Here is a 144,179-nt window from a genome sequence, read left to right as displayed (position 1 = left end):
AAAAATCTCAATTTATTCCACAACAAAATGTGGAAGAAGTCAAGGGGTGTGAATACTTTCTGAATGTACTGCACATCAAATCGTTTTTACCCATCATCTATTAGATAAAATAATAATATATGTTTTATTATAAATGTCACTAGGACATGAGCGATACATTTTTGACAACCTCTCTGTCCAACCTCTCTGCCCTTTCCAAACAGGACCCAAGGTGTGGGCAATAAATAATCCTTGTCCACCTGGCTGATGGCTCTCCACTAAGGCCATTGCCATGGTTCAGTCCCCCTCCTGCCAAGTGGCTGCCTTGTCAGCGTTCCTCAAGGGCCACCACTGTCACATGCTGACACATTGAGAAGCCCTGATTAAGAGGCTTGCTATATGACATTTAAATGGGAACATTTATCCGACAACCTCTGATTGAGGAAATATCTCACTCTCTCCAGGACAGATTTACCAACTAGCATATACATTACTTATAGTATTGAAGGAATGTATTGGGCATGCATTCTAAGTGGTGTGCTAGTATGGATATTGGAACGTGGCCTTTGAGTCAATTGTTTTCTTCTTGCAGTTGATTGTTTGAGCATCGATGGATCATCCATAGGGGACTTGTCACGGCCATTAAAAGAAGAGGACCCAGGTGCAGCGTGGTAGGCGTACATTTTCTCTTTATTTGGAAAGAAAGACGCTGAACAAACACTACAAAAACAAACCGTGAAGCTAAAGGCTATGTGCCCTAAACAAAAGTCAACTTCCCACCAAGACAGGTGAAAAAAAGGGCTACCTAAGTATGGTTCTCAATCAGAGACAACGATAGACAGCTGCCTCTGATTGAGAACCACACCCGGCCAAACACAAAGAATTAGAAGACATAGAAATAAAGAAACTAGAATGCCCACCCTAGTCACACCCTGGCCTAACCAAAATAGAGAATAAAAGCCTCTCTATGACCAGGGCGTGACAGGACTGTCCAAATATACTTTAAAGTTTTCTTCTGTATACTTTTACTTAGAGAGGTGCAACATTGGCAGCTGTGCAAAAGTTTAACAAATCTATGTCTAGGAATTGACATATTAATTACGATAAAGTATGTGACATGACATGTTGCAAATGAGCAGTCTTGCATACAATCATGTCACATAGACAGATGTATCTGATTTTACATTTTAAATGCAGCTCTTGCAGAAAACTTAAGTCACGTTATTAAATGACCTCATATTGAGTAATCAATATACATTATTGCCGGAATACTTTGACTGATTACAATCTATGCTTTAGGCATTGTTTTCCAGATTGTCAACTCAAATGATTTATGCTACTTAGACGTATATGAAATTGTTAAAGGAATTTCGATTCCTGTTTATTAACCAATTCAATTAAAACACTCTGCCCATAAATAAGAATTTGTAAGATAATTATTTGCATAAAATGGACAGATACCAGTCTTAAAATCAATCAATCAATAGCGTTTATTCTCGAGAGTACTGATCATAATACATTTTACATCAGGTTATATAACAAAGATGATGTCATAGGTTTTAATGTCCAACCTCCTCTCGGATACAATGGGAATACAGTTCGAGTTCTCATTACTGTCTGCCACCTGTTCAACTATCTACAACCAACTCAAGGTCTTTCCCCTCCCTGGGTAGAGACAGAATGTCCTGTAAGGAACACAGCATTCCAGCCTGTCTGAAGATAACTCCATTCTTTCTAATAAGGAACATATTACACTCAGAATTATGATTATAATAAGTTTCATTCATACAGTAACGTCTAAGTCAAATGTATACATATTTTAGTCATTAAACACAAAAATCCCGTAACAGAAATGCAATAAAATCATTAAGGGTTTATACTATCATGTTGGTCTCAATAGCAAAGGAAGAAACAATTATCTTTCCCACTACTCTCTTCAGGAGTGGAAGTTATCCGAAACATCCATTCAGGGAAACATTGAAGTTGGCTTGACAGCATTGGCTCCCTTGTCATGGAAACATTGTAGTGTCTTTCCTTTCTTTCTAATGTACCAGGTGGCAGTCTCAGTCAACTAGGTTGCTTCACAAATTACAAACTATTCTCTATATAGTGCACGCCAGGGCCCATAGGACTCTGGTCAACAGCACAAGTACAGTGAAATACTTAACTTGCAAGCTCTACCCAACAGTGCTGTAATCAATGTCAAAAATAATATTACTAATAATAAAAAAATATATAAAAAAGAAAACAAGATATAAAAGAGGACGCTATAGTGCCAATACCACATTTACAATGAGCAGGGATACTGGAGTATTTTGGGTATATACTGTATGTACGTACAATTAAGTTATATTTTAGCGCCTGGCTATGCAGACACTTATTGACACGTGTGAGCACTGTGGGTGCAATGATTGAATAACATGTACGTGTAAATGTATTTTGCGACGTGAGCGGTGTGGTCAGCATGTAAGCGTGATAGGCAGATATACACGTTAACAGGAGTAATACTGACCAGTAGCAAGATAAATAGATAGATACAAATATATACATGTAGCAAGATAAAATAGATAGGTACTAATGGTAAACTATACACACACATACACCTGGATTGTCTGTGTAGTAGATTAGTGGCCGGAGGGCACACACTTAATGTATTGTGAAATCTGTTGTAAAAAAAAACATATATTATAATGTATATTACTGCCTTAATTTTTGCTGTACCCCAGGAAGAGTAGCTGCTCGGGGATCCATAACAAATACATATGCAAACACAAACAGCAGCGTAGTGGTAGTAATACATCTAATCAATAATCATTTTTAGCAGCAGCGTAGGGGGAGCAGTAGTTGTTAGCCATTTAAATGGCTAGGGGATAGAAGCTGTTTAGGAGTCTGTTGGTCTGAGTGTTGCTGCACCGGTACCGTCTGCCGAACGGGAGCATGGAAAACAGTCCATATCTCGGGTGGCTGGAGTCTTTGACAATTTTTCGAGCCTCTCTCAGACACACGCCTGGCTTGTACGTTCTGGATCGCTGGGAGCTCACTTCCAGTGATGCGCTGCACCATCCGCACCACCCTTTGTAGGGCCTTTCGGTTGAGGGCGGTGCCATAAAATACAGTGACACAACCAGTCAGGATGCTCTCAATGGAGCAGCTGTAAAAGTTCCTAAGGATCGGAGGGGCCCTGACAAATCGTTTCAGACTCCTTAGAGAGAAGAGGCACTGCCGTGCCTTCTTCACAACTGTGCTAACAGTAGTGCACTACGAAGGGAATAGGGTGCCATCTAAAACGCTGCCATGGAATCCTTTCTATTCCCCACCGTGGTGAATACATATCCAATCAGCCATGCCAGCCAGCCAGGTGAGATCTTGCATGGAGCCCCAGACCGAGGGTGATTGACCGTCATCTTGAACTTCTTCCATTTTCGAATAATTGCAGTTGTTGCCTTCTCACCAAGCTGCTTGCCTATTGTCCTGTAGCCCATCCCAGCCTTGTGCAGGTCTACAATTTTATCCCTGATGTCCTTACACAGCTCTCTGGTCTTTGCCATTGTGGAGAGGTTGGAGTCTGTTTGATTGAGTGTGTGGACAGGTGTCTTTTATACAGGTAACGAGTTCAAACAGGTGCAGTTAATACAGGTAATGAGTGGAGAACAGGAGGGCTTCTTAAAGAAAAACTAACAGGTCTGTGAGAGCCGGAATTCTTACTGGTTGGTAGGTGATCAAATACTTATGTCATGCAATAAAATGCAAATGAATTGCTTAAAAATCATACAATGTGATTTTCTGGATTTTTGTTTTAGATTCCGTTTCTCACAGTTGAAGTGTACCTATGATAAAAATTAGACCTCTACATGCTTTGTAAGTAGGAAAACCTGCAAAATCGGCAGTGTATCAAATACTTGTTCTCCCCACTGTATATATATCTCCACCTTTCCTCATTTTAATGCGGTAGTGATTTTGATGTGATTTGAATAAATATACTATTGTTTAAAGTGTAGGAAGCATGAGTTTTTACTCACCAAAGTAGCAACACAGTGTGGTCACAGACTTAGTAATTTAGTTGTAGACACGATCTGGTTACCTGTAACTACAAACATAGTTGTGTTTTAGCATTTTTACAAATTTATTAACTTATTTCCGGATATCTTCGGAACTACCCATAATGCACTATTTATCAACATAATATGGAAAACCAGTGCTACCTAGCTAGCTTCCAGGTGGCTAACGTTAGCTACTAGCCATTCTAGCATGTAATTACATTCCAAACCACGTGTTGGCACTGGTGAGCTACTATGTACATCCACAAAGAAACCATATAAAGTCATGCGAAAAACATAATCTTAACTGACTAGTCTTTAGACTAGTCATTCAACTGAGACTGCTCTTCTCTGTGTCACGGAGGCGCTCCGCACTGCTAAAGCTAACTCTCTCTCCTCTGCTCTCATCCTTCTAGACCTATCGGCTGCCTTTGATACTGTGAACCATCAGATCCTCCTCTCCACCCTCTCCGAGCTGGGCATCTCCGGCGCGGCCCACGCTTGGATTGCGTCCTACCTGACAGGTCGCTCCTACCAGGTGGCGTGGCGAGAATCTGTCTCCGCACCACGTGCTCTCACCACTGGTGTCCCCCAGGGCTCTGTTCTAGGCCCTCTCCTATTCTCACTATACACCAAGTCACTTGGCTCTGTCATATCCTCACATGGTCTCTCCTATCATTGCTATGCAGACGACACACAATTAATCTTCTCCTTTCCCCCCTCTGATAACCAGGTGGTGAATCGCATCTCTGCATGTCTGGCAGACATATCAGTGTGGATGACGGATCACCACCTCAAGCTGAACCTCGGCAAGACGGAGCTGCTCTTCCTCCCGGGGAAGGACTGCCCGTTCCATGATCTCGCCATCACGGTTGACAACTCCATTGTGTCCTCCTCCCAGAGTGCTAAGAACCTTGGCGTGATCCTGGACAACACCCTGTCGTTCTCAACTAACATCAAGGCGGTGACCCGTTCCTGTAGGTTCATGCTCTACAACATTCGCAGAGTACGACCCTGCCTCACGCAGGAAGCGGCGCAGGTCCTAATCCAGGCACTTGTCATCTCCCGTCTGGATTACTGCAACTCGCTGTTGGCTGGGCTCCCTGCCTGTGCCATTAAACCCCTACAACTCATCCAGAACGCCGCAGCCCGTCTGGTGTTCAACTTTCCCAAGTTCTCTCACGTCACCCTGCTCCTCCGCTCTCTCCACTGGCTTCCAGTTGAAGCTCGCATCCGCTACAAGACCATGGTGCTTGCCTACGGAGCTGTGAGGGGAACGGCACCTCCGTACCTTCAGGCTCTGATCAGGCCCTACACCCAAACAAGGGCACTGCGTTCATCCACCTCTGGCCTGCTCGCCTCCCTACCTCTGAGGAAGTACAGTTCCCGCTCAGCCCAGTCAAAACTGTTCGCTGCTCTGGCACCCCAATGGTGGAACAAACTCCCTCACGACGCCAGGTCAGCGGAGTCAATCACCACCTTCCGGAGACACCTGAAACCCCACCTCTTTAAGGAATACCTAGGATAGGATAAAGTAATCCTTCTAACCCCCCCCCCCTTAAAAGAGTTAGATGCACTATTGTAAAGTGGTTGTTCCACTGGATATCATAAGGTGAATGCACCAATTTGTAAGTCGCTCTGGATAAGAGCGTCTGCTAAATGACTTAAATGTAAATGTAAACTGCTGTTGCAGTAGTTTTCCATCATTCGTAGCTTGTGCAGTAATACCCACATAGTGGAGTAATATCCACAAGGAAGGGCATGGACTCATTTATGGCCCAAAAATGAGAAGCTAGCTTTGAAGTGGGACCAGTTTGTCCGGTTGAAGCGAGCGGATTTGGAGTATGGGAACTGTGCGCATGTCACCCTGGAGGATTTGATGGCTTAGTATAACCAGTGGAAGGCAGCATTTGGAATGAGACTCTGACTGAAACCAGGTGCTGTGCCTAGCGTGAATGTGAAGTCTGCAACCTCTATTTCCTACTGACCTACTGGTACATCGTGAGTGTCAGCTGTGATGGAGGTAAACCGTGTAAATTCAATGTGGGTTTACCTAACTATATCGCTATTGGAGCAGTTGACACTCCCTCTGAAAGCCTCTTTGGCACTTCTTTGATTTTGGTAACTATCGGTATGTCTCTGCTCTATGTACGTTATATCTGCTGGCTTTTTTGTTGTTGTTGTTATGCTGGTGAATGAGGACCCAAAAGCGACTTAAAGAAACAGAGTCTTTATTCCAGGCTTAAACAAACAATGATTCTCCTGGAAATTATCATAGGTAAATCCAAAACAGAAAACTGAAATCCTCTCGTCAGTAGAGAGGAACGACTGGAGACGCGACCACAGACTGCAGGTCGCTTCAGGAAGGCACAGGCCGTAGCTGACATAGACACCTGCTCACACGCAGCATCTGAAGAAGGCAAAAACACGACAGGGCGGAACAAGGACACAGAACAGCAAACATCAAACAAGAATCCGACAAGGACAGAAGCGGAAAACAGAGGGAGAAATAGGGACTCTAATCAGAGGGCAAAATAGGGGACAGGTGTGAAAGAGTAAATGAGGTAGTTTAGGAGAATGAGAAACAGCTGGGAGCAGGAACGGAACGATAGAGAGAGAGAGCGAGAGAGGGAGAGAGGGAGGGGGAGAGAGAGGGATAGAAAGAGGGAAAGAACCTAATAAGACCAGCAGAGGGAAGCACAGGGACAAGACATGATGATCAAAGACAAAACATGACAGTACCCCCCCACTCACCGAGCGCCTCCTGGCGCACTCGAGGAGGAACCCTGGCGGCAACGAAGGAAATCATCAATCAACGAACGGTCCAGCACGTCCCGAGATGGAACCCAACTCCTCTCCTCAGGACCGTAACCCTCCCAATCCACTAAGTACTGGTGACCACGTCCCCGAGAACGCATGTCCATGATCTTCCGTACCTTGTAAATAGGTGCGCCCTCGACAAGGACGGGGGGGGGGGAGGGAAGACGAACGGGGGCGCGAAGAAAAGGCTTGACACAGGAGACATGGAAGACAGGGTGGACGCGACGAAGATGTCGCGGAAGAAGCAGTCGCACAGCGACAGGATTGACGACCTGAGAGACACGGAACGGACCAATGAACCGCGGAGTCAACTTGCGAGAAGCTGTCGTAAGGGGAAGGTTACGAGTGGAAAGCCACACTCTCTGACCGCGACAATACCTAGGACTCTTAATCCTACGTTTATTGGCGGCTCTCACAGTCTGCGCCCTGTAACGGCAAAGTGCAGACCTGACCCTCCTCCAGGTGCGCTCACAACGTTGGACAAAAGCCTGAGCGGAGGGAACGCTGGACTCGGCGAGCTGGGACGAGAACAGAGGAGGCTGGTACCCAAGACTACTCTGAAACGGAGATAGCCCGGTAGCAGACGAAGGAAGCGAGTTGTGAGCGTACTCAGCCCAGGGGAGCTGTTCTGCCCAAGACGCAGGGTTTCGAAACGAAAGGCTGCGTAATATGCGACCAATCGACTGATTGGCCCTTTCTGCTTGACCGTTAGACTGGGGATGAAACCCGGAAGAGAGACTGACGGAAGCACCAATCAAACGACAGAACTCCCTCCAAAACTGTGACGTGAATTGCGGGCCTCTGTCTGAAACGGCGTCTAACGGGAGGCCATGAATTCTGAACACATTCTCAATGATGATTTGTGCCGTCTCCTTAGCGGAAGGAAGCTTAGCGAGGGGAATGAAATGTGCCGCCTTAGAGAACCTATCGATAACCGTAAGAATCACAGTCTTCCCCGCAGACGAAGGCAGACCGGTAATAAAGTCTAAGGCGATGTGAGACCATGGTCGAGAAGGAATGGGAAGCGGTCTGAGACGACCGGCAGGAGGAGAGTTACCTGACTTAGTCTGCGCGCAGTCCGAACAAGCAGCCACGAAACGGCGCGTGTCCCGCTCCTGAGTAGGCCACCAAAACCGCTGGCGAATAGAAGCAAGCGTACCCCGAACGCCGGGGTGCCAGCTAACTTGGCAGAGTGAGCCCACTGAAGAACAGCCAGACGAGTAGAGACAGGAACGAACAGAAGGTTACTAGGACAAGCGCGCGGCGACGCAGTGTGAGTGAGTGCTTGCTTTACCTGTCTCTCAATTCCCCAGACAGTCAACCCGACAACACGCCCTTCAGGGAGAATCCCCTCGGGGTCGGTAGAAGCCACAGAAGAACTAAAGAGACGGGATAAGGCATCAGGCTTGGTGTTCTTATTTCCCGGGCGATAGGAAATCACGAACTCGAAACGAGCGAAAAACAACGCCCAACGAGCTTGACGTGCATTAAGTCGTTTGGCAGAACGGATGTACTCAAGGTTCTTATGGTCAGTCCAAACGACAAAAGGGACGGTCGCCCCCTCCAACCACTGTCGCCATTCGCCTATGGCTAAGCGGATGGCGAGCAGTTCGCGGTTACCCACATCATAGTTGCGTTCCGATGGCGACAGGCGATGAGAAAAGTAAGCGCAAGGATGGACCTTATCGTCAGAATGGAAGCGCTGAGACAGAATGGCTCCCACGCCCACCTCTGAAGCGTCAACCTCGACAATGAATTGTTTAGTGACGTCAGGAGTAACAAGGATAGGGGCGGATGTAAAACGCTTCTTGAGGAGATCAAAAGCTCCCTGGGCGGAACCGGACCACTTAAAGCAAGTCTTGACAGAAGTCAGAGCTGTGAGAGGGGCAGCCACTTGACCGAAATTACGAATGAAACGCCGATAGAAATTAGCGAAACCGAGAAAGCGCTGCAACTCGACACGTGACTTAGGAACGGGCCAATCGCTGACAGCCTGGACCTTAGCGGGATCCATCTGAATGCCTTCAGCGGAAATAACAGAACCGAGAAATGTGACAGAGGAGACATGAAAGGCGCACTTCTCAGCCTTCACGTAGAGACAATTCTCTAAAAGGCGCTGGAGTACACGTCGAACGTGCTGAACATGAATCTCGAGTGACGGTGAAAAAATCAGGATATCGTCAAGGTAAACGAAAACAAAGATGTTCAGCATGTCTCTCAGTACATCATTAACTAATGCCTGAAAGACAGCTGGAGCATTAGCGAGACCGAACGGCAGAACCCGGTATTCAAAATGCCCTAACGGAGTGTTAAACGCCGTTTTCCACTCGTCCCCCTCTCTGATGCGTACGAGATGGTAAGCGTTACGAAGGTCCAACTTAGTAAAGAACCTGGCTCCCTGCAAAATCTCGAAGGCTGACGACATAAGGGGAAGCGGATAACGATTCTTAACCGTTATGTCATTCAGCCCTCGATAATCCACGCAGGGGCGCAGAGTACCGTCCTTCTTCTTAACAAAGAAAAACCCCGCTCCGGCGGGAGAGGAAGAAGGCACCACGGTACCGGCGTCGAGAGAAACAGACAGATAATCCTCGAGAGCCTTACGTTCGGGAGCCGACAGAGAGTATAGTCTACCCCGAGGGGGAGTGGTCCCCGGAAGGAGATCAATACAACAATCATACGACCGGTGAGGAGGAAGAGAGCTGGCTCTGGACCGACTGAAGACCGTGCGCAGATCATGATATTCCTCCGGCACTCCTGTCAAATCACCAGGTTCCTCCTGAGTAGAGGGGACAGAAGAAACAGGAGGGATAGCAGACATTAAACACTTCACATGACAAGAAACGTTCCAGGATAGGATAGAATTACTAGACCAATTAATAGAAGGATTATGACATACTAGCCAGGGATGACCCAAAACAACAGGTGTAAAAGGTGAACGAAAAATCAAAAAGGAAATGGTCTCACTGTGGTTACCAGATACTGTGAGGGTTAAAGGTAGTGTCTCACATCTGATACTGGGGAGAAGACTACCATCTAAGGCGAACATGGGCGTGGGCTTCCCTAACTGTCTGAGAGGAATGTCATGTTTCCGAGCCCATGCTTCGTCCATAAAACAACCCTCAGCCCCAGAGTCTATCAAGGCACTGCAGGAAGCAGCCGAACCGGTCCAGCGTAGATGGACCGACAAGGTAGTACAGGATCTTGATGGAGAGACCTGAGTAGTAGCGCTCACCAGTAGCCCTCCGCTTACTGATGAGCTCTGGCTTTTACTGGACATGACATGACAAAATGTCCAGCAGAACCGCAATAGAGGCAAAGGCGGTTGGTGATTCTCCGTTCCCTCTCCTTAGTCGAGATGCGAATACCTCCCAGCTGCATGGGCTCAGTCTCTGAGCCGGTGGGAGGAGATGGTTGAGATGCGGAGAGGGGAAACACCGTTAACGCGAGCTCTCTTCCACGAGCTCGGTGACGAAGATCTACCCGTCGTTCTATGCGGATGGCGAGTGCAATCAAAGAGTCCACGCTGGAAGGAACCTCCCGGGAGAGAATCTCATCCTTAACCTCAGCGTGGAGTCCCTCCAGAAAACGAGCGAGCAACGCCGGCTCGTTCCAGTCACTGGATGCAGCAAGAGTGCGAAACTCTATAGAGTAATCCGTTATGGATCGATCACCTTGACATAGGGAAGCCAGGGCCCTGGAAGCCTCCTTCCCAAAAACTGAACGATCAAAAACCCGTATCATCTCCTCTTTAAAGTTCTGATAAACGTTAGAACACTCAGCCCTTGCCTCCCAGATAGCTGTGCCCCACTCCCGAGCCCGACCAGTAAGGAGTGATATGACGTAAGCGATCCGAGCTCTCTCTCTTGAGTATGTGTTGGGCTGGAGAGAGAACACAATATCACACTGGGTGAGAAAGGAGCGACACTCAGTGGGCTGCCCAGAGTAACATGGTGGGTTATTAACCCTAGGTTCCGGAGACTCGGAAGACCAGGAAGTAGCTGGTGGCACGAGACGAAGACTCTGAAACTGTCCTGAGAGATCGGAGACCTGAGCGGACAGGGTCTCAACGGCATGACGAGCAGCAGACAATTCCTGCTCGTGTCTGCCGAGCATTGCTCCCTGGATCTCGACGGCAGTGTAGCGAGAATCCGTAGTCGCTGGGTCCATTCTTGGTCGGATTCTTCTGTTATGCTGGTGAATGAGGACCCAAAAGCGACTTAAAGAAACAGAGTCTTTATTCCAGGCTTAAACAAACAATGATTCTCCTGGAAATTATCATAGGTAAATCCAAAACAGGAAACTGAAATCCTCTCGTCAGTAGAGAGGAACGACTGGAGACGCGACCACAGACTGCAGGTCGCTTCAGGAAGGCACAGGCCGTAGCTGACATAGACACCTGCTCACACGCAGCATCTGAAGAAGGCAAAAACACGACAGGGCGGAACAAGGACACAGAACAGCAAACATCAAACAAGAATCCGACAAGGACAGAAGCGGAAAACAGAGGGAGAAATAGGGACTCTAATCAGAGGGCAAAATAGGGGACAGGTGTGAAAGAGTAAATGAGGTAGTTTAGGAGAATGAGAAACAGCTGGGAGCAGGAACGGAACGATAGAGAGAGAGAGCGAGAGAGGGAGAGAGGGAGGGAGGGGGAGAGAGAGGGATAGAAAGAGGGAAAGAACCTAATAAGACCAGCAGAGGGAAGCACAGGGACAAGACATGATGATCAAAGACAAAACATGACAGTTGTTGTGTTCTGTGGGTTCCTGCCTGTGCTAGAATAGTTGTTCTCTGGCTTACTACTAAGCTATGTCGACTGTGGTGGCTGGCTAGTTAGCTGGCTAGGTTAGCTAGCAGGCTAAAATAACTTTAGCTGGCTGGCTTTCTGGCTAAGATAACTACATATACCGGTTATTTGATAACTGGTTAGATGGCATTATGTATTTCCAAAACGTTGTTTTACTTTAATGTAGCTGTAAGCTAGGTGTTGATAGCAACTGACTGACTCATGCAGTGCTAACGTAACGTTAAAAGACTAGTAGGGATAACGTTTGCAGGCACGTCGGCTAGCAACCTTGCTGATTTGTAGCAATAAATTCATAAAGTATTTGCTTGTAAGTTGGCAGAAAATGTAATTGAAACCAGTAGTCATGAGTGCCAACAGTTTGGTTAAATTTGAAGTTATATATTTGAAGTTATTTCTGTTGGAGTTTACATTACAGGGAATAGGCTGGCTTGCCGGGTCAACCGTATTACGTCACACCCCGCAAATGTTGGCATGACTTCGGTATTCTGATCAGTTTTATGTAATAATTAGAAAAATAGAAAAGTAAGGTGTAACTTTGCATTGGGACTTTTAATGTGTATTCTAACACAAATCCATATGTTGCATATTGTTACATTTATGCTACCTACCCTTTAACCACCTTCAACAATAACACACTCCTATGTTAGAAGTCGCCTTATTGTTCAAGAGGTCGAAGAACAAGGCTTTTCTCTGTGAGTGGACCATCCTAACATTTTACTGCATATAAAAAGGATGAAAGACCCCATGCAACCCCCAATGCCTGCAAGAACACTAACTGGCTAATTTATGACTCCTGACGCAGAGGCTGCCATGTTTTTAACAATGGAGGACATTGACAGAACCATTGCAGTGTCTGTTCCAACGGACGTTCCAGTATTCTCAACCTGATACCAATTTAACATTAACCATTTGATATACGCTAACCAATTGAGTTAACTTGTGAATCATGAGAAAAATGTTGTTATGATATAGTAATTCTAGTGTTGGCGTAGTGTTGATTTTTATGAGTTTGTTGTCTCGGTTACACTCCAAATGTGGCTTGGCAATGAGAATTAGGTTATTTGAATTCCCTCAAATTCAAAATCATGATTGCGTGAGCACATTACTTGGATAATAGCTCCCGGGTATCTCCCGGGTGGCGCAGTGGTCTAGGGCACTGCATCGCAGTGCTAGCTGCGCCACCAGAGTCTCTGGGTTCGCGCCCAGGCTCTGTCGCAGCCGGCCGCAACCGGGAGATCCGTGGGGCGACGCACAATTGGCATAGCGTCGTCCGGGTTAGGGAGGGTTTGGCCAGTAGGGAGGGTTTGGCCGGTAGGGATATCCTTGTCTCAGTATGTAAAAAAAAAAAAATTTAATAAAATGTATGCACTCTACTGTAAGTCGCTCTGGATAAGAGCGTCTGCTAAATGACTAAAATGTAAATGTAAATAATATGCATTTGTTTGGAATGACATTTAAATACACTATCGTGGATTTATTTGAAAGCAAGCTAATTTTCTCTCTAAATTTGTCCCTTTTCAGTGCAAATCATTTTGTCCTCTCCGAAGAATTCTATTCATCTGACTACAAAAGGAAAATGGGAATCGCTTTTGCTGATGTAGGAAGGCAAACTATGTTGATATGCACATTTTCACATTTTTTCTGAATCGTAGTTGGGGTTGTCCTTCAGCCGCAGTCAAAGTGAACAAATGCCAGGGAGGCAGTAATGATTAATATAGCATGAGAGCTGACTAATGGAGCAAAGCTCAGTTAGCGATTGTTTGCAATTGAGATTAGTTTTACGAGCTTCGTGGGCCCGCTATGACCCAATCTGATCAGGGAGTCGTGGACATGACTAGGGTTTTAAACATTAGAAAAGGATGACAGGCTACAAGGGTGCTTAATGATATAAGGCCTGTTCTGATTATGCCTTTTTATTTCAGCAGCATAACTGCATTGATTGACTAGTGTAGCTCAATACACTGTCACTAACTCAAAGATTATGTTGACAGTCTTCATGTTGGTTTGGCATAGGGATCGAATTGAAAGAGCAAATACAATTCAGAAACTATGTTTTTCAACACAAGAGAAAGAGGAAAAAGCTGATACTGGCTCATGATCCTCAAATTAAGTGCCGCCTCCTCAGAAAAGTGATGAGTAAGGGCCTGGACACGAGATGGAGCACGAACACGAAGCGTGCCCATCCCTGCTCCACCCTCCCGTGCTGACCTAGGGTAACCTGAACCTTCAATAGGTTCTTGGGGTGTAGAGTTCTCTCACTTCTATTTGTCCTTCCTCCCGAATAGCGGTGAATCAGGATTTCTGTCGGAACCTATAGACCAAAGTCAGAGCCTTTCTTTGCAGACAGTGCTTTGTCACGTTTGTCTTCACTGAGCAGGATTGAACGTTTTCAAGCAGAAGCACTACTCCCTGGTCAAATATTTGTACCCAAAGGTTTCAGAAGGTCTTAGTACTATTTGGTCAGCTAATGAACAAGACCCCAGTTTGCTTTTGGCCTGGCAAAAAAGAGTTACGTGTATATAAAAAAAATTATAATAATAAACTGGAGAGGTTGGTAATTTATGCCATCCCACCCACTTTACTTCCTTTAGTGCGATGCACAGTCAACAGAGCTGAACGCATGGACGCACTTGTGATTTTTTTCACCATAAAGTCTGACACAAGAGGGTGTGGCTCTTCACTTGGGTGGATGAGGATTAGCAATGGAAGTCCAGCTCTCGTGTCGACATTACATTCGTACCGTATTTCCGGAGGGTAAAAACAGAAACAAGGGGCTATTAGCTACTTTGCTTTTATTACTTTTGTTTTTACTACTGTAGTTGCACAATTGAATTCAGGACGATTTTCGAGGAGTGGGACATTGGGAGGTACGAGCAGTTGACAACGCTTTGATAAGGTTGAGAATATTGAAAACGGCTGACACGAAATAAACAGCTGATGCAAGATTGCACAAAATGTGATCTCCATTTCAATATGTTCGTGCTCTCAAAAAAGATGAAGACGAAGAGTACAGATCTAGAGCAACAGTGCCATGTGCCTCATAGCCATGTTGGTCCTCCTATTGACCTCTCAATTCTTTTTAAAGAACAACAAAAAAACGAAAGGTTAACCAATCTGAAAAAGGAGGTGAGGTGAGAGCAGCCGTCTGTAAAATGTAATGACACAGTGTTTCGCCAGACCGCTTGAAGTCCTTCACTCCCCAGTGAGTTTCTCAGTTCAGGTGAGCAGCGGCATTAAAAATGTAAGCTCCAAACTTCAGCTGTATCTCATAATTTTGTTTGTCACTTTCGACGGCTGTGTGAAGTGAATTGAGGATTTAACACCGTTGATTCCTTTCCCAAATTCTTTGGGGGAAAAACATGGTGTATTGAGCTGGGTCTATTTTCCAATAAAGAGTTATATCAACAGGAGGAGGTGCAGACCTAACCAATACCTAATTCAATTAAGATTTACACTGAAGTGGTGGAAGAAAACAAGTTAAACTGTAGTGGACACAGTCTTGTATGTGCGACTATCATTTTCACATGCAAATTCAGCCACTTGTTACAAATGTTCTTCAATAAAATGAATTCGTATGATTGTACTATATGTTTACTATTGCAATACAAGGAATAGGTGTACAAATGCCACTTCAGTGTGGGAAAAGGGATCACACCATGCCTAAAGTTTCATTCATAATAAGGTCTTCACGAAATATTTGTCATCCCATGTCATAACAGCATTATGAATATTCCAATGACTTAATGTCATGCTCCTTGACATAAGGGTGACTATGAATATAGTTATGTAATATGTTATGTAAAATCAAGACCTGCCACTTGACAAATGGACACTAAATGTGATAGAATAATTCTATAGAAAAACAGGTCAAGCGAAACAAAATGCAGCTAGTTCGTTGTCTTTCCAGCTTCAGTTTGAAGTGATTGTGTTAGTTGTGCAAGTTGGTTGGCTAGCTCCTCTGAAAAGTGTCCTGATGAGAGAGCACATTTTCTATGCCAGGCGAAATCACGCACCATTGTTATGGATGTATCCAAATAAATGTCACTAGACATTTCTTCAGCCTCCTCTGCTGTTTCCTGAAGTCTATGATCAGCTCCTTTGTTTTGTTAACCTTGAGTGACAGGTTATTACCCTGGCACCACTCTCCCAGGGTCCTCACCTCCTCCCTGTAGGACGTCTCGTCATTGTTGGTAATCAGGCCTACTGCTGTTGTGTCATCTGCAGACTTGATGATTCAGTTGGAGGTGTGCGTGGTCACGCAGTCATGGGTGAACAGGGAGTACAGGAGGGGGCTGAGCACGCACCCTTGTGGGGCCTCTGTGTTGAGGATCAGCGAAGTGGAGGTGTTGTTTCCTACCTTCACCACCTAGGGAACGGCCCATCATGTAGTCCAGGACCCAGTTGCACAGGCCTGGGTTCAGACCCAGGGCCCGAGCTTAATGATAAGCTTGGATGATGAGCTTGGATGGTACTATGGTGTTGAATGCTGATAAACAGCATAGGTATTCCTCTTGTCCAGATGGGATAGGGCAGTGTGCAGTGCAAATTTAAGTGGGTCTAGGGTGTCAGGTAATATGATCCTTAACTAGCCTCTCAAAGCACTTCATGATGACAGAAATGAGGGCTACGGAGCGATAGTCATTTAGTTCAGTTACCTTTGCTTTCTTGGGTACAGGAACAATGGTGGACATCTTGAAGCAAGTGGGGACAGCAGACAGGGATAGGGAGAAATTGAATATGTACGTAAAACACTCCAGCCAGCTGGTCTGCGCATGCTCTGATGACGCGGCTAGGGATGCCGTCTAGGCTGGCAGCCTTGAGGGTTAACACGCTGAAATGTCTTACTCACGTCGGCCACAGAGAAGGAAAGCCCACAGTTCTTGGTAGCGGGCCGCGTCGGTGGCACTGTCTTATCCTCAAAGCGGGCTAAGAATGTGTTTAGCTTGTCCGGAAGCAAGACGTCGGTGTCCGCGACATAGCTGGTTTTCCCTTTGTATTCCATGATTTCTGTAGACCCTGCCACATACGTCTCGTATCTGAGCCGTTGAATTGTGACTCCACTCTGTCTCTGTACTGATGTGTTGACTGTTTGATTGCCTTATGGATGGAATAACTACACTGTTTGTATTATGCCATAATCCCAGTCAGTTTGCCATGGTTAAAATGCAGTGGTTCACGCTTCCAGTTTTGCACGAATGCTGCAATCTATCCACCGTTTCTGGTTGGGTAGGTTTTAATAGTCACAGTGGGTACAACTTCTCTTATACACTTCCTGATGAACTCAGTGACTGTATCCGTGTATTCATCGATATTATTCTCAGAGGCTACCCGGAACAAATCCCAGTCAGCGTGATCAAAACAGTCTTGAAGCATTGATTTCCGATTGGTCAGATCAGCGTTGAATAGACCTTAGCATGGGTACTTGCTTTTAAAGTTTCTGCCTATAAGTAGGGAGGAGCAAAATGGAGTCGTGATCAGATTTGCCGAAGGGAGGGCAGGGGAGGGTCTTGTAGGCATTTCTAAAAGTTGAGTAGCAGTGGTCCAATGTTTTTCAATGTGTTGGTAGAACTTCGGTACCGTTTTCCTCAAAATGTCTTTGTTAAAATCCCCAGCTACAGTGGTTCTTCCTTTAAATGTTACGTCGTACTGCCGCAAAGTTTTTTAAGTGTCAGCCATTGTTGCCATTAATGGTAGTTAGTGCTAGTTTTCCCAACAGATGGTATCTTTGATAAGCTAAGTTATTGAAATGACATGGAGCTGTATGCCTAAGAGTCAAAGGGAGCCTTGAATAGAACAGACTATTTGGGATTGATTTTTAGAAATGTATCTTAATTAATTTGATGAATATTATGGTTTTTCTATTCCAAGAAATCAAAAATGCATGTTACTGTAGCTGTTTTAGCGTAACTTACTTAATGGCATAAAGGCCTACTTAAATAACCAGTACATCAATCAATCGCTCATTAATTTGTGCATGTCATCACACAGCATACACGTCTTTATATACAGTCAAGCATTTTAGTTATAAAACTAAATAACAAAGGGAGCCTTGATTAATTTTACATTCACGGCAAAATCGATTTAATTAAGGGTTTCAGTTAGGAAAATATGGCGCTGTACAACGTGACCGTTCGGGAGTAGGCCTAGGCTACTAAGTGACTGTGAGTGAAGAGCAAAATAATGCTTACATTTCCACATAGAAATCTGATTGAATTATAAAGACCAGTCCCCATGCTCTGTCATTCAGTGATATTTATTCCAATAGTATTTCGTTATGGATCCATCCAGATGTGTTTAGATAACTGTGCATTTGGTGGGCTATGCAAAAGGTATGGGAGAAGTGACATGCCTAGCAAACAACCATTAATACTGTACATTTAAAGTCCCTAAACTTGGCAAGAGTCTATTGTTCTGCAGTCAGCCCATCAAGGGTGGATGGATTCTAGCCCATCAAGGACACAATGTTTTCCGAGTTCATAAACAGGAGGTGGAGTTCCAGAGCTCACGGGTGTGCCTGGCATGGATTGTGACTCCATCTCGTTCCTCACCCTCTTTATCGCGTGACTCTCTGCCAATGCCGTCTGACTCTCCGCCAATAACGCCTGGCTCTCAGTCAATGCATCAGCTGTCGCCCGTATCTCTGCCCTCAGAGAATGTTTATATAAGGAATCAAGGTAAGACCCAGATGCAGACTGTCGAAGTAACAATGTTTATTGTGGCAACAGGGGCAGGCAAAGACAGGTCAAGGCAGGCAGGGGTCAGAAATCCAAGGTAAGGCAAAGGTACAAGATGGCAGGTGGACTCAGGGTCAGGGACAGGCAGAGTTCAGGAATCCAGAGGTGGAGCAAAGGTACAGGATGGCAGGCAGGCTCAGGGTCAGGCAGAGAGGGCAGGCGGGCGGGTACAGGGTCAGGACAGGCAAAAACCAGGAGGACGAGGAAAGAGAGGCTGGGAAATGATAGGAGCCGACAGGAAAAACTCTGGTTAGCTTGAACGAACAAGACGAACTGGCAACAAACAGACAGAGAACACAGGTATAAATACACAGGGGATAATAGGGAAGATGGGTGACACCTGGAGGGGGGTGGAGACAAGCACAAGGACAGGTGAAACAGATCAGGGTGTGACAGTTTCTTTCTGTAGCTTAATCTTTAAACCTTATGTTTTGTTTTGTGAATATTTATAATGAGTATTTCTGTATTTGAATTTGGCGCCCAGCAGTTTCACTGGTTCACGTGGTCCCGTGTGGCTCAGTTGGTAGAGCATGGCGCTTGCAACGCCAGGGATGTGGCTTCATTCCCCACGGGGGGACCAGGATGAATATGTATGAACTTTCCAATTTGTAAGTCGCTCTGGATAAGAGCGTCTGCTAAATGACTTAAATGTAAATGTAAAATGTTGAAGAGGTGGGATGCTAACGTCTCACGTACCCAAGAGAGGTTAATTCATTTGATTAATATTATTGTGTTTCTATTCCATGAAAAACTAAAATGCGTTTCTTACTGTGTCCGATGTAGGCCTAAGTGTTTCCATTAGAAAAATGTGCCGCTGTACAACAGCACCGGTCGGGAGTAGGCCTAAACTACTAAGTGACTGCGATTGAAAAGCAGAATAATCCTAACATTTCCAAATAAAAATCTGATTGATTTATCAAGACCAGTCCCCATGCTCTGTCATTCAGTGATGTGTATTCCCTATTGTCCTGCTGATAGTTGAAATAAACATCTGCATTTTGAAATAGTATTTTTATTATTATTTAATTAACGAAAGCATAAAGATGTTGATGAACAAATACTGTACAGTATATGCTTGAGCCGACATTTTGCCGTTGCATGAGGTTTGGAATTAGAAATGTAAAATTTTAAGAGTACTTAATACATTGCAAACTGGGGGGATTATTTTTCACACCTACAGTAGCCGAGCTATTAGACTATCCTTTTGTAAAGGTTAAAGAGTCTATTGTCCTGCTAATAGCCCATCATAGAAACATTGTTTGCAGAATTCACAGCCTGCTACGCTTGTGAAAAACAAAATGCCTCCAGCTGTCCATCACTACTGGGAATAAAAACACAGCGTCTACAGTGCTACAAATATATTATTGAATTCTATAAAATGTCCCTGTAGATGTTGTTAAATTTAGAGGATTGGAGGATTCTAAATGAATAACTAAGGGGCATTTTTTTGTTATGGAAAAACTGGTCTGTGATTATTGATTTAGAAATGTAAAACCTTACAGAGAATATCCAAGGAGCCTTTATATAATTACAATGCTCCCCCTGCCCTCCTTTCCTACCCTCCTTCTTGACAAGAGTCTATTGTACTACTAATAGCCCATCACGGGTGGATGGATTTTTTTATTTCAATGTATTGAATGAATGTATACAGTCATTTACCATTCTAGGAGTGGAAATTTTGTTTGCAGAGTTCACAATCTCATTTTAAAGTTCTCTGGTGGTTACAATCCTAACCCTGGAACGGGTAGCACCATAGAAAGAAGCTGGCTTGATGTAAACAATGTCAATGTCTTTTTTTTTTTTATAGATAATACAGTTTCCATTCAAAAACGAACTGTTAAGGGTGGAGTTTGAGATGGGGTGAGGAGTACTGGAAAGGTGTGACTCCAGGTTACAATAGGCCATAAGTATACCATGACCAGGATCTCTATTCGTTTACGTGAGCAGATTAGGGTTTAGGAACGGAAAATTGCGTGTCCATTCATAAACCATGTGCCATGGAATGCAATCTATATGGTACAGGTGTATATTTTTTGTGGTCCTTAAATGAAACTGGTATATATTTTTATTCATCACAATTTTCTTTAACCAATTTTGGTCTTTAATGCAGGGCCGACAGACAAGTTCCTTACTTTTCCCCCCTTCCACTTGATAAAGGTTCCAAATGATAACTTTTTTTAATCAAATAGTATATTTGAGTTTAACCACAATATTTGTTGTATTATTTGTTCTATCTTTTCTGGTGGATTAAACTGAAATTACAACCAACTTTCTCTGGCTTGTTAAAAAAAAAAGATATCTTCTTCACATCAGCAAAGAAGGATTTACAGTGGTTTGCGAAAGTATTCACCCCTCTTTGGCATTTTTCCTATTTTGTTGCCTTACAACCTGGAATTAAAATAGATTTTTGGGGAGTTTGTATCATTTTGATATTCACAACATGCCTACCACTTTGAAGATGCAAAATATTATTTTGTGAAACAAGCAAGAAATATGACAAAAAAACAGAACTTGAGCGTGCATAACTATTCACCCCCCCAAGTCAATACTTTGAAGAGCCATCTTTTGCAGCAATTAGCAACATCTCTTGGGGTATGTCTCTATAAGCTTGGCACATCTAGCCACTGGGATTTTTGCCCATTGTTCAAGGCAAAACTGCTCCAGCTCCTTCAAGTTGGATGAGTCCCGCTGGTGTACAGCAATCTTTAAGTCATACCACAGATTCTCAATTGGATTGAGGTCTGGGCTTTGACTAGGCCATTCCAAGACATTTAAATGTTTCCCCTTAAACCACTCGAGTGTTGCTTTAGCAGTATGCTTAGGATCATTGTCTCGTTGGAAGGTGAACCTCCGTCCCAGTCTCAAATCTCTGGAAGACTGAAACAGGTTTCCCTCAAGAATTTCCCTGTATTTAGCGCCATCCATCATTCCTTCCAATCTGACCAGTTTCCCAATTCTGACCAAAAACATGGTGTTCTCGGATGGTGTTCTCGGGTTGATGAGAGGTGTTGGAATTGCGCCAGACATAGCGTTTATCTTGATAGCCAAAAAGCTCAATTGTAGTCTCATCTGGCCAAAGTACCTTCTTCCATATGTTTGGGGAGTCTTTAAGCAATGGCTTTTTTTCTGGCCACTCTTCTGTAAAGCCCAGCTCTGTGGAGTGTACAGCTTAAAGTAGTACTATGGACAGATACTCCCATCTCCACTGGGTTATTCAGGGTTATTTTGGGTCTCTTTATTTCCTCTCTGATTAATGCTCTCCTTGCCTGGTCTGTGAGTTTTGGTGGGCGGCCCTCTTTTGGCAAGCTTGTTGTGGTGCCATATTCTTTCAATTTTTTTTATAATGGATTTAATGGTGCTCCGTGGGATGTTCAAAGTTTCTGATATTTTTTTAGAACCCAACACTGTGGTAAATAAATAAATAAAGCCAGTTTGTTATTTTGAATGATTCATATCTGTTTTTAGAGGGAGAGAAACCAAAAGTCCACGTGCATATTTTTTTTCACATGTCAAGTGTAATTTTCCCATTGTATTTACCCAAGTTCTCTCTTAACTCCAGGACCACCAACATTTGTTTTTGTTGTTGCCTGATGCAGGACTCTAGTGCCAGAGAAGAGACTCTCAGACTGAAAACACCTCCATAAATGTAAGAAAAGATAGTCAATTTGTGCCACAGTTTAGATTACCGATAGATCAGCGTTCTAACTCCCCCTTGTGATAGTGTGGTGCAATGACAGAATGCCACCATCTACCACTAACGGTCGCGGCATAAGCTCAAAACTTTTAAAGGAAGAACCACTGTACAATAAATGTGGCCTCAGGATATGTAGTTTCCAGTTTGCATAAAGTCCAGTGTAGTTATTTTTTGAGGGCCGTCGTGGTATCAGCGTGAGGGGGAATATACACGGCTGTGACTATAACTGAAGAGATTTCTCTTAGGAGGTAATACGGTCAGCATTTCTAGGTATTCTAGGTCGGGTGAACAAAAGGACTTGAGTTTCTGTATGTTATCACAATCACACCATGAGTAGGTAATCATGAAACATACACCCCCGCCTTTCTTCTTACCGGAGAGTTCTTTATTCCTGTCTGCGCGATGTACTGAGAACCCAGCTAGCTGTATGGACGGGGACAGTATATCCCGAGAGCCATGTTTCCGTGAAAGAGTAAGTTACCGTGAAAGAGTAAGTTACAGTCCCTGATGTCTCTCTGGAAGGAGATTCTCGCCCTGAGCTCATCTACTTTATTATCCAGAGACTGAACATTAGCGAGTAATATACTCGGAAGCGGTGGATGGTGTGCACGCCTCCTGAGTCGGACTAGAAGTCCACTCCGAATACCTCTTCTCCGCCGGCGTTGTTTTGGAGCAGCCTCTGGAATAAATTCAATTGTCCTCAGGGGTTTAAGAAAAATGGATCCAATTCAGGAAATTCGTATTCCTGGTCGTAATGCTGGTGAGTTAACGCCACTCTGATATCCAAAAGTTATTTCCGTCTGTATGTAATAAAAAACCTGAGCAGGCGCACACCCAGAAAAATGTTTTTGTGTGGAGGTGCTGACTCACGGCAAATAAACTATAAACTATCAAAATAAAGAAAGTCGCACACAGAGTTCACAAATGGAGAGTGGTTAATATGGCATACGAACACAGAGTTTACACTTAAACAGATTAGCCTACTGGCTAGTTTCATTTATTTACCATTTATAAACTCCCAGCAATTTAATGGTTGTGCGACTTCCTTTATTTTGACGGCTGTATGTAATAACACCCCCAAAAATCTGGGCTAATAATATAAGAAATAATACACAAAAAACAAACACTGCAAAGTTGTTTAGGAGATAGAAGCAGAGCTGCCATATCTGTTGGCGACATCTGCTCTAAGGTGCAGGGTAGAGTACTTGGAGGTAGCCGGTTAGTAACAAATGAGTAAGTTCAGGGCAGGGTACGGAAGTGGCTGGCTTGGGGTGACTATTTAACAGTCTGATGGCCTGGAGATACAGTGTCTTCAGAAAGTATTCACAAAACAAAATGTGGAATAAGTCAAGGGGTATGAATACTTTCTGAAGGCACTGTAGAAGCTGTTTTTCAGTCTCTCTGTCCCAGCTTTGATGCACCTGTACTGTTTACACCTTTTAGATGGTAGCGGGGTGAACAAGCCGTGGCTCAGGTGACTGAGGTCCCGGTGATGCGTTGGGCTGACCGCACCACTCTCTGGATAGCCCTGTGGTTGCAGACGGTTAAATTGCCATACCAGGCGCTGATACAAACCGACAGGATGCTTTCAATGCTGCATCTGCCTCCTGATGTTGAAGAGGCACTGTTGTACTTTCTTCACCACACAGTTTGAGTGGATGGCTCATTTCAGGTTGTCAGTGATGTGCACACCGAAGAGCTTTTCACAGAGGAGACTCTGCGGCCCGTCAAGTCATGTGGGCGGATAGACCTCATCACCCATAAAATATCAGGAGCTTAAGTCTTAAATAAGACCAAAACAGTGCTTTGCCCATTTCTGTCCAACGAGATAATTGCGGTCCATTTAGGGGACCCCTTTTGGCTCAAGAGCACCCTCCGAGGCGTAGTCCTGTACAGCTTCGTTAATTGAGGACCAAAACGGTTGTCACTGTCCAATTGAATTGGCAAACAGATACCGATCACTGAGAGTCAGTCAGTTCATCTCAAGGACAACCTGGCACAAATACTACTGACTGATAAGTAGGAATTTGGTCTGTTTAAACTCATACTCTGTTATGACCAATGAATTCTGTCTATTGTCAAGGAATGTATCTACTGGACAATTGAGATTGGGGGTTGTTTTCAGAAAAACTCTGGTAATGGGTGCTTTGTGGTTTTTAGCTGGGCAGTTAAATCTATAGAGTGGTTATAATAGGCTGGGGAATGTGTCAAGGTCCTTCTGTCATCTATCTGATAAAGTTGCTCTCTCCTGTGCATATTGATATGAGTCTTCACTCTGCTTCATTGCCTGCTGTCCTCCCAATAACCATCTCCTCCTCCTGTAATAAAAGCACACCCCGTGAAAAACTGAATCCATTTACACAAATGAAACTATCCAACCGGAAGAAGATGGAAAATGGTCCCTTGGACGCAAAGGGTCATCCTCCCTATTGGGACTCTATAATCACAAATGTTGTTATTCATCTCTTCAGATACAATCGCAATAGAGTTAGAGATGGATAATGCTGAAATAACAATACATTTACTCAGACTTGTCTTGTAGTGAGGAATTTTTTTGGGAATAGAAGACAGTTAGATCAGGCTACAATAGCTTCTGATTCCATTAATTCAAAGACTGCCGTAGTTCCCGTTCACTCCAGACCAAAAATGACCATTCTAGAAGACTTAATAAATAAACATGTGCATAAAACCCAGCTTTCATAAAACACTATTGTGCTATTGCTTTGACTAAATAACCACATCATGTCCAGACAGTCTTATTTATAGCAAATGCAAATGTATATCACTGCTTAAATCGCTTTGAGAAAAAACATTTGCAGACAAATATGCAAAGCAATGTGCTATTTGGACTGTCCATTTTAAGTATGGAGACTGCAATTTAGTAATACAATTAACCATTGGTTTGGTTAATTCCGGGATGTTTATAAGATAATAATTGAAAGGTATTCACCAGTCTGTGAATTTAGACCAGATGCTGATTATGTTAAGATTCACAATAGCTTTTCTCGAATAAAGGGGCAATATACTTTTGCTACATACATTTTTGGACTTTTAGATTAATTATATGTACCCATTGATTCTTGAAAAATATGACTTATAAATGTTTTACCCCAAAGAGAAACCCAGAATATAAGCTTGTTTTACTCCTTTGTTTGTAAACAATGCAATTGTAAATAAACACAGTATAACCTCTAAACATGGTTAAAACTAGAATTTTGATCTCGTGGATGGTCAGTCCTTGCATCTTTAGCTCTGTTTATTAATTTGAGAGTGGTTTCATTTCTCCAGCCCTATCCTTCAAATATTTACCAAATCAGTGGTGGGGTGGCTGCTTTGTTATTGTTTGAACTGCAGATTGCCCCTTTCAGGGAACAATGTATTCAGTCCAATGTCAATGCTCTAGGTCAGCATCTGGAGTCTGTGTTTCAGCCCAACGGCAGCCCCACCACTTAGTTTGGTACAGAACAAGCTACATAATTTCGCTTTCATATTTCGCACTTGTCTGCCCTGAGGATTGAGCCCCCCCCAACCCCCCTCTTCCCTGAGTCTGAATTGGTCCCTATGTGCCAACACAATAGGAAATTATTTAAAAGATGTGACTAGGGCTGTGGAGGTCATGTCATTTTGACAGCCGGTTATTGTCATGTAAAAGACTGCCAATCTCACAGTATTTGCCTATTGATATAAACAGGTGTAGCATCTCCAGGCCTCCATGGAGCCCACGCATACAAGCTGCATACAAGCTGCATACAAGCTGCATACAAGCTGCTGATGCGTGGCTTTGGAACATCTACATTTTAAAAAGTCCAATAAATCAAATGTAATAAACACCATCACAATACATCCAATATTTATTTTAGTCAGGTGTAAAGAAACATTATGATATGAAGAAAATGTGCACTACCGGTCAAAAGTTTTAGAACACCTGGTCATTCAAGGGTTTTTCTTTATTTTCTACATTGTAGAAAAGTAGTGAAGACATTAAAACTATGAAATAACACATATGGAATCATGTAGTAACCAAAAAAGTGTTAAACAAATCAAAATATATTTTATATTTGAGATTCTTCAAATAGCCACCCTTTGCCTTGATGACAGCTTTGCACACGTTTGGCATTCTCTCAACCAGCTTCTTAAGGTAGTCACCTGGAAAGCATTTCAATTAACAGGTGTGCATTATTAAAAGTGAATTTGTTGAATTTCTTTCCTTCTTAATGCTATTGAGCAAATCAGTTGTGTTGTGACAGGGTAGGGATGGTATACCGAAGATAGACCTATTTGCGTTAGCTAGCTACATTTTCAGATATTACACGTTTCTAATTTTGACAGAAAGGTGTTTCATTTCAAGCTAAAGTGTACTGTTAGCTAGCTAGCTAACGTTAGCTGTCTGGCTCCCTAGTGGACGTTATTATTTGTTTCCCAGAGCCATTTGCTTTTCTAGTTGGAGCCTAATGTTAGCTAGCTAACATTGGACCTGGTTGGTTAGCTCCCAGCACTGTGGCATTGTTGGCACTATATATGTCTTAAGCTAAAGTGTACTGTTAGCTAGCTAGCTAACGTTAGCTGTCTGGCTCCCTAGTGGACGTTATTATTTTTTTCCCAGCACTGTTTGCTTTTCTAGTTAGAGCCTAATGTTAGCTTGCTAACATTGGACCTGGTTGGTTAGCTCCCAGCACTGTGGCATTGTTGGCACTATATATGTCTTAAGCTAAAGTGTACTGTTAGCTAGCTAGCTAACGTTAGCTGTCTGGCTCCCTAGTGGACGTTATTATTTGTTTCCCAGCACTGTTTGCTTTTCTAGTTAGAGCCTAATGTTAGCTAGCTAACATTGGACCTGGTTGGTTAGCTCCCAGCACTGTAGCATTGTTGGCGCTATATATGTCTTAAGCTAAAGTGTACTGTTAGCTAGCTAGCTAACGTTAGCTGTCTGGCTCCCTAGTGGACGTTATTATTTGTTCCCCAGCACTGTTTGCTTTTCTAGTTAGAGCCTAATGTTAGCTAGCTAACATTGGACCTGGTTGGTTAGCTCCCAGCACTGTGGCATTGTTGGCACTATATATTTCTTAAGCTAAAGTGTACTGTTAGCTAGCTAACTCCCCTTCTTGGCTTCCATGGAACCTTTCCCCTGTAGAATCTTTCCCCCACAGGAACCACACCTGTTGGCATTCTCACAAACAATCGCAACATTGTTTCAATAATATATAGAACTTTTCTCGCAGCTCTGGTATATAAAGTTGTTTTGAGGCCTTGCTCACAATTCATTCTGTGGCAGCACAATGACCAAACGATATACTTTATGTGAGGCTCTTGATAATATCTTTGATCATATCCTCATGACATTGGTGAGGAGGAGAGTCCTTGTTAAACTTTGACACAAAGTAGTGTGTTATAAACAGGACAATATGTTTCATCTGAGTATTTGTTATAATCAAAATAATCCATTTAGCATTTTTTTACTCAAAAACGAGTTGTATGAGCTCAGGTCAATGAGGCCTACAGGCCATACATAGAAAATACATGTTCAAGACTTATAATTTTCACAAGACCTTAAGTTGATAAAAATATCTAACACAACATTAGGTGATAATATATGTATTATTATGGATTTATAATCAGTTATAATGGGGCGGTCATTTTGGACCGGGAAGACAGAATTAATTAACATGAAACGAACACAACAGGAGGGTTAACTAGCTAACGTTAGCTAGGGTGTGGGTGTGAACGATGCTGAATGGGTGTAGACAAAAAAGAGCTCTTCACGAGATACCAAAACATTCAAAGGTGATTTTCTCAAACGTGACTTTAAAGTTGATCAACTTTCAAAAGCAGAATTTCTTTCCCATTGTTCCTCAAATGCAGTGTATGATATATCATTTACTAGCTCTGTGTTTCTACTTTTATCCAATGTAAAAAAAAAAAACAATTTCACATTTTGTCAAATATGTGTTATTTCATAGTTTTGATGTCATCACTATTATTTTACAATGTAAAAAAAATACAAATAAAGGAAAACCCTTGAATGAGTAGGTGTTCTAAAACTTTTGACCGGTAGCGTATTTCAGAAGAACAGTAGTTGGCCTACTGTATGTTATCTGGCTATGCTCCATGCCAGAGGCTTGTTCATTTAGCTAACAAGATCTGCTTATAAATCCTGTGCCATTATTTTATATGATTTTAAAGTAAGAAGAATATAATTGAATTCAGCTGAATAAAATAGAAAGGATATGTCTCCCATTCCGGAGTGAGTGTGCATATGAAGTGGCTATGTTGAGCGTAAAAAGGGATCATTTGAAACAGGTCCTATACACTAGATGTCGAGTTATTTGGCAACTTTGTGAATGATACAAACCTTAGAAATCAAAAAGTATATGGGCTGCATGATGCGACTATAGGTGATGGTTTGAGAAAGCTTGCTTTCTGTTCCTTGCCTCAGGCTGCACAGCTGTTCTCTCATCAAGTGATCATATTTTCACCCATCAGACTATTATCAATTTAATCTGGTCTTTACTAATACGTCAACTTAGTTTCGATTTAATAATGGGCAGGAACAGGGGCAGGGGACAAAATGTCATCCGTATGCACTCGAAGGCGCATGCTATGATTCTTGGTTTGCTTCTTCGGTTTTACAGCTGAGCTGTGTTTAATATGAGCAGCAGAGAAATAAATATAAGAACACTTATTTTACCCCAGACATCAAACACTGTTTGAGAAGCATGCTCTCACTGTGCGACAGGTGATATTCCCCTCAAACTCTGTAGGCCATGGGCTCTCCAACCAAGTTCCTGTAGCTACCCAGTGCTTAATTTAGGAAACCATGTTAAATCTGTTCGGGAACATTGATAGTAACATGTTTTTGCAGTGAAACATGTTTCACTAAACTGTTGACAGCCCCTCTGCACTCGAGAACGGAATAAAGGCGAAAGAGGAGGAGATGGAAATGTATGGTGGTGAGATATTCTGTATAGCTAAAGGTTGTGCCACCCAATTAATTATGGAAATATAAAAAAAAAATCCTATTACTAGGCTAATCAAAATCAAATACAAATTCACTATAATTATATGCTAACTGTAAGCCGCCCTGCACAATCAATGAACCAACAGTATTGTCTAGGGTATCAGGTATGAAGGTAAGACCCAGATGCAGACACGTTGAATTAACAATGGTTTAATAATCCAACAGGGGCAGGCAATAGACAGGTCAAGACAGGCGGGGGTCAATAATCCAGAGGGGGGGCAAAGGTACAGGTCGGCAGGCAGGCTCAGGGTCAGGCAGAGTGGTCAGGCAGGCGGGCTCAGAGTAAGGACAGGCAAGGGTCAAAACTGGGAAACTGGGAAAGAGACTGGGAAAGCAGGAGCAGGTTGACAAAAACGCTGGTTGACTTGACAAACAAGACGAACTGGCAACAGAGAAACAGAGAACACAGGTATAAATACACAGGGGAAGATGGGCGACACCTGGAGGGGGGTGGAGACAATCACAAAAACAGATTAAACAGATCAGGGTGTGACATAGAGCTATAGTTCTCTCCCAGACTCATGGATAGACATTTCGGAGCATAAGGTATCCGGTCCATCCAGTATGCATAATAATACAGTCCACACTCAAAGGCGATTACTAGAGTTTGTTTAATTTTAGAGTATAGGCTAGACCAATTATGTACCAAAGACATCTTAAATCAGGCCGTCATTGAAAATAAGAATTTGTTCTTAACTGACTTGCCTAGTTAAATAAAGGTAAAAAAAATAAAAAATAAAAAATAAAAATAAAATAAGCCTATGCGTATACACAAACTCTAATATGCGTATGGGGGTTTTGAATTAATCATCACCTTAGAAAGCACTGTCCATTTTGTTGTGTTCGGCTTTGAAACAACATCCACAACGACCATGTTTTACACTCACTTTCAACCTGCTGTCCAACGTCTTTCTTCAAATTGATAATCACAGTGAGGTGCGTTTTAAAATAATGATACTGTTTTGATGATAAGTGTTTGACGTGATTTTCGATTGGATTTGCATTGATGTCAGAGTGGTTAGAGGGACAGTAGAGCCCTGAGTACCAGGCCATTAGGACCTGATGGTCGTTAGCAAAGGTCTGTACTACCAAATCATGTCCAGAGTGCATAAAAGGAGATTACCGTTACTCAACGGTCACGTGGACTTTTACTGTGGTCATGACTCATGACCGCCGGTGTGGCGGTAATACGGTCACCGCAACAGCCCTATATGTAACAGTAGATTAAACTGTTACAGTAGGTCATTTTGTGTTTATCACAATTCAATATTTCTTCCAACGACAGGATAGATGTATTTATTGTAAGCTTAAATCATGGGTGGCTGCAGTTGACAGTGCATTAAAGGGATTTTACAGTGAGTAGTACAAGATTTGACACAAAGTTCGGTTGCCCCCCCAAGAAAATAGAATTAGTGACAAACATGATTAATTTCTAGACGATTCTGGGCTTCCAACATTGTGGCAACAGTTTCAGCATGACAGTGCCCCGTTGCACAAAGCGAGGTCCATACAGAAAGGGTTTGTCGAGATCAGTGTAGAAGAACTTCACTGGCCTGCACAGAGCCCTGACCTCAACTCCATCGAACACCTTTGGGATGAATTGGAACGCCGACTGCTCGCTAGGCCTAATCGCCCAACATCAGTGCTCGACCTCACTAACGCTCTTGTGGCTGAATGGAAGCAAGTCTTCCCAGAAGAGTGGAGGCTGTTGGCTCACCTTACCCCAAGGCAAACATTTTGACTATTTTAGCCCACACAGCTACAAGAATGCACTTTCATGCTCGGTTTAGGACATCCTATTGTAGCTTATAACGACCCCAACTGATGTATAAAACAATCTTAAAAATATCTACTTTGGTTTAGATACAAGCATCATGAAACCTATAACACCATACATTAATTTGACTTTATGAAAATCTGTTTTTGGACCTAACTTGCTTACCACTTTTTCCATGTGGTTTCTTTCTTTACAGAATCCATGAAATGACAACCTCTCCCTATATATTAGGTCACATGATTATTAATTTTGTGTATGGTTTCCTAGAAACAAGGGGTTGCTCAACTAACACATTTGTTCAAATTACCCCACTCTTTCCTATGGACGTACATGCACATACACACACTGGTGATAGCTAGTGATTTTCAGTGTAGGCTCACACTTCGATCATGAAGCACTCTAAGGGGTGAGAACCAGTACTTCTGAAATCCTTTCATAGTTTGACTTTCTACAACATACCCTGTTTGGGAAACCTTTATTTAAGGAATAGCCTGACTAAAAAATGCATTAACATTTTTGGTTTTAGGTCAGGGACAGGCCACCTTAACAATTTACATTTTCCCTCAAAAGTACAAAGTGTGTTCAATAATGCAGGAGGCTGGTTTAAATGCACACTCACCACTGCTACTGATTTCAAGGACTCCATCCTCTTCACAGCACATAGATAAGACAACCATCGACCAACTCAAGGTCCCCTCAAGATCATCAAATTATCTGATATGATCACAAACAGGGTTGAATTTTGTCCGTATACATTTTTGCACCTGGGAGTCTGAATGTCAGCATTTGAGTATGTGCTCAAAAAGCTAAAATAATTAAATGACCAAAATGTATGTAAATATTTGTAATAACTCTGACCTGAAATGAATGTGTAGATTAGCACATTTGTATTGTTCCACACTAATCACTTTGTTTTTAGTTAGGTGCCAAATTCCCATCATTCCAGAGGTAGGCTATTTCGAAGACCATAAAAGTTAATAAAAGGAATCACACGTGATATAATTAAGATAAAATACATTAAATGGCACTGCGGGTCCCTGATGTTCCATTCACAATGTCAGTTGAATTAGCCTCGATGGCAGTGCTAGACATCTGAGAAGCCCATCCAGTGCTGTCTCAGCGATAGCCTCAGCCTGGGAAAGGCTTATCCTGAACGTACTGTACCAGGGCATCTGCCTGTCTCATTTGTCATTAAGATTAAAAAGACAATGAAAGGCTGATAAAAACATGTTTTAACTGAGAGTATGGTGAGACTCCACACGCTGATGGATGTTTCTTCAGAAGGAGATTCACTGTCAGACACCTCGTTGTTCCACCAACTGCTTACGGATGTGAACATTAGTTTCAGAACATTAATTTCTCTGGCATGTCTCACAAAAAAGCAACAATCTTGGCAAAGTAAACTAAGGGAGAAAGGGATGACAACAAATGTTTACCGCAATATGTGGGCCTATCTTTTGTGTCACTAATCCTTTGTAAAGTTGGAAACAATTCGGTGGAAAATCCAATTGGTTGTTAATGAAGTTATTAGATGTAATTGAGGTTTGAGTGGAAATGCCTCTGCTCAAATCTATTAATTGGCAGTATACTGTATACAAACCAGAACTACTATACCTGTTCCCCCTGTGCAATTTCATTACTTTGTGCTAACTGTCAATTGAAAGACCCGACTTGGCAAAGAGAGCCGAACTGCACATCAATATCTGACCACAACCTCCAACCTGCAAGCCCCACATAGTCGCCTCACCTCAGTGGCCAATAAGGTTTACCACCTAGATGTCATGATCGGCCACTTCTCTTTTTGGGCAGGTTCAGTTGGAACTACCCTTCAATCCACCTTGAGTGTCCATTATCCTTGAAGACAAAGTGGTAATGGGGGATATCATATGCTGGCCTGATATACAGTATTTGTTACTCTATTTGGGATCCTCTATGCTCTTCACTTGAAATACCCATACTCAAATATGGTAAACACATTTGAGTTTTTTTCAAAAAGTGCTGCTCAAAATGGATGGTGAGAAACTAAAACCGAAGCTGCAAACTTTTTAGAAACTAACTGTACATTTTCTTCAAGTGAAGAAATTATTCAGTTCATCCTTGAAAACGGTTACAGTAATCCTGTTCATATTCTGCCATCTCCATTGTTAACTTTCAAAAAGCATTTCCTGTGTCCTCCTACCTATCTGCCCCTGGGAAGCTGTGTGTGGGTAGGACAGGTGGCTCCAGACGCCCCCGGGCAGACAGCAGGGGCCCTCAGCTTGGGACTGAACCCACCTCCTGCAGCTGGAGCACCAGCGGGACCGGCTCAGGGCCTACTATTCCTGTCTGTGAGAGGAATTTCCTCTTCATGGACAATGAAGTGTGGAATAGCTTTAAGAGATACCAGTCATCAGATGGCCATAATTTAGCAACCCGCATGCCCGACCCAGCTGAGGATCTGTCTTTTTCAGCTATCTATTTCCTGTATTTGAGGGGTGCAAAATCCACTTGTCCCTTAAATCTCGCTGGATTGATTGCTTTCATTGGACTCCTGCGACTCTTTCATACTCTTGCTTGTGCCTGTCATTTTCCCCTGTTAACGTTACCATTGCGGAAATGTTTGTAATGACCTGTCAAACACACCCCGGTAATGGCTGATATGGTCTCAATGGCATACATTGTCTTTCCGTTGAATCTATAAGAATGCAAAATATTCTTAGGGGATTTTAACCCACCGTCTCAAACACTTACATTACAAGAAAGAGAAGATAGATTTTGATGGGTGTTCAAGTCATAATTTACACTGACCAAAAATATAAACACAACATGTAAAGTGTTGGTCCCATGTTTCATGAGCTGAAATAAAATATTCCTAAAATGTTCCATACACACAAAAAGCTTATTTCTCTAAAATGTTGTGCACACATTTGTTTCCATCCCTGTTAGTGAGCATTTCTCCTTTACCAAGATAATCCATCCACCTGACAGGTGTGGCATATCAAGAAGCTGATTAAACAGCACGATCATTACACAGGTGCACCTTATCCTGGGGACAATGAAAGGCCACTCTAAAATGTGCAGTTTTGTCACATAGCACAATACTACAGATGTCTCAGGTTTTGAGGGAGAGTGCAATTGACATGCTGACTGCAGGAATGTCCACCAGAGATGTTACCAGAGAATTGAATGTTAATTTATCTACCATAAGCCGTCTCCAACATAGTTTTAGAGAATTGGGCAGTATGTCCAACCGGCCTCACAACAGCAGACCACGTGTAACCACCCCAGCCCAGGACCTCCACATCCGGATTCTTCACCTGCGGGATCATCTGAGTCCAGCCACCCAGACAGCTGATGAAACTGTGGGTTTGCACAACTGAAGAATTTCTGCACAAACTGTCTCAGGAAAGCTCTTCTGCGTGTTCGTCGTCCTCACCAGGGTCTTTCAGTGTACTTTAAGTGCTGCCCGTCTTCCCAGTAGCCTACTTGGTGTGTGAACTGCTGACTGCTCATAACTTGCAGATGATAGTTGACATCTCAACCAGGATTAAGGGTCTGGACATTTTGTGACTTGTTTTGGTAATCAGTGTTTTCTCCTAGGACTGTGGCGGTCATGAAATTTTGTCAGCCGGTGATGGTCAAGCGAATAACTTCCGGTCTCATGGTAACCGTTAACCGTTATTAACAATTTGGGGGAGTGTGGACATGCGGCTAATCTGTGTATTTAGTTATTTTTTTACCCATTTTTCTCTCCAATTTCATGGTATCCAATTACAATCTTGGTATCCAATTACAATTACAATCATTACAATCTTGTCCAATTGCTGCAACTCCCATACGGACTTGGGAGAGACGAAGGTTGAGAGCAATGTGTCCTCCGAAACACAACCCAGCCGAAACACAACTTGACACAACGCCCGCTTAACCCAGAAGCAAGCCGCACCAAAGTGTCAGAGGAAACACGAGCACCTGGCAACTATGTCAGCGTGCACTGCACCAGCCCTCGACAGGAGTCGCTAGTGCGTGATGGGACAAGAACATCCCTGCCATCCAAACCCTCCCCTAACCCAAACGACACTGGGCCGATTGTGTGCTGCCCATGGGTCTCCCGAGCATGGACTTGAACCAGGATCTCTAGTGACACAGCGACACTGCGAAGCAGTGGCTTAGACCACTGCATCACTTGGGAGGCCAAGCTATTCTGTGTTGAGCGGTTAACCTGTTTGGGATAGGGGGCAGCATTTTCACGTTTGGATGAAAAGCGTGGACAGAGTAAACTGCGTGCTACTCAGTCCCAGTTGCTAATATATGCATATTATTAGTATATTTGGATAGAAAACACTCTGAAGTTTCTAAAACTGTTTGAATGATGTCTGTGAGTATAACAGAACTCATAATGCAGGCAAAAACCTGAGAAAAATCCAACCAGGAAGTGGGAAATCTGAGGTTTGTAGTTTTCCAACTCTTGGCCTATCGAGTACACAGTGTCTATGGGGTCATATTGCACTTCCTAAGGCTTACACTAGATGTCAACAGTCGTTAGAACCTTGTTTGATGCTTCTACTGGGAAGTGGGTGCGAATGAGAGGGGATTGAGTAAGGTCTCTCCCACAGTGCCATGAGCTGACCATGCGTGTTCACGTGAAAGTTAGCTTGAGTTCTATTGCATTTCTGAAGACAAAGGAATTCTCCGGTTGGAACATTATTGAAGATTTATGTTAAAAACATCCTAAAGATGGATTATATACTTTGTTTGACATGTTTCTACGGCCTGTAACATAACTTTTTGACTTTTCGTCTGCACCTAGTGATAGCAAGTCATGAATTGTGATTACTGTTCTAAACGCGCGAACGAAAAGGAGGTATTTGGCCATAAAGATGAACTTTATTGAACAAATCAAACATTTATTGTGGAACTGGGATTCCTGGGAGTGCATTCTGATGAAGATCATCAAAGTTAAGTGAATATTTATAATGCTATTTCTGACTTCTGTTGACTCCAACATGGCGGATATCTGTTTGGCTTGATTTGTTATCTGAGCACCGTACTCAGATTATTGCATGGTGTGCTTCCGTAAAGTTTTTTTTAAATCTGACACAACGGTTGCATTAAGGAGAAGTATATCTTTAATTCTGTGAACAACACTTGTATCTTTTATCAATGTTTATTATGAGTATTTCTGTAAATTGATGTCATTTCTGTAAATCCATGCCATTTGCGGCCATTTGCGGCCAATCCATGCCATTTGCGGCCATTGTGCCCTTGGGCTGAATATAATAATAATGATTCCCTTCTCTCGGCTGCGTGCCGAAACACTCTCATTCACATGGCTCTCCGTCACGTGATCGGGTCTTTCTCACAGGCTATTAGTGAAGACGGACATATCAGGACGCAACTGCGCGAGTCCTTATCCAATTCCGAGGTGCATAGTGAAGATATTGGAAAACTGTCAACATTTACTTTTTGTCAGCCAACAAGATGAGTATGCTTACCGAACAGCAAAAGCACTAGACTATGTCATTCTACTATCCCCCATTGTACAAAAGTTGACATATTCTGTGCGAGAAATAAATATTCCAAACATAGTCTGGGACAGTTGTGGGATGCGATAGATCCCAAATTAATACAACCACTAGCATCGATTTTTTTTTTTTTTTTTTAGCCTGACGCAACAGATAAGAACGTTTAGCTTAACATGTTGATAAACTATTAGGCTATTTCTTCACATTATAAGTGCAGGAAAACACCATTCTCAAAACTGACCACAAATGCGATTATGCATGTATTGCTATTGTATTGTTATTATTAGGTGCATTTTTATGGTGAAAATGATCTTCCCCAAACTCAAGCGCTGCGTATGTATGCCAGTTAGGCTCTACACTCATTGAACTTCTTAACCTCTTTCAGCTAGGGGGCAGAATTTTTACGTTTGGAAAAATAACGTTCCCAAGGTAAACGGACTATTTCTCAGGTGCAGATGCTAGAATATGCATATAATTGACAGATTAGGATAGAAAACACTCTAAAGTTTCCAAAACTGTCAAAATATTGTCTGTGAGTATAACAGAACTGATTTTGCAGGCGAAAACCTGAGGAAATCCAACCCGGAAGTGCCTTTTATTTGGAAAAATCCCTGTTCCATTGCTTGCCCATCCTCCGTTTAAAGGGGTATCAACCAGAGTCCTTTTCCAATGGCTTCTTCAGGCTGTGACCAGGCTTTAGACATAGTTTCAAGCTTTTATTTAGAAAAATGAGCGAGATTTATCAAAACGTGTCAAGTGTCCTTTGATTAGTTAATGCGCCCGAGAGTTGTAGCTCGACATTTTCTTTCTCTGTAGTATTGAATCGTTTACTGTCCGGTTTAAATATTATCGATTATAAAAAACGTTTGACATGTTTCTACGAACATTACGGATACTTTTTGGAATTTTCGTCTGCCCTTCAGGACCGGCACGAGCCTGTGGTTTTCTGAACATAACGCGCAAACCAAATGGAGGTTTTTGGTTATAAAAATAATCTTTATCAAACAAAAAGAACATCTATTGTGTAACTGGGAGTCTCGTGAGTGAAAACATCCGAAGATCATCAAAGGTAAGCGATTAATTTTATTGCTTTTCTGACTTTCGTGACCAAGCTAATTTGCGGCTAACTGTTCTTACTGTTTTGTCTAGTGATTGATAAACTCACAAACGCTTGGATTGCTTTCGCTGTAAAGCATATTTTCAAAATCTGGCACGATAGGTGGATTAACAACAAGCTAAGCTGTGTTTTGGTATATTTCACTTGTGATTTCATGATTATAAATATTATTATTTTTATTTTTTATTTGGCGCTCTGCAATTCAGCGGTTGTTTATGAAAATGATCCCGCTAAAGGGATCCGTGCGTCAAGAAGTTCAGCACTCCCAGTTAGACACTGCCCATATGTTGGCCCAACTCCAAAAGTTCACAGAACTATCAGAGCCAAGGTGAGAAAAACGATTCGTTGGGGTGCTACTCTTGCTCTAGGTACCTCTGCCGTCAACGCAGTCAGTCTAGCCACAGTCCAAAAAAATGTTAGGGAGATTACTGAAGAGATGCCACTTATCCAGCAACAGATGAAATCACAGGCACTCAGGTTGCAGCATCTGGGAAAGACTCTCCAGGACACTATTCTGGTGGTAAACACACACGCTACTCTCCTGAACAAAACTCTCCTGTCGGTAGGAAAGCTAGTAGAGGTCATGAACCATGACTGTGCTCGTGTCCAATTTGTTTGATTGTTGTTGGAGGATTTTCTCTGTGAAGGTAGCTCTTCTATGGGCCACTTGGCCATGAATAGAATCCCCTCATATAAAGTGCCCCTCAATGGTGCACAACATATTGACCTCGGCTACCACAACCACGATAAAGCCATTACAGTCACATTTGACCTATAGTCTGGGGTCGGCAATTCCAATACACGTTGATGTTAATTGTAATGAAGTGGGATTTTTACTGACACTGCCGGTTGTTGAACTGGAGAATATCAATAGATTAAAAATGGTTCTAAAATAGGATCAAGTAGGATCGCCCTAGATATGACATTAGAGACAATGCCATGATAGAGTCATTTAGCCAATTATATGATTAAGGTGTGGTAGCTATATTTTGTATATCTTTTGTTTTTATTCATTTTTTTTCATTTGCTTTGACACTTAGGAAGTGATAGAGCCACAAACCAGTTGCCAACGTTTGCCTAAGTTACTGCCTAGATCCACTAGCCTGGACAACTGGACGACGGGTCCGGAATGGCGAGCCACAGCCCAGACCTCCCCTCCATTCTGGTGGTGGTCTGCTTGCAGAAATCCTACCAGGTTAAACCACCAGAGGGGGACTGCTAAGATGATCCACAAACCAGGACTTCCGATGGTCATTCTTATGGTGGGTTGCAACTTGCAGTATCCTTCCAAGGTTGAACCCACCAGAGGGGGACTGTCATGACTCTCCTGTGAGGATCCAAAGATCAGGTTACAGTGGATCAGCGTCTACAGAGCCCTCTCACCCACAGAGGAGGGATTGATGTGGGGGTTTTATGACACCTCACGTCGACCATAAATTGTAGGCAGCAGACGACTCCTTTTGGTCTCTAGTATTGGTGAACAGAATGTCGCTTTGTTACTGAAGATTTTGCCGCCCAAAATCATCAACATTCAACAATGAACACTGGGATGATATATTTCAACATCGAATGTTGGGAATGATGAGAGATGGAATTTGGAAAACTCATGTCTATTTTGTGATGTCATTAAAAATTGTATAAAGACGTTATAACAAAAACATTGTAACTTGAAGAGCTGGTACACTGTGTATATCAGGTTTACATCCTTTACGTTGTGTAGGAAATATAGGATGAAGAGAATGTTTTTGTGACAATAGGATTGTGATTTTAGTTCTCTAACGAGATCATAGTGATGATGAAATTTTGCCTCGTAACTTGCCACGCCCCAGGGAGCCCAGAGAGCATGTCAGCATGACGAAAATACCACTTTTTACCTGAGGGTATTTACCTGCTCTCATCATGACTCTGGAGATCATCGACACGGCTGATTAGCCATCCTCAGAAGACCACTCTTCCAGAACGAGTGCAAGTAAACACAGACAACTAAGAAGAAGGACATTGTGACCTCTTGTGGACAATCAGAGCCTTACACCTGAGAACGAAGGAGAAGGCCCATCCGAAGGAGAAGGCCAATCGAACCCTTTTCACGAAGGCCTGGGTCCAACAGAGATACACGACGAAGACCTTCAACACTTAAATACATGCATTACTTCTTACCCAAAAGGGTGACAGTTCAGGGCAAGGTATTAGGATTACTGTAAGCATAATTCCCAAATGTAGTTTTGCTTCTCTTTCTCTCTCTTTTTAACTCTCCATCTTTTGTAACAAGTGTCATATTGTGTTAGTCCACTATGACCTTGTCATTGTATTACGTTTCTAATCAATAACTTATACCTGTTCTATCATTAAGTTTGTTAGTAAATAAATTAATAATCAAATACATTTGTGTGGTGTGGAATGATCAGTAAGACAAGGGTTTGTGCAGATTCAAGAAGTCTGCGACATTCAGAATGAGACTGATATGATGTAATGATTAATAAGTGACTTATCGATATATATATTATTGAGTTAATTCGGGAGATGGTAACTCATTAAACAACTTCTCCCGTGGTGCCCCAAATACCTAATGAGTTAATTGTTATATGATTAATTTAGTAACAATTGAACATACGTAGGTAATTATTCAATAAATAACAGTCATCACATAAATGAGTCACGACAATGGGAAGGAGAGGAAATTGACATGGTCTTATCAGTAAGGTATACCAGTATAAATACAGGTATTCTCGTTGGAAATGTGGTACTTGTTGAGGCAAATCATGCATTCCTAATCCTTATAAAAATACATTAAAACTGAGGCGCTGAGGATAGGTGGAGTTGACTCCGTACGTCTCCTATTTTAACATCTCACTGGCATCCCAGCCATTAGACCAGGGCTCTCCAACCCTGTTCCTGGAACGCTACCCTCCTGTTTAACTAACCTAATTCAGTTTATCAACAAGCTAATTATTAGAATCATGTGCGCTAGATTAGGGTTGGAGCCAAAACCTACAGGACCGTAGATCTCCAGGAACAGGGTTGGAGAGTCCTACATTAGACTAAAGGCCAAATTGATCTCCTTACCGCATCGCCGTGTGCTTCCCAAATTTTGTAACAATGTGGAGGGCTCCGTATACGTAGCTCCGCATTGACATTATTGGTTGATGGCACAGTAGGTCTCAGGACTAAGCCCTCTCTGTTGCCATCTCCTCTCTCCCACCGCGAAAGCACTCTGCTCCTAGTTGTGAATGCATCCATCCACACACTGAGAAACAGGAGACATAACTGTAATTAAACCATACACTAACACTATCTACAAACAATTAACAAACCAATCAGTAATTAGAAATTGATGATTCGTCATAATGAGATGGTAATTGAGTACTGAATGATAGTTATACTGTGGAGCATGAGGTCATACAAACAGATGAAGACATTTTCACCTCTATGGTGCCTTACTGTGCCTCTACCTCTTTTATTCACCTTTTTGCTTTTATTTTCTGGTGCCCACTCCTGAAAGAGAGATTTCATTCGACTCCATTGAACAACAAGGCAGACCGGTCCAGTATATTACCCTCCAGACGCGACTAATAATAGTGACATTGTTGGACCATACACTACTGTTATACAGTCTGCTACATTAGCTTGTGACACTGCTCCCTACATTAGACTAACTGACAATAACAAAGGGGCTGAAGTCTACATCATTCATTATTACAGTGCACTCCATTAAGCCCCATTAACTTCCAATAGCCGCTACGTGTGTGTGTTGTTATACACAGTCTTCACACTGGGAGAGAAAAGGATAGAGAGAAAGATAGAAAGGGAATGGAGAGAGAGGAGGAATGACATATGAAATACGTACGTTAATTAGCTAGCCAGCTAGTTATTCTACTCATCAAGGAAGTCAACTCAGCTGTTTAAAGCTAGCGTTAGACAACTAGCTAGAAATCGTAACTAAGACCTGAATGTCTCTCTGGTTGATAATGTTAACTATGTAGGTAAAAGCAATGTATAGCCAAATATGAGTATTTCTGGTGTGGTTATAAATAGCTATCTAGCCGGCTAAAGAACTGGCTAGTTAGCTAACGTTATAACTTTTAGGACCATGATGTGTTCACTGACAGGAAAAACTATTATTGGCTACTAGCACTAGCTAGTTGTTAATGTCACACCCTGATTTGTTTCACCTGTCTTGTGCTTTTCTTCACCCACCTCCAGATGTCTTCTATTTTCCCCATTATCCCCTGTGTATTATTACCTGTATCTTTTCCAAAACCCTGCCCCCGTGCACCCTGCGCCTGTGTATCGTGGCCTCAATGTTAAGAATCTTTAAACAGGAATCCTTAAACACGGCTAGCGGACATTACGAGTACTTGGTTATGCCTGGAACACTCCGATATTACGATGTTCAGAATGAGATTGAGGTAAATCATAATTAATGGATGACTGGTATAACGATATATTTAAATTCAGCACAAAAAGAAACGTCCCTTTTTCAGGACCCTGTCTTGCAAAGATAATTCGTAAAAATCCAAATAACTTCACAGATCTTCATTGAAAAGGTTTAAATAATTTTCCTCATGCTTGTTGAGACATAAACAATTAATGAACATGCACCTATGGAACGGTCGTTAAGACACTAACAGCTTACAGACGCTAAGCAATTAAGGTCACAGTTATGAAAACGTAGGACACTAAAGAGGCCTTTCTACTGACTCTGAAAAACACCAAAAGAAAGATGCCCAGGGTCCCTGCTCATTTGTGTGAACATGCCTTAGGCATGCTTCAAGGAGGCATGAAGACTGCAGATGTGGCTAGGGCAATTAATTGCAATGTCCGTACTGTGAGACGCCTAAGACAGCGCTACAGGGAGACAGGACGGACAGCTGATTGTCCTCGTAGTGGCAGACCACGTGTAACAACACCTGCACAGGATCGGTACATCCGAACATCACACCTGCAGGACAGGTACAGGATGGCAAACAACAACTGCCCGAGTTACACCAGGAACTCACAATCCCTCAATCAGTGCTCAGACTGTCCGCAATAGGCTGAGAGAGGCTGGACTGAGGGCTTGTAGGCCTGTTGTAAGGCAGGTCCTCACCAGACATCACTGGCAACAATGTCGCCTATGGGCACAAACCCACCGTCGCTGGACCAGACAGGACTGGCAAAAAGTGCTCTTCACTGACGAGTCGTGGTTTTGTCTCACCAGAGATGGTCGGATTCGCGTTTATCGTCGAAGGAATGAGCGTTATATAAACTCAGCAATAAAAGAAACTTCCTCTCACTGTCAACTGTGTTTATTTTCAGCAAACTTAACATGTGTAAATATTTGTATGAACATAACAAGATTCAACAACTGAGACATAAACTGAACAAGTTCCACAGACATGTGACTAACAGAAAAGCGCTGTCTTAGGCGTCTCACATGACCCTCCAGCATGACAATGCCACCAGCCATACTGCTCGTTCTGTGCGTGAATTCCTGCAAGACAGGAATGTCAGTGTTCTGCCATGGCCAGCGAAGAGCCCAGATCTCAATCCCATTGAGCACGTCTGGGACCTGTTGGATCGGAGGGGGGGGGGGGGGGGGGGGCTAGGGCCATTCCCCCAAGAAATGTCTGGGAACTTGCAGGTGCCTTGTTGGAAGAGTGGAGTAACATCTCACAGCAAGAACTGGCAAATCTGGTGCAGTCCATGAGGAGGAGATGCACTGCAGTACTTAATGCAGCTGGTGGCCACACCAGATACTGACTGTTACTTTGATTTTGACCCCCACTTTGTTCAGGGACACATTATTCCATTTCTGTTAGTCACATGTCTGTGGAACTTGTTCAGTTTGTCTCACATATTTACACATGTTAAGTTTGCTAAAAAATAAACACAGTTGACAGTGAGAGGACATTTCTTTTTTTTTCTGAGTTTATATCTGTAGAGTTAATTCAGGAAACGGTAACTTTTTAAACAAACTTTTTCCGTGGTGCCCCAAGATTGCTAATGAGTTAATTGTTACATGAGTAATTGAATCATCATAATAAGTAATCATAGTTAATTGATTTGATAAAATAATTGTCATCGCATTAGTTGTACCAACGACACGACAACTGGTACAATAATCCAATCTCTGGTGATGATGTGTTAGAGTTACACCTCTATTAGAGGTGCCTGCCTCCACATCGGAGACCTGCTGGATAGCCCTGATCCTAGTTACTGTAACCTCTTCAACCCTAACAGGGAACGTGATTCCCATTAAAATTCCAGCATCATTGTCAGGCGTGTGCGTACTGGTGGTGAAGTCAGGTGCAGGAGAGCAGAGAATTGTGAACAGGCGCACACTTTATTACGGCAGGAGAGATATACAGATGGACGTAGCTGCGTCAAAAACCTCCTCCAGCCAACAAGGCAAAGTGTATAGTGCGCACAAATGTCACAGAACATGAATGTATAGTAATACAAATAAGCTTCGTGAAAACACACGGATAATAACAAACGCTTAGCCTAGTGCGTACAACACGTAACACACAAATAATTTCACACAAAGACATGAGGGGGAACAGAGGAATAAATACAATTAGTGTGATTGGGGAATGTAAACCAGGTGTGAATGGAACAAGACAAAACAAATGGATAATTGAAGAACGGAGCTGCGATGGCTGGAAAGCCGGTGACGTCGACCGCCGAACGCCGCCCAAACAAGGAGAGGGGCTGACTTCGGCGGAAGTCGTGACAATCAGCTTCCTCAGCCTCTTCAAAAACAGTATATATAAAAAGTATGTGGACACCCCTTGAAATTAGTGGATTTGGCTATTTCAGCCACACCCTTTGCTGACAAGTGTAGACAAACATTGGCAGTAGAATGGCCTTACTGAAGAGCTCAGTGACCTTCAACTTGGCACAGTCATAGGATGCCACCTTTCCAACAAGTCAGTTCATCAACTTCTGCCCTACTAGAGCTGCCACGGTCAACTGTAAGTAATGTTACTCTGAAGTGGAAACGTCTAGGAGCAACATCAGCTCAACCACGAAGTGGTAGGCCACACAAACTCATAGATCGAGACCGCCAAGTGCTGAAGCGCGTAGCGCATAACATTTGTCTGTCCTCACTCACTACCGAGTTCCAAACTGCATCTGGAAGAAATGTCAGCACATAAACTGTTCGTCAGGAGCTTTATGAAATGGGGGTATCCATGGCCAAGCAGCCGCACACAAGCCTAAGATGACCAAGCGCAATGCCAATCGTCTGCTGAACCATAGCAACACAGCTAATATATCTTGCTCGATATAAAGTGATGTCTTATCTTTTCATTCGGGGAAAAAAAAGTATTTGTTGGATTTGAATCGAGCTAGCTAGGCCTCTCCAGTTTGTGAATGCAAATCCAAGGTTCACTTCCATTTTTGCCCGGACTTTAAGGTTATAGTTTTTATTTTTTCCCTGTTGGCTTTCCTAAGTTCCCAATTTCTTTGTGTCTTTTTTTTTTGGGGGGGGGGGGGGGGGGGGTTGATTGCAGAGCTGCCATAACTGTAAGCTATATGGTGGCGAAAGCAAAGACTCCCTTTGGCCCAAATACATGAAACTGTCACGCTTGCTCCCGCTGCCCCTATCTGGCGCTTGAGGGTGCCAGGCTGCTCATCATTACACACACCTCATTATGCGCCTCAGCCCTTCATTGGACTCCCCTGGACTCCTTCACTTTATTGATTGCCTCCTCTATATCTGTCTATTCCTCAGTTTGATCCCTGTGTCTGCATTAATGTTATGTTTTCCCTGTCCAGACGCTGTCCGTGTTTTGTTTCATGTCTGTTAGTTATTAATATTCACTCCCTGTACTTGCTTCTCATCTCCCAGCATCTGTCCTCACAGAAATTGAGTTAGCGGAGTTAGGAGCAGAACTCATCCTTCATTACATCATTCAGTATGCACAGTACTAAATCTGTCAGGAAAATCTGACCCAACATTGAATTTGGAATTACTGCTATTAGCTAATAGAAACGCCTTGAATAACAGATATTAACTACATTGAACAACAGATAGTCCCCCAATTTTTTTTAAAGAAAGTTTGTTCTGATGTGTCTGTCCTATATCTGAGACATAAGAAAGATCAGGAAATTCTTATTATAATTTTCTTTACATGTATTTATCCCCTTATTTTAGACACTAAACTAACTACATATATAATTCCATTCATTGTTAAACAGGTACCGGGGACATTCAGACAAGTCTTGCGAAGCTTGTGGGCTCCGAGAGCAAAACCACTACAGACGTTTTTTGGGGATATCTCGTGGTCTGACAAACACAGCTCTAGTTCTTCCACCTTTCACCGCTGATGCGGAAGGGCGATATCGGCGGATACATTGGATTGAGACGCAGCCCATGCAAAAAAACACATACAGTATCTCTAGCTTATAGAGACATATTTTTGTATTATGTTAATTAGATTTTCCGGGGAAATTGTAGGCCAAGGGTTAAACAACCAACCCTTCTATATCCTGAGCTTTCCTCATCCTTGTGAACCAATATTCAGCCCAACCACATTACAACTCAACTCCTGGCATAGGTACAGCCACTAGATGGCAGTATTGCACAGTTTCACAACTACAATAACATTGCCAAATGTGAAAAACCCCAGTGATGACATTCCAATTTTTACTTTGTGTGTCTTGGGGGAAAATAGCAAGAGCCACTACTCAGTATGCACTTATCAATCAATAGCCCAAGTCATAGCTCCAACTTTTGATTTGACGTCATGTAATGCTCTCTCCTCCATCATTGTTCGTCTGGTTTTCATTTGTGAATGTAACCATTGTTGCAAATTCCACACAGTGACGTACATTGGGGTATTTAATGAAGCTGCCAGTTGAGGACTTGTGGGGCGTCTGTTTCTCAAACTAGACACTCTAATGTACTTGTTCTTTAGCTCAGTTGTGCACCGGGGCCTCCCACTCCTCTTTCTATTCTGGTTAGGGCCAGTTTGCTCTGTTCTGTGACGGGAGTATTACACAGCATTGTACGAGATCTTCAGTTTCTTACATGGAATAGCCTTCATTTCTCAGAGCAAGAATAGACTGACGAGTTTCAGAAGAAAGTTATTTGTTTCTGGCCATTTTGAGCCTGTAATCGAACCCACAAATGCTGACGCTCCAGATACTGTTACCAGATATTGTTGAATAATAGTGAAGACATTAAAACTATGAAATGACACATAGGGAATCATGTAGTAACCATAGAATGTTAAACAAGTCAAAATACATTTTATATTTGAGATTCTTCAAAGTAGCCACCCTTTGCCTTGATGACAACTTTGCATTATCTCAACCAGCTTCACCTGGAATGCTTTTCCAACAGTCTTGAAGGAGTTCCCACATATGCTGAGCACTTGTTGGCTGCTTTTCCTTCACTCTGCGGTCCAACTCATCCCAAGACAGGTCATCTGATGTAGCACTCCATCGCTCTCATTCTTGGTCAATTAGCCCTTACACAGCCTGGAGGTGTGTTGTCTCATTGTCCAGTTGAAAAACAAATGATAGTCCCACTAATCCCAAACCAGATGGGATGGCGTATCGCTGCCATGCTGGTTAAGTGTGTCTTGAATTCTAAATAAATCACAGACAGTGTCACCAGCAAAACACCCCCACACCCTCACACCTCCTCCTCCATGCTTCACGCCACACAGGCGGAGATAATCTGTTCACCTACTCTGCGTCTGATGAGTCCAAATCTCAAATTTGGACTCATCAGACCAAAGCACAGATTTAGACTGGTCTATTGTCCATTACTCATGTTTCTTGGCCCAAGCAAGTTTCTTCTTATTATTGGTGTCCTTTTAGTAGTGGTTTCTTTTTAGCAATTCGACCATCAAGGCCTGATTCACACAGTCTCCTCTGAACAGTTGATGTTGAGATGTGTCCGTTAGTTGAACTCTTTGATGCATTTATTTGGTCTGCAATCTGAGGTGTAGTTAACACTAATGAACCTATCCTCTGCAGCAGAGGTAACTCTGGGTCTTCCTTTCCTGTGGCGGTTTCGTGTTGAAATGTTTCGTATTGACTGACCTTCATGTCTTAAAGTAATGATGGACTGTGTTTTCTCTTTGCTTATTTGAGCTGTTCTTGCCATAATATGGACTTGGTCTTTTACCAAATAGGGCTATCTTCTGTATACCACCCCTACCTTGTCACAACACAACTGATTGGCTCAAACGCGTTAAGAAGGTAAGAAATTCCACAAATGAACTTTGAACAAGGCACACCTGTTAATTGAAATGCATTCCAGGTGACTTCCTCATGAAGCTGGTTGAGATAATGCCAAGAGTGTGCAAAAGCTGTCATCAAGGCAATGGGTGGCTACTTTGAAGAATATCAAATATAAAATCTATTTTGGTTTGTTTAACACTTTTTGGGGTTAATACATGATTCCATATGTGTTATTTCATAGTTTTGATGTCTTCACTATTATTTTACAATGTAGAAAATATTAAAAATAAATTAAACCCTGGAATGAGTAGGTGTGTCCAAACTTTTGTCTGGTACTGTATGTAAAGGTGAATGTGTAATGGTAAAATCATTTGTAAGATCATCTTGATCAAGTATATCCATAACCCAACTTCAATCTATTGAAAAAATTAATAATCTGCTATGATTAAATATAAGAAGTAAAAGCCACTGTATTTTCCCATTAGTCACAAAAGTGACTGCTAATAGATCACGAGCATCATGGATTTAATGTATTGGGGAAAAAGGCACATACTGTATATAAACTAGACCCTTTAAACAATATATTTAAAACATCTAATATTTATAATTTCATCAATGTAACTGTTTTTAAAGCTGTTGAGTACAGACTTCTGGTGACAAATTCCTCTGTAAAAGTACACCTTGGAGATTTATGCTTGTGGTCTTGTGACCATTTTGAGAAATCATATGAAAATTCTTTGAATCATACTAAAGACCTTAATAATGCATAATATATATATTATTTGTTGAGAAGTACAACTTTAACTTCTCTAGAGCCTGTAAAGTACACACACCCCCCCCCACACCACTATTGTGACCAATTGGATTAAATGGGTTCATGGTTTTGTATGCCATCATCATGTGCAACAGAGGGAACAATTAAATATGAGAACAAATAAGGAAGGCTAAAGTGACATCAAAGCTGAGGTTAGAATCTTATGAGGACAATGAAAAGCTCAACTAGTGTCATCAGGCTCCGTGCTCTGGTCCATGTAACAAGTTGTCCACTTCCTGCCGTGAGCTGTGCTTGTGTAAACCATGAGTACTTATGAGCGAGGTGTTGGAATGTTTCATTTTTAAGATGTGTCCCTGTGGAGAGTCTGTTTTCTATTCCATTTTGAGCGAATCAAAGACAAAAAAACAACAACATTCTTTCAAAGCAAGGAAAGCAGTGTTTTGAAACTTCATCACTGCATCAGAAGCAACAAATTGGCACAGAAACATGGAAATGACGCAATTTCAGTCATCTGAAACACATGGATGAATTATCTCCTGATAATTACGCACCTTAACTTTGTCCCTATTTTGTAACACTTAGAGCTAACTTGCTTGGTAGAACACAACTTTTCAGAATTGTGATGGCAGTGACTATAGTGGTGTGACGGTTATGACTTGTTACCTTAATTATGTGACAGGAAATACTATTTACATGATGTAACAACTTGATTAGCCATTTCAGTCACACTTCAAAGTGAATGACCACCCAATTCTTTCCAAAACATTACTAGACATAATAGTTTAGGTTTGACATGTGACGTTTACACACTTAATAGTCCACATAAGTCCCTCACACAGGGCACTTGGAAAAGAGGACTAAACGAAAGGATAAATAAGCCCATCTGGTCAGCGCTGTTCCCTCTGCCATGTATTGCCAGCTGCAGGGGCCTAGCTTGAGGATGCTTTTTCTTTCCTCCACGGCTCTGCTGGATGCCAGCGGCTGGCTTTTCAGAACTCTGCAAGCTTGTTTTAGATGTTTTCACTCGGATTTCACTGTGGAAGGCCTATCTTAACGCTGGCAATTCAATCCTGACGGATCCTTTCAGAAAAGTGTACATCTATATTGTTAGTGTGTGTGTGTGTCATACGTTTAACCTTCCATTACCACCATCACCACCACTATTCCTACACTTCTACAGCTCACTAGTGTAACAGACGTGATCTTTACTCTCTCTTGCGTTGTGTACCAAAGGAAAGAATGCCCGCCAATGGTCCCAGTTGACGTGGTTTATTCTGATAACAAAGAGATAGCGCGTAAGCTGTGCAGGGCCCGATGCTCTTGATGGCGCTTGCATGGAATTATCAGACTGGGCTATAATCAACAATAGGACTACACACATATGACAAAACACTATGTATAAATACCTGATAACAAAGAGATGGCACATCAGCTGTGCAGGGCTCGATGCTGTTGATGGCTGTAGATAGCAATAGCTCGGTATTAGAAGGGAGCCAATATGACCACCACATCCAGAGCATGCCAGCCAAATCGCTCTTATAGCAACAATACATACAAAAGGCAATTACAGAAAGCTCCCAAAATCTAACAGGTACCGTACAAAGTCACACATATATATATATATACACAATTGAAGTCGGAGGTTTACATACACTTAGGTTGGAGTCATTAAACCTCGTTTTTCAACCACTCCACAAATTTCTTGTTATCAAACAATAGTTTTGGCAAGTCGGTTAGGACATCTACTTTGTGCATGACACAAGTAATTTTTTCAACAATTGTTTACATATTATTCCACTTATAATTCACTGTATCACAATTCCAGTGGGTCAGAAGTTTACATACACTAAATTGACTGTGCCTTTAAACAGCTTGGAAAATTCCAGAAAATTATGTCATGGCTTTAGAAGCTTCTGATAGACTAATGGACATCATTTGAGTCAATTGGAGGTGTACCTGTGAATGTATTTCAAGGCTTAACTTCAAACTCAGTGCCTCTTCATTTGACATCATGGGAACATCAAAAGAAATCAGCCAAGACCTCAGAAAACAATTTGTAGAACTCCACAAGTCTGGTTCATCCTTGGGAGCAATTTCCAAATGCCTGAAGGTATCACGTTCATCTGTAGAACGCAATAGTACGCAAGTATAAACACCATGGGACCATGCAGCCGTCATACCGCTCAGGAAGGAGATTAATTCTGTCTCCTAGAGATGAACGTACTTTGGTGCGAAAAGTGCAAATCAATCCCAGAACAACAGCAAAGGACCTTGTGAAGATGCTGGAGGAAACAGGTACAGGGAAGGGAAGAAGCCACTGCTCCAAAATCGCCATAAAAAAGCCAGACTACGGTTTGCAACTGTACATGGGGACAAAGATCGTACTTTTTGGAGAAATGTCCTCTGGTCTGATGAAACAAAAATAGAACTGTTTGGACATAATGACCATCGTTATGTTTGGAGGACAAAGGGGGAGGCTTGCAAGCCGAAGAACACCATCCCAACTTTGAAGCACGGGGGTGGCAGCATCATGTTGTGGGGGTGCTTTGCTGCAGGATGAAAGAATTGGAGGAAAACAAAATAGCAAATGTAACGTCCCAGAGTATAACAGACGCAAATGCGGCTCTATTCGTTCAAAATGTAGAGTAACTGGAGTCTCCAGTCTCTAGAAGTTTCCTAGGTAATATAAAACAGCAAGTTTTGCCCTGTACAACCACTGGATACAAGCTTTGATATAAGCATTCATTGCCAGCGTTATTTGGCTAAAGGCTGAGCCACCAAAGCTAGCCTGCTAACTCTGGTTAATAGACTTGATTGCATATGGCCCAATGTCTATGTAGAAATTTGACAGCCATGTTTACTGCAGTTAGCTATACCCCCTGGTTGTTAGTACAATCTGTTTCACTGAAAGTTTGGTTTACTTGTTTAATGGCAGCTATAGTTCAACGAATGAGAACATCTTGCTACTTAGTGTCTTGCGAACTCTTTAATGCTGGGAGAGTGGATTTGGTCTTTTGTGGCAGCTGTGGCTCAGTGGCATCCCTCTGCCCCCTAACTCTCTCTACATCCTGCTCTCTCCCTCTTCCCTGTCACTGCATATCTCTCATCATATCTAGTAAGTACACATTTTTCTCTCGAGACAGCAGAGGGAGCCATGAGTCTACATTTGTCAGGCTGACGCAGGGTAAATAGATTTCCGTTTATGACCAATCTCCCTGATGTTCATACTACTGTACACTTACCAGCAGCAATGTGGGGCATCAGTCACCGGGTCCTTTGCCTTTATGTCCCCCAGTTAAATGTTTAACCAGCCGGTGGTGCTACTCTGCTGTGCAACACTTCACAAGAACACTGTAGCAGACCTATGTTCAAATACTATTTGAAATAATTACGAATACTTTAACTGTGCTTGATTGAGCTTGCCTGGCCTAACAGACCGATAGAATAGTGCCAAAGGCAGGCTAAAGCAAACACAGTCCCAAGTGTTTTAAAGATTTTGAATAGTATTTGATCCCAGGTCTGCATTGTAGCGCTGAGCAAAATCAAATCCAGCTGTACAAAGTAATACGACTTACCAAATGTAAGCAGGGTAAATCTTCCTTGATTAACGATGAAATTTGAAATGAACGATTCCGTGTAGTTCTATCATTTGAACGGTCTTCTATTAATGAAGGTAACTGGCTGATTGCCTAACTGCGTTTGAGTCTGGGTGCTCACTTTCTATTTCACTTTCTATAGGCTGATGGACGAATGACCCTTACGGCCACGAGACATTTCTGGCCACGAGGATTCAACTCAATCTTTAGGCATTTTATGATTCACTGACTGCCCAATGCATTATTTCACTGCAATGTCACTATACATGTCTAAAATCTCACACCAATGTCTTCTTTTGTGTAGAAGTTGTTCCCCAGGGAAACAGTGACTTGGGCCATGTAGATAATCACTCACGTCAATGAAGGACACTATTCCACTGATATTATCAATAATTTCTCATGTCAGCACACCTTGATCATTTACTCTGTTTTGCCCACACAGAATGCATAAAACATAAGAGTTTTAGAAACATTTTTATTATACATTTAAAATTGGCCAAATAATATACTGTATATATATTTTTAAAGTACATACCAACGTATATTACGGAATGCATTTAAGATGTATATGTTAAATGCATCAGAAAATGTATTTATTGTAATTCAAAATACATAAATACATTAAAGAATGTATTTTAGAATGTATTTATCGATATATTTGATAAATACATTTCAAATGTATTTGGAAGCTTGCATGAATAGCCTGCTTGCAGCTAGCTAGCTGCAAACCGTGTGTCTATTGGCTTACGTCGATCCCGGAGCAAACGTAATTTATTCCGGAGCTAGCTGAGGAGCTCCATCAGCCATTCCTGGGCTACAGTCACCTATCCGGACCCGTTTTTTTTTTTTTTTTTTTTTTTTTGCTGCAGATACGGAGCCCCACCGGGCCTTCACGACTGACTGCCGACGTTATCTGCCCGAGGGAGTTATCCAACTGGCACCCCCGTCCCGACGTTACCTGAACGCTCATCTGGGGCCCGCTATCTGAATAAGTATATCGGACAATTATTATTATTATTATTATCTATTTTTTTTTTTTTCTTGGGCCACTATATCTATTTTGCCAATTTGGATTGATCCCCTCTACCACACGGAACCCCACTAACCTACCGACGGAAACGCACGAGGTATCTACAATTAGACCTCCATCCTATGCTATCTTGCTACCGATAGCCTCTACCCAGCCTACTGTCTGGATCGCCGTGACCCCAACCAACCTCTACTCACTGGACCCTTATTGATCACTCGATTAAGCATGCCTCTCCTTAATGTAAATATGCCTTGTCCATTGTTGTTCTGGTTAGTGTTTATTGGCTTATTTCACTGTAGAGACTCTAGCCCTGCTCACTATACCATATCCAACCTCTCAGTTCCACCACCCACATATGCGATGACATCACCTGGTTTCAATGATGTTTCTAGAGACAATATCTCTCTCATCATCACTCAATACCTAGGTTTACCTCCACTGTATTCACATCCTACCATACCTTTGTCTGTACATTATTCCTTTAAGCTATTTTATCGCCCTCAGAAACTTCCTTTTACTCTCTGCTCTAGTAGCTCTAGACGACCAATTCTCATAGCTTTTAGCCGTACCCTTATCCTACTCCTCCTCTGTTCCTCTGGTGATGTAGAGGTGAATCCAGGCCCTGCAGTACCTAGCTCCACTCCTATTCCCCAGGCGCTCTCTTTTGATGACTTCTGTAACCGTAATAGCCTTGGCTTCATGCATGTTAACATTAGAAGCCTCCTCCCTAAGTTTGTTTTGTTCACTGCTTTAGCACACTCTGCCAACCCGGATGTTTTAGCCGTGTCTGAATCCTGGCTTAGAAAGACCACCAAAAATTCAGACATTTTCATCCCCAATTACAAGATTTTCAGACAAGATAGAACGGCCAAAGGGGGCGGTGTTGCAATCTACTGCAAAGATTGCCTGCAGAGTTCTGTTTTACTATCCAGGTCTGTTCCCAAACAATTTGAACTTCTACTTTTAAAAATCCACCTCTCTAAAAACAAGTCTCTCACCGTTGCCGCCTGCTATAGACCACCCTCTGCCCCCAGCTGTGCTCTGGACACTATATGTGAACTGTTTGCCCCCCATCTATCTTCAGAGCTCGTGCTGCTAGGCGACCTAAATTTGAACATGCTCAACACCCCAGCCACCCTACAATCTAAGCTTGATGCCCTCAATCTCACACAAATTATCAATGAACCTACCAGGTACCACCCCAATTCCGTAAACACGGGTACCCTCATAGATATCATCCTAACAAACTTGCCCTCCAAATACACCTCTGCTGTTTTCAACCAAGATCTCAGCGATCACTGCCTCATTGCCTGCATCCGTAATGGGTCAGCGGTCAAACGACCTCCACTCATCACTGTCAAACGCTCCCTGAAACACTTCAGCGAGCAGGCCTTTCTAATCGACCTGGCCGGGGTATCCTGGAAGGATATTGATCTCATCCCGTCAGTAGAGGATGCCTGGACATTTTTTAAAAATGCCTTCCTCACCATCTTGAATAAGCATGCCCCATTCAAGAAATTTAGAACCAGGAACAGATATAGCCCTTGGTTCTCTCCTGACCTGACTGCCCTTAACCAACAGAAAAACATCCTATGGCGTTCTGCATTAGCATCGAACAGCCCCCGTGATATGCAACTTTTCAGGGAAGCCAGAAACCAATATACACAGGCAGTTAGAACAGCCAAGGCTAGCTTTTTCAAGCAGAAATTTGCTTCCTGCAACACAAATTCAAAAAAGTTCTGGGACACCGTAAAGTCCATGGAGAATAAGAACACCTCCTCCCAGCTTCCAACCGCTCTGAAGATAGGAAACACTGTCACCACCGACAAATCCACTATAATTGAGAATTTCAATAAGCATTTTTCTACGGCTGGCCATGCTTTCCACCTGGCTACCCCTACCCCGGACAACAGCACTGCCCTCCCCTCTGCTACTCGCCCAAGCCTTCCCCATTTCTCTTTCTCCCAAATACAGTCAGCTGATGTTCTAAAAGAGCTGCAAAATCTGGACCCTTACAAATCAGCCGGGCTAGATAATCTGGACCCTTTCTTTCTAAAACTATCTGCTGAAATTGTGGCCACCCCTATTACTAGCCTCTTCAACCTCTCTTTCGTGTCGTCTGAGATTCCCAAAGATTGGAAAGCAGCTGCGGTTATCCCCCTCTTCAAAGGGGGGGACACTCTTGACCCTAACAGCTACAGACCTATATCTATCCTACCCTGCCTCTCTAAGGTCTTCGAAAGCCAAGTCAACAAACAGATTACCGACCATTTCGAATCCCACCATACCTTCTCCGCTATGCAATCTGGTTTCAGAGCTGGTCATGGGTGCACCTCAGCCACGCTCAAGGTCATAAACGATATCTTAACCGCCATCGATAGGAAACAATACTGTGCAGCCGTATTCATTGACCTGGCCAAGGCCTTTGACTCTGTCAATCACCACATCCTCATCGGCAGACTCGACAGCCTTGGTTTCTCTAATGATTGCCTCGCCTGGTTCACCAACTACTTCTCTGATCGAGTTCAGTGTGTCAAATCGGAGGGTCTGTTGTCCGGGCCTCTGGCAGTCTCTATGGGGGTGCCACAGGGTTCAATTCTTGGACCGACTCTCTTCTCTGTATACATCAATGATGTCGCTCTTGCTGCTGGTGATTCTCTGATCCACCTCTACGCAGACGACACTATTCTGTATACTTCTGGCCCTTCTTTAGACACTGTGTTAACAACCCTCCAGGCGAGCTTCAATGCCATACAACTCTCCTTCCGTGGCCTCCAATTGCTATTAAATACAAGTAAAACTAAATGCATGCTCTTCAACCGATCGCTGCCTGCACCTGCCCGCCTGTCCAACATCACTACTCTGGACGGCTCTGACTTAGAATATGTGGACAACTACAAATACCTAGGTGTCTGGTTAGACTGTAAACTCTCCTTCCAGACTCACATCAAACATCTCCAATCCAAAGTCAAATCTAGAATTGGCTTCCTATTCCGCAACAAAGCATCCTTTACTCATGCTGCCAAACATACCCTTGTAAAACTGACCATCCTACCAATCCTCGACTTCGGTGATGTCATTTACAAAATAGCCTCCAAAACCCTACTCAATAAATTGGATGCAGTCTATCACAGTGCCATCCGTTTTGTCACCAAAGCCCCATATACTACCCACCACTGCGACCTGTACACTCTCGTTGGCTGGCCCTCGCTTCATACTCGTCGCCAAACCCACTGGTTCCAGGTCATCTACAAGACCCTGCTAGTTAAAGTCCCCCCTTATCTCAGCTCGCTGGTCACCATAGCAGCACCTACCTGTAGCACGCGCTCCAGCAGGTATATCTCTCTAGTCACCCCCAAAACCAATTCTTCCTTTGGACGCCTCTCCTTCCAGTTCTCTGCTGCCAATGATTGGAACGAACTACAAAAATCTCTGAAACTGGAAACACTTATCTCCCTCACTAGCTTTAAGCACCAGCTGTCAGAGCAGCTCATAGATTACTGCACCTGTACATAGCCCATCTATAATTTAGCCCAAACAACTACCTCTTTACCTACTGTATTTATTTATTTATTTATTTTGCTCCTTTGCACCCCATTATTTCTGTCTCTACATTGCGCTTTCTTCCACTGCAAACCAACCATTCCAGTGTTTTTAGTTTTTATTTTACTTGCTGTGTTGTATTCACTTCGCCTCCATGGCCTTTTATATTTTTATTTATTTATACATATATTTGTTTGCCTTCACCTCCCTTATCTCACCTCACTTGCTCATATTGTATATAGACTTATTTTTTTCACTGTATTATTGACTATATGTTTGTTTTACTCCATGTGTAACTATGTGTTGTTGTATGTGTCGAACTGCTTTGCTTTATCTTGGCCATGTCGCAATTGTAAATGAGAACGTGTTCTCAATTTGCCTACCTGGTTAAATAAAGGTTAAATAAAAATAAATAAAATAAATAAATGAATGTCATGCTGAATATATATATATATATATATATGTTCATGTCAATCAACTGCAATACACTCAAAAATAATTACAATTTAGATGCTAACTAGCTACGCTAACCATAAGTTACTGTATCTAGTTAGCATGCAAGCTAGCCTGACTGCTACATCCGAAATAATAGTTTTTGCAACAATAACAATAAGTTTCATCTTAGCGACTGTCTTAAACAACAGTACAAACAACACGCAGGCCTGCTAGAAGAACACAACATTTATGATGACATTTAGAGGCAAATCCTAAAATAGGAATCATAGACTCTCAGCCTGTATATTTGGTGCTAATGTTAGCAATGCTAGCTAGCTAAGTAGCTGAGCTTGCTGTATCTGAAATTTTAAAAAGTATCGACAATAACAGACAAATACAGCCTCAGCGACTGTCCAAGCAACCATCCAACAACATTAGAGGCCTATTGAAACTTTGAAGTTTAAGTAATTCAATATAAAAATCTAGGCAATTTGGAAAGGGTGCAACGGCTGCCAGAGCTGCAACATCAGTCGATGATGGTGGGAGTGGTTTTGCCATATGGAATCATGGGAGTTTAAGCCTTGATCAAGATAAAAAATATTGGAGTAAGCAGACTATAAATATCATTGTAAAAGTTTTTGAGTGTCTATTTAAAATATTTACAAATGTTAATAGGCAAAGTCAACCAGAACCACATATAGCAGCGAGTTCCAGTATGATCAGAACACTAGAAGGATCGCTATAGATCGCTGAAAATGACTGTCCCTAGTTTCTTGTATTAGTCATCTCAGGGATCCTACTTGGAAACGTCACAGAGAAGCAATTTACAATTTTGCCCATCACTAAACAGTTAATAGACATGAAATCATAAAATTACACAAACTGAGTAGGACATCACTAAATACCTCATAATAACAACATTTCTTATTCTAAAATGTCTTATTCCAGTTACTAATAAGCATGCAGCCATTAAGAAAATGACTGTAAAAACTGTTAATAAATACCTGTGGATTGATGAGGAATTGAAACATTTTATGGTTGAGAGGGATGAGGCAAAAGGAATGGCAAATAAATCTGGCTGCACAAACGATTGGCAAACGTACTGCAAATTGAGAAGTCATGTGACTAAACTGAATAAAATGAAACTATACTATGAAACAAAGATAAATGACATAAAGAATGGTAGTAAAAAGCTTTGGACCAATTTAAATGACATTTTGGCCAAAAAATTATCGAATGGCTAATTCATCACAAAACCCACTGACTTTGCCAATTACTTTAATAATTTTTTCTTGGCAAGATTATAAATTTTAGGCATGACATGCCAGCAACAAACACTGATGCTACACATCCAAGTATAACTGATCAAATTATGAAAGACAAGCATTGTAATTTTGAATTTCGTAAAGTGAACAAATGATTGTTGTCTATCAACAATGACAAGCCACTGGGGTCTGACAACTTGGATGGAAAATTACTGAGGGTAATAGCGGACAATATTGCCACTTCTATTTGCCATATCTTCAATCTAAGCCTAAAGGAAAGTGTGTGCTGTCAGGCCTGGAGGGAATCAAAAATAATTCGCTCGCTACCCAAGAATAGTAAAGCCCCCTTTACTGGCTCAAATAGCTGACCAATCATCCTGTTACCAACCCTTAGTAAACTTTTGGAAAAAAATGTGTTTGACCAGATACAATGCTATTTTACTGTAAACACATTGATAAGACTTTCAGCACACTTAAAGGGAAGGACATTCAACAATTACACAAATAACTGATGATTGGCTGAGAGAAATTGATGATAAAAAGATTGTATGAGCTGTTATGTTAGAATTATGTGTTATGGCTTCACACCCCCTGCTATATTGTGGATAAAGAGTTAACTGTCTATTTGAACATAGGGTGTTCTTTAATGAAAGCCTCTCCAACATAATCAAGGTAGAATCATGAATTCCTCAGGGCATGCCAGTGTGTCTATGTATGTGCATGACTTAACACTATACACGTCAGCTATTAAAGCTAGTGAAATACCTGCAACATTTAACAAAGAGCTGCATTTAGTTTCAGAATGGGTGGCAAGGAATAAGTTAGTCCTAAATATTTCAAAATATAAAAGCATTGTATTTGGGACAAATCATTCACTAAACCCTCAACTTAAACTAAATCTTGTAATAAATAATGTGGAAATTGAACAAGTTGAGGTGACTAAACTGCTTGGAGTAACCCTGGATTGTAAACTGTCATGGTCAAAACATGTTGATACAACAGTAGCTAAAATGTATTATGTCCATAATAAAGTGTTGCTCTGCCTTTTTAACAACACTGTTAAGAAGGCAGGTCATTCAGGCTCTAGTTTTGTCGCACAAAGAGGGACATCGGAAAATTACTATTGGCTCAGAACAGGGCAATCTCTCATGGCTCAAAGCGGATGAGAGATTTACTTCATCACTACTTGTTTTTGTAAGAACTGTTGACATGTTGAATGCACCGAGGTGTCTATTTAAACCACTAGCACTCGGACACCCATGCATACCCCACAAGACATGCCACCAAAGGTCTCTTCACAATCCCCATGTTAAGAACAGATTATGGGAGGCACACAGTACTACATAGAGTCATGGTTACATTCCACATCAGATAACTGATGCAAGCAGTAGAATCAGTAAAAAAATACAAATAAATACACCTTATGGAACAGCGGGGACTGTGAAGAGACACACACACATGATAAGACATGCACTCTACACACACGTACACATGGATGTTGTATTGTAAATATGTGATAGTGGAGTAGCGGCCTGAGGGAACACATTAAATGTATTGGGTATAGTGTTATGAAATGTAATGTCAAATAATATTTTAAATTGTATATAACTGCCTTAATTTTGTTGGACCCCAGGAAGAGTAGCTGCTGCCTTGGCAGCGGCCAATGGGGATCTTTAATAAATACAAATGTTAAAAATGTCAGCGTTGTCTATTAACAATTAAACTTTAGTAGGCTCTTTTGTATCATATGCATTTATGTCAGTCTCATTAAAGTCATGTGTACACTACACAATTTTGTCCCTGATTTAGATGTCCCAGACAAGTTTTTGAGATTGGAGACAAAATCCCCATGCCGTTTCCTACTCTGGGTGCGCAGCCATCATTGATGCTCGTGTAATATGATCAGAGACTTAGTCTGAGGGCTACCAATCCCGTCTTTGAGTAGTCCCAGACGTCCCGATATTTTCAAACATGTTTGATTTTATCGATACAAAATCTGCAATGCTCCTGTAGTTTGAGATGTGCATCGACAAGTTTTGAGAACGGTGATCAGCAGTGGCAGCCTCAAAACATTTTCAGTCAGTCATTCACGCCTGCCATACGAGGTTGAAATATCTAGCGATTTGACACTGGCTTTGGTTAAAGGCAAGTACAAACTCATACTAGTAGTTGTTTTGCATTACCCAGAATATGTAGACTCGAACAGGAACGATAACTACTATTAGTATGAGTTTGTACTTGCCTTTAACCAAAGCCAGTGTCAAATCGCTAGATATTTCAACCTCGTATGGCAGGCGTGAATGACTGACTGAAAATGTTTTGAGGCTGCTTTGAGCCACAGCTCGTTCTAGCTACGTGAACAATCTAATCACATCACATTGTTTTTGTGAGACAGCATGGTATCAAGAATCGTCACAACCAAGTGAAGAACTTTTTAGTGTGTGAACCCCCGTGCACACCACTACATTAACAAGACAAAAAACTACAGGAAAGAGACATTTAATGTAGTATACACCCATCATTTGACTGCAGAAATGGCAGTATACAAGCTTTAATTTTTAATCACAGAACAGAACACATTAACTGGCATAACAAATCCGTCTCATGGAAGGACAAAGCCACACCCCCAAGAAGCCACACCTCCAAGTATTCTAAAAGGCTACCGCCGCAACAATATATTTATATTTAGTAAAAATGCATTTTTATTGAATTGACTCCATGTCTTTCATGTGTATATAACAAATAAACAAACAAAATTGACAAGAGCATTGCAACCAATATCCAAAGGGCAGAACTTAACGTGTACTGGGTGGTTACACGAAATGAGTGCTTTTAGCATCCCTTTGATATGTTAAATAGAAATTATTATGATATGTTACAGTGCAATCGGAAAGTATTCAGACCCCTTGACTTTATCCACATTTTGTTACGTTACAGCCTTATTCTAAAATTGATTCAAAACATTTTTTTCCGTCATCAATCTACACACAATACCCCATAATGACAAAATGGAAATAAAAAAAACAGAAATACCTTGTTTACATAAGTATTCAGACCCTTTGCTATGAGACTCGAAATTGAGCTCAGGTGCATCCTGTTTCCATTGATCATCCTTGAGATGTCTCTACAACTTGATTGAAGTCCACCTGTGGTAAATTCAATTGATTGGACATGATTTGGAAAGGCACACACCTGTCTACAGTATATAAGGTCCCACAGTTGACAGTGCATGTCAGAGGAAAAACCAAGCCATGAGGTCGAAGGAATTGTCCGTAGAGCTCCGAGACAGGATCGTGTCGAGGCACAGATCTGGGGAAGGGTACCAAAAAATGTCTGATTTGAACCCGATTGAACATCTCTGGAGAGACCGGAAAAAAGCTGTGCAGCGACGCTCCTCATCCAACCTGACAGAGCTTGAGAGGATCTGCAGAGAAGAGTGGGAGAAACTCCACAAATACAGTTGTGCCAAGCTTGTACTATGTAGCTTCATACCCAAGAAGACTCGAGGCTGTAATCACTGCCAAAGGTGCTTTAACAAAGTACTGAGTAAAGGGTCTGAATAATTATGTAAATGTGATATTTCCTTATTTTTTGTTTTTTTACATTTGCAAAAATGTCTAAAAACCTGTTTTAGATTTGTCATGATGGAGTATCGTGTGTGGATTGATGAGGGAAAAAAACAATTTTATCCATTTTAGAATAAGGCTGTAATATAACAAAATGTGGAAAAAGTGAAGGGTTCTGAATACTTTCCGAATGTGCTGTATATGAAATGACGTGCTCTTTTAATATAGACCATATGATTAATTCAATAAATCTGATTTTCAATTGGATGTAAGACTTGCTAATGTTCCAAAATTCAGCATTTTCATATGTCCCTCTGTGACTTCTAGGAAGATTTTAACCCACTAACATCCAAAAATACAACCAAATTTTCACCATTGTAAAGCCATAATTATTTCATTGCTTTGACAAAGTTATTTCTGAAGATTTTTTTTAAATTTTATGTGATTAGTGATTTGTTTACTTCTGTCCCTCATTTTAAGGTCAACCCTTTTACGTAAACTGAACTCTTGTTTTAATATAGTGAAACTATTACTTTTGAAATATTTATTTTAAAAGAAACGTTGAACATCTAATAGTCAAATCATTGTGTGAAAGCAGGTGAGCTGGTTCTACTATTTTTAGCAATTTTCTGGTGTTTTGTGGTGAAAAACAAAGCGGGTCGAGTATAAAACGTCAACCCTGTTACCCATAGATAGACAAGCTAGAAATGTTGTTAAACAAAATTGTGAAGCACACAAGCTTCCATTCCCCCTGTCACAATAGGATTCATGGCTGATTTAACTAGTAAATTACCAGTTCAAGTAAATTTTTCCCAGATGTGGTTACTAACGCACCATAACACTGCTAACCATCCACCGTAGAGCCGTTTAATACCACTCCTTGGAAGCACAAGACCTACAGTAGACCTACACTTTGACATATTGTGAAACATTGTACGATGTATAGTTTTTGTTTAAAATAATAAAATAAACAGCCAATATTTTTTCTCCATTATTTAATTAAGCTGAAAGAGGAGCACAAACTATAGTCTTTTAACCTCTTGAGATGGGACATGTGTTTTGTTATGAAGTTGAACATGTGCTCTTTATGACAGAAAGTTAAAATTAGTTGAAATCAGAAGTAGTTTTTTTTTAACTTGCCATCACAATTTAAATTATTTCACTGACATATTTGTGGCTTGGTGGCCCAAAAAATGGTCTCCATTGATCAACATGTAAAGAAGAGTAATTTAAGAAGCCGATTTAGGAAACAATTTGGACACCCTGTAGACTAGATGTCAAAGCCATGGATTTCTGCAATATTGTTAGGTATTATATGCATGCATCTCTGGAACACATTTTACATGACATTAAAAATATTGAAATGTTTTTTTCAGTATGGGGTTTGATGTTCTGAGACGATACCCCATGTCTAGGGTCACCAATCACACTAACGCTACTTGATATCAAATACAGTGGATTACACGTTAAAGAGGAAGACATTAAATGCGAACGACAGCGGTCACAATCCACAGACCTCTGAAACAGTCAGAGGAAAAAAGGAGGCAATTTTCCCACACGGCAACCCATGATGTACTGTGGTCTGGCTTTGCACTGACAACTCACAGGGATGTGACATTGAGCAGACGCTCTCTTTGCGAGACAGGGGACGCAGCGGCAGGATTCATCTCTCTGATATTAACAATAAATAACGTCTCGAGCCAGGTGGGTCACTATCTGACAGGGTCCATTTTGTGCTGTCACTCCACAAGATGTGACACAACCCCTTCACTTCTGTCTCCGAGCACGGAGATTAAAGTCTGCCCAGGGCCTACTGACGCCCCATTTGGCTCGGAGTTCCATCATAGAGAATGGGACATTGCTATGGGGGGTGTAGAAAGAGCATTTTGTCAGCCTGGTCCTTGAAGAAAGTCAGTGGAGTTCAAACTTGGCTGTGATATTTTCTTGCGCATTTGTGCCCAAATGGGATGGAATGGTCAAGTCATGCATGCCATGTTTACAATTAGGGACCTTAGGGTGCATTGAGGTGTTCCACCTGATGTTGTCATTTCGGTCAGTCAGAGCTGGCAAGCAGATATTTTGCAATAATTTGTACTTCTAACTTCTCCCTAGCTGCACGGCTAGTGTTTATTAGCCAATAATAGTACCCCAAGTCCCAAAATCATGAGTCAGAAAAAATTAGTAGTAGTACAAAAGTAGTAGTTGTCACGCCCGTCGGAAGAAGTGGACCAAGGTGCAGCGTGGTAGGCGTACATTTTTCCTTTATTATGCAAATGTAGCCAACAAAACAATAATACAACAAAAAACGACCGTGAAGCTACGTAAGGCTATACGTGCACAAACGAAGATAACTACCCCCAACTAACCAAAAGGAAAAAAGGCTGCCTAAGTATGATTCCCAATCAGAGACAACGATAGACAGCTGTCCCTGATTGGGAACCATACCCGGCCAAAACATAGAAACAAACAACATAGAATGCCCACCCCAAATCACACCCTGACCTAACCAAATAGAGAAATAAAACGTCTCTCTAAGGTCAAGGCGTGACAATAGTACAAAGTCTGTTAATGGATGTAAAAGGGATGTTAAGTAATTTCATGTGGAAGCAATAGCTCTGCAAATCCATTTATTAGTGCATCAGAGAGACACCCAATTTGGAGACACACAATACTGAAAAATTTGAGACAGTTTAGTTGAGGGATCCCTCAAGTGGAATTGGCAAAACATATTATGTTTTTACGTCAGAAGAGAACCCCCCCACACACACACCCGTGAGTGGATGTGTGTGAGAGAACGAGCGTATGAATCTGACAGAGAAAAAAAGGAAGGAGAGAGAGAGAGAGAGAGAAGTACGGTCCGGCAAGCAACTGAGACAAGTGTAGACAGGCGAGTGAGGGCCCTGGGCCTTTCTTGTCCTGACTGTTTGGATTGGTTAAACCAAACAAATCCCTTTGGCCAAGCGGTGGGCTCTGGTGTAGAGCACCCAAGGTCCTCTTGAACTCTCTTGTTACTTTACAGTAAACTCTTCCAGATGATTAACGAGCGCTCCCTCCTCTTTCACTAGAACATGGCGCTCTGTGCAATATAGACTGAAACGCTCTTCAACTAGCGTACTGCAAATAGCTCAAACTGCCGTTCACAAACTATCGCAAATTAACTCACCACATCGAACTCCAAACTTTGCTGACCCACAAAGCCATTCACAATCCCAGCAAATACTGTAACTGCAAAAGCTACTTTATGGTGTCAAAGCATAACTTATTGAAAGGATGTCAGTGGTAACGTCGACGGCTTTTGCCGTTACACCGACTCCACATCACCTGCGTTGTGTGCACGAGTGTTTACGACCACCTGTCAATCAATCACGTCATCCACATTACTCGCGAGTGTCTGCGTTACATCGAGACACGACTCTTCGGTTCATAAATTGGAAATGTCATTCCATGAAGACCAACTCGGTAGGAAATTATTGTGACTGGTGTGGATATTAAAGAGAATATTCAACGTAACTTTTTTGTATATATATATTTCTTAGTATTAAATGTTTTATTTGGACAGTGATAGTCGGAATGTAGAGGGGAGACATACAGAGGGAGACAGAGAGGAAGGGCTGAGACAGGATTCGTACGCCAGGGGTATATGTGGTTCGAAATCTGGGGGGCTAACCACTATGCCAGACACTTTCAAGGAGTCTCTTAACCGGTGCCACTGTAGCAACTGCAATTCAAGTGTTAGAAATGTAACACAGCATCAAACTGACAAGTTGGCTTGACAACTCTACTCCTACTCCTTTGACCCCCACCTACCAATCTGTGATACATGTGAGCTGTTTGATTGGGGTCACGGCAGTAACGTAACATGAGTCGATTCCACCTAAGATTTAAACGTGGATTCATCAGTATTATGCACCGCAAAGGATAAGAGGCCAATTGCTCAAGAGTCAAGTAATGTCTTCCGATTATGGAAAGGCAAGATTACTGACGCCCAACTGGCTATCTAGCTCTTCTACACTATGCAACAAACCTGCTTCCATGTTATGGCAATATAGAAAAACAAGAACATAACTGGTACAGTGTGTAAATTGTCTCAAAACATGAGCCTCGCTGTAGGCATGAAAGACTTAACACCTAACGATGTTTAAGTCACACCATGACACTGCCTTAATAATAAAGAACCTGTGTTAATGGCACCAGCTGGGACCATAAATGTAACTACATTTCTCAACATCCATACATGTTTATCCAACTCAGTGAACTTTCATGAGATGAGTGAGAACATATATACAGTATGGGTATTTTACTCTGTTGTGTTGATGTTTTCATTGCAGAGTCCTCCAATATGATTAATTGCGAAATGTTCCATATGTGCAACAATGCCATCAATAAACTTGCATTCGAGCTTTAGACTACACCGCCGTAGCATTTAAAAGGAACAGTAGAAAGAGTATTTTACGTACGTGTATCCCCACTGATCCGAATGTGCCTTATCACTCAGCAATTACTCCACTTGAAACCTCGTTTTAGTAATCATTACAAATCGCAATGGCACAATAAACCACCGAGATATGACAGCATAGAATAATTAGTTATGGAAATGGGGAGAAGTTGAAAAGTTCAGTAGTGGGGTCTGTGTGCAGCTCTCTTTACAGTGGTGGATGTTCGGGAGACCCTGGGCCAAGCAAAATAACGCTGCTGTTTTCCTTCTACTTGTGGTAGGCTTGGCCTGCGGACAGACGGTAATAGGAACCATGTTGAAAGACAAAGATAAATAACTGGCACATGCATCATGTGGTAAAGGGAAGCCAGGCAGGTTACATTGATAGCAGGACTGAGAGCCATCTAGCCCTGGCCCGTTAGCTTTTTCTGAATGCTGTGTCCCCTGCTCGCCCAGCGTAGTAGTGAATACTGTACAGCATCCTGACTCACCTATTGCTACTCTTTTGACCCTATGATCACTCGGCTACACAGCTGATGCCCCCTGGACTGTTTCAATAACACGGTACCTCATTTTGTTTACCTGTCGGCCCCAGCCTCGAACTCAGGTCCTGTATATATCTAACTGACCCGCTCTGCCCTTTCTTCGCCATTTACCCGTTGTTGTCTTAGCTCTCCTGATCAACACCTGTAATTGCTTTATGCCTCTCTCTAATGTCAATATGCCTTGTCTACTGTTGTCTTGGCTAGTTTTTATTGCTTTATTTCACTGTAGAGCCCTCAGTCCCGCTCAAAATAACTTAGATAGCTCTTTTGTCCCACCCCACACACATGCGGAGACCTCACCTACGTCATCATCACGCAACGCATAGGTTTACCTCCACTGTACTCATATCCTACCATACCCTTGTCCGTACATTATGACTTGAATCTATTCTACCACACCCAGAAATCTGCTCCTTCTTTTCTCTGTCTCCAATGCACTAGATGACCAACGCACGTATAGCCTTTAGCCGTACCCTTATCCTACTCCTTCTCTGTTCCTCTGGTGATGTAGAGGTTAACCCAGGCCCTGTAGCCCCCAGTTCCACTCCTATTCCCCAGGCGCTATCATTTGTTGACTTCTCTAACCGTAAAAGCCTTGGTTTCATGCATGTTAACATCAGAAGCCTCCTCCCTAAGTTTGTTTTTTCCGCTGCTTTAGCACACTCCGCCAACCCTGACGTCCTAGCCGTGTCTGAATCCTGGCTTAGGAAGGCCACCAAAAATTAAGAAATTTCCCCAACTATAACATTTTCCGCCAAGATAGAACTGCCAAAGGGGGTGGAGTTGCAATCTACTGCAGAGACAGCCTGCAGAGTTCTGTCATGCTATCCAGGTCTGTGCCCAAACAGTTCGAGCTTCTACAAAAAAAAAGAAAACACCCCTCATCACAGTCAAACGCTCCCTAAAACACTTCAGCGAGCAGGCCTTTCTTATTGACCTGGCCCGGGTATCCTGGAAAGACATTGACCTCATTCCGTCAGTAGAGGTTGCCTGGTTATTCTTTAAAATTGATTTCCTCACCATCTTAAATAAGCATGACTATTAAAGAAATTTAGAACAAGGAACAGATATAGCCCTTGGTTCACTCCAGACCTGACTGCCCTTAACCAGCACAAAAACATCCTGTGGTGTACTGCATGAGCATCGAATAGCCCCCGCGATATGCAACTCTTCAAGGAAGTTATGAACCAATGTACACAGGCAGTTAGGAAAGCAAAGGCTAGCTTTTTCAAACAGAAATGTGCATTCTTTAGCACAATCTCCAAAAAGTTCTGGGACTTGAAAGGTCCATGGAGAATAAGAGCACCTCCTCCCAGCTGCCCACTGCACTGAGGCTATGAAACACTGTCACCACCGATAAATCTACAATAATCGAGAATTTCAATAAGCATTTTTCTACGGCTTTCCACCTGGCTTTTCCATGCTTTCCACCTGGCTACCCGTACACCGGTCAACAGCTCTGCACCCCCCACAGCAACTTGCCCAAGTCTCCCCCATTTCTCCTTCACCCAAATCCAGATAGCTGATGTTCTGAAAGAGCTGCAAAATCTGGACCCCTACAAATCAGCTGGGCTAGACAACCTGGACACTCTCTTTCCAAAATTATCCGCTGCAATTGTTGCAACCCCTATTACTAGCCTGTTCAACCTCTCTTTCGTATCGTCTGAGATCCCCAAAATTGGAAAGCTGCCAGGGTCATCCCCCTCTTCAAAGGAGGAGACACTCTAGACCCAAACTGTTACAGACCTATATCTATCATACTCTGCCTTTCTAAGGTCTTCGAAAGCCAAGTTAACAAACAGATCACCGACCATTTAGAATCCCACCGTAGCTTTTCCGCTATGCAATCTGGTTTATGAGCTGGTCTTGGGTGCACCTCAGCCACGCTCAAGGTCCTAAACGATATCATAACCGCCATCGACTAAAGACAATACTGTGCAGCTGTATTCATCGACGTGGCCAAGGCTTTCGACTCTGTCAATCACCACATTCTTATTGGCAGACTCAACAGCCTTGGTTTCTCAAATGACTGCCTCGCCTGGTTCACCAACTACTTCTCAGACAGTGTCAAATCGGAGGGCCTGTTGTCCGGACCTCTGGCAGTCTCTATGAAGGTGCCACAGGGTTCAATTCTCGGGCCGACTATTTTCTCTGATACATCAATGATGTCGCTCTTGCGGCTGGTGATTCTCTGATCCACCTCTACGCAGACGACACCATTCTGTATACTTCTGGCCCTTCTTTAGACACTGTGTTAACTAACCTCCAGACGAGCTTCAATGCCATACAACTCTCCTTCTGTTGCCTCCAACTGCTCTTAAATGCAAGTAAAACTAAATGCATGCTCTTCAACCGATTGATGCTCGCACCTGCCTGCCCGCCTAGCATCACTACTCTGGACGGTTCTGACTTAGAATATGTGGATAACTACAAACACCTAGGTGTCTGGATTGACTATAAACTCTCCTTCCAGACTCATATTAAGCATCTCCAATCCAAAATTAAGTCTAGAATTGGCTTCCTATTTCGCAAAACAAAGCATCCTTCACTCATGCTGCCAAACATACCCTCGTAAAACTGACTATCCTACCGATCCTTGACTTCGGCGATGTCATTTAGAAAAAAGCCTCCAACACTCTACTCAGCAAATTGGATGCAGTCTTATCACAGTGCCATCCATTTTGTCACCAAAGCCCCATATACTACCCACCACTGCGACCTGTATGCTCTCGTTGGCTGGCCCTCGCTTCATGTTCGTCGTCAAACCCACTGGCTCCAGGTCATCTATAAGTCCTTGCTAGGTAAAGTTCCGCCTTATCTCAGCTTACTGGTCACCATAGCAACACCCACCAGTAGCACGCGCTCCAGCAGATATATTTCACTGGTCATCCCCAAAGCCAACACCCCCATTGGCCACCTTTCCTTCCAGTTCTCTGCTGCCAATGACTGGAACGAATTGCAAAAATCACTGAAGCTGGAGACCCATATCTCCCTCACTAACTTTAAGCATCAGCTATCAGAGCAGCTTACAGATCATTGCACCTGTACATAGCCATCTGTAAATAGCTCATCCAACTACCTCATTCCCATATTGTTATTTTTAAATTTTTCTCCTTTGCACCCTAGTATCTCTACTTGCACATTCATCTTCTGCACATCTATCACTCCAGTGTTTATTTGCTAAATTGTAATTATTTCACCACTCGACCTATTCATTGCCTTTCCTCCCTAATCCTACTTCATTTGCATACACTGTATACAGATTTTTCTATTGTGTTATTGTACGTTTGTTTATTCCATGTGTAACTCTGTGTTGCTGTTTGTGTCACATTGCTTTGCTTTATCTTGGCCAGGTCGCAGTTGTAAATGAGAACTTGAGAGCAGAAACACACGGTAAAGAACCCAACCCTTTGGACCACATGCTCTATGTCAGGCACCGATTTGTTTTATTGATTATGTGGTTTTGTAAAGTAAGCCACGAGACATTCTGTTTGTTTACACGTTAGGCTATTTTTCCCAGACAATGAGTTCTCATAGTACAGTTGAGTCACACTGTATTTGCACAGTACAGTTGTCACAAAGTAACACTAACATTAGCAACTGTTTCTTTCCCTTAACTATGTAGGCATTTATATAGTATGAAAGAGTCCACGTCCTCTCTTTTTAATCAATAACAACATTTCTAGCCCAGGTGTGTATAAAACAAATAAATGTTTTATTTAACACATGCTTCGTAAACAGGTGAACAACAGTGAAATGCTTACTTACGGGTCCTTCCCAACAATGCAGAGATAAAGATAAAAAATAATAGAAAGATAATGACACAAGGCATAAGTACACAATGAGTAACGATAACTTGGCTATATACAAGTACCTAGTTTATGTGCAGAGGTACGAAGTAATTGAGATAGATACAGTGGATTCGGAAAGTATTCAGACCCCTTGACTTTTTCCACATTTTGTTAGGTTACAGCCTTATTCTAAAATTGATTAAATTGTTTTTTTTTTCATTTGTCAATCTACACCCAATACCCCATAATGACAAAGCAAAAACTGGTTTTTAGACATTTTTGCAAGTGTATAAGAAAACAAAAACTGATATTACATTTACATACGTTTTCAAACCCTTTACTCAGTACTTTGTTGAAGAACCTTTAGCAGCGGTTACAGCCTCAAGTCTTCTTGGGCATGACGCTACAAGCTTGGCACACCTGTATTTGGGGAGTTTCTCCCATTCTACTCTGCAGATCCTCTCAAGCTCTGTCAGGTTAGATGAGAGCGTTGATGCACAGCTATTTTAAGGTCTCTCCAGAGATGTTCGATCTGGTTCAAGTCCGGGCTCTGGCTGGGCCACTCAAGGACATTCAGAGACTTGTCCCGAAGCCACCACTGCATTGTCTTGGCTGTGTGCTTGTGGTCGTTGTTCTGTTGGAAGGCGAACCTTCGCCCCAGTCTGAAGTCCCGAGTGCTCTAGAGCAGGTTTTCATCAAGGATCGCTATGTACTCTTCTCCGTTCATCTTTCCCATGATTCTGACTAGTCTTCCAGTCCCTGCCGCTGAAAAACATCCCAACAGCATGATGCTGCCACCGGCATTCACTTTAGGGATGGTGCCAAGTTTCCTCCAGACGTGATGCTTGCCATTCAGGCCAAAGAGTTCAATTGTGGTTTCATCAGACCAGAGAATATTGTTTCTCATGGTCTGAGAGTCCTTTAGGTTCCTTTTGGCAAACTTCAAGCGGGCTGTCATGTGACTTTTATTGAGGACTGGCTTCAGTCCAGCCACTCTACCATAAAGGCCTGATTGGTGGAGTGCTGCAGAGATGGTTGTCCTTCTGGAAGTTTCTCCCATCTCCACCAAGGAGCTCTATCACAGTGACTATCAGGTTCTTGGTCACCCCCCTGACCAAGGCCCTTCTCTTCCAGTTGCTCAGTTTGGCCGGGCGGGCCAGCTCTAGGAAGAGTCTTGTTGGTTCCAAACCCCTTCCATTTGATTTTTAAATACATTTGCAAAAAAATATGTTTTCGCTTTGTCATTATGGGATATTGTGTGTAGATAGATGAGGAAAACAATTAATTGAATCCTTTTTTGAATAACACTGTAACGTAAAACAAAATGTGGAAAAAGTCAAGGGGTCTGAATACTTTCTTAACGCACTACAGTGCCTTCAGAAAGTATTCATACCCCTTGACTTATTCCACATTTTGTTGTGTTACAGCCGTGGAGGACTTTGTGGGAAACAGTGTTCGCCGAGCTCTCCTCCTTCTCTGTGGAATCGGTGGCTGACGACTTGCTTTTGCGAATATTAATAAAAGTAATTCATACACTGTTCTAGCTTCATAGATCTCTGGGAGCACATGCACTGTGTTTGTCCTATAAACCTCAAAGAAAATACAGTGCCTTCAGAAAATATTCATACCCCTTGACTTATTCCAAATGTTATTGTGTTACAGCTTGAATTCAAAATGGATTAAATCGTTTGTTTTATTTCACCCATCTACACACATGTAGAATTTTTTTGCAAATGTATTGAAAATTAAATACAGAAATATCTAATTTACATAAGTATTCTCACCCGAGTCAATACTTTGTAGAAGGAACTTTGGCAGCGATTACAGCTGTGAGTCTTTCTGGATAAGTCTCTAAGAGCTTTCCACACCTGGAATGTGCAACATTTGCCCATTATTCTTTTCAAAATTCTTCATGCTCTTTCAAATTGGTTGTTAATCATTGCTAGACAGCCATTTTCAGGTCTTGCCATAGATTTTCAAGTAGATTTGAGTAAAAGCTGTAACTCGGTCACTTACACATTCACTGTCTTCTTGGTAAGCAATTCCAGTTAAGATTTGGCCTTGTTTTTTAGTTTATTATCCTGCTGAAATGTGAATTTATCTTCCAGTGTCTGGTGGAAAGCAGACTGAACCAGGTTTTCCTCTAGAATGTTTCCTTTGCTTAGCTCCATTTAGTTTCTTTTTTATCCTGGAAAAACTCGCCTGTCTTTAACGATTACAAGCCTACCCATAACATAATGAAGCCACCACTACGCTTGCAAATATGAGTGGTACTCAGTAATAGCATTGGACTGGGTTTGCCACAAACATAACACTTTGTATTCAGGACAAAAAGTTAATTGCTTTGCAACATTTTTTGCTGTTTTTCTTATGTGCCTTGTTGCGAAAAGGATGCATGTTTAGGATTAATTTTATTCTGTACAGGCTTCCTTCTTTTCACTCTGTCAATTAGGTTAGTATTGTTGAGTAACTGCAATGTTGTTGATCCATCCTCAGTTTCTCCTATCACAGTCATTAAACTCTGTAACTGTTTTAAAGTCACCATTGGCCTCATGGTGAAATCCCTGAGCAGTTTCCTTCCTATCCGGCAACTGAGTTAGAAAGGACACCTGTATCTTTGTAATGACTGTGTGTATTGATACACCATCCAAAGTGTAATTAATAACTTCACCATGTTTTTTTTACCCATGCCCTTCTTTGTGAGACACTGGTTTTTCTGGTTGAATCTGTTTGAAATGAACTGCTCGACTGAGGGACCTGACAGATAGATATGTTTGAGGTACAGAGATTCAAAAATCCTGTTAAACAAAATTATTGCACACAGAGTCCATGCAACTTATTATGTGACTTGTAAATAAGCAAATTGTTACTCCTGAACTTATTTAGGCTTGTCATAACAAGAGGGTTCAATACTTTTTGTAACCAATTCTAAAAACAATATTCCACTTTAACATAATGGTGAATTGTGTGAAGGCCAGTGACAAATCAATTTAATCAATTTTAAATGCAGGCTGTAACACAACAAATGTGGAACAAGTGTGAATAATTTCTGAAGGCACTGTATACACCAATACTTCATTTGGCTGTTATGACATACCCCTTTGCAAAAAAGGAGTACCGCTCATAGAGACAGGGAAATTGGACTTCACTGCTTCTCAGGGCAGAAATTCTCCACCTTCGACAAAGACCAGAGCCCGGTTTCCCAAAAGCATCTTAAGGCTAAGTTCATTGTTAGAACCTTCGTAAGAAACATCATTAAATCTCTGATCCGTTTGCCAATACCATTGTTACTGAAGTTTCACTTGAAAACACATTATTTACAGACCCATAATCTAACAGCTGTCCCAGACCACTCATAGAACAACTAAGTGGGTCATGACATGCTTTTTTTGCCCTTCCGAGATACTTTATACACAGAAGATCTCGACTAAACACAGAATAAAGATGTGTATCTGTGACCGCTGATAACTTCAGAACAAAGTTGAATGCATACAGGCTACGTCTTTGTTTATTTTACCAGGAACACATTCTCATTTACAACAACAACCTGGGGAATAGTTACAGGGGAGAGGAGGGGGATGAATGAGACAATTGTAAACTGGGGGTTATTAGGTGATGGTAAGATTGGGAATTTAGCCAGGACACCAGAGTTAACACCCCTACTCTTACAATAAGTGCCATGGGATCTTTAATGACCTCAGAGAGTCAGGACACCCGTTTTAACTTCCCATCCAAAAGACAGCACCCTACACAGGACAGTGTGTATCACTGCCCTGGGTCATTAGGATATTGTTTAGACCAGAGGATAGAGTGCCTCCTACTGGCTCTCCAACACCACTTATACAGCAGTATCTGGTCTCCCATCCAGGGACTGACCAGGACCAACCCTGCTTAGCTTCAGAAGCAAGCCAGCAGTGGTATGCAGGGTGGTATGCTGCTGGCATAAATGTAATTTTTACAAACGAGCAAGGATGCTTCAAATGAAAACCGAGATAACTGCATTAAAAGATAAATACAGTAGGCTACATTTGCCTATATAATAAAATCCAATTGAAATCCTTTTCATGTTCAATCAATTGAGTTCTATTATGCAAATTGTAGGGTAGTGTCTGTAATTTCTGTGTAACAACTTGCGCAATGATGTGCCAAATCTGTGATTTGGTGCATTATTATAGAGTAGCATTAGAATGAGCTGCCTCAATATTTGCAGCCATAGGTGATAATATCCCTCTTGGAGCTGATCTGTAATCAGTACTGTGGAACAATTCTAATGTTAAGTTAAGATTTGTATAGAGAAAGTTGATCTGAGAGCAGCGCTGCCTTTTTTTCTATCCTATCAATATCGACACATTTTACAACGACGCACTTAGTGAACGTTCTCTCTAGCTGGTGTTTTGGGAAACGCATTTTTACGACGCATCGTTAAAACACTCGTAAGCAATGTTCCCTCAAATTTTTCAAACTTGAAAGTTGTACAATTTCTGTGCAACTTCCAGGGCTGTGAACACTGAGGCTCTTCCAGCTTTAAGTTACAGTTTTAACAGTGGCCAAGTAGGCTACTGTGGCTATTTGATCATAATGTAGGCCTACCAGAGTGGCCTACCATCAAAAACAATGGAGAAAATGCATCCCATAACATTTTAACATGGAAATAGGTGTTCTATCATTCAGCCTACAGTAGCAGCCAATGTGTGGTGTTCAATGTAGGCCTACATTCCATGAGACATTTGAAAAAAAACATGCAAGGCTTGACATTAACCTGTTCATCCACTTGTCCTTCAGAGAAGGAGTTGACTGAACATGGTGTTGTGTTGTTTGATGCAAGAAACCACTTGACAAAATAAAATGCAATATTATTCCCATTCCATTATTCCAGAGAATCAGACAAATTATGCCAACCTCTGCCTATTGCTACTTAGCTTATTCAAGCCTGTCTCAAAATACAACACTGCCCCTTTAAGACATATATATATATATATATATATATATACATATATATATATATATATATATATATATATATATATATATATATATATATATATATATATTTAACTAGGCAAGTAAGTAAAGAACAAAATCTAATTTACAATGACAGCCTACCAGGGAACAGTGGATTAACTGCCTTGTTCAGGGACAGAACAACAGATTTTTACCTTGTCAGCTCGGGGATTCGAACCAGCAACCTTTTGGTTACCAGCCCAATACCCTAACCACTAGGCTACCTGCTGCCCCCCAAAAAGTGGTACAAAAAAAATTTAACAAAAAAAAGCTCTTTACCTGACTCACTTTTCAAAGACGTCTAGAAATGTACACGTTTTGTGCTCTTGTAGGAAGCAATCCCTCCCATATTGCTGACTACAAATTATCTATAATTGGGTTAATAACTCACTAACTAACAAAGGATATGAAAAAAATGTGGCTACATGCAGCTCTCGCTTTGATCTCAAAACAAACACATCTACTCACGATCACAGCTGTAAACACAGTCCAGATCAATGAAAATGGCACAGATCCATATATGGCAGTGGTCTATTTGCATATAGGCCTACTGCAGCTTTGATTGGTTATGCCGCACAGGACTGTGTAGAGTATGGGCATGCATGTCAATGCAATAGAATCCTACCCCGATCCTACAACTAAATATCTTGCATAGTTTGTTTTGTTTCTGTATGTTGCATTGAATGTGGGTAATATTGCGTTGATTCGATCACAATTGCCAAGGTAAAGGGAAACGTTGATAGTTAACACTAACAGGGAAAGTTGAGTGAAGGTCTTCTCTCTGTGGGCTGAAACAGTATTTATTTTGCAGAGCTGTCATGGCGGAACTGTGCAGCACTCTCGGGAGTATTGTGCAGTTTAGAGGGAACGTTGCTCATAATCTTAAATTCCATCGCTATTGGGAAACCGGGCCCAGGACGCTTGGTCTATTAACTCTGCAAGTAGTTACTATAGCACATTTTGGTGTAAGAGTTGACACAATGCAGGCACCAACCGACTGTACTTATGGGGAAAGACAAAACATGTTGCTACTCGTGTTAACTCGGCCACATGGAACAGTTATTTGTACCCTCTTAAGGCCGTCTCTATGAAGGTCTGACCAGCATCTTAGCCCACTGAAGAGAAGCATCCAGCGGGTTCTCCCAATGTGTTGTAGGGGCTTAGACCTGTTACTCTGATGTTACATGATCTCATTTATCATCTGATCATAGCAACCTGTACCAGATTAGATTGAAATGTGGGATATCAGGGCTGTTCTGTTTTATATACTGTATGTTGTGTGTTTTTTACTATGTTTATCTACTGTCACAAACATACCTCTGCCCTCTGGCAATGTTGCTCAATATTTAAGGTTATCATGTTTCTCTTTATAGTGATTGTTGTGTAATGCAATTGTTTGCAACAATAAGCAGTCATTACAGTCCACACATTCCATACATATTTTCATCACCCTTCATAAGGACTAGGTTGCAGACTGCACTCATATCTGAAACAATCATGTCTAGCATCAAATGTTTTGATGAAGGGGCCTGCTTCGTGTTAGAGGCAATAGCTAGTGGAGTGGTCTCTCAAATGTAGGTCCCTTGGCAGTTATCATTGCCAGACCGAGTGCCTCAAATAGCATGTCATTAGCTACTTTGACCCTGCATGTCACAATAATTACAGCACTACAGGAAGGCAATGGAAAGAATCTGAATTTCATGCGTAGCGCGAGGTCCCTGGGTGGAATTAAGGTATGTTTGCATTTGCTGACTAAAATGCGGACTGTTGATTATGGACTATCCAGTATGAATGTATTTTTGAGCACGAGCAATAAATACCCAAGTATAAGATTAATATGTTATGTAAGGGACAAAAGCTCTTTGAACATGTACAGTGCCTTGCAAAAGTATTCATCCCCCCTTGGCGTTTTTCATATTTTGTTCAATTACGACCTGTAAATTAAATTGATTTTTATTTGGATTTCATGTAATGGACATACACAAAATAGTCCAAATTGGTGAAGTTAAATGAAAAAAATTACTTGCTTCAAAAAATTCTAAACAATTGTAAATGGAAAAGTGGTACGTGCATATGTATTCACCCCCTTTGCTATGAAGCCCCAAAATAAGATTTGGTGCAACCAATTACCTTCAGAAGTCACATAATTAGTTTAATTAAGTCCACCTGTGTGCAATCTAAGTGTCACATGATCTGTCACATGATCTCAGTATATATACACCTGTTCTGAAAGGCCCAGAGTCTGCAACACCACTAAGCAAGTGGAACCACCAAGCAAGCGGCACAATGAAGACCAAGGAGCTCTCCAAACAGGTCAGGGACAAAGTTGTGGAGAAGTACAGATCACGGTTGGGTTATAAAAAAATATCAGAAACTTTGAACATCCCACTGAGCACCATTAAATCCATTATTAAAAAATGGAAAGAATATGGCACCACTGCCAAGAGAGGGCCTCCCACCAAAACTCACGGACCAGGCAATGAGGGCATTAAACAGAGAGGCAACAAAGAGACCAAAGATAACCCTGATGGAGCTGCAAAGCTCCACAGCGGAGATTGGAGTATCTGTCCATAGGACCACTTTAAGCCATACACTCCACAGAGCTGGGCTTTACAGAAGAGTGGCCAGAAAAAAGCCATTGCTTAAAGTGTTTGCCAAAAGGCATGTGGGAGACTCCCCAAACATATGGAAGAAGGTACTACTACTAAAATGTAGTTTTTTGGCCGTCAAGATAAACGCTATGTCTGGCGCAAACCCAACACCTCTCATCACCCCGAGAATACCATCCCCACAGTAAAGCATGATGGTAGCTGCATCATGTTGTAGGGATGTTTTTCATCGGCAGGGACTGGGAAACTGGTTAGAATTGAAGGAATGATGGATGGCGCTAAATACAGGGAAATTCTTGAGGGAAACCTGTTTCAGTCTTCCAGAGATTTGAGAGTGGGACGGAGGTTCACCTTCCAACAGGACAATGAGCCTAAGCATACTGCTAAAGCAACACTCGAGTGGTTTAAGGGGAAACATTTAAATGTCTTGGAATGGAATTGAGAATCTGTGGTATGACTTAAAGATTGCTGTACACCAGCGGAACCCATCTAACTTGACGGAGCTGGAGCAGTTTTGCCTTGAAGAATGGGCAAAAATTCCAGTGGCTAGATGTGCCAAGCTTATAGAGACATACCCCAAGAGACTTGCAGCTGTAATTGCTGCAAAAGGTGGCTCTACAAAGTATTGACTTTGGGGGGGTGAATAGTTATGCACGCTCAAGTTTTCAGTTTTTATTGTCTTATTTCTTGCTTGTTCCACAAAAAAATATATTTTCTTCAACTTCGCTATAGCACCTCTTCCATGTCTGTTTTTCCTGAGTACATCCCAAGTTATCAGCATGATTTAAGCAACGCTTGTCTCTCATACTTAGGAAAATCGACATATTTCACGTGAAAAATGTGCACTCGTACTCACAGATACGTGTGAATAGCCCCTGTATCATTGAATAACGTTGCAAAAGACATACGTAAGAAGATGGCTGCGTGTTTTCCTTAGACTTGCCTTTAAACTGTGAGAAAAATTTATTGTGTTTCAAATTGTACTTCTAAACAGCGACGGCATCTGTGGATTTTCTTGGCACGTTCACTGAAGCTGTTGTTTGCTTATCGTTTGGCCATACCATTCGACCAGTTGCTGTCCGTTTTTTTTATCAACATACTCTGTTTCACGGAAACATGGCTCTCTCGGGATATACAGTCCCTGTCCATACACCCAGCTGGGTTCTCAGTACATCGCGCAGACGGGAATAAAGAACTCTCCAGGAAGTAGAAAGGCGGGGGTGTGTTTTATGAATAACTACTCATGGTGTGATTGTGATAACATACATAAACTTATTTTTCTTCACCCGACCTAGAATACCTCACAATCAAATGCCGACCTACTACCTCCAAAGATAATTATCTTCGGTTATAGTCACAGCCGTGCATATTCTCCCTCAAGCCGATACCACAACGGCCCTCAAAGAACTACACTGGACTTTATGCAAACTGGAAACCACATATCCTCAGGCCGGATTTATTGTAGCTGGGGATTTTAACAAAGCAAATTTGAGGAAAATGCTACCGAAGTTCTACTAACACATTGACTGTAGTTCGCGCGCTGGAAAAACATTGGACCAATGCTACTCAACTTTTCGAAATGCCTACAAGGCCATCCCCGCCCTCCCTTCGGTAAATCTGATCATAACCCGATTTTGTTCCTCCTTACCTATAGGCAGAAACTCAAACAGGAAGTACCCGTGCTAAGTTCTATTCAACACTAGTCTGACCAATCGGAATCCATGCATCAAGATTGTTTTGATCACGCGGACTGGGATATGTTCCGAATACAAACAGTGTAGTTATTCCCTCAGCAAGGCAATCAAACAGGCAAAACGTCAGTACAGAGACAAAGTGAAGACGCATTTAAACAGCTCAGACACGATACGTATGTGGCAGGGTCTACAGACAATAATGGACTACAAAGGGAAAACCAGCCACGTCGCGGACACCAACGTCTTGCTTCTAGACAAGCGAAATGCATTCTTTGCCTGCTTTGAGGATAACACAGTGCCACCTACGCGGCCCACTACCAAGGACTGGGCTCTCCTTCTCCGTGGCCAACGTGAGTAAGACATTTAAGCATGTTAACCCTCAAAGCTGCCGGCCTAGACGGCATCCCTAGCCGCATCCTCAGAGCATGCTGGCTGGAGTGTTTACGGACATATTCAATCTCTCCCTATCCCTGTCTGCTGTCCCCACTTGCTTCAAGATGTCCACCATTGTTCCTGTACCCAAGAAAGCAAAGGTAACTGAACTAAATGACTATCGCCCCATAGCACTCACTTCTGTCATCATGAAGTGCTTTGAGAGGCTAGTTAAGGATCATATCACCTCTACCTTATCTGACACCCTAGACCCACTTAAATTTGCTTACCATCCCACTAGATCAACAGATAATGCAATCACTATCGCACTGCACACTGCCCTATCCGATCTGGACAAAAGGAATACCTATGTAAGAATGCTGTTCATTAACTATAGCTCAGCATTCAACACCATAGTACCCTTAAAGCTCATCTAAGCTCTGGGCCCTGGGTCTGAACCCGCCCTGTGCAACTGGGTACTGAGATTCCTGACGGGCCACCCCCAGGAGGTGAAGGTAGGAAATAACACTTCCACTTCGCTGATCCTCAACACAGGACCACAAGGGTGCGTGCTCAGTCCCCTCCTGTACTCCCTGTTCACCCTTGACAGCGTGGCCATGCACGCCTCCAAATTAATCATCAAGTTTGAAAACGACGCAGAAGTAGTAGGCCACCTACAGGGAGGAGGTGAGGACCCTGGGAGAGTGTTGCCAGGAAAATAACCTCTCACTCAACGTCAACAAAACAAAGGAGCTGATCGTGGACTTCAGGAAACAGCAGAGGGAGCACGTTTACAGATGCGCAATTGAGAGCATCCTGTCAGAATGTATCACCGCCTGGTATGGCAACTGCACCGCCCGCAACCGCAAGGCTCTCCAGAGGGTGGTGCGGTCTGACCAACGCATCACTGGGCGCGAACTACATGCCCTCCAGGACACCTACAGCACCCGATATCACAGGAAGGCCAAAAAGATCATCAATGACATCAACCACCCAAGCCACAGCCTGTTCACCCCGTTATCATTCAGAAGGCGAGGTCAGTATAGGTGCATCAAAGCTGGGACAGAGAGACTGAAAAACAGCTTCTATCTCAAGGCCATCAGACTGTTAAATAGCCATCACTAGCCGGCTTCCACCCGGTTACGCAACCCTGCACCTTAGAGGCTGCTGCCCTATATACATAGACTTGGAATCACTGGCCACTTTAATAATGTTTAAATACTGCTTTACACATATGTATAAACTGTATTTTAGTCACTGCCACTCCGACATTGCTCATTCTAATATTTATATATTTCTGAATTCCATTATTTTACTTTTAGATGTGTGTGTATTGTTGTGAATTATTAGATACTACTGCACTGTTGGAGCTAGGAACACAAGCATTTCGCTACACCCGCAATAACATCTGCATGTGACCAATAAAATTTGATATGATGTCATGCAGCCTGTCGTTTTTGTTTTTATACTTTTTCATAATGACAATGACAAGTTCGATGTTGGACTACAATATAATGTTCTTGATGTCACTGCGACATGTCGATTGATGTAGTACAAACAAGCCTTTAGTCTTAATCTTTGGTTGTTTAGTACACTACCTTACTCACTCTGTTCAGAACATGGCCTCACGTGAATCCTTAAAGAGATGGGTGGGGCTAAGGCTTAAACGAGTGAACGATGCTGAATGGGTGTAGACAAAGAGCTCACCAGTAGTTGTATCAAAACATTCAAGGGCCATTTTCTCAAAGTGGGGTTATAAATTTATCAAATTTCAAAGCAGAATTACTTTCCCATTGTTCCTCCACTGTAGTGTATGACATAGCATTTTCTAGTAGAGTCTCTACTTTTATCCAATGTAAAGAACACAATTTCAAATGTTGCTACAAAAGACAGAATCGAGCCGGTCAGTAACGTATGTGTGTATATGTCCCATGTTTCTTGAGCTGAAATAAAATATGTTCAATATGTGTGGCATATCTGATAGTTGTGGCATATCAATAAGCTGAATAACAGCATGATCATTACACATGTGCACCTTGTGCTGGGGACAATAAAAGGCCACTCTAAAATGTGCAGTTTTGTCACACAACACAATGCTACAGATGTCTCAAGTTTTGAGGGAGGGTGCAGTTATATTTTAGATATCTATTTGAGTCCTTTAGCAGACACTCTTATACAGAGCGACTTACAGTTAGTGCATTCATCTTAAGATAGCTAGGTGGGACAACCACATATCACAGGCACAGCACTTTTCCTCAATAAAGTAGTTATCAGAAAAGTCCGCTAGAAAGGGGGTAGTCAGGTGCAAGTGTTGGTTCAGGAAAAATCTAATTGGGGGAGGTCGAAGTGAGGAGGGGGACCGGCATGCTGACTGCAAGAATGTCCACCAGATCTGTTGCCAAAGTGTTGAATGTTTCTCTACCAACGTTTTAGAGAATTTGGCAGTACATCCTACCGGCATAACAACCGCAGACCACGTGTAACCACGCTAGCCCAGGACCTCCACATTCATCTTCTTTACCTGCAGGATCGTCTGAGACCTGCCACCCGGACAGCTGATGAATCTATGGGTTTGCACAACCGAACAATTTCTGCACAAACTGTCAGAAACCGTCTCAGGGAAGCCAGGGTCTTGACCAGACTGCAGTTCAGCATCGTAACCGACTTCAGTGGGCAAATGCTCACCTTCTATGGCCACTGTCACGCTGGAGAAGTGTGCTCCTCACTGATGAATCCCGGTTTCAACTGTACCAGGCAGATAGCAGACAGCGTTTATGGCGTTGTGTGGGCGAGCGGTTTGCTGATGTCAATGTTGTGAACAGAGTACCCCATGGTGTCGGTAGGGTTATGGTATGGGAACGCATAAGCTATGGATAACAAACACAATTGCATTATATCAATGGCAATTTGAATGCACAGAGATACGGTGACGAGATCCTGAGGCCCATTGCCATGCCATTCATCCGCCGACATCACCTAATGTTTTCAGCATGATAATGCACGGCCCCATGTCGCAAGGATCTATACACAATTCCTGGAAGCTGAAAATGGCCCAGTTCTTCCATGGCCTGCAAACTTACCAGACATGTTACCTATTGAGCATGTTTGGAATGCTCTGGATCGATGTATACGACAGCGTGTTCCAGTTCCCGCTAATATCCAGCAACTTCGCACAGCCATTGAAGAGGAGTGGGACAACATTCCACAGGCCACAATCAACATCCTGATCAACTCTATGCAAATGAGATGTGCCGCACTTCATGAGGCAAATGGTGGTCACACCAAATACTGACTGGTTTTCTGATCCGCACCCCTACATCTTTGGGGGTATCTTACCAACAGATGCATATCTGCATTCCTAGTCATGTGAAATCAATAGATTAGGGCCTAATGAATTTTTCAATTGACCGATTTCTTTCAGATTTTTGTTCAGTGTGTGCTACGCCAGGGACTTCATTATAGAACAACAAAACTGTCCCATATCCTCCTTCCAGCTGGATATCTGGGATAAACAAAACACCCGGGTTGAGAACCACAGGCCCTGTCTAAGGAAGGGAACAAGTTTGTAGCTGAGTTGTCAAAGCAGACTCCCTCCTACCAGTTACACTAGGCTAGGTCAATAAAACCCTATCCCCCAGAAATGTTGTCTCAAATCTGACAGGCACTCCGATTTCCGACAGCTTTGACTTTGTGTACAACAAGCGAGCAAGGCAATATAGTAGATACCATTATTTTCAATTTAGGGGCCACGTCCCAGCATAAATTCATGACTGAATAAAAAAAATGTATGTAATGAGACAGAATCAATGGTAGTTATTCAATATCAGTGGGATTAAGTGACTAAAATGAGGACTGTAACCTAATAGCGTCAATGCTTACATAAAGCATAAACTGTAAATCACACAATAAGGAATTGCAACACTTATGTGATAGATAGATTACCTCCACTTATGTGGCACCAATGCGGTATGCCTCATTACGTTACGAAATCAGTTTCATTTTCTGTATTTGTTAAACAAACAAGCTTCAGCTTCCATGATAAATGCCCTGAGACCTCCTTTTCTTGGCTAGAAAGATGGATCGGATAAACTCCGCTATACACTTGGATCTGAGTTGTTTTCAGGCTTGTCGGGGATCCCTCTAAATGATCCAGAAAATGCCCCTAATGGAAGTTGCAGGTGGGAAATGCATTATAAATCTGGGTTCTTGCTACCATTTCATTTGGAAAGAAGCGGTTAATCTACCGTTAATATGAAGAGAAAACATTCCTGAGTAATTACTGTGCATTATAATATACTGAATACAACTAGCATGGCTGATTAGGGCCTAACTGACCTCTAAAATGACACCGATTTAGGAACCATTTTTCTCTCCAAAGTGAGTCTGTAAATGAAGCCAGTCCATAAGCATTATTCAATTATGAAACAGACAATTATGGACCCTTGTAATTCTGCAGAGGAAAACAATCCAATATGAACTCATCCCTGAGACAGGTTGAGACTTTTCCATTTCTGAAAAAGGTCATTGGATAACTATAAACTAACAGAAAACGAACACACTGAAGTTGCTACACACTGAATGCACCCCTTGCCTGCTGTAAAAAAGCATTTAAAATAATCAATACATTTATTTTATTCTGTCTCATATTTGTGTGTGCGAACCAATTGGTCAATAGGCTTGACTTTTATGCATAGACATTGTAATTGTTGGTTGACCTAAAGTGAGAGGAAAGGCTACATTGTGCCAAAGCTTTGTGGGAGTTATTTGGCTAGGCCCATCACTACCATCAAGCACAGAGCAGTTTGAAATGGAGACAGCGAATCGACAATGATATGCAAATTAAATAATGTAGCTTCAGTCAGTGCATCACAGGTTTAAAACTACTCAGACTGATCACTGAGATATTAGGCTACATATCACAAACGTGGCATTACCCTGTATTCATCAAAAGAGGCATGAATTACAGTTGTTTCAAACATGATCATTTGGCATGACTGATACATTGTGCTTAGGCTAATTAAAGTATGTTCATACTAGCTTACTAGTCATAGTTTTGTACATAAGAATTAGGCTGATCACAAAACGTATCTCAAAATGTACTGATAATCAGAATGATAGTTCAAGAGTTATCTACAATTCCCGTTAACATTGATAGAAACCCTTGCCGCGTGATATAGTATAATGTTTCATGTGGTGATGGTATGTTTCAGTTAATGGGTGATTCTGCAACTTCGGGCACTTTGGCCATGCAAGCTTTCAGAAATGAAAATGTATTCAAACACCATTTTACCAGTATTGTACTTGTCTTTGATTTGTCTCGAAACTGTATCTGATAATGGCTGCGATCGTACTATTCAGGAATGTATATGTTTTTGTAGTTTTTTCCCAGACAGCCATAGACAAATGTAATTTCCATCACGTCATTAAACATCCATTTGAGTTGAAAATGTAATATCATACAATTAATGTGTAACAGATTTCTTATACATTTGTACATGAAATTGTCTTGAATATTATTTTAAGTGATTTTTAAGGTTTTCCTAATACTAATAATTCAACACGACGCCTGAATGTATAAACTTGCCTTGGTGACAGCTGAAAACATTTATTTATCATGAAAAATAAGATATTTCCACCCAACCGTTTCGTGAGATTATGATAACAACCATATGATTTCCATATCTAAAACAAATAAATGTATGTAAATTATACATAATATACTAATTTACCTAAAAAATATGGGTTTTGATGGAAATGAGAAGGTGTGGTGGAAATGACATTATGTAAAAAAAAAACATATGAAAACGATCTTACTGCAAACCTTTTGAACAACAACCATTAAACATTTCATTAATATAAGACAAAGTAAGATTCCCAAAACACTGGAACTAGCACCTTTTCAACATGAGAACAATGTGTTGTCCTTGACTACACTTAGATGCTACGAATATAAATTCTACCACATATATAGAGGGAAGAGTTCATTGAGAGCTACACATGTTTTATTTAATGTATGATTTTATGCCCTGCTTTCTATGTACTGTATAGTGAGTTTCCAAGTGTATCTAAGGCTTATGGGGCTCAGGGACAAGTCCAAGCACATGCTGTGGTCTGTACCATATAATGTCGTCTCTCATTGGCCATTTACACAGGTAGTTCTCTGCAAATTCAATATGCACAATGATTTCCTCTTTCCCCAGATTCTCTTTTAATTCTCTCAGTTTGGCGTATTGGTGTCGAATGTTGTAAACGTGTTTCCCCAACTTCTCTTTCAATCCTTTTGGAGAAGTCCTCCAATAGAATCTGCAGTGTGCCACATACCTTTTTATTTTACTGTCAAATGTACAGTGAACTTCTTCCATGTTTCCCTCTTTGTTTTTCTTCTCTCTCTCTTCAGCTTTTGTTTTCCCACTCAAACCACAATGTCTGCTCACCAGCATCAAAGTCAGATGTTTTAAGCTATTTGGCTTGACAAAGGGAGCACTCTCTATACATGCACAATTTCTTCAGGTTCTCACAGCACAAAGACTCAACTAGGTTCTCAATGTTGCTGCAGCTGATCACTTTGTGATACTGTACTTTGTCCGCCATGAACTGGAGGCTGGCGTGGGTTTTGCAGAGGCATGTGTCCCTATCTTGGACTGCTGGCTTGACAACCCAAAAAGGACGTCTTTTGCAGAATTCAGAGTAGGAAATTGGAATTTCTGAATATTCCCTCTTAAACTTCTGATAAAGGTTCTGAATTGTGCCATTCAAGAAGCGTTTCTGCTTTTTCTTCTTGTTCCTCGTTAGTGTGTCCTTTCTCCCTGTTGTTGCTCTGCTGTTGTCATCACGTTCAAATAATCTAGTGATTTTCTCTTCTGTGGCAGTGCTAATTCTGTTACACTGATTTTTCCTGGAGTATTGAAGACTTGATGGCCTGTTTTCAATTGCCCTCATTACTTTTGCTGAAAATCCAAATTCTCTGTTTGTGGCTTTGACCAGGCCATACTTTCTCAGGATGTTGCCTCTGAGCATTTTTGAAGCCACTTGTTTGTACTTGGCACTGCACATTTTTTATACGGTTATTTTAACTCTGCAATGATGCCATTTTGAAACAATAAAATCCTTCTAAAGTTCTTTGGATTTCCCTTCATTAGCTGTTTTGTCTTTGGGGAATCTTGTCTCTCCATTTTGTTCATCAGTCGATCATACCTTTTTTTTTGTATTTCTCAGCTTTCCGTAAAACATTATCAAGTTTGACATTCGTCATACTAAGATCTCTGTATGCTTTTGAGTGACCTCTTCCAACCTTTTTCCTTCCAGCAAGTATTTAACTTCTCATTCCTGTTGCAGACGATGAGGAAGGGGTATCAGGGTTAGCCTCATGTTCTGGCTGCAAGTCATCTGGTGACTGAGGTGGTGTGTTGCCTGATAGGTAGGTCTCCATTGCAACTGTTCTCTTCCAAGTCTGTCTTCTATTTCCATTCCCTTCTGTTGTTTCTTTGTTCTCGCTTTGTAAGCTCAGAAATAGATTTCACTTCTCCCTTCTCTTTTTTCTTCCAGTATCTCTCCCTGTCTTTTTGCAGATGTTCCTGGTATCATATAGGATACTTTTTTATTTTGTTTCTATATGTGTGTGACCTCTGTGCTGTTTTTTTGAGGCATCTTCTAAAAGTAAAGACAAATACTAGTTAGTTTTCAACTTGTGCACACCTTTGAGCATTTTCTAGATTAATTTAAAACATGATTAAATAAGCCTAAGGTAAAGTAAAAACGAATAAGATCATGGATTTGTCTCATTTACACCACTTTCTGTCATTTCCACCACACTTAAGTTTGTGATGGAAATGACTGTGATGGAACACTTCTACAGTTTCTGGAGAAAATTGATAGACTGCTTAGCATGCTTTGGTTAGTATTACAGCTAGCAAATTGTTTACACGAAATACATAAAATATAACATTTTCTCAAAAGTTCTACCACAAATTTAAAAAATTATAGCCTGTTTGGAAATGACTGACAATTAAAATATTCTCTACACAAGCAATATTTACCTCAATTTTTCTTCAACTTCTGGACATCACATCTGGAACAACTGTCCACTGCAGCCATGTGCTTCAGTGTCACAATATGTTTCCATGGTATCTAAATTAACATTCTCTTGAAAAAACGTTATTAATGAGGAATTTGTCCTCAGTCGTGGAATTACACCACTCCCAAAGGACAGGTATATTTTGTGTAAAAAAACAATATAAAGGGCATACTCACAATAAATATTGATATAGATTTTATTTAATTGACTCTTTCTGTAGTACATAACATTATATAATGTGTAATTATTAATGTTTTCTCATGGAAAAATATAGTAGAAGCTTAAAAGTCTGGGTCAGGGACAAGGGCAAAATAGTGAAATTGAGGTATAAAATGCATCTGAAAAGTAGCTAAAATACTTGATAGAGAGGTGTTTAAAAAAGTATGGGGTGATTCCAGTGTAAACTTAACATACAAGTATTTGTATTTGTTACATTTTTTTATGAATCCCAAAAGTTGACCCGAGGACATGGAAGTGCCCGTAGTTGCAGAATCACCATTGTGACTTGACACCTGGTCAGCAGAATCAAATGCACATGCTTAGCTTAAGAGCATAGCAATGTTCTCCTTTCACTTATAACAACATAGCAGAGAAAAATAATTGTATGAAGGCTATATAAATCACAATGTATAGCCTCAGGCATCCACGACAAAGTTCTCTGCAGTACCTTGGCAGTGTCTAATACTTTGGCCGTAGGCAAAGGCCTTGTTGTAGAGCCGCTCAGGTCATCAATGTCGATCTCACCATACTTGTATAGTTTGGAGGAGACCACAACCACATGGCTAGCGCAGAGCACTTCAGGAGGTCCAGGAGGAGGTGGGTGAGAATGAAGTGGCCGAGGTGGTTGACCCCGAAATGCATCTTGAAGCCGTCCTCCGTCTTGGTGTAGAGACACTGGTAGATCCCAACACTGTTGATCAGCACGTCAACCCTGGGCTCTGACTGTTGGAAAATCTTCAGAACAGAGACACAATATTGGTTACAAACTTTAATAATGCTCTATGTTGCTATAATGTCATGCTTATGATGTGACTATAGATGTTCTAAAATCGATTTTTTTTAAATCCTCATCAATCTACACACAATACCCCATAATGACAAAGCAAACACAAGTTTAAGAAATTATTTTGCAAATGTATTAAAAAAAAACGGAAATTTCAGACCCTTTACTCAGTACTTTGGTGAAACACCTTTGGCAGTAATTACAGCCTAGAGTCTTCTTGGTTATTCCCTCGATCCTGACATACAGTCCCTGCCGCTGAAAAACATCCCCACAGCATGATGCTGTCACCACCATGCTTGGCGCCAGGTTTCCTCCCGAAGTGACGCTTGGCATTCAGGCTTCATCAGACCAGATAATCTTGTTTCTCATGGTCTGAGAATCATTTCAGTTCCTTTTGGCAAACTCCAAGCGGGCTGTCATGTGCCTTTTACAGAGGAGTGGCTTCTGTCTGTGTCACGGCCGTCAAAGGAAGTGGACCAAAGCGCAGCATTGTGAGCGTACATATTCCTTTTATTTAGGTGATGCCAACAAAAACAATACAAAACAACCGTGAAGCTTACAGGGCTATGTGCCACAAACAAAGTTAACTTCCCACTCAGAAAGGATGGAAAAGGGCTACCTAAGTATGGTTCCCAATCAGAGACAACGATAGACAGCTGTCCCTGATTGAGAGCCATACCCGGCCAAAACATAGAAACACAAAATCATAGAAAACAAAACATAGAATGCCCACCCCAAATCACACCCTGACCAAACCAAATAGAGACATAAATAGGCTCTCTAAGGTCAGGGCATGACAGTCTGGCCATGCTACCATAAAGGCCTGTATGGTGGAGTGCTGCAGAGATGGTTGTCCTTCTGGAAGGTTCTCCCATCTCCACAGAGGATCTCTGGAGCTCTGTCAGAGTGACCATTGGATTCTTGGTCACCTCCCCGACCAAGGCCCTTCTCCCCCGATTGCTCAGTTTGGCCGGGTGGCCAGCTCTAGGAAGAGTCTTGGTGGTTCCAAAATTCTTCCATTTAAGAATGATGGAGGCCACTGTGTTCTTGGGGACCTTTCAAAGCTACATAAATTTTTTGGGGAAGGGGTCTGAGTACTTCCGAATGCACCTTTATTTGCCAAGGAAGAGTACATGATCAGTGAATATATTCAATGTACAGGCTGCAATGTGGGGATTTTGTGTGGTAATAACTACATGTATATACGACTTGCATCCTTGGCACAATAAAGTTATTATATTCTACTCAGTCCATAGGCTTCATTAATACCATTCAGACTTGAAGTCGATACAACTATGATAGCTGAGGTTCATAGATGGGCTACATACTGTAGCTAGCTACACATCCATAGGCATACAGTTATTTTTATCCTATACAATAAGCAAGTAAATAATTAGCTAGCTATGTTACTTCAGCCCCATTGCATGGCAAATATAAGCAAGGCAAGCTTCCGCAATTGTACATTCAATTTGCAGCAAATGTTTTAGCTAGCTAGATTCTTTACATCCATTGTCTCACAAGAAGACAGCCTGGTTCCTAAAGTCCCTAAAACATTAAACAACACAAATTACAATTTCATAACACTAGCTAGCTAGCTGGCTAATGTTAGCTAGTCAGCTAACTTGCTAAATAGCGAATTTCGTAAGTTAACTTTATGACATAAAAATGCACAATCGTTAACTAACATATTCCTCTCAATTGTACATGTTTTACTTGACTTGTTATGATGTTATAATTACTTACATTTTCTTCCACCAAAATGTTCTTGTCAGCCATCTTTGCTGAAGAAAGTCACCAGCGATGGGCGGCTCGCGTCAAATTCGTCATTGGATCCACTCGATACGATTGGTCATATAAAAACATTGTGACCCAAATGCATAATGAGTGCTCTACCTCCCCCTTGTGGTGGTCTGGAGAAATGAAGCCGTGACGCTGGGTACCTCCTAAGTCTCGGGGAGGAACCACTGTAGGTAAAGGAGGAACCACTGTAGGTACAGTTAGTTAGCTATTTATGACATGAGTGCATGTGCAATAAGCCCAAGATTTGACAGATGACATACACTCTTAGAGGGTTCTTTGGCATTTCCCATAGGATAAGGTTTTGAAGAAGCCTTTTTGGTTCCAGGTAGAACCCTCTCTGGAAAGGGTTATACATGGAACTAAAAAGGGTTCTAACTGTAACCAAAAAGGCTTCTTCAAAGGGTTAACCTATGTGGACAGCTGAAGTACCCTTTCCGGTTCTACACTTTCAGGTTCAGGTTCTTTCAGGTTCTAGCAACTATTTTTCTGAGAGTGTATAGTAGTGCCCTAGTGTGTAAGGGCTAGTGTCAGAGTTTCTAAACCCAGAGGCGCAATATCACAAGACTTCTGGGAACGCTTGCAAAGCAGACCCAGCAGACTAGACCAGAGTTTCTGGTTTGAGCAGTCAATGAGAGAAGTGAAAAATGTCAAGTTTCTCGAAATCTAAAGGCACAACCTAGATTTGAGCCAATGTGTTAAAGACATGCTCTGGAACTTTTGCAACTAAGTCTTTTTTAAACCTTTGGACTGGAGGTGTCAATTTGTAATTCATACATGTGTAATCTATGAGCAGAATTACTGTCTTATCTCAATTAGATACGGAATCCATAGTTTGAAAGGAACTGTTTTTTAGGAAGCTGTGCCTTGCCATTTCCCCCCATGTGGGCCAGCCCTAGCAATTTGAGTTCAACCAATGAGCTTCAGCCCCTCGCCATATGAGTGACAGATATCAAGATGCACATGATGCACACACAGCAGAGTGAGAGCAATGAGGTGGTGTACATGTGTGGCGGCCCACAAGAACCCGTCGGATGTCGCTGCCACCCATGGATGGCAAAATGTGTGAATGTAAATAACTTTTTTGTGGAAATTGAGATGTGCAATGAATCAGATACTTTGAACCCTTTACTTTATTGTGGTGTATAACTAGCATGCGTTTTCAAGTACTAAATTGGTCAATATAAGTTTCTTTTTTTTTTACATGCTAGGGAAAGTGAAACTATTCACGTTCGGTACCTGGCTAGCCAACTGACAGCTCCTGTGTTGGCTTAGGCTAGTAGCCTACGCTACAGGGTGAAATAAAGCTTATTCAGAAATTAATAGGATAATTCACCCCTTTCTAGCAATATAACTTGTGGTACAAGAGTGACTACTATAGGCTATTATAAACTATGTAGGCTATCGACAGATCAGAGAGAATAGTTTTTCCATTGCAATACGATAGCTCACTTTTATTTTAGTACACCTTTATCTCCCCAATTTCGTGATATCCAATTGGAAGTTAGTCTTGTCCCATCGCTGTAACTCCCGTACAGACTCGGTAGTCATGCGTCCTCCGAAACACGACCCTGCCAAGCCGCACCACTTCTTGACACACTGCTCACTTAACCTGGAATCCAGCCACACCAATGTGTCGGAGGAAACACTGTACAACTTGCGACTGTGTCAGCGTGCATGCGCCCGTCCAGCCACAGGAGTCGCTAGAGCGTGATGGGACAAAGACATCCCGGCCGGCCAAACCCTCCCCTAACCCGGACGACGCTGGGCCAATTGTGCGTCGCCTCTACAGCCAGCTCTGCTGCCGGTCTCTGCAGCCCAAGCTGCAAAATGTCTTATTCACACACATGAAAGGAAGATATAAAGCTTTTACAGAAACAATTGCCAGTTCTTTGCAATAACTAGTGTTAAAATACTGATTATTTGTAGTACTAGGCTAACAGATCAGATCAGATTGGTTCAAATTTACCATCTCATAACGTTGATGCGGATGCGGGGAGTTTATCCGTGATTGCTTTCCGAGCCTAACTGAAAGCTAAATCCAAAATGAAATGATAGGCTATGGAGTTGATGGACACTGGTCAAAAGACAAATGGTGATATGTATTTCGTACCTTACTTCATGTTAACTTCTCTAGGATAGGGGGCAGCATTTTCACTTTTGGATAAATAGCGTGCCCAATTTCAACTTCCTTCTACTCATCCCCAGAATATAAGATATGCATGTTATTAGTATTTGGATAGAAAACACTCTGAAGTTTCTAAAACTGTTTGAATCATGTCTGTGAGTATAACAGAACTTATGTAGCAGGCAAAACCCCGAGGACTAACCATTCAGATTCTTTTTTTTTGTTGAGGTCACTGTCTGTTCAATGAGGTTTCATTGGGATACTAGATTTATAAGGGACTTGTTTGCAGTTCCTACCGCTTCCACTGGATGTCACCAGTCTTTGGAAATTGGTTGAGGTTATTCCTTTGTGCAATGAAGAAGTACGGCCATCTTGAATCAGTGTAACGTTATGTGTACTGTTTGAGAGTTGCACAAGACCAGAAAAGTAGCGTTAGTTTGTTGTCCTCCTGTATTAAAAACAGATAGACCCGTCTTCAATTTGATCGATTATTAACGTTTAAAAATACCTAAAGTTGTATTACAAAAGTAGTTTGAAATGTTTTGGCAAAGTTTACATGTAACTTTTGAGATATTTTGTAGTGACGTTGCGCAAATTGGAAGCTGTTTTTTTCTGGATCAAACGCGCCAAATAAATATCTCGCCATCACGGTTGACAACTCCATTGTGTCCTCCTCCCAGAGTGCTAAGAACCTTGGCGTGATCCTGGACAACACCCTGTCGTTCCCAACTAACATCAAGGCGGTGACCCGTTCCTGTAGGTTCATGCTCTACAACATTCGCAGAGTACGACCCTGCCTCACGCAGGAAGCGGCGCAGGTCCTAATCCAGGCACTTGTCATCTCCCGTCTGGATTACTGCAACTCGCTGTTGGCTGGGCTCCCTGCCTGTGCCATTAAACCCCTACAACTCATCCAGAACGCCGCAGCCCGTCTGGTGTTCAACTTTCCCAAGTTCTCTCACGTCACCCCGCTCCTCCGCTCTCTCCACTGGCTTCCAGTTGAAGCTCGCATCCGTTACAAGACCATGGTGCTTGCCTACGGAGCTGTGAGGGGAACGGCACCTCCGTACCTTCAGGCTCTGATCAGGCCCTACACCCAAACAAGGGCACTGCGTTCATCCACCTCTGGCCTGCTCGCCTCCCTACCTCTGAGGAAGTACAGTTCCCGCTCAGCCCAGTCAAAACTGTTCGCTGCTCTGGCACCCCAATGGTGGAACAAACTCCCTCACGACGCCAGGTCAGCGGAGTCAATCACCACCTTCCGGAGACACCTGAAACCCCACCTCTTTAAGGAATACCTAGGATAGGATAAAGTAATCCTTCTAACCCCCCCCCCCTTAAAAGAGTTAGATGCACTATTGTAAAGTGGTTGTTCCACTGGATATCATAAGGTGAATGCACCAATTTGTAAGTCGCTCTGGATAAGAGCGTCTGCTAAATGACTTAAATGTAAAATGTAATGTAAATGTAAATAGACATTTTGGATATATGTGGACGGAATTAATTGAACAAAAGGACCATTTGTGATGTTTATGGGACATATTGGAGTGCCAACAAAAGAAGCTCGTCAAAGGTAAGGCATGATTTATATTTTATTTCTGCGTTTTGTGTTGCGCCTGCAGGGTTGAAATATGCTACACTCTCTTTGTTTAATGTTGTGCTATCATCAGATAATAGCATCTTATGCTTTCCCCGAAAAGCCTTTTTGAAATCTGACATGTTGGCTGGATTCACAACGAGTGTAGCTTTAATTTTGTATCTTACATGTGTGATTTAATGAAAGTTTGATATCATTTTATTTGAATTTGGTGCTCTGCATTTTCCCTGGCTTTTGGCCAAGTGGGACGCAATCGTCCCACCTATCCCAGAGAGGTTAAACAGTAGCCTACCCTATTCTTAAAACATTTGAAGTGACAGAGGTCATCCTGTCCTAATACACTCCCATTTTCCAGCATTTGTCTCCCTCCCAATGATCAAAGCATAGGCAGCCGATTATATGCTATCCTTAATTTCAGTTAAACTATAATCTATTAAATGAAAAGCAATAGCAGAGAAACTGCCTTTTCACATAGTAAAGTTCGTTGTTTAAAACCTCTCTGGGGTACGGAGCAGTATTTTGAAGTTTGGATGACAAACATGCCCAAAGTAAACTGCCTGTTACTCAGGCCCAGAAGCTAGGATATGCATATGTATGGTAGTATTGGATAGAAAACACTAACTTTTCCAAACTGTTAAAATAACTGATATGGCAGGCGAAAACCTGAGGAAAATCCATCCAGGAAGTGGATTGTTTTTGATGTGGGTGGTTTTCAATTGAAAGCCTATAGAGTATCTAATGGGTTAACCTGTTATGGCTGCAATCCCGTTAACGGGATAAGTGTCATCAACAACCGCTGAATAGCATAGCGCTACATTCAATAAATATTACTAAAAATATTTATATTCATGAAATCACAAGTGCAATATAGGAAAACACAGCTTAGCCTTTTGTTAATCCACCTGTCGTGTCAGATTTTGAAATTATGCTTTACAGCGAAAGCAATCCAAGCGTTTGTGTAAGTTTATCGATCGCTCGACAAAACATTAAGTACACTTAGCATCAAGTAGCTCGGTTACGAAAATCAGAAAAGCAATCAAATTAATCGTTTACCTTTGATGATCTTCGGATGATTTCACTCACAAGACTCCCAGTTAGACAACAAATGTTCCTTTTGTTCCATAAAGATTATTTTTATATCCAAAATACCTCCGTTTGTTTGGCGCGTTATGTTCAGAAATCCACAGGAAAGAGCGGTCACGACAACGCAGACGAAAATTCCAAATAGTTTCCATAATGTCCACAGAAACATGTCAAACGTTTTTTATAATCAATCCTCAGGTTGTTTTTAAAATATATAATCGATAATATATCAACCGCAAATGTCTTTCACAGTAGGAGAGGGAAAAACAATGGCTGTCCAAACTCTGTTGCGCGAGCAAAACTTATGTGACCACTTGAAGAGATGTTATCGATCTGGCTCATTTTTCAAAATAAAAGCCTGAAACTATGTCTGAAGACTGTTGACACCCCGAGGAAGCGATAGGAAAAGTAATCTGGTTCATATCCCTTTAAATCCAGCAAAGGGAGGCTATGGAACATGAAGTTTTCAAAATAGAAGCCACTTCCTGTTTGTTTCTGTTCTGTTATACTCACAGACAATATTTTGACCGTTTTGGAAACTTTAGAGTGTTTTCTATTATTTTCTAATAATAATATGCATATATTAGCAACTGAGACTGAGTAGCTGGCCGTTTACAATGGGCACCTTTTCATCCAAGCTACTCAATACTGCCCCTGCAGCCATTTAAGGAAAGTGGTGGGGATAAAAATGATTTTTTTAAAAATCCTTTCACACAGCAAAGTGTGCTTAATTAAAGATGAAGAGCCACCTGTGAGACAAATGCCTTCAGTGATCTTCCAAAAGGACGGGTTATCTCTATGATGAGATAAGGCCTTTCACCACTGAAGAGTGTAAGGTCATCACCACCCCTTTCCCATCAGTCCCTAAGCCTGGGAGGAGGGCTTACTGTGAGGAGCCTGACTGACTCTGAAAATAATTCAGCAGCTTCACACACACCAGCACGTAAGCATGCACGCACACACCATAACAACTTAAACAACAACTCAAGCAGATCTAGGCTTGTTTCGTAGTTACATAATTGAATTACAAATCTGGACTGTTATTATAAATTGTATATTTAATATTAGGTTGTTTCAAAAGATATACAAATGCAATCACAATATGTTGAGTGTTGGTGTTTTCTTTCAGGCTTTCTTAGAATTAGTATGAAATTAACAAATATTTGATCATAACTTTGGTTATATTAAAACAGGGTAGAAGCTGTTAAGAAGCCTTTTGGACCTAGACTTAGTAGCATAGAGAACAGTCTATGACTAGGGTAGCAATTTTTAGGTCCTTCCTTTGACACCGCTCCAGACCATGGCAGGAAGCTTTGCCACAGTGATGCACTACCCTCTGTAGTGCCTTGCGGTCGGAGGTCGAGCAGTTGCCATACCAGGCGGTGATGCAACCAGTCAGGATGCTCTTGATGGTGCAGCTGTAGAACTTTGAGGGGGAATACAGGGGTTACTCCTTTAAAAGTTGCGAGCTTACGCTGCGGGACCCAGCGTCACTACCACCGCAGGGGGTAATTAGAGCACTCATTAGGTATTTGGGTCCCAAGGATTTTATATGACCAATCATATCGAGTGGTTCCAATGACAAATTTGACGTTATGTCACCCGTTGCTGGTGACTTTTTTCAGCAAAGATGGCTGACAAAAACATTATGGTGGAAGCAAATGGAAGTAATTATAACGTCATAACGAGTCAAGCAAAAAAAATACAATTGAGAGGAATATGTTTATTAATGTAGAGACAATTAATTGTGCATATTTTTTGTCATGAAGTTAATTTACAAAAATTGCTATTCAGCACGTTTTTTTGTTGTCAAATCCAATACTAAGTGTATCAAACTCCATTCTTTGAATGATGCTGTGTCTGCATGTATGTATTACAATTATACACTTCAAAGGTGTTTCCCACTCCTGCTCCTGGGACATCAATGATTACACATTGTAACTATGCAATAGACTAGAAACATGATTTAAGTAAAGGATGATTTGTAATTCATATATACAGAAAAAAAACTGGACACTACACTTCCTATGCATATCTAACTTCCTTCATCTGCATTAATCTGAGTAGGTTCTCCCAGCCATGTGGACGATTGAAAACAGGGCAGCAAAGTGTGTTTGTCAACAGAGCTATCTGGAGCATATTACGATTTTCCTGTGAATAACCAGACCTTCATACAAACTTGCTATGCTGAATTTGACGCACAATCGAACATGCTGCTATATGCTGCCATATGCTGCCAGCACGCCCACAAGCGAGTCACAACGGCGGCCTAAGCGGCATGCGGTAATTTACCGCTATCTAGTGTATATTCATCGTCAGGCGGCATTGTTCGGAGAGTCAGGTGGAGAATGACGTTGAAAAGGGCAAGGATCGAGATGGAGTCACAATCCATGCCAGGCACACCTGTGAGCTCTGGAACTCCACCTCCGACAGGCAGAGTCAACATACATGGCGGGTTTGTCAGGTCGTCGGTTCACCCTGACATTTCCATTCCTCTTCTGACAACAGAACTTGACCATTATTAATAAAATAATGATAAAAATACTCTTTCAAAATGCTGATGTTTATTTAGTTATGGATCCATAACGAATTACCATGGGAAGAAATATCACTGAATTACAGAAATATTGGAACAAAGTTCTCTAATGAAGGTAAACAAATTGTTGCTTATTGGAAAATACTCTTTTAAACACACGGACACGTTGTACGGCGCTATTATGGCTATTAGCAGTGCTATATTTTGGCCTTTATAAATATTATTTTGGCCTTTATTCAGATTACAATCGCTCACTTTGAAAACGAAATAGTCTCAAAAATATTGCTAAATATATCCTTCCTACTGTGGACGTCTATTTCAGCTAGATATTCTCACAGATCCTAACGGAAAATGCCCCTTATATATTAATTTAGAATCCTCCAATCCTCTATTACTGACGGAGTCACGTCATTGAAAAAAATATTTTTAGATATACTGTAGGCCTACCATAGGCGAAGTGAGTCTCACTAGTGTTGAGTAATGTGCTGTTAAAAGTGGTGTAGGTCTTATTTATTTAAAGAGCATATTGATGTTTGAAGCAAATGCCTACAACTATTTCAGCACCATTTTGCGCTGCTCTGAGACAAGCATGAGGACTGGTATTGATTATTATTATTATTATTTTTTTCACTTAATCTCCATTTGGGTATTGGATAGACTAGAATTAGAAAATTAGGGTGCAGAAATGTTATACTCTCAGTGTAACCTTTATTTAACTATAAAAGTCAGTTAAGAACAAATTCTTATTTACAAGAACAGTCTACTCCTTTCTCCCCGTCAGGGAATTGAACCCCGGTCTTCCGCATGACCTGCCCGCACGACACAGGGATTCTTTAGCTAAATAGCCCAGTGCTGTACTGCCAACCATAACGTTGTACAGCGCCATATTTTCCGTTCTATCCTAACGGAAACCCAGAGGGTTTTCAGTTTTTCTTGGAATAGAAAAAACATCATATTAGTCAAATGAATTAATAAGTACTAGTCAAAAGTTTGGACACACCTAGTCATTCCAGGATTTGTCTTTATTTTTACTATTTTCTACATTGTAGAATAATAGTGAAGACATCACAACTATGAAATAACTCATATGGAATCAGTTTAGAAAAAAGTATTATTTACAAGAACAGCCTACTCCTTCCTTCCCATCGGGGAATTGAACCCCGGTCTCCCGCGTGCCCGCGGGAGTAGTAGACGCATTCTCTAGTCCTGCTCTCCCTTATGTAAGGAATTAGTCTCTTTCCCATGTTAACTTCTTTGGGATAGGGGGCGGTATTTTGACGTCCGGGTGAAAAGCGTGCCCAAAGTAAACTGCCTGCTACTCAGGCCCAGAAGCTAGGATATGCATATAATTGGTAGATTTGGATAGAAAACACTCTAAAGATTCCAGAACTGAAATGGCAGGCGAAATCCCGAGGACAAACACCCCCCCCCCCAATGGCTGGCATTTTTATTATAAGGCGAAACCCTCCCAAATTGCAGTTCCTAGGGCTTCCACTAGATGTCAACAGTCTTTAGAAAGAGTTTAAGGCTGGTTTTTGGAAAAATGACCCAGAAATTGTAGTTTTTGTAGGTGGCTCCCATTTTGGCTATAGTGTTTCCAAGCGCGTGGATGAAAGCGTGTTCTTTCTTATTCATCTCCGGTAATGAACATACTATTCTCCGTCTTAAATTGTATTGTTTATTTGCGTATTAGGATACCTACGGTTTGATTATAGACGTTGTTTGACTTGTTTGGAACATTTTATTAGTAACGTTTAGGATTAATTTTGTATGCATTTTGATGGAGGGAAACTGGATGGATTGTTGACTGCGCACCAGCTAAACTGAGTTTTTATGGATATAAAGAAGGACATTATCGAAAAAAAGGACCATTTGTGATGTGACTGGGACCTTTTGGAATGCCAACAGAAGATCATCAAAGGTAAGGAATTTTTTATATCGCTTTTCTGACTTTCGTTTCGCACCTGCCTGGTTGAAATATGTTTTTCATGTGTTTGTATGCGGGGCGCTGTCCTCAGATAATCGCATGGTTTGCTTTCGCTGTAAAGTATTTTTGAAATCTGAAATCTGAAATCTGAATCATGCTGGATTAACAAGACGTTAAGCTTTATTTTGATGTATTACACTTGTGATTTTTTAAGTTAAATATTTATAGTAATTTAATTTGAATTTGGCGCTCTGCAATTTCACCGGATGTTGTCGAGGTGTCCCGCTAGCGGCATGCCTTTCCCAAACAGGTTTTAAAGGCAACATCCGCACTGAGCTGAAGGGTAGAACTGCCGCTTTCAAGGAGCGGGTCTCTAACCCGGACGCGAGAAATAAATTCCGCTATGCCCTCCGTCGAACAATCAAACAGGCAAAGCATCAATACAGGACTAAGATTGATTCGTACTACACCGGCTCTGATGCTCGTCGGATGTGGCAGGGCTTGCAAATTATTACGGACTACAAAGGGAAGTACAGATGCAAGCTGCCCAGGGACACAAGCCTACCAGACGAGCTAAATTACTTCTATGCTCGCTTCGAGGCAAGCAACACTGAAGAATGCGAGAGCACCTGCTGTTAACACACCTGCGTGTGTGATCACGCTCTCCGTAGCCGATGTGAGTAAGAACTTTAAACAGGTCAACATTCACAAGAGCCAGACAGATTACCAGGATGTGTACTCCGAGCATGCGCTGACCAACTGGCAAGTGTCTTCACTGACAATTTCAACTTGTCCCTGACCGAGTTTGCAATACCAACATGTTTCAAGCAGACCACCATAGTCCCTGTGCCCAAGAACACCAAGGTAACCTGCCTAAATGACTACCGACCCGTAGCACTCACGTCTTTAGTTCTCTTGGGCCGCCACACCCATCTGCACCTATGTGACATTATTGCGGCTTGTGAGCTCTATTTTCAGAACTACTGGCTAAAAAGTATACAAAAGTACCAGAGAATCCTTTTAAGTAGCTGAACATGTTATTACCCCCACCCCATAAAAGTGACACTCCTTTTGAATCAAAATACATTATATCTATAGAGTGCCTTTGATTTGAAGGCCTGCACATGCACTGTTCAGCGCGAGGTGATTGTTAGACCCCATGACGTGTTTCTGCACATGAGCATAGCTAGCCAACGTTGCCATGACATCGCGTACAGGTGTGATCGGGGATTCTACTGAAGCAGTGAAATGGTAACTGATGACACTTCTAATTCTCTTTGCAACAGTTGTATTCAGAGGTGTATTCAGTCAGTTGAAAGAGTGGAGATCTAAAGGATAATGCCATTGGCTGCTAGAATGAAATAAGGTTGATTTCAAAACCAATAGAACAGGAGAGCTAATATGAGAGAGTTTAGAAATTATACTTCCCTTATTAACACTATGGTGTGATTTTGCCATGGCAAGGTAAGACATGCTTCATAATATGAAGGAAAACATCCAGGTTTCAAACAATGAACAAACAGGAAAACTATAGCAATGCTAATGATAGGCCTAACCATCTTCTAGTAGATGGAAAGACTTTCCCAAAAACTTCGCAATCAAATGACAACTAGCTACAAAGTAGCATATGCCTACAGAATGATAGCATTATTTGCGTCAGTCCAGTGGCCACATGAGATGCAAACTCCGGTAACAAACCAACTAGATGCCTGTGCACTTGAATTAAAGGGTAACAACAATCAAAAATCTAAATGTCTTAGATTTTTCTCAGACCTCAAGTGTTCTCCTGATGTGGTTTAAGGATTGTTGTGGACATAGAACATCCAATTTTGTTGTTTTTCTATAAAAGAAAAGTGACTTTGAGAACGAAAAAAATCTAATAACAATAATCTGACGCTGTTGACAGCCTAATTGTGACCCGCACCTATTTTCAGTCTTATGTAGCAACATTTGAAATAGTGTTTTTTCACATTGGAGAACAGACTCAAGAGCTACAAAATGGTATATCAGACTGCAGTTGAGGAACAATGGGAAAGTAATTGTGCTTTGAAAGTTGATCAACTTCCAACCCCACTTTTCAGAAATTGGCCCTTGAATGTTTTGGGAAACATACTGAAGAGCTCCTCTTTGTCTACACTCATTCAGCACCGTTCACACTCTTTTCAGCCTTAGCCCCACCAACCTCTTTATGGATTCACATGTGAGGCCATGTGCTAAGCAGAGTGAGTAAGGTAGTGTAGTAAACCAAAGATTAAGACTGAAAGTGGTGAAATTAGTAGCCTACAATTAGGAAAAACAAAATACACGATCTAGTCCTTGGCCTATATCCTTATCTGACTTTGGTGCAGGTCATGTTGTTCTTCACATTACCATCGCTGTAAAACACACACTATATCAAATAAAATCCAAACGTTTATTTGTCACATGTACAGGATACAGGTGTAAACGGTACAGCGAAATGGTGACTTGCATATTTGCAATATCAAAAATAGAAAGTGTAAATATTTTATAATTATTAGATGATGCTTATCCAGACGCACTTGTTTAAATTGATGTAAAAGAAATGCTATAACCACCCCCCAGCCACATCTAGCTAAGTGGATGGGTCACTATTGTCTAGAAATGTATACATGTTCATGAAATACAAAAGATGGCCGTAATCACCCCCAGACACACCTGGCTAACTTGATGGGTCATGTAATCATCTACAAAATGTGGAAAAAGTCAAGCGGTCTGAATACTTTCCGAATGCATTGTATTCCCCCAATGCAAATATGCAGTGTAATACATCCACAGTTGGAAGTCAACAGTTTTTTCTGTACTGTTTGTCAAATTGATTAATTATTGTATTTATTTTTCAGTTAAATAACAACATTCCAACCTTGTTTCGCATTATCTAGTCCAAGTATGTAATATCTTTCAAAAAACCCACGTTAGAAAGGATTACCTACACATACTGTCCAGCTCTGTCACGCCCTGATCTGTTTCACCTGTTTTGGTGATTGTCTCCACCCACCTCCAGGTGTCTGATGTTTTCCCCTTTAGTCACCAGTGTATTTCTCCCTGTGTTTCCTGTCTCTCTGTGCCAGTTCGTCTTGTTTTGCCAAGTCAACCAGTGTTTCTCCCAGTCTCTGTTTTTTCCTAGTCCTCCTGGTTTTGACCCTTGCCTGTCCTGACGTTGAATCCGCCTGCCTGACCACTCTGCCTGTTCTGACCTCGAGCCTGCCTATCCACTTGTACTGTTTGGACTCAGACCTGTTCACTGAACCCCTGCCTGTCCTGACCTCGAGCCTGCCTATCCACTTGTACTGTTTGGACTCTGACCTGGTTTATGAACTCTCGCCTGTCCCTGACCTGCCTTTTGCCTACCCCTTTTGGTGTAATAAATATCGGAGCTCAACCATCTGCCTCCTGTGTCTGCATTTGGGTCTCGCCTTCTCCTTTCCCCCCTCTGATAACCAGGTGGTGAATCGCATCTCTGCATGTCTGGCAGACATATCAGTGTGGATGACGGATCACCACCTCAAGCTGAACCTCGGCAAGACGGAGCTGCTCTTCCTCCCGGGGAAGGACTGCCCGTTCCATGATCTCGCCATCACGGTTGACAACTCCATTGTGTCCTCCTCCCAGAGTGCTAAGAACCTTGGCGTGATCCTGGACAACACCCTGTCGTTCTCAACTAACATCAAGGCGGTGACCCGTTCCTGTAGGTTCATGCTCTACAACATTCGCAGAGTACGACCCTGCCTCACGCAGGAAGCGGCGCAGGTCCTAATCCAGGCACTTGTCATCTCCCGTCTGGATTACTGCAACTCGCTGTTGGCTGGGCTCCCTGCCTGTGCCATTAAACCCCTACAACTCATCCAGAACGCCGCAGCCCGTCTGGTGTTCAACTTTCCTAAGTTCTCTCACGTCACCCCGCTCCTCCGCTCTCTCCACTGGCTTCCAGTTGAAGCTCGCATCCGCTACAAGACCATGGTGCTTGCCTACGGAGCTGTGAGGGGAACGGCACCTCCGTACCTTCAGGCTCTGATCAGGCCCTACACCCAAACAAGGGCACTGCGTTCATCCACCTCTGGCCTGCTCGCCTCCCTACCTCTGAGGAAGTACAGTTCCCGCTCAGCCCAGTCAAAACTGTTCGCTGCTCTGGCACCCCAATGGTGGAACAAACTCCCTCACGACGCCAGGTCAGCGGAGTCAATCACCACCTTCCGGAGACACCTGAAACCCCACCTCTTTAAGGAATACCTAGGATAGGATAAAGTAATCCTTCTAACCCCCCCCCCCCCTTAAAAGAGTTAGATGCACTATTGTAAAGTGGTTGTTCCACTGGATATCATAAGGTGAATGCACCAATTTGTAAGTCGCTCTGGATAAGAGCGTCTGCTAAATGACTTAAATGTAAATGCCTTGTGCCCTTATAAGTTAATGTTATAGACAGAAGGGTGCTGCATGGCAGACCAATCCAAACCCATCTCTCGGCATGTCCAGCCCACCCATTATGTCAGAAGGTTTCAGTCTTTTTCCGTGCCAACTAGGCTCGTAGTTTAACAATTGTTTGCGTATTTATAGATGGCATACAAGTTTGTTATTAAGGCACATGAAAGTTCACATGTTCGAGAAGGCATTTCTGGCAAAAATCGCATTTTGATAAAAAACATTTTTTAAGTTCAAATGGCTCTCCTGTGAAGAAGTGACACGCGATATACGCCTAGTTTCCTGAAACGAGTCACATATGTGATTGGAACAGTAGCAACAGAACGTGAAATGCAACAAATGCGTTTAAACAGCATTGTCTGAAAAGCATCTAAACAATGTTTTGTACTGATGGGAAATAAAGGTCTTCACAAATTTATTTGTCAATTTCACCTTTTATTATAATAGATAAATGCAAACTTCATCATCCAAACATCACACGGAACACATCCACAGCCAAACTCATTCCATAAACCAGTCTAAATAACAGGTTGCGCTGACAAAAAAACTAAACATAAGTTAGTGACCTAACAGCTAGACTTGTTAACAATGTACCACATCTCTGGTGAGCACAAGGGAGAAATGTAATATTGTTTAGAAAAAAAATGTGTGACAGCTAAGCTAACAGCAAAAAAATGAATGATGGCAGCCATGTTTGTTTATGTTTGACAAGCAATAACTCCCTAATCCCAGAATGCCATTCACTATACGACGCAAATAAACAAAGTAAAAGATGGCTGCACCCAATGCCTGAAAAATATGAACTTAGTTTGGCCACTTTTCAGCATATTAAAAATCTTCAATGTACTTGTTACTGTGTATACAAGATCCGGAGCACGTGACTTGACAAGTTGTTTACAGTTTTTGGCAAATCACAAAGCAAATAAAATGTTATCACCTCACAGATCACCCCAAATACAAGCTTACTGCCTACCCTAACCGTAGCCCAAAAGCTAAACAGGGATAAAAAACATTTTAGGGGGGTTTGTGGGGGGTTCATTTCATTGGGGGGGGGGGGGGGGTCATGTCCATGGGGTGTAGAAATGGGGGAAGATATCATGGGGGGATATGATGCAGGAAATCTTACTATGATGGAGGATGTATCAATAAATGGGTGACAAACACAGGAGAAGTTTCTAAGCTAAATAAAAATAAAACCCCTGGAAAGGGGGGTCTTGAGCTGGCAACCCTGAGGTACCATAGTTACAATCTGATGCTGCGTTCAAAACAACTGGGAACTCGGAAATCTCAGACTTCCGTCTTCAGTGCGTTTCAGACAACTGGGAACTCTGAAAGAAATTATCTCCGATTGGGAAAAATAGTTTTTTCCAACTCGGAATCAGACTTTCCGACCTGAAGATCACTGTCGTCATGATTTGACCTCTTATTTCCAGTTGTCTTGAAAGCGCCATATGTCAGCCGAGTGAACTATCCATTCCCCTCGTTTTTAGTTATAACATCTTTGGTCTGACAGACGCTTACGTGACAACCAGAATGCGTTGTAGGACGTCAACAAACATGGTGCCTGTAACGATACTCTAAATCCTCCTCCTCCTCAGACGAGGAGAGGAGAGAGGGATCTGAAGACCAATGTGCAGCGAGGTATGATGACATGATTTATTTAAGACACGACAAAACAACGAAGACAGAAAACGAACTATACTTGAATAAACTACAAAACAAATAAACGATGAAAACAGACCTGGACACGAACTTACATATAACGTGAAGAACGCACGAACAGGTACACGACTACAAACAAACGCTACAGTCCCGTGTGGCACGAACATACATACAGACACAGGAGACAATCACCCACAACGAACACTGTGAAACAACCTACCTAAATATGACTCTCAATTAGAGGAACGCCAAACACCTGCCTCTAATTGAGAGCCATACCAGGCAACCCTTAAACCAACATAGAAACAGACAACATAGAATGCCCACCCAAACTCACGTCCTGACCAACTAACACATACAACAAACTAACATAAATAGGTCAGGAACGTGACAGTGCCACACATAGCTGGCAAATAGCTTAGCATTAGCTCATCATAATGTGTCCATTACAATCTATGCTATAATCAGAATGCATGATTTGTCACCAGAACTTGAAAACGTGAATAAAATAGTAAATACATTAAGCTCCATGCATACATATGGTATGCTACAGTAGATACGACAGCACGATATACAGAGAATAAGGCACTTACTTTGATAGGAACGCACACATGTCCAAAGTTATTATTTGTAAGGAAAACAATAATGAAGACGCTGCACGCGCCAGCCAGAAAATGTGCCAGGTGGGAAAAGTTTGTGCAAGGCCTGTTCTGACAAGAGATGTGCAAATGTCTTCATACTTGATCTTGGTAAACACTGGGGAAGTGCTTGGGTTCTCGTCAAAGAGAGAGTTTGTCCGGCTCATTAAAGTCTCAAACATAAATTGTCCGCAACAGTGAAATAGGCTACTTCTTATGTGAATTAATGAGGCGGAACACACTTCAATTCAAACTGTTGTTAGAAAATATAACTTGTTAGAAAATATTGTGAAATTGACAAGTTGAAACATAGCCAATAGATAATTAGCAGCCAGTGTGCCTTGGTTTGAGGGCAGCGTGGGATAACTGTCCTGTTGCGTAACAATCACATTTTGGAACAGTGAGTGCATTCTGACATCACACGCATAAAAAACTCACACTGAAGCGACCGTTAGAGATATTTGGAACTCACATGTGAAACGGTTAAAATGGTGGAAGCCCTCAATGGCAATGGCAATGCTAAAACAGGTTATATACACACACATGTCCTCTATCTAGCTCTATGACAACAGGCACAACTCTGATATAAAGTCATTTATTTCATAATGACCGAAATGCCATGTGCATTCACTTATATCAATGCATTCAGAACTTAACCATCACAAAATGTCTATTAGATCAAATAAACCTCACGTAGAAAATTAGCAATTACATTTTTATTGACTAAATTCGAAAACTCATTTACCTCCATACAAAAATTCCTCCCTTCGTGGGCTTATTTGGACAGATTTTGGGCAGAGTAAAACCTCTCACCTCGCCTCTTCCTCTCTGTTGTATTCACAAAACACACATCATTTGATGTTGGTGTTTCTTGTATGTGTCTATGTCATTCAATCACAACAAACAAGGCCAGTAGTGAGTACAAATGAGGTAAGCTAAGCCTGCTGTAGCTTTGCTATGAAGAGAACAAAGTTTTCTCCCCTCCTGACTGACTCGCTATCTCAAGATGGTCAGCTAATTCAGTTCTATGTGTAGGTTAAAGCCAGCTCTGACCTTGTGTTTAGTCAAGCTGACAGCTGCTGGCTAGCATTGCTTGGTGATAGGATAGCCAGCTGCAGCTATCTAGCTGATATTTCGCTGTCAAATCAGTTATGGCTAGATAGCAAGAGCCAGTGTCTGGAATGTGTTTCATAAGATACTCATTCTACAACACACTGCTACGAAAGTAGCTTGCAACTTTGTTTCAACGTTTCATCACATGGTGTAAATACATGTGTGAACTGTACAATGCCACCTTTTTGTTACACGAGGGGAGGTCCTCGGGACAAGTTAAAAACAGGTCTGTCAAATAACTAACATAAACAGAGTTAACAAAAGTGCCAGGGTTTATTACAACAAGAGAAATACATTACAATACTTAAGAGTCGCCTGTATACCCAATCCGCCCACCGGCTAGGACTAGGGCCTAGAGAGCACACAAGGAATCAGAACCAGGACCAGAATATGTATTAAAAAAAAACAGGACGTAAGCCTGGCATGTAAAGCACTTCTAGGAGAAAACATGCAAACTTTCAACGAGTATATTCACACTCGTTGAAAGATAGTACACTCGTAATTGAACACTCCTTAGGATAACAGACGTAACAAAAACTCTTTGTAAGATGAAACACTGAAACATGCTAACACTTGTGGTAAATCAGCATGCGAAAGCACACATGTGAATTCATAAGACTGGCTGTGTGGTGTACTGAGAAATGTATTATGTCTTAATGAGTTTAGATTTAAAATGGTTGCAAATAGCCAATGGGATTTGTATGCAGGGGATGAGTTTTTTCAAATGACAATGGGGTTTCCGTTCTTGCATTGAAGTGATTGGATTACGAGATGAAAGGGCAGTTAAAGTTCAATGATATATTGGTGAGTTGGGCTGAAGACACTGTAGAGAGTGGTCAACTGTAATTTGTTAAGGAGAAATCGGTTCCATTTATTATAAGCCCGCTTCGGAGTCTTCAGTAAAAGAACCCAGCATCTTAGGCTGTGTCAGGCGGTCGGTATCTGGTGCAGTGAATCAGGCGCAGGAGAGCAGAAATGAGTGTACAAGGTATTCAATTCCACGACAGCACCAGTATACAGACAATACTCAAGGTGCGGAGAAATACCGGTCACTCGAAAATAACGCCGTAAATACATTACCCAGCAAACATAACCAGCCGACAAGTACCGACATGAACAATCAATAAACACGCACACTAACATGTGGGAAACAGAGGGTTAAATAATGAACATGTAATTGGGGAATAGAAACCAGGTGTGTAGAAAACAAAGACAAAACAAATGGAAAATGAAAAGTGGATCGGCGATGGCTAGAAGACCGGTGACGTCGACCGCCGAATGCCGCCCGAACAAGGAGAGGGACCGACTTCGGCGGAAGTCGTGACAGGATGCAACAGGTTGCTGCTTTCTATTCAAAATAGCACATCGAAACGACAGCAAGCCCTGGAGGTCTGTCTGGGTAAGTGGTGACAAAATCAAACATATAACAAAGAAAAATATGCTAGTCCGCCCGCCAAGGCAACCCCTGTGTACCAGCTCAGGTGCTACCAGACAAAATAACCGTACCCTACCTGCCTAATGTAATGGACACAAACTGAAGCTGCAGTAAGGGATTCTCCAAAATTATCTGAAAAACACTAGCATAATTATAACCCTGGTTCACTTACACAATAATAATATAAAAACTTTAATACTTTATTAAAATACACAACATTATCAAGCAGATTTGATTCCAATTACAAAGTAAAAGTTACCTTTGCAGTTGGTAAGCCATACTCTTTCCATGCCTACACAACCAGCACAGGAATGAAATCATCAACATGATTTGATCACATCTTTACTAATGCTGCAGAAATTTGCTTTAAAAAAGTATCCTAATCCATTGGATGTAGTGATCACAATATAGTAGCCCATATCTAGGAAAACTAAAGTTGTATAAGAGGTCATACAATACATTTTGTAGTGATTCTTATGTTAATGATGTAAATAATATTTGCTGGTCTGTGGTATGTAAATGAGGAGCAACCAGACACTGCACTTGACACATTTATGAAATTGCTTATTCCAGTTACTAATAAGCATGCACCCATTAAGAAAATAAGTGTAAAAACTGTTAATCCCCTTGGGATTAATGAGGAATTTTAAACTGTTATGGTTGGAGAGGGATGAGGCAAAAGGTATTTTTTTATTTCACCTTTATTTAACCAGGTAGGCTAGTTGAGAACAAGTTCTCATTTGCAACAGCGACCTGGCCAAGATAAAGCAAAGCAGTTTGACACATAAAACAACACAGAGTTACACATGGAATAAACAAACATATAATCAATAATACAGTAGAAAAATCGATATACAGCATGTGCAAATGATAAAAGGATAAAAGAGGTAAGGCAATAAATAGGCCATGTTGGCAAAGTAATTACAATATAAACACTGGAATGGTAGGATGTGCAGAAGATGAATGTGCAAGTAGAGATACTGGGTTGCAAAGGAGCAATATAAATAAATAAATAAATAAATTGTCACGCCCTGACCTTAGAGAGCCTTTTTATGTCTCTATTTGGTTTGATCAGGGTGTGATTTGGGGTGGGCATTCTATGTTTTGTTTTCTATGATTTTGTGTTTCTATGTTTTGGCTGGGTATGGTTCTCAATCAGGGACAGCTGTCTATCGTTGTCTCTGATTGGGAACCATATTGGAGCTGGCACTCCAATATGTCCCATAAACATCACAAATGGTCCTTTTGTTCGATTAATTCCGTCGATATATATCCAAAATGTCAATTTATTTGGCGCGTTTGATCCAGAAAAACACCGGTTCCAACTCGCTCAACGTGGCTACAAAATATCTCAAAGGTTACCTGTAAACTTTGCCAAAACATTTCAAACTACTTTTAAAATACAACTTTAGGTATTTTTTACCGTAAATAATCGATCAAATTGAAGACGGGATGATCTGTGTTCAATACAGTATTAAAACAAACTGTAGCATGCTTTCTGGTTACGCGCCTCAAACAAACAGTACACTTCACTCGGCCGTCGTTCTGAACAGGGCTACTTTTTCATTACACAAAGGAAAAACCCTCAACCAATTTCTAAAGACTATTGACATCCAGTGGAAGCGGTAGGAACTGCAAGAAGGTCCCTTAGAAATCTGGATTCCCAATGAAAACTAATTGAAAAGAGTGACCTAAAAAAATCTGAATGGTTTGTCCTCGGGGTTTCGCCTGCTAAATAAGTTCTGTTATACTCACAGACATGATTCAAACAGTTTTAGAAACTGCAGAGTGTTTCCCATCCAAATCTACAAATAATATGCATATCTTATCTTCTGGGGATGAGTAGCTGGCAGTTGAATTTGGGTATGCTTTTCATCCAAATGTGAAAATGCTGCCCCCTATCCTAGAGAAGTTTTTGTTTTTGTTGGCGTCATTTCAAAATAAAAGTCCGCTTCTTCCACTTCTTCCGACGACGGCCGTGACATAAAAACAGCATGGTGATGAGGTAGATTGGATGGACTATTTACAGATGAGCTAGTGATCTGTGAGCTGCTAAGACAGCTGGTGCTTAAAGCTAGTGAGTGAGGGAGGTAAGAGTCTCCAGCTTCATAGATTTTTGCAGTTCGTTCCAGTCATTGGCAGCAGAGAACTGGAAGGAGATGCGGTCAAAGGAGAATTGGCTTTGTGGGTGACCAGTGAGATATACCTGCTGGAGTGCGTGCTATGAGTTGGTGCTGCTATGGTGACCAGTGAGCTGAGATAAGGCTGGGCTTTACCTAGCAGAGACTTGTAGATGACCTGGAGCCAGTGGGTTTGGTGACAAAACGGATGGCACTGTGATAGACTGCATCCAATTTGTTGAGTAGAGTGTTGGAGGCTGTTTTGTAAATGACATCGCCGAAGTCGAGGATCGGTAGGATGGTCAGTTTTACGACGGTATGTTTGGCAGCAGGAGTGAAGGATGCTTTGTTGCGAAATAGGAAGCAGGTTCTAGATTTAATTTTGGGTTGGAGATGTTTAATGTGAGTCTGGAAGGAGAGTTTACAGTATAACCAGACACCTAGGTATTTGTAGGTGTCCACATATTATAAGTCAGAACCGTCCAGAGTAGTGATGCTGGACGGGCGGGCAACGATCGGTTGAAAAGCATGCATTTAGATTTACGTATTTAAGAGCAGTTGGAGGCCACGGAAGGAGACTTGTATGGCATTGAAGCTCACCTGGAGGTTAGTTAACACAGTGACCAACGAAGGGCCAGAGGTATACAGAATGGTGTCGTCTGCGCAAAAGTGGATCAATGAATCCCCAGCAGCGAGAGCGACATCATTGATGTATATAGAGAAGAGAGTCGGCCCGAGAATTGAACCCTGTGGCACCCCCATAGAGACTGCCAGAGGTCCGGACAACAGGCCCTCCAATTTGACATAGTGAACTCTATCGGAGAAGTAGTTGGTGAACCAGGCGAGGCAATCATTTGAGAAACCAAGGCTGTTGAGTCTGCCAATAAGAATGTTGTGATTGACAGAGTCGAAAGCCTTAGCCAGGTCGATGAATACAGCTGCACAGTAATGTCTCTTATCGATGGCGGTTATGATATAATTTAGGACGTTGAGCGTGGCTGAGGTGCACCCAAGACCAGCTCTGAAACCAGACTGCATAGTGGAGAAGGTACGGTGAGTTTCAAAATGGTCGGTAATCTGTTTGTTAACTTGGCTTTCAAAGACCTTAGAAAGGCAGGGTAGAATAGCTATAGGTCTGTAGCAGTTTGGGTCTAGAGTGTCTCCCCTTTGAATAGGGGGATGACCGCGGCAGCTTTCCAATCTGTGTGAATCTCAGACGATACGAAAGAGAGGGTGAACAGACTAATAATAGGGGTTGCTGTCACGTTCTGACCATAGTTCTTTTGTGTTTTCTTTGTTTTAGTGTTGGTCAGGATGTGAGCTGAGTGGGCATTCTATGTTGTGTGTCTAGTTTTCCCGTTTCTGTGTTTGGCCTGATATGGTTCTCAATCAGAGGCAGCTGTCAATCGTTGTCCCTGATTGGGAACCATATTTAGGTAGCCTGTTTTGTCTTTTGGTTTGTGGGTGTTTGTCTTACGTGTCAGTGTTTGTCGCCACACGTTACTGTTTCATTTGTTCATCGTTTATTGTTTTGTTTAGTGTTCTGAGTTTGTATTAAACATCATCATGAACACTTACCACGCTGCGCTTTGGTCCGATCCTTCTACCACCACAGACGATCGTTACAGAACCACCCACCAAAACCGGACCAAGCAGCGTGGTAACGGGCAGCAGCAGCAGCAGCGTCAGCAGCAGCAGCAGCGGGCGAAATCACAAGAGGAATGGACATGGGAGGACAATCTAAACGGCAAGGGATGTTACACATGGGAGGAGTTTCTGGCTGGAAGGGATCGCCTGCCATGGGAACAGGTGGAGGCAGCCAGGAGAGCGGAGGTAGTCGCTAAAGGGAACCGGCATTACGAGGGAACACGGCTGGCAAGGAAGCCCGAGAGGCAGCCCCAAAAATTTCTTGGGGGGTGGCACACGGGGAGTGGTGTTAAGCCAGGTAGGAGACCTGAGCCACCGTGGAGAGCGTCGTACTGGTCAGGCACCGGGTTACGCGGTGGAGCGCACGGTGTCTCCAGTACGCGTGCTTAGCCCGGTGCGATACATCCCAGCTCCATGTATCGGCCGGGCTAGAGTGGGCATCGAGCCAGGTGTCATGAAGCCGGCTCAGCGCATCTGGTCTCCAGTGCGTCTCCTCGGGCCGGTGTACATGGCACCAGCCTTACGCATGGTGTCCCCGGTTCGCCAGCATAGCCCAGTGCGGGCTATTCCACCTCGCCGCACTGGCCTGGCTACGGGGAGCATTCAACCAGGTAAGGTTGGGCAGGCTCGGTGCTCGAGACCTCCTGTGCACTTTCACGGTCCGGTCTATCCGGTGCCACCTCCTCGCACCAGCCCAGTACCACCAGTGCCAACACCACGCACCAGGCTTTCTGTGCGTCTCCAGAGTCCAGTACGCCCTGTTCCTCCTCCCCGCACTCGCCCTGAGGTGCGTGTCCTCAGCCCGGTACCACCAGTGCCGGTACCATGCACCAGGCATCCAGTGCGTCTCCAGGGTCCAGTACTCCCTGTTCCTGCTTCCCGCACTCGCCCTGAGGTGCGTGTTCCCTGCCCGGTACCACCTGTTCCGGCACCACGCACTAGGCCTACTGTGCGCCTCAGCAGGCCAGAGCTGCCGGTCTGTCCAGCGCCGCCTGAGCTGCCGGTCTGTCCAGCGCTGCCTGAGCTGCCGGTCTGTCCAGCGCCGCCTGAGCTGCCCGTCTGTCCAGCGCCACCTGAGCTACCCATCTGTCCAGCGCCGCCTGAGCTGCCCGTCTGTCCAGCGCCGCCTGAGCTGCCCGTCTGTCCAGCGCCGCCTGAGCTGCCCGTCTGTCCAGCGCCGCCTGAGCCGCCCGTCTGTCCTGAGCCGTCAGAGCCGCCCGTCTGTCCTGAGCCGCCAGAGCCGCCCGCCAGTCAGGAGCCGCCAGAGCCGCCCGCCAGTCAGGAGCTGCCAGAGTCGTTTATTGTTTTGTTTAGTGTTCTGAGTTTGTATTAAACATCATCATGAACACTTATCACGCTGCGCTTTGGTCCGATCCTTCTACCACCACAGACGATCGTTACATTTGCAATAATTTCAGCAGATCATTATAGAAAGAGAGGTTTCCGATTGTCTAGCCCAGGTGATTTGTAGGGGTCCAGATTTTGCAGCTCTTTCAGAACATCAGCTATCTGGATATGGGTGAAGGAGAAGTGGGGGAGGTTTGGGCGAGTTGCTGTGGGTAGCGCAGGGCTGTTGGCTGGGGTAGGGGTAGCCAGGTGGAAAGCATGGCCAGCCGTAGAAAAATGCTTATTGAAATTCTCAATTATTGTGGATTTATCGGTTGTGACAGTGTTTCCTAGCCTCAGTGCAGTGGGCAGCTGGGAGGAGGTGCTCTTATTCTCCATGGACTTTACAGTGTCCCAGAACTTTTTTGAGTTTGTACTACAGGATGCAAATTTTTGTTTGAAAAAGCTGGCCTTAGCTTTCCTAACTGACTGAGTATATTGGTTCCTAACTTCCCCAAAAAGTTGCATATCACGGGGGCTATTCAATGCTAATGCAGAATGCCACAGAATGTTTTTGTGATGGTCAAGGGCAGACAAGTCTGGAGTGAACCAAGGGCTATATCTATTCCTAGTTCAACATTTTTTGAATGGAGCATGCTTGTTTAAGATGGTGAGGAAGGCACTTTTAAAGAATAACCAGGCATCCTCTACTGACGGGACGAGGTCAATGTCATTCCAGGATACCCCGGCCAGGTCAATTAGAAAGGCCCGCTCGCAGAAGGGAGCGGTTGACAGTGATGAGGGGTGGTCGTTTGACCGCAGACCCATTACAGATGCAGGCAATGAGGCAGTGATCGCTGAGATCTTGGTTGAAAACAGCAGAGGTGTATTTGGAGGGCGAGTTAGTTAGGATGATATCTATGAGGGTGCCCGTGTTTACGGATTTGGGGATGTCCCTGGTAGGTTCATTGATAATCTGTGTGAGATTGAGGGCATCAAGCTTAGATTTTAGGCTTGCCGGGGTGTTAAGCATGTCCCAGTTTAGGTCACCTAGCAGCACGAGCTCAGAAGATAGATGGGGGTCAATCAATTCACATATGGTATCCAGGGCATAGCTGGCGGCAGAGGGTGGTCTATAGCAAGCGGCAATGGTGAGAGACTTGTTTCTGGAAAGGTGAAGCTCGAATTGTTTTGGTACAGACCTGGATAGTAAGATAGAACACTGCAGGCTATCTCTGCAGTAGATTGCAACACCGCCCCCTTTGGCAGTTCTATCGTTGCGGAAAATGTTATAGTTAGGGATGAAAATTTCAGGGTTTTTGGTGGTTTTCCTAAGCCAGGATTCAGACACGGCTAAGACATCCGGGTTGGCAGAATGTGCTAAAGCAGTGAATAAAGCAAAAAAGAGCACCTGGGGAGTAGGAGTGGAGCTTGGCATTGCAGGTCCTGGATTAACTTCTTATGGCTGCAGGGGCAGTATTGAGTAGCTTGGATGAAAGGTGCCCATATCAAACGGCCTGCTCCTTAGTCATAGTTCCTAATATTTGCATAGTATTATTAATATTGGATAGAAAACACTCCAAAGTTTCTAAAACTGTTTGAATTATTTCTCTGAGATTAACAGAACTCATATTGGCAGGCAAAATCCTGAGTTGAAATCAAAATGACGTAGGCCTGGGGTTGCACTGCCTAGGGGTTCCACTAGATGTCAGCAATCAATAGAAATTCCAATGAGATTTCTATGGTTTTGTGGGAGAGAATGAGAGCAGAATCAGTCAGGTGTCCATCAAGCAGCCACTCGCGTAACATGCCACTTCCTCATGCAAGCCACTGCCGTTCCATGGCTCACGAAGAGAACAAAGAATATTCCGGTTGGAACTTTATTGAAGCTATATGTTAAAAACATCCTAATGATTGATTCAGTACTTAGTTTGAAATGTTTCTTCGACCGGTAATATCACATTTTGAAGTTTTTGTCCGATATGAAGCTGACCAGAATTAGCATTTGGATATGTTTACCAAACATGCTAACAATTGGACATAAATAACGGATTTTTTCGAACAAAACAAACATTTATTGTGGACCTGGAGTTTCTGCTGTGCTTTCTGATCAAAACCAACAAAGGTAATGAAATATTTATAATATATTTTGTTGTTTATAGTGACGCTATCTTTGCAGCTGTGACATGCTAATTTGAGCGCCGTCTCAGATTATAGCGTGCAGTTATTTTTCCTTAAAACCTCTTGACACTACAGGGGGTGCTGTTTCAACTTGGACATTTATCGTTCCCAAATTAAACTGCCTCGTACTCAATTCTTGCTCGTACAATATGCATATTATTATTACTATTGAATAGAAAACAATCTCTAGTTTCTAAAACCGTTTGAATTATGTCTGTGGGTGAACCAGAACTCTTTCTGCAGCGAAATTCATGACAGGAACTGCGAAGGTCTGAAAACGAGGCTCTGTTCTCAGATCAGTTTAAAGCTCTGTATGTATCCTATGGGTCGACATGAACTGCACCCGCCTTCCCCTGGATGTCAGTAACCAATGAGAAGTGGAATGGAGTGTCTACGTAGTTCTCAGAGCTTATAAAAGGCCAAGGAACGAAGGGAGCTCTCTTTTCGACGTTCGTCATTGCGCAAAGCAAGACCTCAGGATGGCATTTTGAAACGCTCAGTTATCGGCCTTAGCTATATCCGTCTGTAATTTAATTCGATATAGGTGTTAGAAACATCATAACGAAGTTATTTTAAACCGAGTTATATCAGTTTATGCGAGTATATTGCTATTTTCGGAATTTCCTTAGTATTGCGTTTTGAACATTTGGGCATGTTGTGGCCACATAGCTAATGTTAGCTGCTAATTCCGAAGTTGAAGACGACGTTTTACAACCAAGCAACGATTCTTTTGGACAAAGGACCACTTGCCCAAGATTCTGATGGAAGCTCGTCCAAAAGTAAGAGCTATTTATGATGTTATTCCGTATTTATGTGGAAAAATGTAAACGCATTTGTCCGCCATTATTGCGGCACTAGTCTGGCTGTAACGCACACTGTATGTCTAGTAACGTTAATTTTAAAAATCTAACTCAGCGGTTGCATTAATAACTAATGCATCTTTCATTTGCTGTCCAACCTGTATTTTTTAGTCAAGTTTACGATTATTTATTGATTAGATTAGGTGCCTTTCCAAGATGGCGCCGGCCAGAATGCATGACCTGTTGCCACTGATCACATTGTATAACCACGATTTGTGCTGCTAAATATGCACATTTTTGAACAAAACCTATATGCATTGTGTAATATGATGTTACAGGACTGTCATCTGACGAAGTATATCAAGGTTAGTCAAAAATTATATATCTTTTGCTGTATTGTTACGATCGCTAACCTGTGCTGCTGGTAAATTGCTTGTGTTTCTGGCTATTGTGCTAAGCTAATATAATGCTATATTGTGTTTTCGCTGTAAAACACTTAAAAAATCTGACATATTGGCTGGATTCACAAGATGTTGGGCTTTCATTTGCTGTACGCTGTGTATTTTTCAGAAATGTTTTAAGATGAGTAATTAGGTATTTGACGTTGGTCTCTGTAATTATTCTGGCAGCTTCGGCACTATTTCAGATTGCAGCTGCAATGTAGAACTGTGATTTATACCTGAAATATGCACATTTTTCTAAAAAAACATATGCTATACAATAAATATGTTATCAGACTGTCATCTTATGAAGTTGTTTCTTGGTTAGTGGCTATTTATATCTTTATTTGGTCGAATTAGTGATGGCTACTGATGGAGTAAAAAAGTGGTGGAGTAAAAAAAGTGGTGTCTTTTGCTAACGTGGTTAGCTAATAGATTTACATATTGTGTCTTCCCTGTAAAACATTTTAAAAATCAGAAATGATGGCTGGATTCACAAGATGTGTATCTTTCATCTGGTGTCTTGGACTTGTGATTTAATGATATTTAGATGCTAGTATTTACTTGTGACGCTATGCTAGGCTATGCTAGTCAGCTTTTTTACTGTGGGGGGTGCTCCCGGATCCGGGTTTGGGAGGAATTAGAGGTTAAAGTTTTTTTTAAATCTGACATAGCGGTTGCATTAAGGAGAGGTATATCTATAATTCAATGTGTATAACTTGTATTATCATCTATATTTATGATGAGTATTCATGTTGAAACGATGGGCTATGTAAAGTCACTTGATGTTTTTGCATTTAGTGATTCTTGTAGCCTCAATGTAAACTCAGATTTTTTGATATAAATATGAATTGAATCAAACAAAACACGCATGTATTGTGTAACATGAAGTCCTATGAGTGTCATCTGATGAAAATAATCGAAGGTTAGTGATTCATTTTATCTCTATTCTGGTTTTTGTGATGCTATCATTAGCTGGGAAAAATGGCTATGATTATTTTTAGTTTTGTGGTGACCTAACATAATCGTTTGTAGTGCTTTCGCTGAAAAGCCTATTTGAAATCGGACACTTTGGTGGGATTAACAACAAGATTACCTTTAAAATGATATGAGACACATGTATGTTTGAGGAATTTTAATTATGAGATTTATGGTTTTTGAATTTGGCGCCCTGCACTTGGACTGGCTGTTGTCATATTGATCCCGATATAGGGCTTGCAGCCATTTTAACCTCTACATCACCAGAGGAACAGAGGAGAAGTAGGATAAGGGTACGGCTAAAGGCTATAAGAACTGTCCGTCTAGCACGTTCAGAACACAGAGTAAAGGGAGCAGGTTTCTGGGCAATAAGTCTGGCAGCAAGTACTGCAAATTGAGAAATCATATGACTAACCTGAATAAAAATAATAAACTACAAAGAATGACTGAAAAAGCTTTGGAGCACCTTAAATTACATTTTGGGCTCAAAGGCAAACCATTATTCATTGAATCAAATGGCTCATTCATCACACAACTCAATGATATTGCCAACTATTCAGTGGTGCAAAGAACTTAAGTAAAAATACTTTTTGGGGTATATGTACTTTACTATCTATATTTTTGACAACTTTTACTTCACTACAGTCGTGGCCAAAAGTTTTGAGAATGACACAATTGTTAATTTCCACAAAGTTTCCTGCTTCAGTGTCTTTAGATATTTTTGTCAGATGTTACTATGGAATACTGAAGTATAATTACAAGCATTTCATAAGTGTCAAAGGCTTTTATTGACAATAACATGAAGTTGATGCAAAGAGTCAATATTTGCAGTGTTGACCCTTATTTTTCAAGACCTCTGCAATCCGCCCTGGCATGCTGTCAATTAACTTCTGGGCCACACCCTGACTGATGGCAGCCCAATCTTGCATAATCAATGCTTGGAGTTTGTCAGAATTTGTGGGGTTTTGTTTGTCCACCCGCCTCTTGAGGATTGACCACACGTTTTCAATGGGATTAAGGTCCGGGGAGTTTCCTGGCCATGGACCCAAAATATCGATGTTTTGTTCCCCGAGCCACTTAGTTATCACTTTTGCCTTATGGCAAGGTGCTCCATCATGCTGGAAAAGGCATTGTTCGTCACCAAACTGTTCCTGGATGGTTGGAAGAAGTTGCTCTCGGAGGATGTGTTTGTACCATTCTTTATTCATGGCTGTGTTCTTAGGCAAAATTGTCAGTGAGCCCACTCCCTTGGCTGAGAAGCAACCCCACACATGAATGGTCTCAGGATGCTTTACTGTTGGCATAACACAGGACTGATGGTAGCACTCACCTTGTCTTCTCCGGACAAGCTTTTTTCCGGATGCCCCAAACAATCGGAAAGGGGATTCATCAGAGAAAATGACTTTACCCCAGTCCTCAGCAGTCCAATCCCTGTACCGTTTGCAGAATATCAGTCTGTCCTTGATGTTTTTCCTGGAGAGAAGTGGCTTCTTTGCTGCCCTTCTTGACACCAGGCCATCCTCCAAAAGTCTTTGCCTCACTGTGCGTGGAGATGCACTCACACCTGCCTGCTGCCATTCCTGAGCAAGCTCTGTACTGGCGGTGCCCGGATCCCGCAGCTGAATCAACTTTAGGAGATGGTCCTGGCACTTGCTGGACTTTCTTGGGCATCCTGAAACATTCTTCACAACAATTGAACCGCTCTCCTTGAAGTTCTTGATGAGCTGATAAATGGTTGATTTAGGTGCAATCTTACTGGCAGCAATATCCATGCCTGTGAAGTTCTATTTGTGCAAAGCAATGATGACGGCACGTGTTTCCTTGCAGGTAACCATGGTAAACAGAGGAAGAACAATGATTACAAGCACCACCCTCCCTTTGAAGCTTACAGTCTGTTATTTAAACTCAATCAGCATGACAGAGTGATCTCCAGCCTTGTCCTCGTCAACACTCACACCTGTGTTAACGAGAGAATCACTGACATGATGGCAGCTGGTCCTTTTGTGGCAGGGCTGAAATGCAGTGGAAATGATTTTTGGGGATTCAGTTCATTTGCATGGCAAAGAGGGACTTTGCAATTAATTGCAATTCATCTGATCACTCTTCATAACATTCTGGAGTATATGCAAATTGCCATCATACAAACTAAGGCAGTAGACTGTGTGAAAATTAATATTTGTGTCATTCTCAAAACTTTCGGCGACGACTGTACATTCCTAAAGAAAATATTGTACTTTTTACTTCATACATTTTCCCTGACAACCAAAAGTACTAGTTACATTTTGAATGCTTAGCAGGACAGGAAAATTGTCAAATTCAAGCACATATCAAGAGAACACATCCCTACTGCCTCTCGCTTAGTGGACAAATGCATATTTTGTAAATGATGCCTGAGTGTGGGAGTGTGCCCCTGGCTGTCCATGCATACATTAAAAACAAGAAAATGGTGTTTCTGCTTTGCTTAATTTAAGGAATTTTATATGATTTATACTTTTATCAATTGCATTTCCTTTTGATACTTAATAAAACCAAATACTCTAAAAGTTTTACCGGCTGACTTTCACTTTTACTTTTGTACCTTTCTATTGACAATTGGGTACTTGTTCCACCACAGCAACTACTTTAACTTCTTATGGCTGCAGGGGCAGTATTGAGTAGCTTGGATGAAAGGTGCACAGAGGTGCCCAGAGTAAACGGCCTGCTCCTCAGTCCCAGTTGCTAATATATGCATATTATTATTCATATTGGATAGAAAACACTCTGAAGTTTCTAAAACTGTTTGAATCATGTCTGTGAGTATAACAGAACTCATATAGCAGGCAAAAACCGGAGAAGTTCCACTTCCTGTTTGGATTTTTTCTGAGGTGGCAGATTTTCAACCAAGCTGAAATTACAGCGAGATGAGTTTTCACTTCCTACGGCTTCCACTAGATGTCAACAGTCAATAGAACTTTGTCTGATGACTCTAATGTGAAGGGGGGCCGAAGGAGACAGGAATTAGTCACCACTGCCACGAGCTGATCACGCATTCACCACGTGCATTCACGTGATAGGCAGCTCCGTTCCATCGCTCAACTGAAGTCAATCTAATTCTCCGGTTGGAACGTTATTCAAGATGTATGTTAGCAACATTTTAAAGATTGATTCCGTACATCGTTTGACATGTTTCTACTGACTGTTATGGAACTTTTGGACATTTCGTCATGTTATAGTGGACGCGCTTTGTGACTTTGGAATTGTTTACCAAACGCACTAACCAAAGTAGCTAATTGGACATAAATAACGGACATTATCGAACAAATCAAGCATTTATTGTGGACCTGGGATTCCTAGGACTGCATTCTGATGAAGTTCATCAAAGGTAAGGAAACATTTATCATTTATTTTCTGGTTTCTGTTGACTCCAACATGGCGACTAATTTGGCTATTGTTCTGAGCGCCGTCTCAGATTATTGCATGATTTGATTTTTCCGTAAAGTTTTTTTGAAATCTGACACAGCGGTTGCATTAAGGAGAGGTATATCTATAATTCCATGTGTATAACTTGTATTATCATCTACATTTATGATGAGTATTTCTGTTGAAACGATGTGGCTATGCAAAATCACTTGATGTTTTTGGAACTAGTGAATCTAACGAGCCAATGTAAACTCAGATTTTTTTATATAAATATGAACTTTATCAAACAAAACATGCATGTATTGTGTAACATGAAGTCCTATGAGTGTCATTTGATGAAGATCATCAAAGGTTAGTGATTCATTTTATCTCTATTTCTGCTTTTTGTGACTGCTATATTTCGCTGGAAAAATGGCTGTGCTTATTGTGGATTGGTGGTGACCTAACAATCGTTTGTAGTGCTTTCGCTGAAAAGCATATTTGAAATCGGACACTTTGGTGGGATTAACAACAAGATTACCTTTAAAATGATATAAAACACATGTATGTTTGAGGAATTTTAATTATGAGATTTCTGTTGTTTGAATTTGGCGCCCTGCACTTTCACTGGCTGTTGTCAAATCGATCCCGTTAGTGGGATGCAGCCATAAGAAGTTAAGAAAATGTGTTAGCATCTACAGCAAGATTCATCTTCTCTTTTCAGTAGTAGGCATTTGCTTTCTAAACTGTATGTTTTTCCCGCGATTGTATTTTGAAATTTTCTAAACGCAAACTGACAGATGCAACCAACCATAAAAATAGAATCCATAGATGGCAGTTCCCATTCAAGTCAGGACTGGCAGCCATTGCTAGCGTACACATGAGTTTAACCTCGTCCCCAGGCTATTGCTCACAGCCAGGGTTGGGGAGTAACGAAAATAAAGAAAAACACAAATATTGATAATCAGATTACAAGTCAGCATTGGAAAAAAAGGCGCAAGTTTGTTCCACCCGAGTGAGTCTGACCACAAGTCAGAGACCACTACGATGACACACCAAATGTGTTTGATGGATTGCAGGAAAAGAGCAAGAATAGGCTTTTGTAGGCTACAGTCCAAGCTATATCTTCCAATGGTGTGACTGCTGTCGGCATCCAAAGATTATCCGTTGAATAAACGCTCGGAGGTAAGGATGACAACGGTGGTGTAGTCTACGGTGATACAGATATCACCTATTATTGATATCTACATAGCACATTGATGTGAATCACACTGCGGCTCTCTCATTTAGCTATTTGCACCTTACGGATTGTTGTTGTGGATGGCTGTTCAAAAATCTAAATGTGTATTTGAACCCAATAATGTATATTTTTAAAACCAATGGACAGCCACTGAAAAATGTGCTCTTGCAACAGCTGCATAGTATGGATCCCAGCCTATGGAATAAAAGTGGGGCTTTTATTGCTCAATCTAATTCATGCTGATGAAACAAAAAAAAATGGACACATGCTCAAACTCACACACTTTTGATAGACTTAAAGGGGCAATCTGTAGTTGCTACATACATTTTTGGACTTGTAAATTATATATCCATTGATTTTTAAAGAATATAACTTGTAAATGCCTCATGAGCTTTGTTCAACCGTTCCACTCCATGAGAACCCAAAATATAAGCTTGTTTTTCTTTGTTTTTTTCTTTGTTTTTTCATGTAAAGAAATAATTTAGTCGTATTATTATATGTAGTAGAACGTAATGGGTTAGAAGAAGCCTACATAACCAACCCATCAAGTAAAATGTAACATCCATGTATGGTCAGCTATGTAAACTTTAACATTGATTTATCCTGCAATAGATGTCGTTCAATTGGTAACATACATTTTTGTCTTCTTCTAATGCATCTTAAGGGGAAAGTAATCTGATTACATTACTGATACTGGATAATCCAAAAGTAACGTTACTGATTACAATGTTGGACAGGTATGTAACGTCTGCGTCCAACTCACACTCCCAAACACTTAGATCCCCGGAACGTACTGTTTTTGGACCCACCGTGACCTACCGTGTATGACCTTCTGCCTGCCCCTGGACCCAGCTACCTGCCTTCTCCAATGGTCCCTTTGATTAAACACCTGCTGCGCTCTGCACTTGAAACCAGCCCTCTGTCTCCCTCATGTTCATTACAACTGTAACAATTACATTTAGAAAGTAATGCCCATATAAATGGGCGTGACCATTGACTTCTATGGGAGGGATCTCATTTTAGCTAATCACACGACTGCGAGGCATAGCTCTGCTTGTTGTTTCGCTAGCATACAGGAAAGGTTTCAAATAATCAAAGCTTGTTTTGGTTATTGGAATCAGCTTTGTAGTCCTAGGGTAAAACGGTAAATGTATACCCAGCGGAAGCCCCAGGACCGAGTTTGGGAAACCCTGGATTATGTCTATGGCCACAACGTAACAAGCTTTTCTATATTTACTCACATAATTTACACTCTTATAGACCAAAAGTCTGCTTATCTTGCCGGGACAGATTTTGGGCGGAGGTAATCTTCTAACGTCCTCTCTGGTGATGCACAAGCTAGGCTTATTTGAAACATCGCCATCTCATGGCCACATTTACTCACCAGATTCAGTAGTTTGATAAACCCCATTAGATTTTTCCTGAAAGTTAAGAGAAAATAAAAACTCAAACTGAAAATCATTCACAGGGGCTTTTAGTTTGTTTTGGAGTCAAATATAGACTAACAAACAGGTTGGTAATTATTTTATTTCGGTTTACTAAATAGTTCATGATTAGTTTTCATTTTAGTTTCAGTTTACTATAAAAACCTTGGTCCACAGCGTCAAAAGCCGTTGACAAGTCTATGAACAGATACACATTGCAACTTCTTATCCAGGGCACAGTGAATATTATTCAAAACCTTCAAGGTTGCTGTGACAGTGCTGTGGCTTGACCTACCTACCTACCACTCAAAATGTTGTCTTCCTGGAAGGCTGGAAGTCTACGGGTATCTACATGCTAGCAGATACCCCTAGACTTCCAGTCATTGCGCTATCGCTTGTTAGCATTGTCTCTCGACACTGCCTCCAACTTCCTTCATACTGGACACAGAGACATAAAAATGGTATCCACAAGTTCATTTGACTCTTGGGAAGTAGATAACGGTCATCATTGCCCAAATCGCGAAGTATCCCTTTAAGCTCCAATACTTTTGCCAAAACAGACAATTTAGATATGGGCCGATAGTTGTTCAGTAGAAGTAGGACAAATGTTGATTTCCATAGTTTGGGGATTTTATTCAATTCTAAGGTTGAAGATGCATGTGAAGGGGAGAGCAATGGTTTCTGCAGTTAATTGTGATAGGCACGCGTCTAGATCATCAGGACCATAAGCTACATGACAGCAGTGTGTTTGTTCCGACTGCAGTTCACCCTAACCCTCTCCGTAGAAGGCAGCTTGTAGCCTTACGCTCCAGCCCAGACATTGTAGACATGTTCCCCTCTTACAACACTCCATTTTCCTTTAATTAAACAATTCCCACCACCTCTTTTTTTTCTTCACTATCTAAGTTCTTAAGAAAATATACCAAACACTTGAGGCCCTAGGTGGCCAAGTACAACATATTCCCAGGTCTACACTATCACTTCCACCGTTGGTACTGGATACATTACTGAGGTGTACAGTGTCTCTTGATGTGGTGTTCTTTCAGAATTGGATCTTCCCGGCATCAATAAATTGATAATAAGCTAATACCATCTTGTAAATGTTTGAAAAAAAAGTGTAACACAGTCTGTAACACACACTCTCTGTCTCTATGGTATACACTCACTGTGCCTGGCATTTGAACTGCAGTAGGTTGGCTACACTTTCTTGGGCCCGTAAGAGTTATGATGTCATGGCGTCCCATCACCTGGGGATCACTTACATGAAAATAGAGGCAATTTCTGTCAGCACGTCTTGATTTGCTTTCCTGGTATAACACCACCCATACGCTCAGGCGAGCACTTGACGTTTATTTTACTAGCAACTGAGCCTGCAGAGGAAAAATCGTTGCTTGTATTTATTTATTTTAAAATGTAACTTTATTTAACTAGGCAAGTCAGTTAAGAACAAATTCTTATTTACAATGATGGCCTACCCAGGACGACTCTGGGCCAATTGTGCACCGGCCTATGGGACTCCCAATCACGGCCGGATGTGATGCAACCTGGATTCAAACCAGGGACTGCGGTGACACCTCTTGCACTGAGATTAAGTGCCTTAGACCGCTGTGCCACTCGGGCGTTATTGGTATTGGGCTGATCTCAGCACTGACTGATGTCAATAGAATACGGTGATGTTTGCTTCAAACAGAGCGCTCTTAAAAATTGGAAGTCAAGGCTTTCTCAGATTGAAGCACTCCCTCATGTAGTAGCATTTCCTACTGAAGGCCTATAAAAAAGGTAATTTATAGGCATATTAGAAAGAGGTATTTGGGTATGATAAAAATGCACTAATACTGACTAAGATGATTCATACTCACCATTTTCTCTAATTATTTTGGAAAGTTTGTGTGTATACTTTGTGATCTGGCGACAAATAAAAATTACAGGTCATATTCCCTTCTTTCATCCAAATTAGAAAAGAGCTTGGATTAGATCTAAAACCTTTGGTTCTTTTTTTTCCTTCAAAAGACAAGTAAGGAATGCCACAAGTATCTTCAGCACAATGTTAGCTCATACCCTGCATAATCAAAGTACACACATTACCGAAGTGACGTTAATCTGTAGATAACTGCGTGGATGAGAGGGAAAGAGCACTTAACTTTGGTTCATTTGTGTTTGTGTTGGGAACAACGAGTGTTCAGAGACAGGCGTGGATACAGGCTCTGCATCTGCGCTCAGGCAGCACCGGAGAGCTTTGTGTCCTCACCCTTGGATGCGAGGAGAGCGGCTCACTCACTGGCTGTGCGCTTGGCGAACAAGCTTAATGGGTAGCACTCGTGAGAATTTAGGACGTGCATATGGGTAGCACGCTTGAGAATTTAGGACATGCATATGGGTAGCACGCGTGAGAATTTATTACATGCATATGGGTAGCACGCGTTATAATTTAGGACATGCATACGGGTAGCACGCGTGAGAATTTAGGACATGCATATGGGTAGCACGCGTGAGAATTTAGGACATCCATATGGGTAGCACGCGTGAGAATTTAGGACATGGATATGGGTAGCACGCGTGAGAATTTAGGACATGGATATGGGTAGCACGCGTGAGAATTTAGGACATGCATATGGGTAGCACGCTTGAGAATTTAGGACATGGATATGGGTAGGACGCGTTATAATTTAGGACATGCATACGGGTAGCACGCGTGAGAATTTAGGACATCCATATGGGTAGCACGCGTGAGAATTTTGGTACATGCATTTGGGTAGCACGCGTGAGAATTTAGGACATCCATATGGGTAGCACGCGTGAGAATTTAGGACATGGATATGGGTAGCACGCGTGAGAATTTAGGACATGGATATGGGTAGCACGCGTGAGAATTTAGGACATGCATATGGGTAGCACGCTTGAGAATTTAGGACATGGATATGGGTAGCACGCTTGAGAATTTAGGACATGCATATGGGTAGCACGGTGAGAATTTAGGACATGCATATGGGTAGCACGCGTGAGAATTTAGGACATCCATATGGGTAGCACACAGCACTCGTGAATAGGTTGGCACAGCAAACCTATTTAAAAACATGTGAACACCGCAAACATAAGGAAAAAAGGACACTCTTCATCACCAGGTGACACTTCCTCCAAACTTTCACCCACAAGCCTCGTTGCCAGAGCGCAAAACACTGACGGCAGATGTTTTATCAATACGCCTACCTTGGAGGAGAGTTGGCAAAAACCCTGATTTTTGTTATTCATTTATATTAAAGCTATGGTTCAGATAATCAACTGAGACCCCGTCCAAGTCGAAATGTCATAAGAACACCTCAACCGAGGCACCTGGCTGTAATATCATCCCCCTGAATAAAGCCAAACTAAAGAAATGAATATTCTATTTTCAATTAAAACAAATTGACGGCAATAAAAGGCAGCTCACTTCTCTCTTCTCCAGGGTCTCCATGCTGACCTTTGCAACGGCCTTTAAGTCCAGCGATTCCCATGATTCATCCAATCTGTTCCCACATGAGCAGAAACAAGAGACAATTAAACAATTAAAAATCCATCAGTCATGCCATTAATAAAAACAGCTTTAACTGACAATGTATTACCTGGATGATAACTCTAGTCCCGGTGTGCCACTAGCGCTGGCCAAGGCTCGGCTGTGATTAATGGATGCCGATGTTGGGGTGTGGAGGCTTGGGAATATTGATTGGCCTGTTTCCACTCTGGATGTTAACACTTGGTTGCTGAGACGTTGCTAAGACGTCACAGGGCAAACATCTGTCCATCTCCTCGCGCCCCTGTGACCAATGCGATACGTCAACTGGCACGCCGATGGACCGCCTAGTGCCTTGGTTCAGATGGCTCTGGTTTCAGCGCTTAACGTTTTGCTTCAGGTTTTGTGTTACAAGTCCAAAAGTATGCTCTGTGTGTGCGTGCGTGTGTGCGTGTGTGTGTGTGTGTGTGTGTGTGTGTGTGTGTGTGTGTGTGTGTGTGTGTGTGTGTGTGTGTGTGTGTGTGTGTGTGTGTGTGTGTGTGTGTGTGTGTGTGTGTGTGTGTGTGTGTGTGTGTGTGTGTGTGTGTGTGTGTGTGTGTGTGTGTGTGTGTGTGTGTGTGTGTGTGTGCGCGCGTGTGTTTGTAGCTCTCTGGGCTGTTTGTGTGTGTGAGTGACCTAGCTTGGACATTGAAGGGAACTTCAATCATCGTCATCTCGACCGCCTATGTGTTACTGAGCAAAACAAGAAGAAAAACATATAGCAGTAGGCAGGGCTCTAAAGTGCAACCATTTTGGTCGCATATGTTCCTAAATAGTTTGCTGTGCAACCTGTCATTTTAATTTGGGAGCACCAGTGCAACTGTTGTGAAAACAGGCTTTTGGGCACTAGAGTCCTTCCTCTACCTACCTCTATGATCTGGACGTCTCTCCATTGGCAGGACGCAGTTTACATTCATAAACCATTTTGCGGCCCATTAATACCATGTTCAGTCACGTTACCACATTAGCTAGCTAACATTTGGGGGCACAGAAAGAACGGTAAAGGCATAGCTTCTTCAGGAGATCAATGATCATAGGGCTGAGGGAACACAGGTTGAGCAAACATAGGGCCCAGGGAACATAGATATCGTCCAAACATATGTGAGGGTACTGTAATGGGAATTTGAATGTTTGTGATTTTCTTCTAACTAATTTCTGTGTTCTATTTATGTGCTGTTCTATAAACCAATTTCTGTGATCATGCAAGTGGCTGACTGAATGAATCCTCACAATCAGTAGCTGCAATATAGCAGTACGCCCAGACCTTGTTTTGAGAACGAGAACAAAATATATCGCAGTTTCAAGCCTCGTGAGGTATTGGTCAGTCACATGAATGAAACAAAGTGGTAATGATTCATTAATTATGCTAAATCATGCAAATATAACTTCTATAAGACAACTGCTGGGACTGTCCAAGGAGAGCTCCTGATTGACATGTGTACTATGGTGCATTGAGTTGGTTGGAACCTCTCCTGTGCACTGACAAAAAAAACAATGATTCATATTGTGAGAATTTCAGCACATTGTGCTTGATTGAGTTTGGAACACAACAAAAAACTTGACATTCTTAAAATAGACAGTGTACAGTTTTAAGTGTAGTGCATCATTACACAATGTAGAAACCTAATATTCCACAAATGACTTTGTAATTTCAATGACAGGTATTGGTACAGGGTTACATATTAGTTTCTCAGGCACAACATTTGCTTATAGATAGAATTGCATATAGGCCCAATAATGTATGGATTTCAATCAATTAAAACATCTTATTTTCTGGTGCTCCTAAATGTTGTGGTGCTCCTATGTTTTTTAAGTTGGGACCACCAGTGCTACCAATGAAAGTTGTTCATTTAGAGCCCTGGCAGTAGGTCTCAGCAAGAAAGAGTAATTCAACTGACCTTGCTCTCTGTGTGACCTCTAAGTCATTAGGAAAATTGTAGCACATTCAGTGTATGACGATGACATTTCTGTGCTCAATTGATGTGTCAATAGCTAGTGTAATGGTTTAAGAAACTTTCGGGAAAGTTGTGAAATACAGTAAATCAACAGGTTGCTGAAAACCACAGAGAAATTATTTCATTGGAAGTCAGATTCTCTTATCAGTTTCCAGCTTGTGCACTGCAGTGCAACCAAGCATTGGCAAGTTGGACCAACTCGCAATACCATTGGCTAATTAGCTTCCTGTTTCCATAATGGTTATTACACTAATATGAAATTGGGTTTCAGGTTCAATCACTTCCCAGTTGCAACCAGCAATAGATAGAATTTTGGCCTATACACCTCATGTCTTTCCTGAGAGAAAAATATGTTTGACCTCACATGATCCTGCACCTGATTCCCTCCAAAGGTGATGGTGTGGCGGGGAAAAAAGTCTGGGGTCCATAGTTTTTCCTGATCTGGTAACTTAACCAGGTAAAACACTGAACCTTATACGACATGACGTGATTAATCTGTTGTAAAAAAAAATATATATATATTTATTTTTATAACAGATTAATCAATTATATTGGCAATGATGCAGCAACCTTGTACTTGTTCATATTCATTATATTTTTAACTTCTAGTTCCTCCCAAACCCGGATCCGGGAGCACCCCCCACAGTAAAAAAGCTGACTAGCATAGCCTAGCATAGCGTCACAAGTAAATACTAGCATCTAAATATCATTAAATCACAAGTCCAAGACACCAGATGAAAGATACACTTCTTGTGAATCCAGCCATCATTTCTGATTTTTAAAATGTTTTACAGGGAAGACACAATATGTAAATCTATTAGCTAACCACGTTAGCAAAAGACACCACTTTTTTTACTCCACCAGTTTTTTACTCCATCAGTAGCTATCACTAATTCGACTAAATAAAGATATATATAGCCACTAACCAAGAAACAACTTCATAAGATGACAGTCTGATAACATATTTATGGTATAGCATATGTTTTTTTAGAAAAATGTGCATTTTTCAGGTATAAATCATAGTTTACCATTGCAGCCACTATCACAAAACTCACCAAAGCGACTAGAATAACTACAGAGAGCAACGTGTATTACCTAATTACTCATCATAAAACATTTCTTAAAAATACACAGCGTACAGCAATTGAAAGACACAGATCTTGTGAATCCAGACAATATTTCAGACAGTAAGTGTTTTACAGCGAAAACACAATATATCGTTATATTAGCATACCACATGAGCTAACATCACCCCAGCATTGATTCAAGGCAAAAAGAGCGATAACGTTATCACCACCAAAATATATTAATTTTTTCACTAACCTTCTCAGAATTCTTCAGATGACAGTCCTGTAACATCATATTACACAATGCATATAGAGTTTGTTCGAAAATGTGCATATTTAGCATCACAAATCGTGGTTATGCAATGTAATCAGTCAAAACATGGCATGCATTCTGGCCGGCGCCATCTTGGAAAGGCACCTAAGTTTACGATTATTTATCGATTAGATTGACAAAGAAAATACAGGTTGGACAGCTAATGAAAGATGCATTAGTTATTAATGCAACCGCTGAGTTAGATTTTTAAAATTAACGTTACTAGACATACAGTGTGCGTTACAGCCAGACTAGTGCCGCAATAATGGCCGACAAATGCGTTTACATTTTTCCACATAAATACGGAATAAAATCATAAATAGCTCTTACTTTTGGACGAGCTTCCATCAGAATCTTGGGCAAGGTGTCCTTTGTCCAAAAGAATCGTTGCTTGGTTGTAAAACGTCGTCTTCAACTTCGGAATTAGCAGCTAACAATAGCTATGTGGCCACAACATGTCCAAATCCCCAAAGCGCAATACTACGAAAATTCCGAAAATAGCAATATACTCGCATAAACTGATATAAATCGGTTTAAAATAACTTCGTTATGATGTTTCTAACACCTATATCGAATTAAATCACAGACGGATATATCTTAGGCCGATAACGAGAGCTTTTGAGCATGCCATTCTGATGTCCTCTCTTGCGCCTTGACGAACGTCCAAAAGAACGGACATGTCACTCCATGGCCTTTTATAAACTCTGAGAAATACGTAGAGACTCCATTCCACTTCTCATTGGTTACTGACATCCAGGGGAAGGCGGGTGCAGTTCATTTCGACCCATAGGGCACACACAGAGCTTTAAACTGATCTGAGAACAGAGCCTAGTTTTCTGACCTTCGCATGTCCTGTCATGATTTTCGCTGTAGAAAGAGTTCTGGTTTACCCACAGACATAATTCAAACGGTTTTAGAAACTAGAGATTGTTTTCTATCCAATAGTAATAATAATATGCATATTGTACGAGCAAGAATTCAGTACGAGGCAGTTTAATTTGGAAATGTAAAAAAATATATAGTGCTAACAGCTCCCCCTATTGACAAAAGGTTATAGGGCTAGGCGTCCCGCTAGCGGGACAACTTCCGGTGAAACTGGAGGGCGCAAAATTAAAATAAAAAATCATAGAAATTATGGATATTAAACATTTAGGTACATAAGTGTCTTATATCAGTTGAGAGCTTAAATTATTGTTAATCTAACTGCACTGTCCGATTTACAGTAGCTATTACAGCGAAAACATACCATGCGATTGTTTGAGGACGGCGCCCCACATCAAAATATTTTTCCACTGGCACAGGTTTCATACATTCACAAATAACGATTAAATATTCACTTTTTGAATATCTTCCTCTGATTTGTCATCCAAAGTGTCCCAGCTATAACATGTAGTGTTTTGTTAGATAAAATCCTTTATATCCCAAAAAGTCAGTTTAGTTGGCGCCATCGATTTGAGTAATCCACTCGTTCAACATGCAGAGAAAGGAATCCGAAAATCTACCCCTAAACTTTGTTTCAACAAGTCAAAATCAAGTCAACAACTCCTCAGATACCCTAAAATGTAACCAAACTATAATATTTCTTACGGAAAGAAGTATGTTCAATAGGAAACCGATTTTTAGCAGGTGCGTCCTGTCTTCATGGCCTGCACAAACACACATTTCCAAGACTGTCTCTGTACAAAAACTGATATTTCTTACTCGTTTTTGAAGTTACAAGCCTGAAACCTTGAACATAGACTGCTGACACCATGTGGAAGCCATAGGAATTGTATCCAGGGAGCTAATTTGCAAAATGACCTTATACTTGCCATTCTAAGAGGATGGGCTTTCTCAAAAAATATTCTGGTTGGTTTTTCTTTGGATTTTCTCCTACCATATCTATTGTGTTATATTATCGTACATTATTTTAACATTTCTACAAACTTCAAAGTGTTTTCCTTCCAATGGTACCCATTATATGCATATCCTGGCTTCAGGGCCTGAGCAACAGGCAGTTTACTTTGGGCACGTCATTCAGGCGGAAATTGAGAAAAAAGGGGCCTAGCCCGTTTATACACAGACACAGAGAAAACGATGTCACTGGACAAGAGAACTCACAGGGCTGAGCTTGATTTATGCAGGTTTGCATCGTATAGTCATGCCCTGTGCAATTGTAGGCCTAATTAAAAATTAACTCAGTCTAATTAATCATTTTGGATTGAAAAAGTTTAGGAACAGTAGCTTAACTAGCCAAGTCTGAATATAAACTACATTTGGTCCCATTCACATTTTGTCAAAAACAAATACACAACATTACAGCTTTGTTTACCCTGGCCAGAGGGAGAGGGCGCATACTAGGCTAAACTATGCAGCTGCTATTGTTAGTGGCCTACAGTTGATCAGACTGAAAAATAATATTGTTTCCATGCAATGCAACATGTCAGATTGCTAATGTTTAGGTGTATGGGCTTTTGTGATTTTAGCATGTAAATCTTGGTGGGGCAAAAATATTTAGATGCATGCCAGCAAAGCCACTACACAACACAACGCTAAACAATACATGATTTGGACTATGAAGGTGACAAACGGTGCACACAAACTATTAGGGCGTACTTAACGCTGCCCCAACAGCAGTCCCAACACCTTACCACCGCTACACATGGCTATCAGCGGAGCCTTTTTTGGCAGTGAAAAAGTTTATTCAGCCTCATTCACTGCCTTTGAGAAAAACATTGCTGATATGGCTGACTTGCTTAAACAAATGTGGCTTCTTCTGACAATTGAGATGTACAAACTATGGCATAAGGGGACAACGAGCGGATGAGAGGCAATCTGTAATTTCGATTAAGACCTTAATGAGCGAGCTGGGACGGACGTAGTCACAGCGACCAGAATTCAGAACATGGGCCATTCTTAGTGTTCTCCCTGTACACCAAGTCAGAACCGTAGGATAAATAAAGGGGACAAATAAGCAGACGATGACATCTCTCTAAAACAGGCTATAGGCTACATGTGCACCACCAAGTCAGAACAGTAGGCTAAATTATGAGTGGAAAAGGGACCAAATTATTAGGGTGAGGCACATGAGCTACTAACAGCTTACCACACAACATATCCTTAGTGTTACTTTCTTAGCTATAGTATACATATCTCCCTGGCATATTACATAATTTTTGCAGAAGCAGACAAGACATTTTTGAACAGGAAGGTGGTGTGGCGATCCTTCGTGGGCAAATTTTGTCTGGCTGTCACGAATCCCGCCGAAGATGGTGCCTCTTCCTGTTCGGGCGGCGCTCGGCGGTCGTCGTCGCCGGCCTACTAGCTGCCACCGATCCCCCCCTTTTCTGTTTCATTTAGTTGTGTCTGATTTGTTGCACCTGTTTCGTGTTTAGGTTTGGTTGTGGGCTATTTATACCCAGTTGGCCCGCCGGCTTTTGTGCGGGCTTGTTTTTCTGTTTGTGGTGTTCGTTATTTCTTGTGGTATCAGTTCCTGCTCAGTTCCGTCCTGTTTGTTGGACTGGGACTTTATGCGCCCTTGTGTGTGTGGCGTGACCGTCTCGGGTTGTATTTGGAATATTAAAAATCCACATTTTTGGAACTACCCTGCTCTCTGCGCCTGACTCCTGCACTCACCACTTATTGAAGCCGTGACACTGGCATTCTCTGGATTTATGGTGCTTTCAAGACGAACTCTGGGGGGAAAAAACAAGGTCGACGTTAGTCATCTTCAGGTCGGAGCTCTAGAAAGAGGCCCGAGTTCCCGACTTGGAATTCCGAGTTGGATGACCGTTCAAAATGCATTTTCCCAGTCGGACCTCATTCTTTCCCAAGTTCCCAGTTGTCTTGAACTCTGAGATTTTTCCAGTTGATTTGAACACGGAAGAAGTCATGCTGGATTGACAGCATGTCGAATGTTTATCCTTTTAAGCTTGGAAAAGAGACCCTTAAACCCTGACTTGGTCCACACATCCACTACACTGAATAGCAGCCTAGTGATTGCTTTGCAATGCTTGCAGTTAACCACTGATTCCATCCAACTGATTCCTTCCAAACCACTCATTGTTGAATTTGCGATTTCCAACTTGTTGTGTAATGGTCATATCCAATGGCCGATGAGCACATTTTACATTTTATCTATCATTTCTCTTCATAAGACAAGGATTGAAAAGGATTTGCCAGTAGATTGTCGACTTGTTTCATGATGATGACAGCTAGTTTGCAACTAAGATTTTGACAGTATGATATTGACATGATCAATCAAAGCTACTGTCGAAATAACGTGATTTGACGTAATTTTATCTGTGGCCAATGACCTTGAGCCTTCTTGGATGGGCACTTCTACTGTAACTATATGGCAGCACCGAAGTGGCTTGAATTGTCAAGCTTCCCCTGTAGATTTTGCGGTGACGAAGTGTCCCCATGAGTGACAGAACACTGAGCCAATCACGGCGCAACTACAGAAGATTAGCAACCCCTACACTCCACATTTTCCCGCTGGCAGCCCAACCACCACAGAAAGCACTGAGCTAGGCTGAAACACCTGCATTTTGAAGCTGCCTTACTCAAGAAATCAAAAAAGAGACCATGTTTGTATGCGGCTTTATTAACCCAATTTTTTTTGGTTCATGTGACCCGTATTAATGCCAAAATAACATAAAAAATTGACAACAGACAGGTGATCAGACTGCCCCACCTGCCCTGAATGACGGGTCGCCACTGTATAGTCTGCCACATTTATGTACAAGTTTTTGTTTGTGTCTGTCAGGAGTGATGTGTTATCATGCTCACTAAATAATTGCCGGAGGAAAGTGGAGAACATGCCTTGCAATTTGTGCTGTTGTGCCCGGGTTGCACAACCTGCAATTTTCGTGAATCTGATTGGTCAAGATGTGCACAGAGCCTGCAGCAGCACTCTGATGTGAAGGACAGAGAAATGATGAGGCAAATCGGTCTAAAAACAGCACTTATTTTTAACGCTTTGCATCAATATATTCTATTAAACTAAGTCAAACGCGGTGTGGATTGAAAAGTGCTGGGGCAATACCGCCTCAACACATGTTTTCCTGTTCTCATCCACCGGGAGGTCTTGGAAAGACCTTTGGAAAGAGAGTGAGTGTGAAAAAGAGCATACTTTCTATCATTCTTTTTTGAGAGGTGTCACATTAATTTGGCGCGTCCTTCCCACACAGCAGAATTTGATCGACATTGTTGCATGTGTGTGTCTCTACCTTTTTGGGCTGAAGAGCCCAGTGGAATGAAGAGTCAAGCCAAACGAAGCAATATGTTTTCAAGTGTTTTTAAGGTTAGAGCCTTAAAAGCAGTTTAGTCTACAAATGTATTGAACTTAGAAGATATAAAAGGACAAGGCCCCATGCAGCTCATGAATAACAGGCTTAAGCTCTTAGCTGAGAAAACAGAGACTGGAGCTGACATTTCACTCTTCAGTTGCTGTCCACACTGTAGTGTGCAAACAAAGTTATTTTAATATATGAAATCTGTTCCCAAGTATTCCCACGTGTAATTGAGAGACGTGATCATATACAAGGCAAGGTTTGAAATTATTATGTTTTAGTCAAACATTTCTGTTTGGGCTTCTTGCGATCAATTTGCAGTTTACAAATGATTTGTAATCATGTTCCGGCCTCCCTGACCATCTGCTCAACAACAAAAAATCGTCCCACGGCTGAATCTAGTTGATGATCCCTGCTGTATGGGCTCAAGTGGCTCTCTATGTCTCAAGTGGCCTTTACATCAAGCATTTGCGCTGTGCCTTGTTTTGGATGAAAGTGAGAACGATACATTGCAAGGCACAGTGCAAGGCACAATTAAGGAGTCGTAATTGGCCTAGCGGGCTAATCCATCATGGGGAATGTAGTGTCAGCCTGTGCTACATCAGGAGCTAACGGCGCTGCCCAAATCTCTCCCTCTTGCCTCATCTATTAGTGCGTATTACCCCCTACCCAGTCGTTCTCGGGATATGTAAACAACTTAACAATGGGCATGTTCCTGTACTCTGCACTATATTGGGATGACTGATTGCGGTTGGGCTGGTTCTAAAGTGTCCCAGGGTTCTGCCTGGGGTGTAGAACAACCCAAACACCCCTTGCAAGGCACACACACACACACACATGCAAACACACACTGACAGTAGTGATGGGAAGTTCAGCTCTTTTTACTGACTTAGATCTTTTTGTGTCGTTCAATCAAAATAACAAATCTTTCGACTCATTTCGTTCTTTTGAGTCAGTAATGCCCAGAGCATGCAGGACCCACTACTGGTGAACAATGAACTGAAAACTCGAAATAGTAATGATTCTACAAGCCTCTCTCGTCTCATTCACCATAGCATAGGGGGTTTACTGGAGGTATCATTTATGTAAAAGTGTGCTTTAAACAATGTACATTTGTTGATTCCACAAAGCTGTGTCCACCATGACATTCAATCATCAATTAATTGCATTCATTCTTGCACTATGCAATCAATTATCAGTTCTAAACATGTCTTTTTGTTCTCTGCTGCCTGCAGAATGATCTATATGCGCATATATGACAGGCAGTTGTTGGTCGGATCACGTCTCTGGTGCCGCTGAGCCAGAGTAGTGTGCATTACTCCTGTTGTACGACTCATTGCGGCCAGCAGTGCAAACAAACGACTAAAGTAAACGAGTCACTCAGAAAAAAGAATCATGACTATCGAGTCAGTAAAAAGAGTTGTTAAAAACGATTCGATCGCAAACTGCACATCACTACTCTTAGAAAAAAAATATGCTTTCTAGAACTTAAAGGGTTATTTGGCTGTCCCCATAGGGAAACCCTTTAAATAACCATTTTAGGTTCCAGGTCGAAACCTTTCCACAGAGGGTTCGGCATGGAACCCAAAAGGGTACTAATTGGAACAAAAAAGGGTTCTCCTTTGGAGACAGCCGCAGAACCCTTCTGGAACACTGTTTTTCTAAGAGTGTACTAAACAGGCACACACAACCACCACCACCACAGCCTTGCCACACAGCACAGTATGAGGAGGAAGTTGGGACCCGACTGAAGTGTGGTAGCCATTTTCCGCATTAACACCCTGACCTTCATGGTCACTTCTGGTTCTGATGTTAATCAGGTTTATAACAAATCGAGGGGAAAGAGGGAGTGTATATATTGTGTGAGAGCATGGGAGAGTACAAATCCAAACCGTTGCTTGCAGAGGGAGTCCCATTATAATTCACCGTGCCATTCATCATGGCGTACAACAATAAGGGAGATATGGAATATGGATGGATGGAGGAGGACACTTAACCTCCTTCAGCTCTCCCCCTCAGCGGTGCTTTGCCTAACTGTGTTTACCTTCTCCCCGCTTGTCTTTCTTGGCACCGCTGACCGCAGGAGCAGCCATGAATTACATTTGTAACTTTTTCTCAGCTGCAGATCCCCAGTTGGACCATTTTTTTAAATCATTGTCATAATTGCCCAGAGACTGAATGGTTGGCAAGGCAGCCTGCCACCTTTCACCATCTGTAATAACCCGTTTTTCAAAAGTTATCTATCGGATAGAATTAAATGCATAGAAATGTATTGAATAGAATAGACAAATCATTGACTTGAATGGGGACTCCTTGTCACACCCTGGCCATAGAGAGGCTTTTATTCTCTATTTTGGGTAGGCCAGGGTGTGACTAGGGTGGGCATTCTAGTTTCTTTATTTCTATGTTTTCTGTTTCTATGTTTTGGCCAGGTATGGTTCTCAATCAGGGACAGCTGTCTATCGTTGTCTCTGATTGGGAATCATACTTAGGCAGCCTTTTTCCCACCTGTGTTTTGTGGGTAGTTGTTTTCTGTATAGTTTATGCTCCTTACAGGACTGTTTCAGTTTTCCCTCTTGTTTATTTTGTTCGAGTGTTTTGTGATCTAATGAAATCATGAACACCTACCACACTGCGATTTGGTCCGATCCTCATTACGACGAGAGCCGTGACACTCCTGTTCTGTTTCCATGCATTTAATCCTATCCAATAGCTGAAATGTTTTGAAAGACTGGGCCCAGGGTTGCTTTTTCTCCCCTTTCCGCAAAAAAAAAAACATTTGGGGAAGATGAGTGAACGCTCTCTGACCGGTTGCTAAGCTATGGAAGATACAGTGCAGTGGTGTCGTCATTGTGAGTAGCAGTCGGTTGGTCAACTAATCTCCTTACAGAATGTGGGATTGAGGTTGATTTGAGGTACTCCAGAGCACTCCATTTTAAGGCTAGTTTACCGTTCGTCAATCAACATGTCTGTAGATAATTGTCGCAGCAAACTTTCTTTTTCGTTCCGCCATCAAACTTCTCATAGTCGTTACGAAAAAGTATCATATATAAGCATGATATCAGCAGCCCAGTGCTCCAGATAGCCTACTTTCTCTATTTTAAGACCAATAAACCCATCCGTTTAAAAAGTAATTCAGTAAATGTCAACCTAGCAAGCCAGGAAACTAAAAGCAACTTTCTAAAACATGTTTTGGTTCGCTGCTAGATTGTTAGCGAGCTAGCTGGCTAGCCAGTTCAAATAATGACCAGAGCAGTCTTAACTTTAGATACTTTTTTATTGATTATTAGAGGAAAATAAACTCACAACATCATTAATTACAAAGTAATGGTGAGTTTATAGGAAATAGTATACGGTTATGAGTGTGACGAAATAAAAGCAGATCAAAAACCGGAGATTTTTAGAACTCCTGCATGGTCTTGTCAGAGTAGGATTTGGTCTGGTTGCTGTGGCAGTCCGATAACCATTACAATGGACGTTGTGACAGTTGCAGAGACATTCAACTTTTTATTTCATTTCTCTGCGACGAGGAAACCGACAGTCGCGGCGACATTCCACTGGAGTATAAATGTAATGTTGTTTTGACCAGCAATACTTGTCACATTCTAAATGTCTACAGAATGTCGTGAGTCATAGTTTAAACCAGCCTTTAGACAGTGGTTCATCTGCAAAAATGTAAATGGTGAAACCTTGTTCCAGGTGAGTTTTTATGGACATGTATTTTCTGGACATTTATGTGCGGGCGAGTGAGTGAGAGAAGAGTGCATTGCATGACTGTAATACTCCCATACACTGACCAGTGCATGCACAACTTTTGCTTGAGACGAGTTGACTTGAAGTAATAGTACACCTGTGATTCTGCCACTCTCCACCTCTCCAAGGTCAACATCTCCTGTTTTTTCAGCTTTGGATATATTTGATAGACGATATACCATCAGGCCACGCTGGTTCACTTTACATAGAAGGAAAGGGTCCAGTTTTCACTCGTTTTTTTAAGATGAAATGGGATGTTGTATTTATTTTCTTTCACTTACTGTGGTTTCAATTTAAGTCGTTGTGGTAATGACCTGGTGTGCATATTGCTTAATTGTTTACATGTTAATGAATGATGGAGTGAGAACAAAATTTATAGAGCAGTTAGTACGTTTCCCAGGATACTCTGGTATACAGTAAGAGAGGGATCCTGATTTGTGACCTTACCTCAATGTACTGCTACCAGAGTAGGGGGAAAATCAGCTCCCTGTCCTAGTACAGTAGGCAAGCTAAAATGATGTGTTCTTGTGATGAGGTAACGTCGATATTCAATCAGCTGCAGTCATGCAGATGGTGGTCTTTCAGTCTTCCAGAGTGCGCTGTCAGCGGTGCATTTGATTTGCACTGCAGCATGTCCCGGATTGAGCTAGAGAGTTGACACTTGATTTAGAAATTCCCTGTCCTAGTTGCACACACTAAATGACTTCTCAGCCAGGTGTGCAATCGTAACCGAACAGGAATGTGTCTGTTTGGCTTGGTTCAAGTAATGGGGGGAATCATGTTTTTATGTTATCCAATCCCTCACAGATCCAGTTTGGAGTGTGTGTGCCCTTGTGTAGTGTCAAACTGAAACCACATAGCGGCGACATACCCTTTTCTTTTCTATACTTTACTTACAGTACTTAGTCTGCACTTACCCATAATGCATAAATCAAACAATTGCATTAGTCTGCACCTGTTGTTTATGAAGCATGTGACAAACAGTGAAATATTTACTTACCGGCCCTTTTCCAATAATGTAGAGTTAAAGATGAAAAAATGACAATACAAAATAGAAATAGTGACACGGGGAATAAATACAGTGAATAACGAATATCAATAACGAGTCAAAATAACATGGAGTATATACAGGGAGTACCAGTACCGAGTCGATGTGCAGGCGTACATGGTAATTATCTAGCTATGTATATATAATAGGGGTAAAGTTACTAAACAACAGGATAGACAGTAGAAGCAGCTTATGTGGTGAGTGTCTGTGTGTGTGTCTGTGTGTGTGTGTGTGTGTGTGTGCTGGGGTGTGAGTATGTGGGTAGAGTCCAGTGTGTGTGCATAGTACCCTCAGACCAGAAGTTCCCCAGAGGATAATAAAGTACTTCACTCTAATCTAATCAGTGACTATCTGGTCAGGGATCCTACTTATGAAAACATTTCTCACTCACTCTCTCTCACACACATACACTCTGTGTGGATACTGTATTTCTCATTCCTCTGCTACTCCCCTCTCCTCCCCTGTTTGGCTGCTATGCCATGTTTGGGAGAGCCACCTGCTAGCCAAGCAGAGCAGACGTGACCCGGGCCCCTTTCTCTCCCCCTCATCCCATAATAAACATGGGCAGTTTTATCTAAGGGGCTCTTGGCTGTTTGGATGACAGGGAGGCCCAGGAGTTAGCCCCCCATCTGCAGCTGGAGGATTGGGGGCCGAGGGGGGAGGGAGATGCATTGGAATTTACATGAGATCTTGGTTTGGGTCAATATCATTTCAACTAACGTATACACTCTATTAGCATGTAATTACAAAACAGTTACTATGTAACTACATGTGAATACAAGGCTGTTACTACAGTTATTACTGGGTAGTTACATGGGCATAAGGGCACCTTAATGTAGATGTTACCAATGGGGCTTTCAATTAATCTCCTGAATAGAGCTGCAATGAAATATAATTAATCCCAACCTGTTTAATACCATTGTAGTCAATTTAATATAAATTAACTGTGCCCACACACATTTGTTAATGCATCTGATTTCCCCCGTCAGAGTACTTATTTCATTATCTTTAGTTCCCCCACATGGGTGTCTATTGTCTACTCTTTGCTGGGTGATATTTTTGCGCCTTCCAATAAAACAACAAATGACCACATCATGGCATGACGGAGCATTTTGAGGTCATCTGAAGGACCCTATCGTTTTGTTCCAATAGTTAATAATGCAACAGGAAACTGGCGAGGGAACAAGACTGAGCATTGCCATGAACAAATTCTTAAGACTCCAAACCAAACAAGCGGGCCGCTTGAATAAACTTGCTGAATTACGAAAAATTCATGATTTGGGCTTGTAGAATGCACCGGTTAAGTCAACACGTTAACCCAGAAACCTGGCAAATGAATGAGGTAAAAATTACTGATGTCTGTCATAACACAAATGGTGGATTTCAAGACGAGTGCTACCCAATTTAGTTCCGAATATCACCATTAATCATATGATGACAAAGCACTCCAAATAACATCAGACTACATCGCTGGGCGATGTGTGCATTTCACCTCAGCTGAGTGCTTTTCGCTTCCTCCAAGAAAGAACTAACTAAAACATATATGTCTTGGTTAAATTCAGCCCTGTATTTACCCTCCACCGGTCATTTCGATGAAGATTAATTTTGTTTGGTTGAATAATTGCCCTTGTTACAATTCTTTCCAGCGTCATTATTCACAAAGCAAAAATTTACAGTCAAGCTGGCTTTTGAGCACGTCACTGGGTTCCATTGAGAGACCTTTTATAGTAAGTAAAATAACAACAAATGCTTGAATCACTCCCTTCAGCAATGACAGCCCTTTAACTCAGGGTAATGTGCTGATGGGACAGAGGCATTATAAACACAATTGATTAATGAGAAGTGGGTCACATTTTTATAATGTCTTCATAAACCCTTTATAAAGCAACTCATTTATGAGCAAATGTTATAAAGGTTAATAACACCTGCCCTTTTGTCTTGTACATTGCCAAATGTGGCAAAA

Source organism: Salvelinus alpinus, chromosome 9 (genome assembly GCF_045679555.1).
Source record: "Salvelinus alpinus chromosome 9, SLU_Salpinus.1, whole genome shotgun sequence".
Classification (NCBI taxonomy): Eukaryota; Metazoa; Chordata; class Actinopteri; order Salmoniformes; family Salmonidae; genus Salvelinus; species Salvelinus alpinus.
Note: the sequence above shows the minus strand (reverse complement) of the source record.